Raw genomic sequence first — 133408 nt, 5'->3', positions numbered from 1 at the left:
AAGAGAAAAACATCAGGCAAACCCCCAATGGAGAAACATTCTGCAAAATACCTGACTGGTCGTCCTCAGAGCTGTCAAGGTCATCAAAAACAGGAAAAGTCTGAGAAATTGTCACAGTCGAGAGGAGCCTAAGGAGACATAAGGACTAAACGTAATGTGTCCTGCATGGGATCCGGGGACAGAAAAGGGCATCTGGAAAAACTAAGGCTAAGGAAATCCGAATAAAGTGTGGACTTTATTTAGCACTGGTTTATTAGTTGTGGCTAACACACCGTACTAACACAAGATGTTAACAGTTGAAAACATTGCGTGGGGTACGTGGGGACTCTGTACTATCTTCACCACATTTTCTGTAAATCGAAGACTACTCTAAAATTAAGTTTATTATATATATAAACTATTTTATACACACACATATAAACTTCATTTTATTATATATATATATATGTATTTGCAATGATTCAGCACTTACAATCACCAGTGCAACGTACTTCATTTTTCTTTTTTGCTGGATCACACAATATAGAATTCATCAGAATCCCTGTGTTTTTAGGACAGAAGCCTGTAGCAGTCTACAGGGCTGTAGCAGTAGCATTACTGCAAACTAATGACAGAGCAGAGAGTCCAAGCAGAGGAGGGAAGGGGTAAGGACAGGAACTAAAATCACTGGAATATAAGCATCTATTGTGGTGTTGAAGAGTTGACGAAGTCTGTCTACTAGAGAGAGTGAGATGGAAAAGTGGAGGTGGTTGGAAGCAGAGTGCTGGAAATGGAAACCACTGGTGGTAACAAGGGCTGACATCTCCGGGGGCCTGAGTAGAATGGGGGACAGGATCACTGGAGGAGGGCAGGCCAGGGAACTGGGAGGCCAGAGTGTTGGCAGGAGCTTCTCTAAAGATATTGACGTCATCCAGGGTCTTGTGTTGGAGAGTGACAATAACCAGGCTCTAATCTTTTCTACTGGGGAGTGACCCAGGGAAGCCTGCAGGTGGCGGCAGGAAGGAGGGACGACATGAGCTTCTAAACTCTGGTATTTTAGGAAGAAAGCACGGGCGGGTGGCCACTACCCCACCTCCAGGCCCAGTGGTGAGCAAGGGAAACCAGCTACCGCTTGTGAGGTTGGCAAGGGAAGTCACGTCCTGGGAAAGACCTAGGTTTTCATTAGAGCAAAAGGTAGAGGAAAGCAATTGAGGAAATAGGGGGTACTTTACTAACCAGGTGCCATGAATCCCAGGACAGTGGCAGGTTTGGGGAGCTGGGGAGGGAGTGCAAGGTGGGCTGTACAGAACTGCAGGGGCGTAGCAAGGTTTCCATTTTCCACAGTGATGAAAATAGAGATGACTTGGCAAACATGAACACATTGAAATGCTGTGACTCCTGACATAAACGACACTTCCATGCACTCGCCATGGCAGCATGAAGTTCACATTGTTTAGCTGTTCACACAGGAAGTTGCACCAAAGTGCGCCACCATCACATACTAAAAATACTCACATTGTGGCTTATGGGTCCAAATTCCTAATGGAATACAATGTCAGGAGCACATGATTATTGGCATAAAATTCCACAGTTCATTATTAGTCAGCGTCTCCCTGAGCAAACTGATTCAGAAAGTCAGATGACAGTCATCTGGGCTGTTTCTTTATATTGGCACCATTCCATTGTCTACTTTTCTGTTCTTGATGAAAGTTGATGAGTTTTAATTGATTTTAACTGTATATGGCCTAATGTGCCCCAGGAAGGAAAAGTACTTTCAGGAAAATACTATGCACTAATATAAAGGGAGAGAAGCAGATGTGACTTATTTTCTTCCTGCTGCAAATACATTTATACATGAACCTCACAACTGATTTTCTGTTTTTATGGGCTAGAGTAGGGTTCAGTGAACACACGGTTTATTTAATCTTCATATTAATTACATCCTTCATTTCTCTCTTTTCTTCTTGCTATTGTCCCTCTAAGTAAACTTATTAAGTGAAATAGAGAAAGAGAGGGACAAAATATCAGTGAAAAATGAAGCTTACAAAATTATTTTGTAAAATACATTTATCTAGCCATAGGAAAAAAAGACTAGAAATACCCCAAAATATTAAAATTGCTTATCAGTCACAGAATGATGGGTGTTTGACTTATTTGAGTGCATTTTACTAGCTATGTTGTGCCTAATATAAAGGGGGCGGGGGGCAATCAGTTAGTGTTGGTGTCAAGGAACCAATGAAATAGTTCCCAATCTGAAGGCTTAGAGAGAAAATATTTAGTCTTGTCTACAAAACACCTTCAATCTTAGTGTTAAGGTTTTTGTTTTGTTTTTGGCCATACTGCAGATTTTCTAAAATTAATCAAATCCCACGAAACTTTGTTGCTGTGTCTGAAAGGCAATTTATTTGTACCAAGAAGTATAGGTTGCTTCAGTTTAGCAAATATATAACGATGATTGATTTTCTAAATGATTTTGTTTACACCCATACCTGAGACGTACGTGGTCCTTGCGTCTTAAATGTGGCCTCCAGAACATAAGCATCTTGACTCAGCTTGTGTCTCTACCATGCAATGTGGAGCCTTTGGGAATCTATTCCTACATCAACCACAATCTGTGGCCAGTAATGAGGGTCCCTGGAAATGGAGGTCCTGTAGCTAAAGGAATTAGTTTATTACTCTGGAGTAAATATCAGAGTGTAGTGTTCTGCATTCATCACTCTACCTCCTTCTTTGGTTGTGCAACTCTGAACAAGTATGCAATACATATTAACAATTACAGCACTGCGTGATGAGTGTACAGTACTTATGAGAAGAGAGGACCTGTGACGGGAAGGTTCAGGAAGAGCCACCTAAAGAGAAGCATCTCACGTTGGATGCTCAGCATTCATCTAAGTGCCTGGCCCATAGCACAAGCCCACTGAACACTCCTGACCGTGATGATGAGGCTGCGTCATGATGCGGCAGCAGGAGTTAGCTGGAAGGGAGAGGTGGGGATGGCGCGGTGTAGACGGGGATTCTGGGTCGAAGGAGTAGCAGGTAGGAGGCAAGGGAGAGAGGCTGGAGGAAGTGTAACAACCCGCGCATAAGGTACCTTAGTCTGTTCAGACTGTCGTAACAGAGTACCAGAGACTGGGTGGCTTATAAACGACAGAAACCTACTCCTCACAATTCTGGAGGCTTGAAATTCAAGATCAGGGTGCCAGTGTGGTCAAATGCTGGTGAGCGTCCTCCTCCAGGCTGCAGACTGCCAACTTTTTGCTGTATCTTCACATGCTGGTAGGGGCAAGGGAGCTCTCGGGGGTCTTTTTTTAAATTTAATTTTTTAATTGAAGTATAGTTGATTCACAATGTGTTAGTTTCAGGTGTACAGCAAAGTGATGTGATATATATATATTTCGATAGATTCTTTTTCAGATTCTTCTGGAGTCTTTTATAAGGGCGCTCAGTCCCATTCATGAGGGCCTCCCCTCATGACCTAATCACCGCCCCCGCCCCCTGCAAAACCCTACCTCCAAATACCATCACCTTGGAGTTAGGACTTCAACATGAGTTTCAGGGGGACAGATTCAAGCCATGGCAGTGTGTGTGTATCAGGAGGGGTGTGAATCAGGAGAGAGAAGCATGATGAAGGGTAAGCAGGGGTTAGATCATGAGAAGTTTTTTTTATAAATTTATTTTATTTTTGGCTGCATTGGGTCTTTGTTGCTGTGCGCGGGCTTTCTCTAGCTGTGGTGAGCAGGGACTACTCTTCGTTGTGGTGTGCGGGCTTCTCATTGTGGTGGCTTCTCTTGCTGCAGAACATGGGCTCTAGGTGCACAGGCTTCAGTAGCTGTGGCTCGTGGGCTCAGTAGTTGTGGCTTATGGGCTCTAGAATGCAGGCTCAGTAGTTGTGGCGCACGGGTTTAGTTGCTCCGCAGCATGTGGGATCTTCCCAGACCAGGACTCGAACCTGCATCCCCTACATTGGCAGGAGCATTCTTAACCACTGTGCCACCAGGGAAGCCCCAGATCATGACAAGTTTTACCCGCCATACTTAAGAGTTTGAATTTATTTATCACAAAGGCTTTCGTTAACAGTTCCATTTTTGAAGCAGGAAAATAAAAACCCAATTTGTTGACTTTAGAAAGATGACTCGGGGCTGCATTTTAAAGAATGACATGCCTGGAGGATGCATGACCAGTTGAGAGGTTGTTGCCATGAGCAGTCAAGACTGGTGGAGATAGAGTCAGTTGTCCGGGAGACGGGACACACTGAGGCTGGAGACGTGATGGTGGGCAAGGCAGAAAGACTGAGGGGGATGCACAGGCTTCTGACCTGGGTAACAAGGGGAATAGTCACAACATCTAATGACATGAGTATTACAAGAGGAATCACGCGTTTTGGAGGGTGACGGAACAAGACCACAGGTTTGGATGTTCTGAGTTTGCTCATGATTTCCTGGTGGAGATGTTTAGCTGGAGTTGGGGGTGGGAGGAATTTAGGAGACAGAGGTCTGTGCTAAAGGTAGGACCAGCACAGAGAACAGATAAGTGTGTGAAATGGGGCCAGGACGAGGGGTCTTGGCTGACTTTGATTATCCAGAGGCAGGAGGAGAAGCAAGGAAGGACAGTTTCACAGATGCTGAAAAAAGAATCTCAAGGAGTGAGTGGTCAACAAAGCCAAATGCTGCAGAGATTGAACGATACAAAAGTGGAAAACTAACCATCACATTCAGCAACAGGCAAAAACCAACCCCTGCAGAAGCGGCTCAGCAGTGTGTAGGGGACAATTAAGGAAGCAGGGGTGCCGTGCTGACTACTGTTTTCAGAGGATTTATGGTAAAGGTTCAGGATTGTAGGATGGATTTCCAGTACTTCTTAATTTATCTTTTTTTTTTTTAGCCTCTTCTTGAGGCTGATGACTCATGCATTAAAAAAGCGTGGACAGAGTAACAGGAACTCAACTTTCCAGGGGACTGTCCGCCCCTTTGGCCAACTGGAGGGGTCTCATCTTCTCATGGGCCCTCAGTCTCCAGGTGCTGGGTAGCTGACTTCCCCACTGATGGCTGTAAACAGCTGGCGGCTAAGCTCAGATCCTAGGCCTGTTTTTAGAAGGCTGCTCTCGTGCTCACCCTTCAACAAGGGACGGCAACCAGTAAGCAGCGTCCCTCTTCCGGGCACAGGGCATCCAGCTCTGCCCTCTCTGGAGGATCTGGACCTGCCTTTCTGCTGGCATGCGAAGGGGGGCAGTGCAGGGGTAGGATGGTCCTCAGCCTGTACTGATGGACACCAGGGACCATGGGTATCCATGGGAAGATGTGACAAGGAAGGCGCGAGCACAAAACAAAGCGTACTTGAAAAATAAAAGATCCATCATATTAGAAAGGATTTTACCAGTAGAGAGAAATGCCATCTTTTAATGACATTAAAAATCTGAGCTGACATTTGGCTCCAGCAACAAGCAGATTGAACCAGCACACCCATCTTGCCATAAACACCTAGAAAACTACAGAAAATAGAGCACAAGATTCTTAAAATCACATAGCTAAGCTTACAAGATAGAAGGCGACCAAATGAAAAGCTTACCAAAGGAGGCTCACATTGACATAGTTGGGACTTCTGAAGAGGGTGGGGGAAGGGAAAGGTTGGGGCAGGTATGCTGGCCTCATGTGCAATGTCCTTTTTATGAAAAAACGACAAACTTTAAACCTAATGTGGCAAAACAAAAACACCGGTTTAATCTGAGCAGTAGGCACACGAGACTCTATTATTCTGTACTGAATTCCATGCTTGAAATAGTTTGTAAAGTCTTATTTTTTTTAAACATTGGCTAAACTCAGTGTTTTCCTATTATTCCTTTTTCTAATTGGGGGAATATGTTATTATTAAATAGGTAGTTGGCACACAGTAGATCAAAACTTGCATAACTCCTATTATTTTTTTAAATTAATTATTTTTATTGGCTGTGTTGGGTCTTTTTTTGCTGTGTGCGGGCTTTCTTTTAGTTGCTGTGAGTAGGGGCTACTCTTCGTTGTGGTGTGCGGGCTCTTCATTGCCATGGCTTCTCTTGTTGCGGAGCATGGGCTCTGGGTGCGTGGGCTTCAGTAGTTGCAGCATGTGGGCTCAATAGTTCTGGCACACAGGCTTAGTTGCTCCATGGCATGTGGGATCTTCCTGGGAGCAGGGATCGAACCCATGTCCCCTGCATTGGCAGGCAGATTCTTAACCACCGTGCCACCTAGGAAGCCCCCAACTCCTATTATTTTTATTCTACTTGTGTAAACTCTGTAAAATTCTTGACATATACTTTTCTTTCTTCCTCTAATTAACTCCTCTCACACCTCTTTCTCAGCCCAGTGAAACCCTTCCTCACCAACCCAAGCGCCAGCTCCCCTGTGCAGCTATCCCAGCCTCCTCCTGGGCTCCCCCTCCCCCCTAGTAGCCCAAAGGCCCTTTTACCTGCCTCTAATAAAGCACTTGCCATATTTTTTTAAAGATTTATTTTATTATTTATTTATTTTATTTTTGGCTGTATTGGGTCTTTGTTGCTGCACAGGGGCTTTCTCTAGTTTCAGTAAGCAGGGGCTACTCTTGCAGTGTGCGGGCTTCTCATTGCAGTGGCTTCTCTTGTTGCGGAGCACAGGCTCTAGGCACATGGGCTTCAGTAGTTGTGGCACACAGGCTCAGTAGTTGTGGTGCACAGCCTTAGTTGCTCCGTAGCATGTGGGATCTTCCCAGAGCTGGGATTGAACCCCTGCACTGGTAGGCGGGTTCTTAACCACTGCGCCCCCAGGGAAGCCCCTGCACTTGCCATGTTATATGGCGACTATTTGCTCCTCAAAGGCAAGGGCCGTGATTTATTCTTTAGTTACCCAGCACATTGGGTTGGAAGTCATTAAGTTACTGCGGACTGAAGAATCGAGAGAAAAAATATGAAACACCTTACAACGTTCATCTGTGTACAACAGGAGCCCCACTCTCACCCGGCCTCCCAGCCGTCCTTACTGTGGAGCAAACAAGCTACCTTCGCAGTCATGCCTGTCAGGACAAGCACATGTAAGTGCTATGCTGGCAGGCGGCTCTGCGTTCGTGCTGCTCCCGGTCGTAGCTCATTTCAGCACAGCCCTGAATCTCAAAACGGGGTCATTTAAATCTGCCATGAAGTCTAAGGCCTTCCAGTGAGAAAGCAACAGAATTGGACTTACTTGTATGTATTCAGCTAGCATCTTTGTACCACAGTACAAGTTAACATAAGATGTTTGCCCCACAGCTGTTCACAACAGCATCTCTAGAAGAGCCTGGAAGTGCACCCCAAAGGTCCCTTAAGTCTGTAATCATGATGCAGAAACCGAGTGGTTGTCCCACCGCTCTGCTTCTCAATATCAAAGACCAGATCCAGATACAAGCCCAGTGAAAGTGCCAACAGCAGGACTGGGAAAGCCAACTCTTGTTCTTTGTAATTGAGGACAGTCAGCATCTTCTTCACTTTATAACTCTGTTTTAACAGAGAATACAAGATACTATATACTAACCTAAGGTTCTTTTAATTGCCTCCCGAAATGTTCCTAATGTGACAGTAGTTTCTTTTAAACAATTTTTAACCGGTATTACCATTCAATTGAAGAATCCTTCAATGAAAAAGACCATTACTTCTCAAGACAGGCCTGATACTCAGTTCTAGAGATCGAATTTAAAGCCTCAAATCAGCAAACACACACATATATATTTTTAAACTACTGTTTAATCATTTTAAAGACACACAAATTAGAAAAAAAAAAAACATTTACATGTTCAGTTAAAAACATCTTTAAAACCCAGCAATAAGCCACCAGTGCAGCTCTGAGGACACAGACTAGAAACGAGTGGTTATGAAATCAGCACGTCACAGTGGTAGTTTTAATGTACCATACAACAGGAACTAGTTTATGGAACTGTTGAAAAATAACACTTCTTTAAAAAAAATATTTTGGAATCATAAAAACAAAAAGCACAGAACACCATGTTCCATTCTCCCCCAGGGAAGGCAAATGAGGGGCTGTGAAGACTGGCTGCTGGAGCTGGGACCCCCTCGCGTTGGGGTAACAGAGTTCAACTACTCCTACCCAGAGATCAAGACGCAACCTTTCAAGGAAGGCAGGAATGAAACCACACAGTTCCGGTCTGTATGGAGGAGAATTTCTCTCGTTTCGCCGGAATCACTTTCACTTTCATTCCTACTGCTTTGCATCGTGCCCCTTCTGGTTTGGGGAGGCAGCTGCGTATGAGTGACAGAAGACGGAGCACGTATGTGCTGGTACGATTCTTCTCTCTCCTGCGATAAAAAGTCAGGAGCAAATGCATCTCGTTGACAAATCCGTAGATACAGAACCAAAAGTACTTACCATCGGAAAAGAAGTGTATTTGAAAGGTCTGTCAAACTCTTTACACGTGTTTGCCCTTTAATAGGAAAAACAAAGAGGGATATTGACAAATCAACTTCTCAAAGTTACCCCAAAATAGAGACTGGGCAGGATACAGTCATTTACGACTCTAGTAAAAGGCAGTCAGTCACTTTTTCCATTTCAAACATGTTATTGAGAAAATGGTTAGTCGTTCTACTGATGTCGCTCTGTAACTTTTGGCTTTTCATTTTATTTCCATTTCTTTTTCTAGTAGCAAAATTTGATAAAATGTGACTGGAGAGACGGCTATCATCACTGAGTAAGCTTTAGATGGTGGTTTTGCGAGGATCTTTATACTCTTTATAGAATACCGTCCTGGGGTTTTTTTGTTTTGTTTTGTTTTTGCTTTATAAAAGTTGTACTGAAGGAAGACAGTTATAATCAGCTTTAAAGGCAAGACAAATTAGTCTTTAGGCTCCATTTCAGAAAGTCTTCCCAATCAATGACCTATAGAGCTTGTCAGTTCTTTACTGGGGTTTGCATAATGTTGAAAACCTATTAAAATAAATATTACTTGAAAACATATATAAAACATTATTAAGCAGCCCACCAAGTAAAATGTAATTGGCTGCATCCTCTGTACAAGAGCCTCAAAAAGCAGCTTAGTCGTTGACTTTAAGAGCAGTCCTACAAAATGCCAACGTGGAAAATTTCATTTAAAATTTTCTTCTGTAATGAGTTACTATAAATAGATCTGATTAGTGGTGTTGCAGAAAAACACTGTACAGACCCTCTGCAACCTAGTCTTTCAAAGCCACATTTCAGAGTGGAATTTCTTTTTTTAAGCAAATTTCTTCTTCAGCATAAGGAATGTGCACTGATACAAACTTTTTTTTTTTACAAGGAAAGGCTGTGGGAAGCAGGACTTCCAGCATCAAACTTAAGTGTCTGTTCCTTAAATGTACAGCGGGTTAAGTGCAGCTTTATAAAGTCCTTGAGGGCAGTAAGGATTACTTTTCACAGTGTTACTTAAAATTCTGCACCTCTGTTAAATCTGATGTATTCCATTTCAGCCAGGATGGACCATTAGTGACTGAATAAAACTCCATGAAATACTGGTTTATATCTAAAACTCTGGACAAGTGCTTCGTTGACACAGCAATCATGGGCACGATTCCGAAACAATTCTCTTCTCAAGTAATTTTTTTCTTTCAATTAAAACGCGGAACTCTTCAATCAATAAATAATAATTTTGGACAATTTAAAAATAAGGAAACAAAACAGCAGAAATGGTCAGAGTCGTCCGTGAATACACAAATGAAAATTTACAAGGTATACACTTTAAATAGGAAAGATTTTTGTCCTACGAGTGATCCAGTCCTTGAATAAAAGCATCCATTTTACAATTATTTTAATGGCAACATTTTAAAGTAGTTTTTTCTGCAGTTTAAAATAAGGTATAACTAAATTAAATATTCTTTAAGTATCTTTGAAATAATTTTTGAAAGGAAAATTGATAATTCATGTGCAATATTTTCAGCACGCATCTTCTTCAATCTCACATAGCACAGACAGAAACCAACAAAAGAGAAACAGAGAAAGCAAAGGAGAAAATATTTTCTTCAGCGGAGACGATTTCATCATGAAAGATTCATTTTAAGGGCTATATTCAGTAGAAATGGTACACTGCCACACCTTCTGATTTAATGGATTGAAAGGTTTTCCAAGGTTGCCTCAAAAAACTTTCAAAACGTCAGGGCTTTGAGTTCAAGTAGTAAAAGTAAATGACCATGAAGGGAATCCTGATGGTCAATCTGCCCTCGTCCGTGACTCTTACAGGTCTCGCTAATGGTTTCCATTCGTTACAAACACAACTGGTCATAAACTTCTGGAACTAACCCTTTGGGCTTATTAAGGAACTTTCGGCTGGAGGACAGGTCACTTGTCCAAGTCACAGGCTCACTAATGACTGAGCCAGATGGACATGCAGGTCTCCTCCCAGGACAACTAGTGCTGCATTGTGAGCTACCTCTACTTTTTAAAACCATTCTTTTTACTGCAAACTTTTCTCAAAATTGGTATCCGTGGAAATCCTGTATGTGAACGTCACAAAAGGTGGGAATCGATACTAAAAACCAAAAGTGTGGTGGCGGCATAAGTGGTGGCTGGACATATCTGGAGCCAAATAAACCTTCTCTATGAGGCTGGGCATTTCAGAAGCTAAATAAATTTCCTCAATTACCCTGAGTTCCAATTTAACAATGCTTCTTTTAAAAACCAAGAACAAGCCGGTTGTAAAATGGTGATAGCTGAGATACATCAAAATAACTGCTACTTTCGAAAAAAATACAATTACGGGAAAAAGAATAATTTTGTTCATTTTTTTTCCCTGAGTAGTATAATAATAACCAAAAATACAACCATGATGCTGACTGATCACCTCTGGAGTGGTTTCATGACAACCGAAGAACGGAGACGTAATATAAACATGCACTGAATCCTACTGCCGATTAAAAAAGCACGTGCTGTAACGAACCCCCCAACACAGTACAGATATACCAGCTCTCAATTCTTCTACTATAATTAGAAGTAAACTATTAATCCTTACAACACTCCAAGTAGATATATTCATTTTATAGGGCACAAAGGCTCTTCTTGAGGAGGCAGGTCAAGCTGAGAATTAGAATCATTTCTTTAGTTTTTCTCCTAGGTTGCATACTTGTGACTATAATTTCTCCAAAATTAAAGAAAAGCTATTCAAAACCCATTTCATACAAAACAAAACAAAAACACAAAAACCCCCAAAATCTAGATAATCCAGGGGCATGGAAATCAGTCAAACTGTATATCTAATGAATTATCTTCAAAGTAATCAGAAAATTCATCAATCATCTTGCTTTCTAGATGGCAGTGCTATGATTACATTCATTGAGCAAAAAATAGCTAACAGTGATATTAGGTTTATAAGCTGAGAAATAAAATATTGTCAGGTTATAGAACTAAATCATGATTCTCTGTTAACGTCTAGGTAGGCTGAACAAAAAGAACGTTTTTAATATACTGTCTTGTTTTTACTTTTGACATGCCTAGACTTGTCTTTTAACCTCTAAATTTGTTCACTTTTTTTTACTAGTGATCAGATTCTCTACAGCAGTAATTAAATGGAGGAGGCACTGTGGGGGCAGATACTTTCCATGATTACTCTTTTCTAGCCTCTCACATTCCACAGTTCACTTAAATTCAATGCATGGAAAAAAAGAGAAAATTTATTTAGCAATCCATCCTCTCCCAGGAGGTAACAGGGCATGGCTAACATTATCAAGTGGAAAAAAAAAAAAAAAAACCCTTCAGAAAAATAAGAACATTTCATATAAACAAAGACGAGGCTATTTCTAAAGTTCTGGGAAGGTACACGGATATTTTTGCTGATTAGATCTCAAAAGTTCCAAGTATGTTTGCTTTTCCTTTTGTCTTTACATGAACTACTACACAGCTTAAGCCAGGGAGTTGTTCTGTCCTTCACTTCATCTGCAAATTTATTAATGACAAAAAAAAAAGAGACTCATCATAGATAGACAATTTGCACTTCATTTAAAAATTTAAGGCAAAAAAGAAAATAAATTCCACAAAAGATGGGTCACAGAAAAATAAAGTCGGAAGGCCCTGCCCATCCTTCTCCCTTTCGGCCCCCGATTCACCACTTTTGGCCACGGCCCTGACGCCAGGCTGACATCACATCCCTCTCCTCTGCTTTCAGCAACTGGAGCATCACCAGACTGCGGGGTCAAAGGAGACACTCAGCAATGTGCAACAAAATTACCCATGGTGAAAACGGCCCATAAGGTAAAAGCACATTTTTCGACTTTAAGAATCTGAAACTCATTAACAAGAGCTCATGGCAAAACTTTCACGTGAGACGTTAAGAGTTTGGAAACTAATTCATATTATTCTCTACAAAGGTGGTTCAGACCCAATGACTTTGTTTTCATTTTCCTAAAACTTTCCCAAATATGAATTAAACGGTCAAGGATAAAAAAGTGATTAGCTAGAGAGCAATTTCACTCAGTGATTTCTCTTTTAAAACCTTCAAGCAATCTCCCACTATTATTTTCATAATCCTTTTATAATTCTATATAATTTACACTTGGTACATTTCTTTTAAAAGTCCAACGTATGAAAAAGTTATTAAACTTTTCTGTCGTACAGAATCACAAAGAACTCAGATAAACAGGGGGGAAAAGCACTTCTGCTGCGCACCGGGCACCTGCCCTGCGCACCTGTGTGCTGGTCACAGCTACCACTGGCTCGGGTTCCGACCCCCACAGTGCTTTCTTCATTCATGCCTTCCTCCTTTCCTCTGTCATCTTCTCTCTTTTATTTTCTCAAGAAAAATAAGCTTAAAATATCACATTACCAACCTTTAATTATGCTTAAGAAATCCTTCCTTGAAGGGCTCTCTGTCTGACACAGGGTAACTAAACTCTCCAGGAAAATAAACTACCCATCATTTGGCATCCCTCAGCTTACAGCTTCACTACATACTGTAGTCATTTGAGATACTTTAAGAAAACCCTTCAAATACTGAGATGTTTATTGCATTTTGAAGTATCCATAATCTTAAATATCCCATTCAAATTCCTCCGGAATTCCTGTGCAGCACACAACATCAAATAGTGTTGAAATAGTGTTCTCACAATATTACACTTGAAAATACCATTTAGGAAACAATATTTTAGGAAATAGATGGTTTAAGGCAAGACATTCATTTGGAAAAGTTAATTTTTCTCAATCATCCAGATTGACACAATTATTTTTCCATCTCTTCAGTGCCTTGGGAAACACAACATACATTCAGCAACAGGGCACACTTACGACCCTATGGACATATGCTGAGGTCCTGAGTGCCCATTGAAATAATGGAAATATTTTTCATAAGGCGTGGCCCACAGGGACATGGCATGGGAGGGGTATTTCACTCCATTTTCAAGCTGGTATACAGGGAATTCCCTACCTAAAACTGTCCGATTTCCCCCCACGTGATCTCTTTCCCAACAGACACAAACCCCTTGAAAGGTGCTAAGATTGGTTTCTGTTAACATACAAAAAATAGCCAACAGAGTGCTTTCTCCATCATTGCTTTAATGATGAATGTCTAGAGGCTATTTCTTGATTCTGACTGCAAACACTGTTTGTTGTGGAAAAACTATTCTGTCCCGAAGAATTTTCTCTTTCATCAAACTTTTTGTATCGTGACAGCTGAACATTTTCATGTGTGTTCTTTCCTCTTTGACTTTTTTTCACTGGCAACAACAATAATACTAAGATACCAGCAGAGTGAAGGCTGTAATACCAGGAGCTAAAAGAAAAAAGGAGAAGTTTACTTTATTAAATTCTCATAATTAACAAGACTTAATTTGACACTTGTCAAAATGTCACAAGCCCCACTTAGGATGTGTATATTTACCAAGTTATTCTTGTACCCATTCCCCTTAGATGAAACTCTAACCATGTATACCAGCGGCACTGTATCAACCCAGGACACCTATAAGCATGATACTAGATATCGTATTACGTTCCTTTGTAAGGGTCACAGGCCAGGACTAAATAGAACAAAAACAAAAACATACGCATCAATAGCTTCAGAGATCTGAAAAAAATCTCTCAAAATCCACAGAATCAAATACTGAGCAAACAAAAGAATGCAGGTCGTAAAGGGGCAGTAATAGCCTTACCTGCTACTGATTGCCCCTAATTAAGTTACAAATATTCCGATGATGTAACAGATAAGCAATATTGCTTCTTGACGGTTACTTTCACAAAATAAAGGTCACATAACTAAAAATATTATGAGATGTATCATGCCTCAAATTAAATATAAACCAAATATGACCTGTTGCTTCTATAGCTGTAAGTGCAGGTACCTGTGAACAAAGTACCTGAGACAGAAAATCCAATGAACAGTTCCATCGCATTTAAACATATGTAATAATTCTGCTAAAATGGACATTTTAGCAGGAGTTACTCATGTCTTCCTGTATGATTATTATCACACTCAATAATTTTTTGACCACATACACTGTGCTGGCATTCTAAGTGCTAGGGGAATGAAGAGTTTATGAAAGAACAAAGTTTCTGATCTCAAAGATATCGCTGTCTAATATGGGGGGAGTGGAATCTGGTGGGGGGGAGAGAAGATAAACAAAATATGGAATTCAAAACAATAATTTCTACCACGTAGAGATGACAAAGTACCAGTGAAAGATAAAAGAGTGAAAAGGGAACCAATAAATGAAATACAAGTAATTTATTATATCTTTTGATTGAAGAAATCAAGAGAATTAATAATTCGTTATAAAGAACAAGCTATACTTTTTTTAACTGCTTCATCATATTCTTTATTGCTCATCTTTTTTAAGTTTTCCTTTCCCTTCAGAGTTGGCTGTCTGATAGCTGAACTCTTGGTCCACGAACTTTACCAACAGTTACTGATGGCTATCAGAGGATATATTTTACTTTCGCCCCTAAAATACCCCTAGCGACTCTTAAGCCTCAGCTTTAACACACAAACTCCTAAACCCTGGCTCTTGAACAGGGGTGAGCAAACTATGGCCCGTGGGCCACAGCTAGTCTGCTGTCTCTTTTTCAAACTGAGATGTAACTGACATATAACATTATTAGTTTCAGGCATACAACATGATTCGATGTCTGTATACATCATGAAATGGCCACCACAATCATCTAGTTCACTTCCTAGTGTAGAAAGAAGAGCTCCACTTCCCACTGAAACCTCTGAGAGAGCTGAAGCAGCGGTTACCCAGCTGATATTCCTCCCTCTAACTCACACTCTCATCTGAGGTCTGGGTGGCGTCACTCATCCCATATATAAACTGGAGGCTGCTTGGTTTAAGATCTAAAAGTGACTGACAGTGCCTCTATCCTGCAGGAAATAAGCTAGGGCACTATTTTCTCTTCTGCTCCATAGCACGAAGCTTTCTTTTAAAAATAAATTTCAAAAAAAAGGGATACAAAGGAACTCATTTACAAAACAGAAACAGACTCACGGATACAGAAAGCAAACCTATGGTTCCCTAAGGAGAAAGGGTGGGGGGAGGGATAAATTAGGAGTTTGAGATTAAAATATACACACTACTATGTGTAAAATAGAGAAGCAACAAGGACCTAGTGTGCAGCACAGAGAGCTCTACTCAGTACCTTGTGATAACTTGCAATGGAAAAGAATCTAAAAAAGAAAATATATACATATACACAGATATACACACACACACATACGTGCATATATAAATAACTGAATCACTTCGCTGTACTCCTGAAAGTAACACAACATTGTAAATCAACTATATTTCAATAAAAATTTTTAAAAGATTTCCACTGGCATACTTTAAAGAGTAACACTTACCTGAAAAACATGAACGATGGTTTTACAGAAAGAAGAACGAACGGCACAACTGTGTAGCTTACTGCTATCTGAGTTACCACCCATGTGATGACATCATACAATAATTTAAGTTGGGGAGGCTCGATGAAATGATGTCTAAAGTTATTTCTCATCTGAAATAAAGAAACAGAAATATTGATCTTTAACGTTGCTTCTAAAATTACACTGACTTTATCAACTGTTTCAAGTGAAACTCTCATACGTCACTGGTGGGCATCTAAAATGGTACTCTTACTCCAGGAAAAGCTGGTTCTGGTTCAGAAAAAACTAATGCACGTATGTATAAAAAATACAGAGCGCGCACGGTGAAGCACATGGGCAAAATGTGTGAATCTAGGTGAAGGGCATGTAGGTGTTCTTTGCAACTTCTCTGTAAATTCAAAATTGTATTAAAATTAAAAGTTTCCCCCCGAAGTTAAAAACCACGCTGCATAGAGTTCCTTAAATCATATTTTGTAAACTATGGTACAGGCACATCTTGTTTTATCGTGCTTCACTTTACTGTGCTTCCAGACACTGCGTTTTTTTACAAATTGAGGGTTTGTGGTAACCCTGCATCAAGCAAGTCTACTGGCGCCATTTTCCCAACAGCATTGGCTCACTTTTTGTCTCTATGTCACATTTTGGTAATTCTTGTAACACTTTGAACTTTTTCGTTATTATTATGTTTGTAATGGTGTTGTGTGCTCAATGATCTCTGATGTCATTACTACGACTTGCTGGAGGCTCAGATGATGGTCAGCATTTTTTAGCAACAATGTACTTTTTAATTAGGGTACGTACATTTAGACATGACGTTACTGCACACTTGACAGACTAGAGAGTAGTGTAAACATAACTTCTACGTGAACTTGGAAACCAAAAAATTCATGTGACTCTCTTTACTGAAAATATTCACTTTATTGCCAAGGTCTAGAACCAAATCCGCGATATCTGCTTATATGTAAATGAGGTTCACTCCATGACCAATTGCTCTACTACTATGAAATGAGACATCCTTCTTCTTCTTTAACCTCTGCGTTTGTGAAAGACAGCTATTATACACGGAGCTTGGGTCAAAGAGCACTTATTAAAACGAACGGCAATTACACACATCATTCATTCATTAGGGGAAATTGGGAAGGGCTTCTCAGAAAAAAGTGCTTTCTAATAACCACTATTTTCATAATTTTTTATCTTCTAAAACAGTCAAAACATTTCAATTTTGAACTGTGCAAACTTCACCAAACACTATTTCTTTTCTCTTGTGTCCGGCTTTTCTCATGAAGTGTGGCCCTGCTCTGAGCCACCAAGCGAGCTCTTCAGAGGTGATGCACATGTGGTCAGTGGCTGCTCACTCGGAGGCCAGCACTCCTAGCGGCAGGACCCGATCCACACTTCCTGCCTTGCTCACAGCCGCAGAGCTACCTGCTCTCTCTCAGAGCCCTTCTGTCCACTGGGGCAGACCCGTTTCCCAGGCGTGGCTCTCAGCATTCCACCCCTACACCTGCCCACCTCCCCTGACTCCCTGATGTGCGGACAGATGAGGATGAGGCTCTCCCAGAGTTTGCTGTTCAAGTTCTTCTATTATCATGCCTCTTCCTGCAGACCTGCCCCACCCCTGCCCTTTGCCTTTCCAGAACCACCCACCCTTTAGACAGACATGAAAGGCTCTACTTCAGCCCAATCTGCTTGTCATTCCCAAACACACCACACGCTTCCTAACTTGGTTTTGCTAATGTCGTTTCCACACCTAGAAAGTCGTTTTCTACCCCCGTCACACTTCACTCACTACTGAAATAACTTCCATCATTCAAAGCCCAAATCCGAGCACACTTTCCTACTCTGACCACCTTAGGCAACCCAACCAAAAGGGATTTCTTTCCCTCTAAACACCTATGGTGGGGCTTCCCCGGTGGCATAGCGGTTAAGAATCCGCCTGTCAATGCAGGGCACACGGGTCTGATCCCTGCTCCGGGAAGATCCCGCATGCTGTGGAGCAACAAAGCCCGCGAGCCACAACTACCGAGCCCTCAAGCCGCAACTACTGAAGCCCGTGCACCTAGAACCTGTGCTCTGCAACAAGAGAAGCACTGCAATGAGAAGCCTGTGTGCCACAACGAAGAGTAGTCCCTGCTTGCCGCAACTAGAGAAAGCCCGCACATAGCAACGAAGACCCAACACAGCCAAAATAAACAAAATAAAATAAAAATAAATATTTTTTAAAAAAACAAACACCTATGGTTCTCACTATCCACAAAATCGATGGACTCTATCACATATGCCCTGTGGTATACGCACCTGCACACCCCCCACATAGAAACCTACACATGTACACACACCTTACGCCCCTAATGAGACTACCAACCACAGAAGAACAGCCTTTAGTTAACACTTCTTGACATTGACCTCATACATCTCCAAGGTACCTTAAAACTGAACGCAGTAAATAGCTGCTAGTTTGCGAAAGCCACCTGCGAGTTACGTAATAAGCTTGTTCAAAAATAAGGTTTTGTCACGTCACTTTCCTCCGACTGCCTTTCAAGGACTCACACCAAACTGCCCCTCTTCTTTGCCGTGTCGCCAACCTAATTCTTCAGATGTTTCCCAAAATATTACACAGGTCTCAGCCAAGCAAATCCTCTACAGACCCGCCCCCCACTTGGGGTCCGCCACAGGGAAGGGCCCGTTCAGGAAACAGCTCTAAAATAAGCCTGCCTGTCTGGCCATCTCTGCTTAACTCAGTTTCCAGCAAATCCTTCAGAAGATTCTGTGTCAATGAGGAACGTGCGGTGGGGGCCTCCGCGGGCACATCCCGCGCTCCCCGCCCGCCCGCGGCGCCGACCAGGCCCAGGGAGCTAGGCTGCCCGGTGGGAGGAGGCTTCCTGGGGCGCTGACAGCAGGTCACGTGACCAGCACCCGGCGCGAGGAGGGGTGCACCATACTCACTGCTCGGGCCGCCACCGTCATCACCACTCCCGTGAGAAACGTCAGGTAATAGCCTGGGTACACCCCGTGCCAGATGGCAGACAGCACGAACGTCTGGATGGTTGGACTCAAGGAGGTGCGTTCATAACATACCCTGGAAACCACGCAAAACATGAGTGATTAAAGCTTATCAAGCCCACAACGATCACATTTATTGCCCGTCAGCACCTAGGAGAACAACTTATCTCCGGCATCAGCTTCATCTCTGACCTCAGGGAGGTTATGGCTATTAGGGATCAGATTTATGGAAAGAAGTTTCATTTCCATCTCTTTACTGGCACATGTAATCATCAAAATGATCTTTTCTAGTGTCTGGGAGTCTATACTATGTACAGAAAAACTTGAACAAATATAAAAGTTATTTTCATTTTACATTATTTTATTATTTTCTTTAGTAACATTTAGAACTCCCAACTGATCTAACGATATTCTTCTGGGAAGTAGGCTGTGCTGAGTCTAAAGTTTTCCTGTCACAGGTAGAGAACTCAGATGAAAATAAGATTTTCCTAAGGTATCAAATTTAATATGTAACAACAACAAAAAGTAACACAACAGATTAGCTCAGAAAATCTGAGGGAGACTGCAAAGCACCATGAAGCGATGATAATGTATTTTGGCTATTTCAAGGGGTAAAGACATTGAACTTGTCATAAGTAAAGGACAGGACAAAAGAAGGCTGCTTTACAGAGAACGGTGCTTAGAGCCCTCCCGTCACAGGAGCAGTATTTTATGAAATAAACTCAAGACCGGGCAGTGTGTCCCTCCAGGAACAGGGAGATAGGACCACTGGGAGTTTCTGTGCAGTCCTCTGCCTCGCCCTTGTCCACATGACAACCTCCCCGTCATAATTCTCAGCACAAGCGCCTCTTTGCCCCTTGCTCCTGCACGCGTCCCGCTCGCCCTCTGTCAGCGTCCTCGCTACAGGGACCAGCACGTGGGGATCACTCTGCCATCTGCTAACAAGACAGCGAACTCCTGCTGCAGACGCTGGGTCTTCACATCCTGTGCCCAACATATAAATAAAGGTCTGTTGCACTGAAATATTTTAAAACTGGAAGAGTTGTGGAACATCTAGGGCATTCGTATGGTGGTTGTGTAGCCTTTTTTATTTGGACAAATCTCCCATGAATGAGAGACACACTGGTGATCTCAGCCCTTGATGGGCCACTTCAGGGTGGGCTGAGATGTCAGCGGTAGCTACATTCATGACCCAAGCCTAAACAGTTCTCAGACTTGGAAGCACCTGGCTTCGGAGAATGTTAACTGCGTTTCCTGGTTAACACAAGGTCACGGCGTTAGTTTAGTTTCGTCAAGAATGTGAACCCAGTGAAGCTCAGCCTCAAGAACTAGAGGCCAAAGCTCAGCTGACGATGCCTCTTGAAGGAGCTTTTACCTTTTGAGCCAAAGAGCTGTCTGAATATTCCAATTGTCGAGAAACATCTTGAAACTGGTTGACATCTGAAAAACAAAGGAACTGTTTTCTTTGGCCGACAAAATAACGAAGCTTTAAATATGTGACATTCTCCTGTGCTAAGAGTACGTTACTTGACAACGACAGTCGTGTACCATCTCCTCCCTTTAATACCATTTCTTCTAGTAGAGGAACATCATTCTATAAAAGGAGTTTATTGCAGGGAACACCCGCGAGGTAAGTGGACCCTCATCATTTTCTCCGGGGTGTTAACACCTACAGGGGTTGTCATGGAATTACCCCAAAGACAGGCCTGATAGAGCAGGCAAATAACCTCTCAGTGGCCGTTCACTGGGGACCAGACGGGATGCCCCATCAGGTGCGGCATCCCTGTTCCTTCACCTCCTTCAGCCGCCCCCCTCCCCAGTTACTGGGAGTCGTGGCTCCCCTGGACCGGCCCCCCTGGAGGAGTGGTCTGCACATCTTCCTACCTTTCCAGCCCCTCACTCAAGCTTCCCCCACTAACGCCCCGCTCTTGTCTCAGAGGGAAGCTCCGGTGCTCTGGCCACTGCTCCTTCCCTGCGTAACCACCCCCTCCTCCGGTCTGCACTTCTCACCACTTGAGATTCCCTGGTCCATTATTCACTACTCTCGTCAAAATCTGAGGATGAGAAACTGGTTCTTAGGAGGCAATAAAAATCTTACTGTTTTTACGAATAAGGCACATATATACATAAAGGACATAAAGGGATACGCAGTATGTTTGTGATATTAAAATTTCATAGGGCCTGATTAGGGAAAAAAGTCTCAAAACTCCTTAGTTGGCAATAATGAACAAAACATTAAAACACGACCATATATTCACCCCCCAATTTCCACCATCATCCATTTCCGCCGTCCTTCCCCTTTTTATTACTGACACTGTTAAGAATATTTCAAGGCAAATACAAGGCATCTTATTTCACCTGTAAGTACTTCAGAATTTATGCTCAAAAACTTTAAAAAAAAACTATGATCAGGGACTTCCCTGGTGGTCCAGTGAATAAGACGCCGTGTTCCCAATGCAGGCCACTGAGGTTCAATCCCTGGTCAGGGAACTAGATCCCGCATGGCGCAACTAAAGATGCCCCATGCAGCAACTAAAGATCCCGCACACTGCAACAAAGATCCCACATGCCATAACTAAGACCCAGCTCAGCCAAATAAATAAATATTTTTTTTTTACAAAAGATTAAGAATTCTAAAAAAAGAATGTCATAAAAAATAAAAAATAAATTAAAAGATCATAATCAGATCTAACCAAATTAATAATAATTCCTTAATATCTAATATCCATTTTGTATTCAAATATCCCTGACGGTTTAAAAACACGGCTTTCCTGTTGGCCAGGTCAATCAGGATCCAAACGCATGGTGCGTCCGGCTGAAGTCCCCTTTAAGCTGTAGTAGCTCCTCTGCCCCCACTTTTCCCATGCCGTGTATTTTTTGAAGGAAATTGGGTCACTGGCCCCAAAGGATTTCCCACTTCTGGACCTGGTGTTTAACTTACTTCTCTATATTCTGGAGTCTCTCAATGCAGAAAGATCTAGAGACCTGATCAGACCTGTGCTTCCTGGGGAACCACATTCGCAGGTGCCAAGGTCCAGCAGAGGGGCCAGCCTGGTCCATTCACTATACGCTGCCTGTCAACCCTTCACCCAGTGTTCTGGTAACTCCTCCCATCTGCAACAGCCCTCGCACAGGCTTGCAGAGCAGTGCCTGCTCTTGGTTTTCCTCTCTTCTCTCCGGCTACCCCTCCCGCACGCCTTCCTCTGCCCGGCCTGTGAGATAGGGGCTCCTTTGGAAGCTCTCTTTCCACTCCCTCCGTGCCCCTCGTGGCTACTCTCGTGGTTCCTCCCCAAACTTGAAGTGTTACGTGCCGAGAACTCCCAAATTACAATCGCAGCTTGTGCCTCAGCACTCGCGGGCCTGCTGGACAACCCAGGTAAGCCTGACACTGGAACACATCACCTTTGCCTTCAAACCTGTGCCTGCTCCTGCTCCTGACCCCAGGAAAGGTACCACCGTGAATGCAGCTGTTCAAACCAGACCTCTGGGCACGATTCGTAACGCGTCCTCTCTTGCCAATTTCAGGGCATCACCGAGTTCTGCTGAGTCCCTCAGGCAGTGTCCTGTGTGTTTACGTTTTTCCAGCCCCACTATCACTGCCCTGGTTGAGGTCACCGTCATGCTGGACGAACACAGCACCCTCCTAACAGGTCCCTGTCTCATGAGGGTGATGCCTTTGGCCTGGCGTAGCCCCATCCTCCTAACACACACACACACACACACTCTCTCTCTCTCTCGATCACCTCACTAGTCTAAGCTGGCCTCCTGTCGTATAAACACCCTCCGCCTCTCTGATCTTTCTATATCCCTGTAACTGCACCAGATTAAAGCCCCAGCAGGACCCAGACTGTACGGATCTTATTCACCGGCTCCCCAGGGCCTGGGGCACAGGGTTGATGACCAATAAATACTGGCTGAGTGAAGGAATGAGTATTATCATTACAAATCTTTCAGCACCACTCTTGGGACATCACATCATAACCTATGAAAGCAAATTATGCTACTTAAAGCATCATACGGTAGCTAACGTCTCAATGATTTACTAACCTCTATCTGCTGAATTCTCAGATTGGATATTAAGTCCCAACGAGCTGCTCCATTTTTGTCGTATCCTCTGAATCCAAAGCCTGCCGCATTATTGATGGCGTCCGCTGCAGTACACGGAGGAGAAGGAAGCATTATGAACCCACGTAACAAATGACCACGTTCTCCCAGAAGATGTACGTTATCATACACTATCATCTTTAACTGTTAAACAAAGTAGATTTATTCTCATTTTTATCTGATATTATAATAAAATGGGGCTTGATCCAGTTTTTAGGCTCTCCCAATAGTTTTTAGGGTCTGCGAGGTTTGTTTCTCCTGCATAGATGACCCTAGTTTTTCTCATTGGCCTTGAACTATATAGCCTCAAGAGGGCACTCTCCCAGCCATCTCCAGGGTAAGATTTACACTTCCACACGTTAACACAGAAGTCTATTCACGTGTTACTTACCTAATGTCCATGCGAAATAGTATTTGGGTCTGGCAGCCAAGAGAGAGACGTACAGGTAGATAATTTTGGTCGGCCATGAAGCTGTAGCTTGAAAATGCTCATCAATATTGTACTCCACAGGTAACATCTTAGAGATGGTCAAGTGAAACAACAAGGAAAGTCCACAGACTAAGAGCTTCTGAATAACTGCGATCTGAAAGCAAGACAAGAGTTCATAAACTTAATCCATGCTCCCTTTACCTCCTTTTCTGTATTACTGCCAGATGACTCTTCCTGAATGTACTATTAACCCTGCAACTTGGTCAAAATTCCTGAACGCAGGTGTGCTTATTAGCATTTAAAGCCTCCGCAGTCTCACAGTTTGAACACGTGAAGCCTTACGTCTAATGACTGCCGCTGGGTTATGGCTCAAATCACATGAGAAACTCCAGTTTGTATTTTCAGGACTTTCAGTAAATTAAAAAAAACTAAAAGCAAACACAGGTGTATAGGATAACTCCATAAAAATGTTAACATTAATAAGTTTTGGTAGTGGATTTTATACGACTATACACACACACACACAGCTTATTTTTTCCATTGCGCTTTTTCCCTATTTTCCAAATTCTAGGTATTTCATGGAAACTATTTTTACAATAAACAACTTTCACATTTCTTTAAACCTGAAAGTTCTTTAATGCAATTTTGTTCAAGATGATAAAACCAAAAGAGCCACACACCCAAGAAAATGAAAAGGTCTGCATAAGAGATTCTGATGGAAAGAAGAGGCCAATCTTTATTTTATCCTGTGAGGTTAAATTACCTTGAAAAACACCCGCTCGTGGTGTTTTTAGCTGGCTAGGTTATTTCAATCTGATTCAATATAAAGGAGATTATACAGGCTACAGGCGGAAAGAAAAAAGTGGGGGGGGGGGGGAAGAGAAGAGGCTGGACCCAGATGAAAGAATGTAACAGAGTACTTGGATTTAGTGTCCTGCACAGCAATCAAATAATCTTCACATTAACTACAGTAATTTGCAGATGAACAGCCGTATTTAACACTTTCTGTAATGAGGCCAAAAAGAAAGGCTCACAGGCAAGACAGAGCACATGCCAGATTCCTGCACTTTCTAAAAAGCTTCATTTATTCCTGGGCTGCTCTTGCCGGGAGGCGCTGGATGGTCAAGGGCTCTCTGCTGCAACTGTTCTTACTCTCATTTTCCTGGGCGTCTTTCAAAGCTTCCTCCAGTAAAGTAAGGCTAACGTTTCTTCACTCCCACTCCAAAATATCTAAGCTACACATCTGAATAGAAGGAGATTTGCAACAGGTAATTAGGGAAAAATTACAGTCACAAATGAAGTGAGATGAACCGAATGGCTCCATACGTGAACCTAAAAATTGGGCGAATCATTCCAGTAACATGATGAGAAAACACGGTGGCCATGAGGCTGCACACACCAGTTTCCAGGCCTCCGTTTAAAACAAGTTAAAGCAACATAAGCCTGATCTCAACTAGAGTCCCCAAAAAGGCTCAGTCAGTGCAGGATCAGGAACTTTGAAAGGCGGGGGTGAGGGGCCTGAAGGTGGGAAGCCAGGTGTAACCCCCGGTTCCCACGGCCTCCCCTCCCCTGCGCTGGCAGGAGGCCAGAAGCTAACTGTCAGGGAAGCCTCACGGGAGAAGAGGCAGGCCTCGGGACGCGGGTCCAGGGTGGGGCTGGAGTGAATGTGGAGACGGTGGAAGATGCGTCCTGAGACGTGATGTCCGCAGTCCCCTCCATCCCACCCCCAGCGACGAGCAGTCAAGTCAGAACACCCTGGACAGGAGATGAGAGAAGCCTGCACTCAAGAGACCACACAGCCCCCGAGAAAAGACCTACAGGCATCACGGCAGAGCCTGACAGGGGTTCCCCAGGAGACAGGCTCCCCTTCTCGCACAGCCATGGGTTTTCTATTTGGGCACGCGGACGTCTAGCTGAAGACCACATGCCACAGCCTCCCCTGCAGCTGAGTGTAGCTACATGGTCACAAGTAACACGGACAACTTCTGTGGCGAGCCATCTTAGGCCATGAGGACTAGGGAAACGCCCTAAGGAGGGCAAAACAGGAGCCTGTGGGTCCCCAGCCCGGGGAGCTGCCGCATCACCCAGGGACCGCTGACACTTGAGCTGTCGTGTGAGAGCAGCATAAACTTCCGCCTTGTTTAGCCTCCTGTTATTCTGATCCTTGGTTCAGCAGCCAAACCTGTGTCTCAACTACTGCAGATAAAGCCCACCGGGAGGCCCCCAACAAACAGGCCACCGGGTACCTGACTGACTCGCTTTGGATTCAAAGAGTCTCCACACCCCACTCGTAATGCAAAGAGCTTCTAAGAGCCTTTGAGTGATCTGTAAATAACTACCGCTATTTAACTGTGTGAACTATGTACATATGGAATTTACACTTAAAATACATGACAACAGTGAGATGATAAATATTAAGAGTATTTGCTATGGTCAACAACCTCCTGTTTATGACGCCCACAACCTGAAGGAGGAAAGTGACATTTTCTAAGAGTGAATCCCATAAACATTTTGAGTCAGGTGGTAGAAGTAATAATAAATTTGCACTGTTTTTTGTTGGGTTTGATTTACTACTACTTTACATGTTTGCTGCACTTGACGTTTTTCCAGTATTTTACAAAATTATGTCTACTATCTTAATTCCTAGGTTTTCATTCTCTTTCCAGCAGTCTAGAATAAACTTCTGGCTCTATAATTATCTTGACTTCCTCCTATGGCTGTGAGGCCTCTAGAGGGTTAAGTCGTCAGCCTGACACAAAATAGTCAGTGGAAGAGATCTGAATATACCCAATTTCACGTCCAGCATTTATCAGTTTGATCCAGCATTTATCAATGAGCACAACCAGGAATGGAAAGTATGAAGACAAGGGCACCTTTTTGGTGTAAAATACAATGGGTCGCACAGCAGGAAAGAGAAAATACAAGAGATTTTGCGCATGAGTGCTCGTCCTTATTCGTTCTTGGCTTCATGATAGCTTAGAAAGGAGCCGGTCCTCTGCTCCAAACCCCACATTCAGAGAAAGCACAGTAGGCGCGCCTCTCTGTCGCACAGACTTGTTGATTGGCCTATTTCTCACGGGACCTTTAGATTCCATCAGATCAAACCCGACAGAACTCGGCCTGCACAAAGCTGCGAGGGCTCCCTTGACAAAGGAGCGCCAGCAGTTCCAAGGAAACAAAGACCGTGTCCGGCTGCAAGGCACAGACCGCCTGGGTTTGAATTCCGGTTCCCCCACTGCCACCCTGGGAAACCTTGGTCAAACTGCTGAGCCTCACAGGCTTCCTCACCTGGGAAGTGGTGAGAATAAAGCAGCTGCCTCATAAGACTGTCACGAGGGCTGAAGGTGCTATGAAAGTGTTTGCTCCTATTATCTTTTTTATTGTGAAAATCGGATAAGGCTTCATGGAAAAGGTGGTATTTGAAGCAGGCCTCTAAAGAGGAGTAAGATTTCAACCAGCAACGATCCAGGGGGCGTAAGGCACGTCAATGAGCAGAGACGTAGGCACAGCCAAGGAAAAAGCCTGGAGAATGAGGCGCGGCAGACCCACGAGACAGGCTTCCTATAAACACCCCGGGACCATCAGGCACTGTCCTCACTACGGAACTCAGCACAGCTTCCTAAGTAACCTCGTTTCTGTTCTTTAATCGTGACTGTACTTCTCGGAGGCATCGCCACCAGGGACTGTGCGAAGAGTCACTTACCTGGAACGATGTCTTCAAAGAGAAAGATGCGTAAACTCAAAACCTGAAAACATCAGTATCGTGAAATAAACAAGGCTAATCGATACACGTTAGAGAGGCTGCAGACGCATCTCCTGCTCTTACGTTTGGGGAGGGCTCGGGCTTTTCGTACTGTAGCTCCTCTTTTCCGTTTTCACCTGATTGTGTCATATGGTACGATCTGCCTTCGATGAAAGTGATGTAGTCTTTGTAGGAGCAGAGCGGGCCTGCCAGGATACCCATGAAGTTACAGTTGTAGCTTAAATACTCCAGAAGGCTCGGCATGCGCCTGCAATGAGAAGACACGCAACCTGTGAGATGGGGCGTTGGCTTCCAGAAAGTGTGACAGGCGTGATCGTCTCCAACCTCACTTCTCTCACCATTTCCAAAATAAAGCAAGCTTTGATTTTCATTTCCTTCCAAACAATAAGAACTTAAAGGTTTGGGGTGAAGGGATGCTCAACAGTATTTCTGGATAAAAGAGTTTCCAGACAGGTCTTTATGAGCAACCACAAAGGGCTCCTACCTAACTCCTCATGATGAAACAAACCCAAGGTGGATAAGGCATGGCAGGAAGAATCCCCTCTTACTAGTCAACCATTCACTCAGTTAACAAATCCACAAGTGCACTAACTAATGCACATGTGCTCCAGGGTCTAGAGAAACCACGGTTATCAAAACAGAGGAATTCTGCATTCACAGAGCTTGTAGAGCAGTTGCAGAAAACAAATAATAAAAAAAATACATAAAACAATTTCAGAGATGCTAAGTACAAGGAGAAGGGAGCATTTTGTTACATTAATAACCAGAGGCCTCTCTGATCAGGAGATGTGTGAGCCATGTGACGGTCCAGGACGAGGACTCCAGGCAGAGGGAACGACGAGGGCAAAATCCCCTGGCCCGGGGGCAGGTCCAGCACCGGGAGGCTGGCGTGGCTGGAGGCATAAGCCGGGGACAGAGGCAGAAGGGAGTCGGCGAGCCCAGGTGAGGCAGCGCAGGGCTGCCTTACAAGCTGCGGGGGCACTTTGGATCTGACTCTGAATGTGCTGAAAAACTACAGCAGGGTTTTAAAATACCTACGTTTCAAAAGAATCCCTCTAGTGTGTGGACAGAGGAGGGTGGAGCTGGGAAGGCCAGGCAGGAGGTTGCTGATCTGCAGGGGCAGGTGACAGGCTGTGAGCTGCGGGGCAGCAGCGTCTGCGTACACTCTAGCAGGACAGCCCTGGGTCTGCTGATGGACCGGATGCGGGGCGGGAGGGAGAAAGGAATCAAGGATGTCTTGCAACATTTTTAATTCAACTGCTCTCAGGTCAGTCAAACGGCACGCGGTATCTAACGTGTACCAAGCATCCCAGTTCTCAATGCAGGTAACCTGGAGAAAAACAGTTAATAGCACAGGAGACTATGCAGACCACATACATGATCATGGAAAGGCCTGAGAAGTGTGTTTTTTATTTATTTATTTTTTAGAACCAACTCCATCTGTCAAGTCTGCTTGACAGCTATAAACTACCACAAATAAAAGAACAACTACACCTGGAGACGGGAAGCAGCCTCTTGAACATGTTACAGCCCCGTCTTCCTCTCTAATATGACAGGTGATCTCCTAAAAAAGCACAATCTCTGTGGCCAAGAGGAGTCGACAGAACCCCCTCACATGTGTTTTTATTAAAAACAACAACAACAAAGAGAAAACAGTGCTTCTGGCCCAACTGCACTCAGCTAGGTTACCACTTAGCCAAAACTCTAAGTTTTTTTCTGAATTATTTTTCTACTTTAAAAGTGTTTGGAACCTTAAGTACTTTTTCTTGAGGGCTCAAAAGCGATGAGAGCAAAAGGTTTCTGGCAGATTTTCTCTTGTAGTTCTTTCTGTGTAACACCGCAACAGAGCACCTGCTCTCCGCCTCACACACCACAGCAGGTGCCCCGTCGTCACAAAGCTGCCAAAGAGCCCCTTGTGCTCTTGCAACAGAGCCCCATTTCCAACACCCCTTATTTCAAGACCAAAACAATGCCAGGTTATCAAGGTGCAGCTCCATCCTACCACAGCTATGTACCACAATTTGCAAGGACGGGGGATAATTCTGGATCATGAAACTTGCTGGAAGTCATTTCTGGCTCCACTGTCACATCAAACGACAAGTCATGTTAAGAAAGAAGCAGATGACTATAATATGTGGTAGGAAATGAGAACTAAGTATAACGGTAATACCCTATTTATGACAATGAAATGGAAGATTTGTTCTTCACTCAATAAATATTTACTTGATATCAACTGTGCATTGTCCTAGACTGGAGCTGCTCAGTCTCAGCACTGTTGACATTTGGGGACAATATTTCTTTGTGGAAGGGGACCGTCCTGCGCACTGAAGGATGTTCGGCAACATCCCTGGCCTCAACCTGTCAGATGTCAGTAGCACCACCCCTCTCCTTCTGCGACAACCAAAAACATCGCCGGCAATAGCAAACGTCTCCCGGGAGCCACGATCAGCCCCAGGGCGAACTGCTGTTGAGGCGATGGGGACATAATGATAAACAAGAAGAAGGTCTGCCCTCCCGGAGCTGACACTTGGGGGGTAGGGAGAGGTACAATCCCCATAAATACATTATATAACAGCAGAGAGCAACACGTGATGCAGGAAAGTAAAGCAGGGCCAAGGGCTGCAGGGTGCTGGCAGGGAGGGCTGTGTGGTGACGGCTGGGCTGATGGGGGAGGGGAGGGGCTACGGGTCCCTGTGGGGCCTGTTGGGGTGGTCAGATGTTTGTTATTCTTGATCACATGGGGAGGGCTTTCATCAGGGGAGGGTGATAATATAATCCAACACGTGGTAAAGGAATCTCTGCTGCCAGGCGGAGAGTAGACCCCAGAGGGCAAGAGAGAAAACGGAGACCAGCTGGTAAAGCTCTGACTGCGGACCAGGTAGAGAGCGGGGTCAGGCTGCGGTGACGTCAGCAGGAACGGTGGTGAGAGGCCAGCCAGATTAGAGACGGTCGGATGTCACGGCCAGAGGACAAGGCCGGGTGGCAGACAGGTATCAGAGGAAGCGTTCACTTGACTTGAGGGTGAGGTGGATTTGCAGTAAGAGAAGGGAAGTCTTCCCAAGTCTCTGCAGCTGAGAGGGAAGCAACAGGTGGAAGAAGAGATGGGGGTGGGGAGCAGGAGGAGGCACGCTGCAACGGCAGGTGGACCAGCCAGGCCGGGGCCCAGGACAGAGGCTGGGAGGGGATATAAACGCAGGGAGGAGACTTCAAATGTGCGGGTGGTATCACAGCCAAAGGAAGGCACGTGATCGCCTGGGGAAGATGGGAAAGTCCAAGGATGTGTCCTGCAGCGCAGGGATGTTTCGTGGTGAGGTCGAGGAGGAGGATTCAGCAAAGAAGACGCAGAAGTAGCGGTGAGGCTGCAGGACAGTCAGGAGCATGTGGTGGCCCAGGTGGCAAACGAGGAAGGCGCTTCAGGGACTGAGTGAGCCACAGGGTCACGTGGTGCCGGAGGCTGAGCAGCCTGCAGACCATTAAATCCACCAAGATGAAAGGCAACCCTGAAAGAATGGTAGCAGACGGGCAGTGGGGGCAGAAACCTGACTGCAGTGGGTTGAGGAGAGAACTGGAGATGAGGAAATAAGGAGAGACAAATCCTTCGAGGAGTCTTGCTCTGAAGGAGTGCAGAGTCATGGCGTGGAAGCTAGACGTGGATATGGGGTCAAGGTGATTTTTTTCCTTTAAGTTGGTGGGAACGAGCCCACAGAGCAGGAGAAATGGTGAGCGGTGATGCACAAGACAGGATACCTGAAGAAGCAAACCCCTTGCGTTTTGTACTCAAGAAGCAATTGGGACTTCCTAGGTGGCGCAGTGGTAAAGAATCCGCCTGCCAATGCAGGGGACACGGGTTCGAGCTCTGCCCTGGGAAGATTCCACGTGCCACGGAGCAACTAAGCCCGTGCGCCACAACTATTGAGCCTGTGCTCTAGAGCCCGTGAGCCACAACTACTGAGCCCATGTGCCGCAACTACTGAAGCCCACGCGCCTAGGGCCCGTGCTCCACAACAAGAGAAGCCACTACAATGAGGAGCCTGCGCACCACAATGAAGAGTAGCCCCCGCTCTCAGCAACTAGAGAAAGCCCGCGTGCAGCAACGAAGACCCAGCACAGCCAATAAATAAATAAAATAAATAAATTTATTTAAAAAAAAAAAAGAAGCAGCAATTGGACTGAGTGTTGAAGTGAAAAGCTGGCCTTGCACTGGACTGTGGATGGTTAATACTCGGCCCGGGAAAGAGGAGACTATTCTGTCACAGACACAGGCAAGCTTGGAGGTTTGGTGGCTGCAGAATGAAGCAGAGTTGCCTTATTTTCTCCAAACAACAAACTCTGCTACCACCCTACGTGAGCGTGGGGGAGGGAGGGCTGGGAGAGGGAGGAGAGAGGAGGACACTGTTCACGAGCCTACAAGAGAACTGGCACGTGAGAGGACGGGCAAATGAAGGAGAACGGTGGGCAATACTGAGCGCCAGAATTTTACATCTGGGGCAACACATCCGAAAGGCGTCCACTCGGCCAGACGATGCTTTTCCACACTGCCTTCTTCCGCTGCTGAGGCAGGTGGAGAGCTGAATGTAACCAGGTCTGGGGTCTTGCCAGGTGGCCATGTGGGTGGGAAAGGGGGGACCGGGGTTGAGTGTCTCTTAACAAGCAGTTCCTGGGATGGACAAGGACTCATATAGATCACAGAGCACAGAGCACACGAACCGCTCGTCAACTAAACAAATTCAAGTGCGTATTTACTGATTATATTAAGACCTGCTATAGTGAATATCAAAACAATAATTTTTTAAGCTCTTTATTGGAATATAATTGCTTTACACTGTTGTGCCAGTTTTTGCCGTACAACAAAGTGAATCAGCTGTCAGAATAATTTTAAAGACGAGGAAAACATAAGAAGATTCTCAAGACATACGACCCGGGATCAAAGGTGAGCGCTTAGGGTAGGGCCTTCCTACGACGCAAACGATCTCCTGCTTCTGACAGCCATGCGTATATTAGGTCCAGATGTACAGGAAATAAGGTGCTTGTAGGAAGCTTTTCTTTAAGTAAAATGAGTATCTGATCTCTAATCATATTAGACGAAGACAGGACCTGCCAAGAAATTAAACTACTCCTCAGATGCGTCCACGGAGGACGCACAATAAACGTTTGAAGCAGCCTATCCCAAAACGAATTCCTCAAATAACAATGAGAATATCCTGCTGGTTCTTCATTACCTCCAAACATGGCATCTCTGTGCTGAGTTAACATATCTAAGCCTGGTACCTGCCATCAAGTCACTGGTCTATAAGTGGTAGCTGCGATTATACTTGTAATTACTACATGAAGACCAAACCATCTTCCTGTCTTCAGGGAATTCAGAGCCTCGCAGGAGAGACAGATAACCTCGTGGTACACAGGAGGAGCATACTATATGATGCCGTGGGAGTCTTAGAAGGGAGGCCTAGCCCAGCCCACCCAGATTTGGTGGCGGGAGGTGCGCAGAGGGAAGGTTTGGTTTTCATGAACTAAGAGCTTCTAGGAGGACAAGTTAGCCTTGGCCATGAGGAAGTGTGTGTCCCTGGCAGGGACACTGTGAACCCCGGCAGGAGACGATTTAAAGTCACGCACCTTACCGCTAAATCTCTCTGTGACGGAGTCAGTTCTTCCTCCTTGCGAAACATCCCTGCGAAATAAAGATAGGCAGTTTATCAAAACTAGGCAAATTTATGATTTCTCCCAAGAAAAGAATGGTATTTCTTCCTATTGACACTTTCATCGCTTTCCTCATTTGAAATTCATGCTAGAATCCCAACTTCAGTATAACTGTTTGGTATAACTACTCCCTTCCTTTCTCTTCACAACAAAGCTTCAATTGTGTGAAAGGATAATCGTGTAACCAGATGTCTCTGGCTCTGGGTAAGATAAACAACACGTGTTGGGGAACTAATTTGACTTTTTTTTCTGAAGGAAATTATTATTACATTTAAAAATTCCCCGATACTAGCACACTTAACAGTAAACGTGGTAACTTTTTTTTTTAATGAAAGCTTTGCTTTATTGTTTGTACCATCTGTTTTTTTTAATTAATTAATTAATTTATTGATTTTATTGGCTGTGTTGGGTCTTTTTTGCCATGCGTGGGCTTTCTTTTTAGTTGTGGCGAGTGGGGGCTACTCTTGGTTGTGGTGAGCGGGCTCCTCATTGCCGTGGCTTCTCTTGTTGTGGAGCACGGGCTCTAGGCACGTGGGCTTCAGTAGTTGCAGCACATGGGCTCAATCGTTGTGGCTCACGGGCTCTAAAGCACAGGCTCAGTAGTTGTGGCTGATGGGCTTAGTTGCTCCGCGGCATGTGGGATTTTCCTGGAGCAGGGATCGAAACCGTGTCCCCTGCATTGGCAGGCGGATTCTCAACCACTGAACCACCTAGGAAGCCCACGATGGCTTTTCAAAAAGGAGGCATTAAAATGTTTCTGTTATTGGACGATTCTAATGACTGACCTCAATGGTATGGACAGTACAAAGCAAGAGAAGATTTCCCCACTCCTACGTGACTCCAGTGAATGAAACTGAACTCAATATATCATCTTCATCCCCTTCTCTACCTTTCTGCCAAACAGGAGAGTGCTACCTATGATTACACATCAACTTACTAAATCTTACACCCAACTGAAACACCAGAGGAGGGCTATGAAGCAACAACAGGCTTCCCAAATTCTTGTGGTTCTTTTCGGGCAGATGGCACAGGGCGGGTGAGGGATACAGTGAGGCTGGAAACCCGTCCAGGCTCCAAACAAATGACTGTCCTACAGAGCATACACCTTCAGTCCCTCAAGAAACCACAGTCTAACTCTTAGGACCTGGGGTCCTGACTGCTAGCATCTGCTATGGCAGGATGTCCATTTGCTGAGGATACAGAATAAGAATATATAATTATCTATACTAAGAGGATATGTAAATGTGTGTGTGTGTGTGTGTGTGTGTGTGTGTGTGTATAAGCGTCAGGGGGCAAACATGCAAATTTTAAAAAATATGTAAACAGAGATGAAGCAGGGATTAATAAAGCGATTTAGACCAAATGTCTATTTTCTTTATATTTCAAATTGCCACTGATGTGAGTCACATGACTGACTCACACTATTTTACTTTTTGTCACTGAACTGAATGCAAAATTAACAATAAACAGTGAAAGAAAACAAGCACACGTCAGTGACCTTCAGCAGAGTTAAATATTTTCCCTATCTTACCTCCACCTCTTTCCTTCCTCTAACAGAGAGCAGAAAGGTAAGGTAATCTCTCAAGCAAAAGACGGTTGGAATGTCACTTTTTCAGTGACGAAAACTTAATTTCCAAATTCTTACCATCGTGAATTTCATAAGCCAAACTAGTGATCTTCTGGGTAATTATCATCATTGGCCTGTGAGGAAACAAAACAGGAGTATTTTAAAGGAAGAAATTTAAAATAATACTTAGGATATATGAGTTTACTCTGCTTATATGACTACAAATCCTGAAATGTTTTCACATTAAAAAAAGGCCCCAAGGGGTTTCAAAGAGAGAGCTCCAGGGCTGCTGTGTCTGGGGAAGGTACGGGAAACCGGGAATCTGGGCTTTGTCCCTGGCTTTAGGAAAAGGCTCAGCCCCTAAAGGAAATCCCGTGTGAGCAGTGATGCAGCCTCCTTCCTTCCCGCCTGTAGCCTGAGGCCAGGGCTGAGGACCACACAGGCACAGAGGGGACCCCATCTCCTGATCCTCACTCAGTTCTTTTCAACACTCTGTGCTGCCTTTCGCCTCAGGGCTGAATTTCAAGACAGAGAGTAAGTCGCCTGGGAAAAGGGGAATAGGTGGAAAATGAAAGGAGTTTGGGTAAGAGATGTGGAGCAAAACAGAAAGAGGGAAAGGGGGGAAAGAGAAAGAACCACACCCATGTCCCTGTTCCAGGAGGCCACACCCTGGCAGTGGGGAGAGCTGTGAAAACGCCCAGAGCAGCACCAAACACACACACACACACCAGGCCGCACACCACAGAGAGGACTTTAAATCTGTGTCACAAGTGAGAAAACGGCCATCGTTTTCCCATATTTCATAATCTCTAACTGAATGGATAACTTGGAAAGGAAAAAAAAAATCCACATGAGAAAAACCACTGGGCTACACTTTTATCCTTTACATTAGTTTACAGATATTAGTATTAAAAATAATTAACCCTAAGTTACTCGTTTATATTTTTGGAATCTCCATAAAAACAGAAGGAAATCGTGTTCTCCAGGAAGGTCCATCACAGCTGGGGAGCAGCAGGGGGGCTGAGACCCACCACAGAGACCCTGAGTTCCCCCACCCCATCCCCCTGCCCACTGCTCAGAGCACAGACGGCCACCTTCACCAGAACCACCAGCATCTTTAAACATGTAAAGAAAGGAGGTGATTTCTCACCATGTCAGCAACGCCATTAAGGGTTTGTTTGAAATGGTCCAACCACTGGCATAGATGCACAGCCCTGGGCCCTGAGAACTTCCAGCCTGTTGTCCTCACTGACAGGCAAGGTCTCCTAGGAAACCTCTCAGATGGTGATTGCTCCTAAACGCAAAGTGCTAGCAAGAGAGGATTCCTCTCGGGTTTCTTTAAAAGTCAGTTCCTGCACAGACACCACTTACTCTCATGAAATGATTCCTCAGCTAATCTACCCCCCAGGCTGCTTTCACCACCCAGCTGCCGTTTTAACTTCGCAAGATACTTTACATGCCTTTGAGGATTATAAAAATGCCTTATCACTTCCATTTTCCTGGGGGAGGAGGATCATTTTTCTCACCTGCCTAATTCTCTTCATAGTTTAGCTCAAAAATGAATGATAAAATACCCATCGGTTCTGAATTTTAATTCTCACGTCACCTTAAAAAGTCATAAAAACAACCGATAAAATACTTATTAAATTTATATTATCAACTCAGTGACATACTAAACTGTTAGGTCCATACACATCAGACGTTGCCAAAAGGCAAACATGTGGCCCTTCGTGTGTCCAGTGGTCCCCTGGCAGGACCATGCAACCTCTACTTCTAGCAGGTGTGCAGGACACAGGCTCTCACAGAAGTGAGGCAGGCTCGGGGACGGGGTGGTTCCAAGAATCATGTCCCCTAATAGAGGTGGAAAGAGGGCGGGAAGCAGATCCACACACCCAGACTCTCTCCAAACGTTGCTCCCTCCACGCAGACTGCCCTGCCTGGAACTGCCCTGCAAGGCTGGCCTGTCCCCTGCTTCAGGTCTCTGCTTAACAGCCACTCTGCACAAGAGGCCTGGGGGCAGCTCTACCCCAGGAAGCGCCTCTGCCCAAACGCCACACACACCCTTCACTTCATCTCAGACTCCTGCTCGTTTCCCTCAAAGAATTTCTCATATTCATGGGCGTTTCGTTTATCCAATTATGGTTGTGTTTTGAAATCTGTCATCCCTCTTTAGAAGGTCCCTGCGATAAGGAGCTCACAGTCTTTTCAGCGCGGACTCTCCAGGCCGAGCACAGTGCCCGGCGCGGGATGTGTGCTGAATTAATGTTTCTAAAATACCACATACACCGAATCTTCTGAGCATCCGGTCAAGGTCCATCACTCCTTGCGTGGGTCGATTATACTCCCTTCCTCCTGTCCTCTCTCCTCTGTGCTTGGAAACAGCTGCCAGACTGCTCTGAAATTACTGGCTTATCTTTCTGTCATCACAAAACCCATGGGCTACGTAACAGCAGGGCACTGCCCTATTCACCTCCGCAGCCTCAGAACCTGCCACGCACTCGGCGCCGAGTTCTGACTGCCTCGAGAGAACGTCTCACATCACTTTTCTGCCTCCTCCACTGACAGTCACTAACCCAGAGCATCTCCCCTGGTTGTAAAGGGGTGGCCGTTCCACAGCCTCGGTCCGGCCTGTCACAGGCTGGGGTCGGGGGGCTAGTGTGAGAGTCAAATGACAGAACACAAAGCTATTACAGAGCGACTACGAAGGAAAGTTAAAAAGTACTACGGGGCCATCCACAGACTGACGAAAGCTCAGAAGAGTCACCCAGAGGGGAGGGGGCCGGAGGAGTCCAACACAGGCCTGAGCCTGACCGGGAGACAGAGCAGAGTGACGGGGAGCAGGCAGCCTCACGCATCGCACAGCACCTAGTGCACGGAGAAGACACTCCCAAATGAAAACAGCCCCGTGCTTTACAGAGAAATGAACGGCCGTGGGTTTTCCTAACAGTGTGTTTTGTGCATAAATACCTGGGTGGCGACACTTAGAGTGACTCACACCATTTTCACTTACACCTTTATTGACATGTTAACTACCTGTTTGCTTTGCATCCAATATCTAATCGCCTTCCTGGTCCTAGAAAGTCTGAGACAACTTGACGTGAATCACACTCTCCCGTTTCCCGAGGGTGGAGGCTGCGAGGGGGGTGGGGGAGGACCGTTCGGCTTCCACGCCTCCATCTCTCAAGGTCGAGGTCGGGGCCGGGATCCAGCCACCTGGACCTTCTGTGCGATGAGCTCGCTAGATTTAGGTGGAGCTACAGAGACTTTCTCCCCCGGCACTCTGCTAGGAATAGGGAAGAATATGCAATCTAGCTATTCAAAATCAATACTTCAACTGATGAAAGAGCTTCAGGTAATGTAAAAAAAAAAAATACCCATCTGATGTAAAGAACTAAAAAACTCTAGACTTCTTATAATTTTTTTTTAAAAAGGATACAAATTAACTTTGTATTTTAACTAAAACATGCACTTTTTTTCTCTACGAAGAATGAGAATAATAGGATTTAGTTCTATCACACAGTGAAGCTCAAACTGTAGTTAAACATTATCAGAGAATGAATGCCGTAAAACAACGATCACTTTCTGGATTGTTCCCCCATCTCTAGGAGATGCTAAGCTCCACGATACCTGTGTATTAATGCTACAAAGCAACTACGCGCACCTACTAGGTAAAAGGTCAGTTTGCCACCAGGGTACAAGTGCCTGACGACAGAGCAAACTTACTTCTCCACTCTCAGGCACATCTAGCACACAGGTGCACTCTCCTCCACAACAGCAAAACCCGCTGAAACCAACAAACCCCATGGACCTGAGGCCAAAGGAATGCACAGAGAGAGAGGACGGAAAAGGCTTCTGAGCCATTCATCCATCCATTCATCCATCCATTCCCTCTACTCCCTCCTTCGGAAAGCAAGATCTAGTGAGCACCTCCAAGGCACCGGGTGCTGGAGACACAGCTGTGAACAAGACAGGGGAGGGAAGGAGAACAGACACACTTACAGGTAAATACACCGTATGCCAGCTGTTGTTACGTGCTGAGCAGAAGAACAAAACAGGGAGCGGGAGTGCCAGGATGCGGGTGAGGACTGGCTTCCCCCGGGGGTGACGTGTCACAGAGAATGTGAATCCGGGAGCGAGCCCCGGGGAGGCAACTTCGCCAGCCCCCAGGCAGCAGTGTGACTGGCCTGCTGGGAGGCTAGCCAGGATGCTGATGTGACTGCAGCAGGTGAGCAGGGACAGGGACAGGTGCTGGGGACAGACAGTGGCAGGGGCCAGACCTAGAGGCTCCTGCAGGGCGCTGTGAGGACGCGCGCTGTGACCCGCGAGAGACTAGGAACTGCGGGGGGACAGGCAGGGAACGGACTTGGTCCTAAACGGGCATATTCCGGCTCTGGCTGGAAAGGGCTGTGGGGCACCGGAGTGAGGCTAAGAGACAGGCGAGGACGCAGCCCAGACCAGCGGGACAGCGCAGGCCGGGTGGAGTGGGTTCCAGCATCTCCTGGCGGGGAAGACAGAGGGAAGTGGCGATGATCTGACAATGAGCAGACACGGGTTTGAGGCCTGAGGCCACCAAAGGTTTTGACCAGAGCAATGGACACAGAGAAGGCTGGAGCTGGCTGAGAACAGAGCAGGAGGCACAGGGAGGGAAGCCGGGAATTCCGCATCACGCCGGCTCACACGCGACGCCGACACGACCGGGCGGAGACATGGGGGAGACAGGTGCACACGTGACTCAGGAAACAGCTCACGTCCCGACTCCACTGCTTACTAACCGTGGAGACAAGAGAGCTGTTTAACTCCCCGCCCAGAATTATCATCTATAAAACGGGGACAATAAAGCCGCTGTGTGGATGCAATAAAGCAGCGACAGGACAGATGCCACTAACAGTAGGCACAGCAGGTGTCTGACGAAACCTTCGTTCAGTAAGTACTGGGCCTGCTGGTCCGCAGAAGGCACTGAGGGCTGCGGGAACTGACTGTAAAGTGCTGTTTCTGCAGGAACCTCCTCGCTGAAACAGGAGCTGCACAGGTACGCGAGTAGCTATGTGAAGAGTGTGTAGCGCCAAAGCAGACATTTGAGGAAACGTGCAGAGCGATGAGAGACAACTTCAAACGAAGCAAACACCTCGGACAGGAGTCGCTTCACCTGGGTCTCCGAGGGCAGGGGGGCCCGGATGCGCAGGTCGGGCTGGGAAGGGTGTTCCCGGCAGAGAGAACCCGATGGGCAGAAGTACGAGGACGTGAAAGCGGCTGCGGCGTCAGACGGGCTGAGCGGCGAGGCCGGGCCACACGGTGGGGGCTTTGAAGGCCAGTGACCCACTTCGTAGAGTCTTAAGGGAACACTGCAGATTTCTGAACACTACTGTTACACCACACTGCTTTGTGAACAGACATAAAACCCGGGGGAAAGGCTCAGGTAGGGTGGGGAACAGACACACCGAGCCAGGTAACAGACCCGTGCCTGTTCACTCCCGGTAACTTGAACTGTATCAGTGGCAGCCAGGAGGAAGGCCTCCCGCACCCAAATGTAGGTCAAGGTGTCGGGAGACGCTCCCAGAGGGTGGAACGGGAGGAATGGGAACGCTGCGGTTGCCGGGCTGCATCCTGTACATCACCCTGTTACAGCACTGCTGCTGCGCGCGGCAGGGCCGGGACGGTGAGGAGCAGAAGGGGCCCCCAGGACTCAGTTCAGTGCGTACAGAGACAGGATGAAGCTATCAGACCAACGGTCCCTCCCTTCTGCGCGACAAGACTGTCACCGGCAAACGTACTTAGCACTCAGCAAACGTACAGCACACGCTCCGTACATCTCAGCTCAATGAACGCACAGGGGCAGCCGGTCATAAAATACTTACTGAGCATCTGATACCATCTGGTTAGCTCTAAAATACATTCTTGATTTGAACGGAAACTGTGTCATATATGTCTCTTTTCGGTGGATACTTAACCAACCCTTCAGCGCCACAAAAATCAACATATTCCCGTCGGAACTCATTATCTTCCTGCCCCCTCAAAAACCGGTTTCTGCTTCCATCTACAAGGAGGCAAGCATTTACCTTTCTTGTTCGGTCTCAATACTGAATACGGAGAGGGGCTTTCCTCCCTGACCTATAATCCCAGCATTTTTATTCTGTACATTTGTTTCCCAGATCCGTGGCTCTGTTTCTCTACGCTGGCTTCTTGAATCTGGCTGTTCCTACATCAGTCCTACAATATTTAAATGACGGCTGCTTTGCAGGCAGTATGTGTTTTATACTGAATTTGCTACTCTCAAACACTTCTAGAGAAACTGTTCAATTTGTCTAAGTCCCCTCAAAACCTCCACTTGAAGAGCGTTACACTTACAGATTAACTAGAGAAAAAGGACCATCTTTACAGTACTGACTGTTACTGTCAGTCTTCTTTTATATCCTATAGTAAAGTTTCATAGTTTGCTACACAGAGGTCCATACATTTCTTTTTATATGTATTCTTAAATATTTCGTAGTTTTTATTGCTTTTGAAACTAGAATCCTTTTTCTATTATATTTTCTAACCGGTTATTGCTGATATAAAGGGAAGCTAATTATTTTATACTTCTCTTGTACCTATCTTGTGAAGCCAACATGAAAGCTAAGAACCTAACTTTTCAACCTTTCGGTAAAAAGAAGCTTCTATTAAGAGGTGAGTCCCTTTTATCTAATCGACATGTTAAATGTATCTTGAATCTATCTACACACACACACACACACATGCACACACACACAATACCAGTGTTCTACACTTCGAGCGAGTAACATTGCCCTGTACAAAAGAGTTCCCATGCGATTCCTCAGTAAAAAAGCCTGGCTTCACTTCCTGTGCTTCTAACTTCAGGGCAACGGGACAGCTTAGCACAAAGAATGGTGCTTTATTCAGTTCTACCTTCTTCAGAGAGCCAACATTCTGGATGGCTACCATCTCTATCCTAATTAGGACCAAGTCAGGATCTTTTCTGCTCATGTGTTATAACACACTCAAGGCTTCTAAATGCTTCTTTTCTCTTCTGCGCCCATTAAAAAAAAGAGTCCTTTAATTTAGTTTGGCCAGGATGGTCTCCTTGAGCTCATTTGTTTCTGTCTAATCTTTATCAGTTCACTGATTATGGTCAGATGTTTTCTCCTAATGGATAAAAATTACATGTTAAACTGGGAGTTTTACATCAGGTTGCCCATCTTTAAAACACTATGTTGTTTTTCTTCGACACACTTAAGTATTTTAAATTATATTTAAGTGAAAAATTTTTAATTTCAGTAAAATACTTAAGGCCATGTCACATGCATTTTGTTCTTAATGTGCACTGTCCTCTAAGTTGTGTGGTCACATAACTAGTCTTTTCCAACAGAATGGGAGAAACAGTGGTGGGCTGGCATGTTCTCTCTTTGCTCAATTTACTACCAGGCGCGTGCAAGCGTCAACTTAATGGACAGGATTCCAGAGACCCTGAAAGAGGTGGGGCCGCAAGGAGGAGGAGCCTGGTTCCCTAAATGACTGTGGGGATCAGAGGCCCCTCCTCAGCGGACTGTACTGTGAGTGAGAAATAAACTTTTATTGTGTGAAGCCACTGAAATCATGTTGCTGTTTCGACAGCAGTTAGCCCACGCCCAGCTAGAGCGTGACCAGAGTTTAGAATAGCAGGTAAGGGAAGTAAGAAAGGTGGTGACTAAGATCAAAACGAAGGAGGGGTTCTGAGGCTCCAGCAAACACGGGGTCTCACGGATTCGTACTTGTACAATCCGTGCTGACACATTCAATTCCACCCTGTTAGATTACTTATTAAATCTGGCAGTTTAAAAATATAAGCAGCCGGTTCTTACTTTTATCACACTAGGATGACAGCACGTGGCCTGGGTTACCTCTTCAAGGTCACCGAGATTTTCATGGTGGCCCAATATATTTACTGATTTTGCTCAACAGGGCTTTTTCTCCAAGAATTCCTATTATTTATAAGCTAGATCGCCAGCATCTATTCATCCCTTCTAAATGCCAGGTGTATTTCTCAATTCTATTCAATATATTGCTAATTTGACCAATTAGTTTTTTAGTGTATTTAGTCAATTTTGTTTTGCCTTGGTTTTATGTTCTTTTGCATGTGGTCTCCTTTCATCCAAGCCTATTTTAAAAATCTGTTTAATAAAAGTAAAATCCACTTCGATCTCATTATGGAGAAAAAGATATTTCAACTTCTGAAAGTCTCTTGTTTTATATCAGTGATTTTTCTCTAAGCTCATACAACTTTGGGCCTTTTTTATGGCTGAATAATTTTTTTCATAGATATCATTTGTTTTATTTTCTCTACTTACTTATCCTTTAGTTGGATTTACTGGTCATTATTTATCCTGTCCAGATGACTCAAGACTGACTTAAAAGCAGGTCTTCTGTATCTTACTCAATAAAGAAAGCTGTCAGGCTTGACATAAACACTACAGAGGTTTATCCTCAACTTCCCCATCTGGTACCCAGGTGTTAGCAGGTGTCCCCTTATACAGATGGTGAGCAAGTTCATTCATAAGGACTTGGACTGCATTTATCTCATAATAGATATTCAGTTTTGTTACAGGGAAAAAAGACCCATCCAGTACCAAGGAGGAACTAAATCTCCTTTGAAGGAATAAAAGCCAGGAATTATTTCTACCCCTCAGTAGAATACTGAATATAAGAATGTAAAACATTCCATAGAAGTAAAATGCACAGAAGTAAAATACATGTTCAAGTGCCTTCTCTTGGAAATTCAGACTGACAAAGCTAGTCCGAGGACCTTCAGTCCAAAGAAAGTCCCACAGGGTGCTAAGAAGAATGAACAAGCAATGAGATGTTATACAGAAGATACTGTATAAAACGGACTCCAGGGAAAGGAGGAAGAAAGGAAAGAAGGGAAGGAGGGAGAAGAAGGGGGGAAAGGAAGGAGAGAGGAAGGAGGGAGGGAAGAAACGGGAGGGTAGCAAGGATGCAGGCTCAAAGGGGCTGATTTTCAATCGTTATAAGTGATTACAGAAATTTCTAACAGAATTAGAAAATGCTTTCAATATCAGACTGCCATACAATAAATTTAACTGGCCTCTATTTAGAAATTTTATATAAATCAATTATAAAAACAGGTTATTTTTGCGAATTACATATAGCACTATAAAAGATCATTTACAAGAAGAAAAATGACAAATTCATAAAAGAGTTTTCAAGTAAGAGAGCTTTTCATTTGAACTACTAAATGTAACTATATTTTGTCCCTTAAGCACCATGTTAGAATAAACAGGCCATTGAATCAAAGTTTTCATCTTACCCTGAAAAATCAGCAGAATATTGCCCATAATCGAAGATATAGACTCTAGTAACCTGGCACACTGTGAGGTATCCCAGAGCAAACACAAAACAGTATCTGGAAAACAAAAATAAGCCACATTAGTGACATAAAAAGATCCACTTTGTTAAAGAATGCATTTTAAACTAATGTATTAACTATATGATATGGTTCAAAAATTAATCATCACCAGATCTACTCCACATATAGCTTTCTTCAATAAATTATAAAAACTCTTTACTAGTGCCTGCTTCAGTTTACTTGAATTTTGTACCATCTTCAACGGTAAATGCATTTAATTTCTATCTTTGTTCATTTTTTCCCTCTGAGAAACTTTCATACATGAAATTATATATCTGAAGGTGATGCTCACAGCATAAAACTGAATATGGTGAATACTGGTATCAGTACTATTCCTCCTTTCTAGAAAACAAAATCTAGTACAAAAATATTTGACTGAAATATACACTAGACAAGTTCTTAATAGGATTTTTAAAACTTGTACTCAATCGTCTAAAATCATAAACATTTAGTGTGGATCAGGTGGTATTTACTCACATTTTATAAACATGAACATTTAGTAATTTTCAGTCAAGATGCATGGGAGAGAGTTACAATAATTAAGAACATAGTATGGGGAAAAGAATTTACATATCAAGAGAACAGAAATCCACAGACTCCAGAATAGATAAAATGAAGGCTGCAATGCAAATTAGCAGGAATGAATGTATTCTCACCTAATTAGTTAACAACTTGGGTGGGAAGGGAGCTGTATGTTCATTTAAACATTCTAGATGGATTAAAGAATTATATATACAACATACAAACCAAAACACATAGGGGCTGCAGATAAATATTCAAACATTCTCAAACTGGCAAAGGACTTTCTAAACAAATATAATACAGAAGAAGTCAACAGGAAAAAAACGATGTATTTGGCTAAGTTAAAACCTTAAACTTCTCATGCAGGCAATTCAGGAGGTTTTATGAAAAGGTCCTTTCAAACTTTAGACCAATAGGTATTTCTGATCTTCTTGGATTATTCCTAGCAAAGAAAAAAGGGAGGAAAGCTTCCTAATTCGAATGACTTACAGAGGTAGGATATGTCTGATAGCTTCGTATCTGATAAAATGGCACATGTGCTCACTCCTACAGAAAACACTGAGAAATCAAACCTAACTTAATTGCTAAAAATCACGGGCAGATTGCATTTTCTAGAGATGACTGCAACAATGTCCCCCGCTTCATACGCTCTTCTACAACCTGCCCCTCTTTTCTCTCACTGAGAGGAAGAGTCTCCTTCTCTACCCACTTTGAATCTGGGCTGACCCTCTGACTGCACTGACCAGGAGACTATGGTGGAAGTAACACTTTGCGAGTTCAGGGGCAGCCCATAATTAGCCTGGCAGTTTCTCCTTCCTGCCTTTTGGAAGTTGTTTGTCATGAATGTCCCAAGACCACCCCATGTAGAGGCTCCAAAGGAAGGGAGAATCAGAGAGAGAGGTGCTAGGGAGCACCAAGTCTTCAGATACGTTACGTGAAGCTGACGTCTGTTGAAAAAGAGGAATTGATTCAGTTGAACCTTTCCTGAATTACTGACCCACAGAATCAGAAGCACTTTGTTTTAAGCCACTGCATTTTGATGTAGTGACATAATCAGAACAGAAACTGGTAAGTGAAACCAGGCTGCAGCCACAGGAAAAACCTAATGCACTCACTGGCTTTAGGATGGGTGGCAGGTGGCAGCAGGAAAGGTCTCGAGGAGATTGCTAGTGAAGACCTGAAGGACAGGAAGGAAATTATCACTGGAAGCAGAGAAAGGCAACCCAGGTTATATGGGGACAGAAACCGGGGAACACTGCTGCCTGCTGTAACAAGGGACACAACAAGAGTACCCAACACAAGTGTCAAAAGGGTTCTTTAGATGCATGCGACGAGGTACGGGTAGAGAGAAATGAACTGAAAAGGAAAATGTTCAGGATTTGAGCAAACTTTAGGAAAACAGAAAGGGCTCAGGATAGTCTTTCCTGTCAGCAAAATATTCTTAAAGTAATCTTGGTGACACCTCAGGAAGATTTAAGGACACAATTGTATAGAACCTCTCAGGTTTAAAAAAAAAAAGAGTTTCTAAGACTCTTAAGGGTATACCTCTTAGACTCTCCGCAAGGCAAAAACATTTTTAAGACCCTTAAGGATGTTGTCCCACAGCACTTTCAGACCAAAGCGAAAAGGAGTCTGTCTAAGAGAACTGCGGGTGCAGCCTTTGTCCACCGCAGGGATTATAATCAGACACACAGGAAGAGCCCACCTCATTTTTAAGGGAGTTACATGAGATTGGACTGAAGGGGAGACAGCTCAAAATGAAAACAGATCTTTGGGTGCCCAACTACCTACTGTTGGGTAGCAGGCTAAGAAAACTATTCAAACACAAAATCTGGCTATTTCTTATGAAAAAGGAAGGAGAGCTCAGGGCATGGAGTCAAGTGTCCAGAGGGTGAAGCCAAGAGCCACACAGAATCACGGGCAGGGACCAGGTCTGGGCCCTAATCAAGGAGGTGATAACAGGTGTCTGTCTGGAGTTCACAACTGCTCTGGGCCGGGGGCTGAGGAGTGACCTGCATCCCCCCCCCCCCCCCCCGTTTGAATAGAAAGGTCGACTACAGTTCTCCTTTCACTGCTCACCACTGCACACTGGGTCCACCGGGGCCCCAGACTCGCCTCTTTAGTTTACTGGTCCTCAGACGGAGAAGAACTGCACTTCAGGAACCACAGCCATGAAGCCCCATCTGTTCTAGACCTGACTCAGATGACAAGATAGAGGTCTTGAGCCTGATGCCCTAATGCGAGGAGACTGGGGTCCTGGGAGCCAAGTCAGAGTATTCTTCATGAGGGATGACTGTGAACAGCGGGGGCCAGAGGACAGAACGGCTCCTAAGATTGCTGCCCCCGGTACCCACCCTCCCTACTGCGCGCGTAAGCTCCGCCCCCAAGAGGTGGACTGTAATTCTCCTCCCCCTGAATCTGGGCTAAATAACGTGGTTTACCAACAGTAATGCAATGGAAATGACCCCCTGAAATGTCCAGGCTAGGTAAGAGGAAGTCTTGCTGCTTCCTCCTACATTGCGTGGAATGCTTGTCCTCAGCACGCCGTCTCCGGGCCCAGCCATCACCTGCGCGCGCCCAAGCCCACGGGCAGAGGTAACATGCCGGTGCTCCTGTCAATCACCCGGCTGATCTCCCAGCCAGCAGCCAGCACCAACTGTCAGCCTTAGAAGGAAAACTCCTTGGATGTCAAGCAGCCATGCTTTCACATAACTGCAGTTCCAGTCAATCTTTAATTACAACCACATGAGACTCTAAGCAAAAACTGTCCAGCTGAGTCTACTCAACACATAAAACCATGAGAAACAGTAAGAAATCATTGCTAAGCCACTAAATTTGGGGTGGTGTGTCATGCTGCACTAGGTAACTGAAACAATTCCTTAATAAGAGTATCGCAGACTAAGGCTAATTGTAATTTAAAATAATTCGATCAAACTGGGCTTATTGGATAAATGCAAGAATGACTCAATATAGGAAGACTCGTAAGATATATCATCCTAGTGATTAGTCAAAGGGGAAAAACAGTTATAACAGACACATACAAAGGCATTTAACAACATTCAATAATGTTTCCACAAAACAAACAGAACTTATTAAACTAAGGGGAAAGGATGCTTTCTTAACATTAAAAATATCAAAACATTCAGTACTTTGTTGGCCTTGAAACACTAGTCATTCTTGGGGGAAAGCGTAGGGAAGTTTTTGAAGTGGGAAAGAAGAGGTATATGTGTTAGTATAAATTAACTTGCCTTTAGACCTATTTTGAAAATTCAAGTAATGTTAGAGTCCTCAGATCCTAAAGTCCTCTCCTCAAATCTCTAAATTTAGCATCACAATGCCAATCAAAATCCCAACAATGCTTTCAGTGGAACCTGACTAATGGATTTGCAAGGTCTTCTGGAAAACTAAACAAACACATGAGGAGGAGGACTTGCCTTATTCTACCAGATAAAAGAATAAGTCATGATGATTTATAATGTAGTGCTGATGCAGAAACAGACCAGAAGATTAACTGCACAGAGAAGAAAGTTCAAAAAAAGACTCACTGCACAACTGAAAGTTTTGTCTATTATAAAGCTGGCAAATAAAATTAGTGGGGGAAAGGTGAATGAGGCAAATGAGGTTTAACAAGTTAGCTCTCCTTCCAGAAATAAGAATAGGTTTCCAGTTCACACCACACACACGGACAAAAACCCTGTCAGACTGTGCAAAGAGCTACATGTAAAGAAAAAGACAGTCAAAAGTCTAGAATAAAACAAAAAAGAACATCCTCAAATTTCTGGAACTGGGAAAACCTTCCTAAGCATGACAAAAATCATAAATGCCACAAAGATAAAGTGTGACTATTATTATACAGAAATTATCGGAAATTTCTGTATGACAGGTGACAGAAAATTAAATAAGTAACAGAAATTGTCTACTACACATAGGTTAATATCCCTAATAAAGAAATTCTACAAGTCGACAAGGAAAGAAATTAAGACTTCAAGTGAAAAAATGCACAAGGATATGAATGAGCAAATTATAGAATAAAAAAATCATAGCAGCCAGTCCACTTAGAAAAATAGATTCACAATAAAGAATGATCAGGAAGTAATAATAATAACCCAGAAATGCATATCAGAATGATAATATTTATCCACTATAACTGGAAAAAGTTTAAAAGTAGGGACTCCCCTGGTGGTCCAGTGGTTAAGACTCAGTGCTTCCACTGCAGGGGGCATGGGTTCAATCCCTGGCTAGGGAAGTAAGATTCCTTGGGCTGTGCACAGTACAGCCAAAATTAAAAAATAAAAAATAAAAAAAAGACTACTAAGACTGGCAAAAGTCTAAAAGTAGATAATATCCAGGTTGGGAGGCGAAAACAGGCATTCTCAAACACAGCTGGCAGGGATGACATTTCAAACATCTTTTTTCGGTAGGTGATTCTGCAGCACACATCAGAATTTGCACATACTCCCTGCCTTGCCAACTTCACTGTAAGAAGTCAATCCTAATACTTAAAAATACTTACATACACACATATGCACAAGGACACATACAAAGATATTCACGAAAGTACTGTATTTCACGATAAAAATGGAAAACCAACTAAATGTCTCCAATAACATTAGCTAAAATAGAAATAATAAAATAAATAGAAAGCCACACTACAGCATTCAGTAACAGTGCATAAAGGGATACCTATATGTAAACACAACGAAAGTCAGAGTTAAGTGGAAAAAGTAAGCTGAAGAAAAGTGTGCAATCCCATTTTAGGTTCTCCACATATGTACTCATATGTATGTGCACACACAAACATATACACATACATCATGGACAAAGTTCTAGACCAGAACTGCAGCAGACACTCTTGCTGACTCTCTCCACATGCACTTCCATCTCCACTTCCACCCTTGCTTTCCTTGCCTACAGAGGCCAAAGGCTAAACAGTCCATTTCCCAGCCTCTCCTGTGGGCAGAGGCGGCAGGAGGCACAGCTCTGCCTATGACGTGTCCACAGGAGTCTGCTGAGGCTCCTGGGAAGGTACAGATCTGTGCGGTCCATTGTGGTGGCCGTTCGCAGGAGTGCTGCAACCTGGTTCATACCGGCTCATGAGAGCTGTTCATTTTTCAAGAAGTTTTGTAAAGGGGTTGTTAAACTCAGCCATGACTAAAATCTAAATGACATAAACACAGAGTTAAATAAATTATATTTCAAAGGTATTAAATGTTCAAACTCATCACGTCTCAATTACTTCTTGCCTTTACTATTTTGTGTGCTCTCAAGGTGAGGTACAGCTCCTGTATCTGTGCAGTAGAAACAGTATATAATCGTGAGCTACTGAGCATTTCTTCCCAATTCAGGGGCATCAAGTTAGTAGCTTTAAATCCACCACAGAGGAAGTATTTACACCTTGAAAATTGGCAACCACTACAGATTGCTGAAACTAGGGAATCATCAAACTGGAGCCTGTAGGAGGCATCTTGCCCCCTGCTTGTTATTATATAAATGAAATTTTATTTGACCACACCCATGCCCCTGGACATGCATATTGTCTATGGCTGCTTTTGACTTAGAACAGCTGAGCTGAACAGTTGCAGCAACATTTGCCTGGCCCTGAAAGCCTACACTATTTACTACCTGGCCCTTCATGGAAGAAGTCTGCTGACCTGAATTAGAAGTAATGAAGAGGATGCCAAAAATGCACGCTAAACGTTTACAAGTGTATTGTTCCTGCAGCCATTACATTGCGAATAGCCAAAACAAAACAGACAAACAAAAAGGAAACCTTATTCTTCTGGTATTCAAAAACTAGTATTCGATTCGGCGAGAGGTTGCTCTTGCTCACACGATGGACAAAAAGAGTGACGTGCCAACATATATCTTCACCGTTTCACTTTCAACTTACTCATGGATGTAAACAAAAGTATCAACTGACACTCATAATGGAACCACATGTGTTTGGCCGTGATGTGAGTAACTTCTTTTCTGAACTGGAAAAATGTGTAGTCTAATTCTGCCAAATCATGGTCGAATGGCAGCCACAGATTAGTTACGAGTTTGTCAAAAATCAATGAGAGCGTTCTGTGAGAATCAAAGAAGAAGAGGGGATACATGCAGCTGGTGACGTGTGACTTCCTTCGTCCCAGAATGTGGATCCAATGGCTGTTGCAGCAACCATCCTGCATCCACGAAGTCGCAAGCTAACAAGAGGAGGACAGCACCGCAGAACAAGAACGAAACCCACTTCCTTAATAAACACCGCTGGGCAGCTACACTGGCTCTGAATAACCTAAGTCCAGAGAAAATCTCAGGTGGTGTTTTTTTTCTGCAACAAAACGTATTCCCAACTGATACCAAATCACACCAAACTTTTCATTGTTTTCTTTTCTTTCTGAGTTAGGCTGCAGGCAAGGGTGATGGAGAAAGCCTTGATTTTTCAAGTTCACACATCAGCAGAGGAAAGCAGACGTTTAAGCCAATGTATATGTGCGTGATATTCTTGTAAGTGCTCTGGTCCCTGCATGGGTTTCACTGAACATCTTCAGACAGAAAAATATACATGCAAATAAAATCCAGACAGACATGACCTAGATTTGAATAACGGCCTCATCACTTTTTACTCTTCCTATCTGTGTGACCTTAAGAAAGCTGCTTTACTTCTGAACCCTAGTTCTCTCCCTTATAAAAGGCAGACACACAGGGAGGAGCCTGACTCTTCTACCTCAGTCACTGTGGCCTTGTCCTCCTTGCAAGTGACCGGCTTACAGGCAGGCATAAGACTTAAGTCTGGTCAATGAAACATGACACAGAGCTTTTGGAAAGGCTTTCTCCTTCTTAAAGTACAACACTTGCTACTGTCATATGATAAGCCCAGTTTATAAAAGGAGCCAGCCTACAGACGATATGCTGACGTGGCAAAGCGGAAGCTAAACAGAACAAAAAATAGAACTTTTTGATGCCCTCATTAAAACTGAGCTGCTGAGTTAACCAACTGAAACTGCCTTGCCTCAGGACTTCTTGCTTTGAGAGGTAAATCCTTCTCGACTGCTACACCGCTACACCACTATGAGTTGGAACTTCTGCTCTTTGCAGTTTTTAAAAGCATCCTGATACTATCACCACTCAGAACAAAATTAAATCAAGATTTGAAGAGTTTGAGAAAGAAGCTTTTATTATTCATTAAAATATAAATGTTGAATTACTGCTTCATTTTAAAAAGAGAACCCCCATCTAAAATACCCATTCTCTTGATATTAGATACAAAGTGGAAACTGTTTAGGGAAAAGCAAAGTGCTCAGGGACTCCAGGAATTAATGGGCTAGAAATGCAGAGAACGGAGAAAGAATTCTTCCCAAATGAGGAAAACAGGCAACATCACCAAAAGGTTCAAATTCCTGATGGGAATAAAGACAAAAACTAATAAATGAGCAGTTGTTTTAATGTGCTGAATCAAACTCTTCACTTTCCAAGGTGCTCGAGCTCAGATGGCTTTGGGTGTGGCCAAAATTCAGCAAAGGCCTGCACATCTGTGTACTAACTGTATTTTCTCCTTATTTTACCTTCCCCACTGTCTGCACTTTCCAAGGCCCTCTTTGCTTACACTTAGTCTTGAAATCAGGTAGCTGAAGTCCTCAAGCTTTGCTCTTCTCTTTCAAAACATTCTGTAGTCTTTGCATTTCTATGCAATTTTTGAAGCAACTTTAAAAATACATGGAGGGGACTTCCCTAGTGGTGCAGTGGTTACAAATCTGCCTGCCAATGCAGGGGACGTGGGTTCAAGCCCTGGTCCACGAAGATCCCACATGCTGTGCAGCAACGAAGCCCATGCACCACAACTACCGAAGCCTGTGCGCCTTACAGCCCACGTGCCACAATTACTGAGCCTGTGTCTTGCAACTACTGAAGCCCATGTGTCTAGAGCCTGTGCTCCACAATAAGAGAAGCCACCACAATGATAAGCCCGCGCATTGCAACGAAGAATAGCCCCCACTCGCCACAACTAGAGAAAACTTGTGCTCAGCAACTAAGACCCAAGGCAGACAAAAATAAGTAAATAAAAATTTAAAAAATTAAAATACATGAAGGGACTTCCCTGGTGGCACAGTGGTTAAGACTCCATGCTCCCAATGCAGGGGGCCCAGTTTGATCCCTGGTCAAGGAACTAGATCCCATATGCAAGCCGCAACTAAGAGTTCACATGCCACAACTAGGGACCCTGCCTACCGCAACTAAGACCCAGTGCTACCAAATAAATAAATAAATAAATATTTAAAAAAAATACACAGAATACTATAAAACAAAAAGTATGTAAGCAAACAGAGGAAAAAATTAAGGAGAAAGTAAAATTAGTATTCAGATGCTGCAAGCGCTGTGCACGGTTAGACACGTAGATCAATGAACAGAATAAAAAGTCTAGAAATAAAGTCACACATATATGGTGAGCTGCAATTCAAAACAGAATAGATGGTATTTAGGCTTCCTTGGTGGCGCAGTGGTTAAGAATCCACCTGCCAGTGCAGGGGACATGGGTTGAACCCCTGATCCAGGAAGATCCCACATCCCATGGAGCAACTAAGCCTGTGTGCCACAACTACTGAGCCTGTGCTCTAGAGCCCATGAGCCACAAATATTGAGCCCATGTGCCACAACTACTGAAGCCCACGTGCCTACAGCCCATGCTCGGCAACAAGAGAAGCCACGGCAATGAGCAGCCTGCGCGCCACAACAAAAGAGTAGCCTCCACTCACTGCAACTAGAGAAAGCCCGCGTGCAGCAATGAAGACCCAATACAGCAATATAAATAAATAAATTTATTAAAAAAAAAAAAGATGGTATGCAGAAAAATAGTGCTGGGACAAATGGATACATACACAGAAAAAAACTAATTTCAACCCTTACCTCATAGCACACACAAAAATTAACCCAGAATGGATCACTGACCTAAGCATAAAAACTAAAACCATAAAATTTCTAGAAGAAAATATTTATAACCCTAGGGCAGGCAAAGACATCTTAGACAAGACACAAAAAGCTCTAAAGTATCAAATAAAAATTGTTAAACTGACTTCATCAAAACTCAAAAGTTCTGTTTGTCAAAAGTTCTGTTTGTCAAAGGTCACCACCAAGAAGATGAAAAGGCAAGTCACAGATTGGGAGAATATATCTACCATTCACACATCTGCAAACGACTTATAACCAGAAACCAGAAAAAATGAATTAAGATAGTAATAACATTAAACATGTCCCAAAAGAAGATGCACAATTGGTCAAAAGTGCAAGTAAAGACGCCTGACATAACAGTCCTGAGAAATCTAAGTTAAAATCATAGTGAGATACACTGTACACTCATTAGAATGACTAAAATTGAAAAAGATGAAACCAGGTGTTGATGGGAACGTAAACACCTGGAACTCTCACACGTTGCTTGCAGGAGTGTAAGATGGTATAACAACTTTGGAAAAGTTTGGCAGTTTCTTATATGATTAAACATACTTTTACCCTATGTCCCAGCCACTCCTGTCTCGGTCTTTACATAAGAGAAATGAAGACATGTATCCATATGAAGCCTCCTACAAGAATGTCTTAGAAGTTTTACTCCTAGCAAAACCCAAACAATCCAAACGGCCATTCATAAACAGGTGAGAGACTTCCCTGGTGCCGCAGGGGTTAACACTCCCCCAGTGCGGGGGGGCCCAGGTTCAAGCCCTGGTCAGGGAATGAGATCCCACATGCATGCCGCAACTAAGAGTTCGCATGCCACAACTAAGGAGCCCACATGCATGCCACAACTAAGAGTTCACATGCCACAACTAAGGAGCCCACATGCATGCCACAACTAAGAGTTCGCATGCCACAACTAAGGAGCCCACATGCATGCCACAACTAAGAGTTCACATGCCACAACTAAGGAGCCCACATGCATGCCACAACTAAGAGTTCACATGCCACAACTAAGGAGCCCACATGCATGCCACAACTAAGAGTTCGCATGCCACAACTAAGGTGCCCATGAGCCACAACTAAGACCCAGTGCAACCAAATAAATAAATAAATATTTTAAAAAACAAATAAACTAAACTAAAATAAACAGGTGAAAGGATACGTAAAGGGTGGTATATTCACACAATGGAAGGGCACTCAGCAATAAAAGGAACAAACTGTTGATAAACACGATGGCATGGATGAATTTTAAAACATTAAGCTGAGTTTTAAAAGCCAGACACAAAAGATTACTTACTATATAGTTCGATTTACATGAAATTCTAAAATAGGCAAACTAATTGATGGTGACAGAGAGCAGACAGCTGGCTGCAGGGGACTGGGCTGGAACGATTAGAAGGGGAATGAAGGGACTTCAGGGGAGGAGTCAAGTGTCCTGTACCTGGATTTGGGTGGTGGTCTATACATTTGCCCAGACTCACTGAACTGGTGGTTCTATTTTGTTTTGGGTAAATTTTACCTAAATAAAGTTGATTTAAAAATTATTTGGAAACAAATTTTACATTCTCCTTTGCAGATTCCTTCTCATCCTGGAGTCCCAGGGTTCAGTCTTCTTTTCCATTTATGCCTAATTCCAAAAGGATTTCATCCCGTTCCATGATTTTAAACACCTACTGTATACTGACAGCCCCCCGATTTTACATTTCTAGATTAGACACGTCTCCTAACCACCAAACTCAAACCACCAACAAGCCACGTAACATCTCTATTCAGTTGCCTAAGAGCATCTCGAATTTACCATGTTCAAAACAGAAATTCTGACCCCACCAAAACAATCCCTCCTCCCCCTAGTCTTCTCTGTCTTTAGAAATGGTATCATCTTTCCCCCAGTTGCTCCGCGCAAAACACTGAAGTCATTTTTGACGTATCTCTATGACTCACATCCCATATCCAGATCTTCAAATCCATCTTCATATTTCACATGACCCACATCCACATCTGACTCTATCATCAAAACACACCCTGGAGTGAGTAACTCCCCCGGAAGTAGGTCCAGGCCTGGACCACTGTAAGAGCATCCTGACCAGCCCCCTGCTCCCACTCCCTCCCAAGTGGGTTACACACAGCATCCAGAGACTTCCGGACTTGCCAGCAGCCACCCACCACACTTAGAACAAAATCCAAATTTCTTCAAGAACTTTTATTGCCCCAGAATCTAATTAAAAAACAACAACAACAACTACACACTAGGTCCTTTCTTTGGTTCTACTGGATGAAGGATACACATTTACATAGGCTTCTATTTTGATAACTTAAGAAATAAAGAATTATTTAAGAGAGATAAAACTAGAATATTACTGAAGCTTAGAGAGGCCTGGCAACATTGAGATCACCCATCACACGTGTACACAGGTGATCACTGGAATTCCAGCAATTTGGGGAAGGATAAGTTAGTCACCATCAGTGTTGTCTCAAGTCGGTCAAAATTTGCTGAAATAGGGCTCCACTTCACTTTCAAAATAACTGTGTTCCTTTATACCTGTTTCTCGCTAAACCATCCTGAGTCTTATTTGGTTTCCCACCCTCTGTCTTAATGGCGCTGCTAAGTGGAAACTGAGAAGCTGACAGATAGAAGGTGAGCTCAGGTTAAAACCACTGGGGGTGACAATAGCCTTTAAGTCAGGGGTCAAGTTTTCTTCCAGCTGGTATCCCAAACCTTACCTCTACTTCCTGGCCTAAAACCCTGCACATCATAGGTTATTATGTAATTTTGAAGACAGACTCCACTCAGTTTAAAAAACAAACACCTCTTAACTAAATACTTCTATTCCTTTTAAAACCTATTCCAAAATTACTATCCACAATTTTACATTTCCATTTCTAGAATACATCATTTCAAATTAAATAATCAAAACTACAATTGACTTAATCTAGCTATTTCTACATTTTAATCTACTTAGCAATAAATGTAAGCCAAGAACTACCAAAAAGCAGTAAATATTGGCAGGGGGTGGACACCAGATTTAACTCCAAAGATGGCACTAGTGAGAAACAGAGTCTGAAAAGCTCTTAATAAATGCTTTACAGGATCTTAAAAATAGACTTTGGTAACAGGTAACCAGAAAACTGTACAATACTCACATTAACTAACCAGAGAGACACTTGGCTAAAATGCTAAATATGTACCTAGGTAAAAAGTTTTGCACTAAAAATACAACAGTCATGTGAATAAAAACACAATCATTAGGCATAATCAGAGTTTGCTGACCTATGGGTAAATGAAGTAAAACTTCTATTTCTGGGTATATTTCAAAACAGGATCTTAAGTCTCATAAAGTCAGCAGAGACTGGAAAGATGACTGCTTAAAAACTATTCAAGTTTCCTATTTAAAAATTTATGATTAATCAAGTCTGTCCATTTTCCTCTAGTGGCTAGTATGTGCGAGGCAACCTGAAGCATTATTCTTCTAGGGGGTGGCATCCGGAGATGCCCTAAGAATGAGGCTGTTATTCTAAAACCAACATCCCGGAGTGAGCTCAGCTCTTCCTTCACCTCTACTTTTATGAAAGTAACACACGCACCGTTTCAAAGTAAAAGGTCCAACACGGGTGGCCAGCACAGGGCCGTCTGCAGGGCCACACCCCGCACGCAGGCTCTGCTCTCCAGAGGCCAGTTTCCTCGCAGGCACTTAGGGTTCGGCTGCTTCTGCCATCTCCAGCCCCTGTTCTGGAGTTTACACCTCTGACATTTCACTCCCATTTGAGTGGCGTTTCAGATAAACACATGTGTTTAATCTGCTACAATTAACTAGATGTCTCAACACTTAGTCTTATAACCAGCATCAAAACATCAGCTTTCTAAAATCTTTTTGATGGTATCTGCATTTTATTCTAATAGTCCAGTTATACGTTTAATAGAATTTTAATAAATGTGATTCTTAACATGTCTTGTTCTTTTTACTTTGTACACAATAACACATTCTAAGATACACTGTTAGAACCAAACGTTAAGTTTATCCTCAGGTAACCAATAGGTGACTATCAACTACCTAACCATGGATGTCTTTCGGAACCAAGTTCAAAGACTCCTTCCACGACTACAACATTTATAAACACACCCTCTTAAAGGTACACAGTAGCCATTCTTCACATTTTTAGATCACGTCTCATCTCTTCCCAGAGCTGGTTTGTTAAAGATGTCACTTTGACTCAACACACTTGCCTTTTATAGAAGTAATAGAAAGAACAGTAAGCTACGATTTCTCCATTTCAAGAACGTGACATCAAGCCAGGGATGACCGTCGCAACGTCTGGCAGCCAATCGTGAGTGACAGTGCCGGGTTTCACAGGATTAGCTATCGAAATGCCAGTCACCCCCGTCTCACTATGTCTATTTAGAGCACCTTTATCACATGCTGTGGAAGCTGTTCTCTTAGATGTCCGTATCCTTCACTAGACTGCGCTCCTTCAAGATTGCAGACATCTGAGTATCTGAGCCTGGCACTGAGCTTGCCAAAGAGAAGGCATTCTTTGAAAAGTGGCAGAACAGAAGCAGTGCAAAAAGATGTTCACTGTAGGCCAGGGGAGTAACTGAAGGTTCCTCCTAGGACAACAACAACATCGATGCAGCTACAAACATGGAACAAGAGTGACATGGAGAAGATGACACCTCCCAATCAGGCTGAATGCCCAGAGCCAAGGGTGGCCAGCCTGACACCTACTAGTGAAAACTGGGAGAAACAACAAGGAAATAAGCTTAGCGGGTGAAATGGGTTCAGAGTGCTCTGAAGGGCCGTGAGTTTCTTGATTATTTTAGCTACTCTCCCACAGGTGCTCAAAGATGTTTGAGCAAAGAGTAATACGATGAAATAGTTTTTACGCAAACAGTGAAGACTAACCCACATATACGATGGATGGTAAGAGAGAAGGCTGGCAGTCAGAAGAGCAGTTACACAGCAGGAGGAAATAAGTTCCGAGCTAAGACAGGGGATGTGAAAGCAAGTGCTAAGGATTTCCAAGGGAAAACTAAAAAATATCTCAGAACATACTGGCTATAGAAACTAAGAGGAAAAAGTCAGGTTTGTAAATCAGGGTGTATCAAGAAAACACAGAAGTCGATTCTGGAGTAAAGACTGGCACGGGCTGGAAATCTGGTGTGATCTCTTCCTAGCTGGTGACTCCAGACAAGTTGTTAAACGAAGCCTCGGTCCTCTTCTTTTCCATATATATTTTTTCTTAGATGATTTCACTGAATTCTAAGGTTTAAAAGCCTAACACCAGACTTGTCTGACTGCCGTTCTGACACAAATATCTAACAAGGCCTCTCAAACTTAACTGAGCAAAGAAAGCCCTCCTGCCCAATAAGCTGCTTCTTCCCAGCCTCCCAACTTCCCACATAACACAGTCCACCCAGCCGCTCAGGCCAGAAAAAGTCAACTCCTCCCTCTTTGTCATGCCCCACCAGCAGTCCTACGAGTCCTACCTCTGAAACGGATCCCATCTCTACCCACCCCTCTCCATCTCTGCTGCTACCCTCCGTCTCCCGTCTGACTTGCCCGCTCTCTCTCACTAGGGGTCCTGCTACCACGGCCACCCTCTAACAACCCTGTCCACGTAGGGCAGCGGGAACAATGGTGTGACAAGACACGGCCCCTGCTCAGAATCCCCTGGTGGGTTCCCAGGGCACTTAAAACTAGTCTGATATGAAACTGAAGTAGAGTCACAGATGCAGAAAACAAACCTACGGTCACCAAGGGGGAAGGGTGGGGGCAGGGATAAACTGGGAGACTGGGATTGACATGCACACACTACTATGTATAAAACAGATAACTAATAAGGACCTGCTGCACAGCACAGAGAACTCTACTCAATACTCTGTAACGACCTATATGGGAAAAGAATCTAAAAAGAGAGTGGATCTATGTATATGTGTAACTGATTCACTTTGCTGTACAGCAGAAACTCATACACCAGGGACTTCCTAGGTGGTGCAGTGGTTAAGAATCCGCCTGCCAACGCAGGGGACACAGGTTCAATCCCTGCTCCACAAAGATCCCACATGCCACGGAGCAACTAAGCCCGTGCACCACAACTATTGAGCCCATGTGCCACAACTATTGAGCCTGTGTGCCACAACTACTGACGACCACGCGCCTAGAGCCCATGCTCCGCAATAAGACAAGCCATGACAATGAGGAGCCCATGCACCACAATGAAGAGCAGCCCCTGCTCACTGCAACCAGAGAAAGACCGTGTGCAGCAATGAAGACCCAACATAGCCAATAAATAAATATATAAATAAATTTATAAAAAAGAGAGAGAGAAAGAAACTAACAAACCATTGTAAATCAACTATACTCCAAGAAAAATTAATTAAAAAAAACAAAACAAAGACAATGTGGCCCAGCCTACCTCCTTGACCTCACCTTCCACCACTGGAGACCTTGCCTGCCAGGGAGCAGCAAGACTGGAGCTCTTTCTGGGCTCTGAAAACACTCAACACCGGACTCCTGAGAGCCTGGCCCAGGCTCCTCCATCCGCCTGAAAGGGTCTCCCCCTGGTTCTGTGAATAACTGTCTCCCCTGCATCACTCCGTGCCTCTAAAGCAGCACCCATGTCCTTTCACTCCTCTCACTCTCGGAAGTAACCCCCCTTGAATGTTGTGTGTACTCGCCTATTGTCTGTCCCCTGCATTTGAAGGCGAACTCCAGGGAGGCAGCCCTTCAGCAGTCCTGATCACGGCTCCTCCCAACAGGCACCTAGAACCGACCACGCCACACAGAAAGTACTCGGATACTTAACGAGGACTTGCTGACGACAGCCCCACGTTCTCCATTTTCAAATTGGGTTGTCTGGCTTCTTATTATTAAGTTGTAAAAGTTCTTTATATATTCCAGATCCAAGTTCTGTCTGTGTAAAATATATGTTTTGCAAATATTTTCTCCCAGAGGCTTGCCTTTTGGTTCTCTTGTGTCTTTTTTTTTTTTTTGGCAGCGCAACTTATGGGATTTTAGTTCCCTGACCAGGGATCAAACCCGGGCCCTCGACAGTGAGAGCTCGGTGCGGAGCCCTAAGCTCTGGACCACCAGGGAATTCCCTTTAATGGTGTCTTTTGAAGAACAAAAGTTTTAAATTCTGATGAAGTGCAACTAATCAGTTTTTTCTTTATGGACCATTCTGTGGGCATCACATCTAAGAAGTCTTTGCCTAACCCGAACATGTCAGGAGTTCCTTATCTGTTTTCTTCTGAAGGTTTATAGTTTCGCTGTCACATTCAGTAGGGCTATGACACATTTCGACTCAGTTGTCATGTATGGTGTGAGGTAAGGTCCAGGCTCATTTCTTCACATATCCAACTGTCCCAGCACCATCTGCTGAAAAGACCATCCTTCCAACTGAATGGCTTTGGCACTGTTGTCAAAAATCAAGTGACCGCCAGTATAAGGGTTTATTTCTAGACTCTCAACTTTGTTTAAATGATTTTATATATCTATCTTTACCTCACTGTCACCACATCTCTATTACTGTAGCATAAGAGTAAGTTTTGAAACTGGAGAGTATAAATCCAACTCTGTTGTTCTTTTTCAAAACTGTTTTGGTTCTTCAAGTTTCTTTGTATTTCCATATAAATTTTATAATTGGCTTGTCAATTTCTACCAAAAGAGCCTCTGGAATTTATGTTAGGGATATCACTGAATCTTTACATCAGTTTGGGGAGAACTTCCATCTTATCAATATAAAGTCTTCCAATCCACGAGTATGAAGTACTTCTCCATTTAATCTTCTTTAATTTCTCTCAGGGATGTTTTACAGTTTTCAAGTGTACTTGCATTTATTAAATTTATTCCTAAGTATCTTATTCTTTTTGATGCTACTGTGAGTGGAACTGCTTTTTCACTTTCACTTTTGGAACATTTATAATATATAGAAATATAGTTGATTTTGTACACCCATCTTGTATCCTACAACTCTGCCAAACTCACTTATCAAATCTGGTGGTGTCTTTTGTAGCCACTCCAGCACTCTCTTGACTACTGTTTGTGAGATATATCTTTTCCACTCTCACTTTTAAGCTGTCTTTTCACCTAGAGTGCCTCTTATAGAAAGCACACAGTTAGATCTTTTATTATCCAGTCTGCCTTCTGATTCACATTTAATTATTGATATGGTTATAGGTACACCTGACATTTTGCTATTTGTCTTAGGTATGTCTCAGGGCTTTTTTGTTCCTCCTTTACTGCCTACTTTTGTATTAAAGAATATTTAGTAGTGTGTTATTTTCATTCCTCTGTTGATTTTCTGGACTATACATTTTTTAGTTATTTTCTTACTGATGGCTCTAGGGATTACAATATGCATATTTCAGATTGATGCTGACTTAATTCTGATAAAATATAGCAAGTTTGCTCTAATACAGCTCCATTTCTCCCTTGTCCTTTGTGCTATCATTACCATATGTATAGCATCTATGTATGTTATAATCCTAACAATACAGCATTGTGATTACTACTTTATACAGCTGTGTGTCCTTTAAATAAAGAAAAGAGAAAATATATATGTATACCATTTTTTATATTTATCCCCATATTTACCATTTCTAGAGCTCTTCACTTCTTCCTGTGGATTCAAGTTACCATCTGGTATACTACCTTCAAGCTAAAGGACTTCCTTTAGAATTTCTCATGAGGCTGGTCTTTGTTTACCTGGGAATGTCTTTACTTCACCTTCATTTCTGAAGGATAGTTTTGCTAGGTATAGAACTTGTGGCTGAAAATGTTTTCCTTCAGCATTTTGGATTTCTTCCAGCCTCCACTATTTCTGGTAAGAACTGCACTGTCCTCTGTCTGCAATGAGTTGTCCTTCCCTTTCTGCCTTTAAGGTGTTCTCATTGTCTTTTCTTTCAACAGTGTGAATATAATGTATCTTAGTAACCATCTGTTTGTTTACCCTTCTTTGGGTTTGTTGAGCTTCTTGGACCTGGAAATTAATGTTTTTCATCAAATGTGGGATACTGTTGGGCATCATTTTTTCAAGTAAGTTTCCTGTCCTCTTCTGCTTTGCCTCACCTTTTGGGGCTCTCATTCCTGCATGTTGGCATACTTGATGTCAGCCCACAGGTCTCTGAGATGCGTTTGTTTTTCTTCAATATTTCTTACATCCATTCTATAGACTGCCTAATAGCTACTGATCCCTCTTCAAGTTCAATGATTCTTTGGTCATCACAAAAAGCTACGGAGCACATCTCGTGAATTTTCACTCTGGTTATTTACTTTTCATTTGTTCTTTTTCACAGTTTCTATTTATCAATATTCCCTCTCTGCTGAGTCATGGTCATCACACCTTCCTTTCATTCTTTGAGAATATTAATAATAGCTGCATGGAAGTCTTTGGTAAATTCAACATCATGGTCCATTTAGAGACAGGTTTCAATTGACTGGGTTTTTTCCCTGTTTCTCATAACTTTTTGTTTAAAAAGGGACATGTTAAAATAATATAGTAGCTCAATTTTGTCTTTCCTCCTTGACCCTGCTGTGCTGTTGTTTGTCAGCTCTCTCTCACCCACACCCATGGTACACAGGGGCTGACATCTCAGCTCTGTTTTTTTTAAATTCTTGGTTTTACTTTTCAGCCTTGCTCTAGGAGTCACCCCTGTGTCTGTAATCTTGGTGGTCAGCCAATGGTTAGTCAGCGCCTCCAGCCAGTAAGGCTTCTGCCCTGCGTTGAGGGATCTGAGTGTAGGCTGGAGAGCTCATTCAACGGTCCAGCAGTTTCCAAGCCCACCCTGGCTTTCCTTCTCCCTCAGGCCCTTGCAGGTCTCCCCTGATGTGGATGCAGTCAGCCAGGGGTGCATGGAGATCTTCTCTAGTCCCTCTGTGGCTCTCTCGCTGCCAGGATCTCTCTGCTAAATGTATGGACCACGTCCTCAGGGCAGGAGAGCTGGAGGTGTTCTCTGTGAGCCACTGCACAGGTCTGTTGCCTTCCACTCCAAGTCAAGTCAATCAAAGCTGCTGTTTTTGTGGCCAGCCCTGCCCCAGGAGAACAACTCTGCGAGGGAGTGAGGGAGGGAGGGGACCCCAGGCAAGGACACCACGATCCCCACTGTTCTTACTCAAAGGTCACCCGTTTTCTTTTAAGTAAATGCTTCTCAAATTGTTAAACAACAATTTGAAACAACAAAATCAAGCAATTTGGGTCAATTTTCAGAGCCCAAAAATGGTTTTGACCCGTTCGTCCAGTTTTATCCCTGTTTTGGAGGGAGAAAATTTGTGGACCTTTTCACTCTTCAGTAGCTGGAAGTTCTGTCAACTAAAATAGGATTTGGTAGGCTAGTATGGAAATATTATTTCTGTGGGGGGTAAATTCAAGTTTGAAAACAGATTCAGAAAATCAGAAACATAACCATACCTAGAAAAGTCCTGGGGGCGAGAAGAGCTTGCCAGCCCTCACTCAGGAGAGTCAGCTGAGCTCTGTCACTGGAAAATCGGCTCTGCATTTGCAATTCTAACAGAACTTTAAAACACTTTTATAAAACCAGCTGCTTTACCAGCAAAAGCCAGCCATCTTCCTACAAGATTCAGAGGCCCCCGTATTGTTCCCAGTCACAATGTGCTGCCGTCCTCTGCGGGGTCAAGAAACCACCTACCCAGGGGCCCCACTTTAGGCTTTTCCCTGAATATAGAGACACCAGATGTCGGTGTCTGGTGACCAGCACACATGCTTAACTTCTTCCCAGAGACCTGCAGGTAATCTCTGTTCCGCAATAAAACTGCTGTTGCTCAAAAGGCAGGGCCTGCCGGGTTCCCCACCCTGGCACTCCCCCCAGGTGCCCTCTCACCTGGAACCATACGGTCTCCACGAGTTACAAATACAATACAAGACGTGAGGGGCTGTGTTCGTTCTTTTACAAAGCCTTATTCATGAAAAAAAGGAAAGGAGCTTAGCTGCATTCACTAGACCAGACACAGTGACATGGATACATGAAGCCACTCGAGTCTTTCCTGTCCTCACTTTGTTTACAGGTGACAGAAATGACCCAAACCACCAGCTACTCTCCGGCTCTTTTATGAACTCTTAACTCTGCTCCCACAACTGGCTCTGTGACATAATGAAGTCACTTAATTGTGTCTTATAAAGAATATTTCCAAAGTTGACTCAAACATAAAAATAAAATGGGGTACTGGCTGTTGGGATTAAGCAAGATTATTTTATCGTTCAAAATGCAAAGACTTAAAAAAAAAAATGCAAAGACTTCTAGGGGAATTCCCTGGCAATCCAGTGGTGAGGACGTGGTGGCCTGGGATCAGTCCCTTGTCTGGGAACGAAGATCCCACAAGCTTCACAACACGGCCAAAAAAAACCGAAACCAAAAACAAAAAAACCCCAAAACTTCTATAGTTTACATCAAGATTTAAGACCTTCAGATTGTAGTTCAAAATATCATCTGATTACATAGTTTTTAAGTCAATAAATACATAGAAATGAAATTTTAAAGGTTTTAAACACATCAAAAACTGTATCTGGCAGACGACATAATGCCAGAATCTTGAACCAAGAAAGACAATTACCCACAAAAATGCATACAGATTTCAGCCTATTCTAGTTGGTACTAAAACCAGGATCATGAAAAAAAAGTTTGGAAAAGGCTTCATGTCACCCCTACCAACCCCAAGTCAGAGACCCCGGGCCCCTCCCAACTGGAAGGCCAGGAACCTGTCACTCTGTTCTTCAGGGTCTGCGCTGTAACAAAGGATCCTGAGCCCCTGCCCCACTTGCACGAAAGATCACTCATCTTTCCTCTATTATACTTAGGGGTGAAAAATACTTAGGTGGAAAAGTAGAAAAGGAAAAAGGTGATTCAATTAATTCTGTAAAGATCTTAAAAGCAAGGGCAGCAAGGAAGATGACAGTCCAGGTGTGCGACGTGATCTAACCAAGTACCTGGAGCTGCAGAGCAAGAGCAGACGGGAGCGGTTAGGAGGGAAATAACAGCTGACGATCCCCATCACTGACGGTGAGCTGACCACGCCAGGTGCGGTTTTAAATGCCCTTCAGATGTCCAAGCCTCGAAACAACCCAGGAGGAAAGTGAAGCAAGGTCGTTCTCAGTGATGGCTAATACACGGGAGAAGAAGGGAGAAGTGACGATTTATCCCAACGGCCTGGCTTCACTGCTCAGCTGCCCAAAGAGGGTATAAGTGAGGAAGAAGAGAGCTGAGGCCCGAGATGCTCTTGGTCTTAGTCATCTGGGCTGCGGTGGAGATTGGCAGAACCAGAGAGCAGGCAGCACGGCCTCTGCAGGGAAGCAACACCTACGGCCACTGACTCACATCTCCTCCTCCCAGGGGCATTTCTCCTCCTCCTTGTCTCCCTTTCTGTTACTTCTAAACTCCTCACCTGCACCTTTAAGGATTATCTCCCAAGAAGTATCTTTATCTTCAACTTATATTTATGAATTTATGTTACCTGCTAAGTGTGAGTGGATAAGGTGAGTAGATTTAAAGATGGCTAAGATTTACACCAATCTTTGAAAAGAATGGGAAAGGGAACTGAAAAATATCATTTAAACTAATTTTCAAGAGAACTGAAGGCTTAAGTGAAGGAAGAAATCGTGAATCTTCTAGCAGCCTGGTTTCTAGGCTCTCAAGTGTCTCTTGTTTCTGCGCCGCCAGGCGGACATCCAATCATGGATTGAGGGAGTTAAGGAAGCTTGGGTACAGAATCTGTGGTCTCAGCGGGCAGATTCTAGAAGGCAGAGCAGCAGCAGACAAGGAAGTGGCTGGCAAAGGTGCAAAGACAAGGACCTGTAAGAGCCCAGACGGCTCTGATGACAGGGCCAGGTGGGTGGTCCACAAAGCTGGCTACAAAAGGCACAAGAGAATTCTGGAGCAGCTGTTTGCAAGTTCTGTGGTCCCAGGATCCTCTACACTCTTCAAAATCATTGACCAAACCAAAGAAGCATAACCCACTTAAATAACAGCCACTGATATTTACCATGAGAATAAAACTGAGAATTTTAAAAATATTTGTTAACTCAAGAATGACAATAAATCTACGGTGCTAGGTTTTCATGAAACAATGTTTTTTTTATGAAAAATAAGTATGTTTTCCAAAACCAAGAAAAAAAAAATTACTGAGAAGAGTGGCACTATTTTTACGCTTTTGCAAATCTTTTTAATGTCTGACTTAATAAGAAGACAGCTGAATTCTCAAATGTTTCTACTGCAGAATCACACATCATGTAGCCTCTGGAAAGCCCCACTGTACACCCAGGAGAAAAAGAAAGTTGAAAATGCAAATCATATCTAAGTGTTATTATGAAAACAGTTTTGACTTGACAACCTCCTAAAAACGTCATAGGGACTCCAGGGGTCTCTGGACCATACTTTGCAAACTGCTGGCCTAGAGGACAGCACTTTAGAGGGACAAGGAACAGAGCAGCCAGATAAGCCCCAAGATTGGGAAAGAATTCGTAGCGGGGTGGGGGTAGGCAGGAGAACTTCCAACTGATATGTCAGCAGGCACAAACCTTAAATCAGATATCAAATCTGGCTAGCACCTTTTCTGTTTTGTTTTTGTTTGTCTGCAGGAGGGGCAGGTGGAGGGGTTCACATATCAGAATCACTATCCCATTCCCCCTAATTCTGATCGAACCCTTTATCCCAAAGAGGTGAGAATTACTGCTATAGAAAATACTATTCCTGATAAAAGTATGTTCTATTGGGTGTATCGAGGGTAAGAAAACGGTTAAGAATCACTGATTAACTTATGGCTCTTACATTTAACAGGTAGCATCAAATGAAGCTGAGATAAATTGACAAACTAGCCCAAGAATTAGAATTAGGAACTTGAGCTTCCCAAGTCAGCGTTCACACTAAGATTAATTTGTATGACTCACATACACACCAATCAACAATGAGGGAAAACAACCCCAAAATAAAATGGATGGGACGCTGAACATCTCTCACGGAAAATCCACAGGCTGATAAGGTTAAAGAGGCGCTGAGGTGAGTGGCTGGCTGCCTGGGGCTCTGACACTGAACAGATCTGGTTTCAAACTCTGAGTGTGCTGAGGACCAGTTGTATAAACCTGGGGAAGGCACCCAGGTCTCTGAGTGGATGTTTTTTTCAACTATAAAGCTAAGATACAGTATCACAGCACTGGTGGCTGTAAGGATCACATGGGAATGCACATCAGCATGTAACATGTATCTGATTCAGAATTTGTGTTTAATAAACTTTAGCTGTTACTGGCAGTTTAGCTATTAAGAGTAAGTTATTTATAATTAAAGTTGTCTGTTGTCCTTTAGGGGTTTCATCCTATTCATTTCTTAACTTTTACAATTTTCTTTGCTGGATTTTATTTCCAAGTCTTTAAGTCTATTCTCCAAACATTTTAAAGCTCTCATGTCTAAGGAAAAATACTTTGCATACTATTCTAAATAATGGCTCTCAAATCACCTGCTTTTTTTAAATTAATTTATTGGCTGCACTGGGTCTTTGTTGCTGCCCACGGGCTTTCTCTAGTTGTGGTGAGCTGGGGCTACTCTTGGTTGTGGTGTGCGGGCTTCTCATTGCGGTGGCTTCTCTTGTTGCAGAGCACGGGCTCTAGGTGTGCAGCCTTCAGTAATTGTGACATGCAGGCTCAACAGTTGCGGCTCTCAGGCTCTAGAGTTCAGGCTCAGTAGTTGTGGCGCACGGGCTTAGCTGCTCCACAGTATGTGGGATCTTCCCAGAGCAGGGATTGAACCCATGTCCCCTGCATTGGCAGGCAGGTTCTTAACCGCTGCGCCACCAAAGCACTGTGCCACTTGTTTTGAAATGAAACTATACTCCAATGAAATGAGTGCTATACAAGCTTTTTGAAACTTTGAAAGGCAAATCATGTCAACCCCATCCTGAAACTGCTATCTTCTTCCCAAGGCAAGTCTTGCTAAGGCACATACTCTGTAATACCCCAAGGTTAATTTCCAGGCCCGGAAAAAAGGAGCAATCCCAGCTCTTTTCTGGGCTTCACTAAGTTTAAGCAAAACCTCAACTTTCACTGTGAGAAACAGGTGCCCGGGCTCACTTGCTGCAATATCCTTTCACCAAATGCCCAGCCGTTTTTCAGGTCCCCAGATATTTCCCCCAGCACCCTTTGTCTCTCTCCATAACTACTCTAAATAAGGACTATTTACTAAGCCAGCAGAAGCGAGCAGGACGAGGTCAGTATTTTTCCCACATACAAATCAATTTATCAAAAAGTATTTTAAAATTCTCTTTTTAGTTACCTGACATTAAAGTAGTATTTTAAAGTCTATATTTATTATGTATTTGAATAAATATCAGCCTCAAGCATAGAATTTGTAACAGTCTGAACAATTTTAAATAAACGAAGATTATTTAGAAGGCTAAGAAAGCAAGCCAGTCACAATACAGCATCTCCATCGTGCCTGCTATTCTTTCACAAAAATAAGACAGGCCATTTGTTATTTGGTAAGCAGGCAAGAATCTCTTTTTGTTTCTCCAATTAAAAAAAAAAAAAAAAAAGCCCTTTAAAAGAATCTTGGTAAACCAACAATCTAACAATAGAAAATAATTTCGTAGACTTTCAGGACTGATGGTTACTGGTTTTGTAACCTTGTTCAAGTGACCTCACCTTCTGGAACTACAGTTTCCTTCTCTGTACAGTGGATAATGACACCTACACAGTCCTGTGTCGGGACAGTTAAGATAAAGAACGCTTAACAAAGCGACTGAACGTGGAAGTCACTCCACCATTCAAGTTCCAAAGGTCAAGTCCAAACACTCTATTAAACTGTTTCTAACATATGGAAGACAAAACCTGCCCATGTCAACTCTATACATTTCCTACAACAATACACCACAGACAGATTCAGCATTCGGCAAGCCCTAATTTTCCAAAACAATTTCCTCATTTCTTACCTAAAAGTAAAACAAAAACAAAAACAAAAAAAAAACTGTTCATGGAAGCGTTTTCTCAAAGCTTCAACGCGGACCACATAGTTTAGGTAAGTAGCATGGTGTTAAGACACATAACTGCGCGACTGCATTCATCATTCTGACAGACGGTTATGTGGGTTCTTAATTTTTCCTTCAACATCCTATCAAAGATTAGGATCTTGTTGTAAAAGATCAGTTTCCAGAGGTACCCAAAACAAAACGGTGAGTCCTTGTACTTTGCCGATGAGAAGCACTGATATGTATTCTTACTTTTAATTCTTACCACTATCTGGCTATCTTTATTAATATATGAATTGTTATTTTCAAAACAAGGAAGATACAGCATCTAATTGGACAATATCTTCAAAACTCCTTTTTGTTTTTTTAAGTGACTAATTTGGAGAATTAGCTATCAAACTGGCATTTCAGACAAACCTGATCTGGCAGAACCCCACCACGTGAGTCACCTGTGCAAATCCCTTCTCACGCTCACATGTTCAGAGGCAACAGCAACGCCCGAAGTAACGGCGTTATTTACCAAGGGCCGGGTGTTCGTGCTGCCAGCATCCTCACATTAACGTAATCTTCCTTCTCTGTATAGAAACTTTTAGTCCAGGGAAAAAAAGCTTCCCTTCCTTGCTCAAGGATGACTGGATCCTTCACAGAGATCTGGTTTACAACCGGAAACACAACTTAGAACTCAAATACCTCCAAAAGAGATACTATAGTGACTTAACAGTGTCAAGGAATCTGAATCGACCCTTTCCCGAGTGCAGGATGTGAGGGTATGATGCTATGTCCTAAAGAGTCTTCAGAATCCAGCAGAATCCTGGACATCCTACTACCTCTCACCAAGTAACAGGTTTTCCTTCCTATGGGAACTAAGAATATTTAAAAACCTCAGATCATAAGCACAGTATGCCAAAAGGCCATTGCCTCCTTTTGGATAAAAATATCGGCATCTTTGCTCTAAGGAAGAGCAACCAGCACATCCAAATCCCTGGCTTTGCTCAGGACCCTGTTGGCTCCCATCGCCTCCCCTCAATCAATTCACGGTATTTCTGTTTAATGACACACTCTCATAACCATAAAGCTTAACGCTTAGAAGTAATAAAGTGCAGAAACAAAAAGCTTGGGTGCCGGGCGCAATCAGACACACTCAGTTCTAATCCCAGATTTACCTCCTGCTAACCTGCTTCTGGGGAAACAGATCTACCGCGCCCACCTCCAGGGCTGCTGACAGGATTAGGTGGAAATCCATGCGCCCTGCACAGTGGTGGATACACAATAATTACTGAAACATTAACTGTTATAAGGATAAGATAATGTAAAAAAATCAATTTCAGAATTACTTATGGATCTCCGGTTGAAATCCAACTTTTAGCTCAGGATAGCAAAGCAATAACCAAAGGGCCTGTATACCCATTCCAAGCCACTGAAAGGCTTTCAAGTACAGTCCACAGAGAGTGGAAAAGAAAAAATTTAAGAGTCCAGTTTCCTTCCTGCCACATTTTATTCCCTCTCATGGGACCGTGGGGTTGTCCTCAGTGCAGTTAATATTTTCCCCACAGAGTTCCCGCTGAGTCACTAACCACTGCTCGTTAACTTCATGAGCACAAATCTTCAAGTGACTTGAGGCTCCTGCCCGCCAGATAGCATTTCCGAGATCATTGTTCCTTCCTAGCACACTTCAAGCAGTTTCTCACGACATTTCCATCCAGGAATCCACATTGCAGGAGTCTTGTTGGTACCAGCAGATGACGGGCGAAAATGGATCACTGTGCTTCAGGGTCACGGAGGATGGAGACAGAAGCACATCAGCTAAAACTGCCTGGTCCTTCCCTAGCCCCACCCTACCCCTAGGGCCACTGTCCTGCAGCCTGACTCAGGGAGAAAGGCAGGTAGAGAACAGGAAACACCACTGACTGCAGGTCAGCCCACCAAGCATGCTATTCGAGGCCCGTGGCAAGAATGAACATAATCTGCTTGGAAATATGCAACCAAAAGGAGATGCAAAAACAGCCCACAAATATTCACTCAACAGAACAGAACAGAACAGAGAACCTCTCTTCCTGAGCTTCTACCATCCATACGCTCAACGATGAGGAAAAGCACTCCCACCGAGGAGTTCACAGTCTAGGGAGAAGAAAAAATGAATTACGGCGACTGCGTGACTACTGACTGCAAGCTCTGACGTGACATCAGCAGAAGCGGCAAAACCCAGAAAAATACCTGGTGACCAGGAATGGCCTCTGAAAGCATTTCTCCCAGAACGTGAACCCTCTTCTTGGCAGCCGAGTCCTGTATGCAGACGAAAGCTTACCTGGGCGCCCACACGCTCCTCAGCTGAGTCACTGGTTTAACGCAGTTTAGACTCAGGAAGGTAAAGTGACTTGGTGAAGGTCCCAGAGCTAATGACGTGGAGCAGAACCTGAATTCAAATCCATACAGATCCGCCCTCGCCCAGTGCTCGTCCAATGCATCACTAAGGCCACCTTGGGGGGGTCGGAGTTTGGAGCTGATCTTCTCTCATGTCCTGGGTCTGCTGTTCAATTTTATTATCAATACAAGAGGATTCTGAGGAACATGGTTTTTAATATTTCCCAATATTTAAAAAATACATTTTAGCACAATTCTACCTGGCACCAAACATCTGCACTGTTTCCAATTGTTTCATTCTGCTGAGCGCATAGTCAATGGCTGATGTGGATACACTTTCTTTTTTTACTGCTTCCTAAGCTGGTCGCTCCTTTACGCTTCCTCAGCCCTGAGTGCATCGTCTTTATCCATCCTGGGTCCCAACATCATGTAACACATACTTGTTGCGTGACCGACTGTCTTAACATCTCCAACTCAACGGTGCCTTTCAGAGGGTAAGGACTACCTCTCTAGGGTCCCTGAGTTTCTGGAAACACTGTGGCACACAAAAAACATTTGTTCAAACTGGTGGGTAGCTAAGCCATGTGACAGTGGGTTTAAAATCACCTTCCTACAGCTTGTATAGTGTAACCGCGTACAAAGCTTGGCAACTCGTTAAACAGATGCAGTTTTACTGTATGTATCTACATCTTTTTCATGTTTTCTTTAGGTCATTTGTTTTGTTGAAAACTACTTGCCGGGTTATAAAGAAAACACTTCAGCTTAACTCCTCAAGGTTATCAGGCTCTTTCATGCTTCCCATGTAAACCATGCCACATTTCTGCTGTTTATATTTAAACAAGGGCAGTTCCCTTTGCTGTGTTCCAAAATCCGAGACAGTTTTATGGAACTCAAAACAAGTTTTCCCATAGAAAAGTTAAAAAACAAAAAACACAAAAGCACAAAACTAACATGAAGGGCGCTCAGGTTCCCAGGCCCGTCCACAAAAGCTTATTGAGCCCATCAGAACACCACGGGACCCAGCCACACTGTGTTACCTTCTCCAGGGAAAATGCCTCCCAGTCCCAGCTGGATGGTGCCTGAAACACACTTCTACCCTCCTTCTTCTTCCAACCAAGTGAGAGAGGCTCTCCCTACACCCATCCCCCATTCCCATCCCCACTGTTTCTCCCCCACATTCCACTCTCCCTGGGAGCAGAGATCCAAGCAAAGCCCAGTAGGTGCTCAGTTCCGAGAATTAGGGCTACTACAGTGGCTGGTCACAAAATTCCCATGGGGCTGCCCTGAGATGGTTGTCCGGGGGTTGTAAAGGAGGCAGAGACCGTGGCCCAGAAGCAAGAGATCTAGGAGACAACTTGGAAAGGGCTTGCTGTCATGCAGAAGTCATGTTTTCATTCATTCAGTCAGTCAGTAGAGACTTACTGGGAACATACAACCCTCAAGGTAGCATAATACATTCAGAAAACAAAACAAGCAAGACATGACTGCTGTCACAGAATCTGTGGTCTATGAGGGCAAAAGACATCACTCCCCTAAGCATCTCACTATAACTGAGGTCATCCTTCCCTGGGTCAAAAATGTGCATCTTCATACTTTACCTAGCAGGTAGCAATTTTGTCTCATGACTCCAAAGAGCAGCATGTATACTACCTTTCAGTATTCAGAAACAGCTTCATGTCTCCCTTCAACACCTAGATTTCCTTCCTCCGAGGGCACTGCAGGTTTTCAATGTTCCTTTCAACTCTTCGTTCTTCTAACTAAACTCAGAAAAATGTGGATGCATCTGTACATCTATAAATTTCCCTAAATGAGAAAATACACAAAACCCTTGCACCAACTTTCAAAAAGCATGCTACCTTAAGACTGATCTTCCTTCTTGCTCCTCCCTTTACAATGCTTTTCATCTTTTTAATAGTTTTATTGAAGCAAATTTTACATGCCATCAACACCTAACTTAAGTGTACAATTCAATGAATTGTAGTGAATTTATAGTCAGTTTTGCAACCAAAAGCCTGCTGGAATCCTGAAAGGCACTGCGTTGACTGTGGATCCACTGTACGAGAACTGTCAGCTTAACAATACTGACTCTCTCCACCCACGAATGCAGGGTCTCCCTCCATTCTTTGTGTCTTCTTCCACTTCTGCCAGCAAAGATTTTTATTTCCAGCTTCGTGGGCTCGCACTTCTCTCAGTAAATGTATTCTTAAGCATACTATCCTTTTCGATGCTACTGTGAACAGATTTTTTTTTTAAGTTCATTTCTGGACTGTCTATTTCAATATGCAGAAATAAAACTAACTTTTCTATATTGCTCTTATATCCTGTGATTTTACTATTCCCTTTATTATTTTTTGAATAAGATATTTTAAGTGTTAAACATCAGGTCCTACATTATTTCACTTCCCTTCCATACCGAAGCTTTGCCAAGAAGGCAAACATTTCAACCAGCCTTTTAGAAACCATCTGCTTCAGAACAGTAATCCAAAGTAAATCATTAATAAACAAAGTTCATTATTCCATTATTTGTGCTAATGCAGGTTTAAAATTACCACTTGGCAAAACTTACTTCATATTTTTGAAACTAGTAGGAAGAGTGTGTGTGTCTGCCTCCCTCTCTCTTTTCAAATCCCTGTGGCAGGAGTGTGCTTAGCATATGTTCATCAGCTTTTTTGGTAAAGGAGGTCTGATGGAAGCACAGTTCGTTGTTCACACACTGCCTATGTGCACAACAACAGAACTGAGAAAAGCCGTGACAGAGGCTGTGTGTCCTGCAGGGTCTAAGCTATTTGCTCTCTGGTCCTTTATAGGCGGTTTGCCAACCCCTGCTCTAAGAGACGCTGGGCAAATCTGGGAAAGTTAAATTCTCCCCACTCTAATTAAGGAGAATCAATATCATAATATATAGGACCATCTACCCCTAAATACTCTTTTTTTTTTTACCTCTATCACTTAAGGTTTTTGATTTCTTTTTCCTCAGAAATTTCAAAGCTTATATGAAAATGCAGACTAGAAAAAGCACTGAATTCTAGAATAAATTAAATTCTAAAGGTAAATTATCTAATTATGGATCAGAATAAAACAGCATACACAGAAGTGTTAAATAAAGGGAGCTACAAAAATAAAGCTTATATTAAAATATTTTAATTTACGAATGGATTTGTTACAGAGAGTGCAAAAACTACACTATAAACAGCCTACGAAGTACGTAAAACAAAGAGACCCAAGAATTTTCAAACTGTTAAGTACTCAGGGAGTCCAAATTCTCACTTAAAAAGATTTAAACCCTTGTTGTTCAAAGCAACGTATTACACATACCACGTGAAACTGGACTGAAAGAAATAAACAGGACTGTATTATACATAAACAATAACTGCAGACAACAGAGGCATGCTACAGGCCCCGTCGAGTATGTCTGAATGATGTTCTGAAGTTCAGACCCATTAAACATTTTAAATTAATGCAAAAGCCTAAGTGAAAAGGGGGGGAGAAAGCATGTATGGATAACAAGAAAAAAAGAAGGAACAAGTAAAGTCAAACAGAAAAGCATATAGGTATAAACTAAAAAAGAAGGAGCTAAAAGAGACTAAAATACACACTTTCTAACTTAATTACCTCCTCTTCAGTGCCAGCACTAGCAACTAATATGGCAAACCCAGAACCTGCTCCACTGATGGTGTCAAATCCTAAATACCAGCAGCATGTGTGCAAGCAGCACTTTCCCCTGATCACTTACTGTAATAGAGTAAGAAAACCAACTGGATCCAACTGTGCGGCTCTAAAGCCCACCATCCAACAGAACGTTCTATGACCACAGAAATGTTCTGTTTACACTGCCTGGGACAGGAGCCACCAGTCCCCTGTGGCTGCTGAGCACGTACCACGTGGCCGGTGTGGCTGAAAAACTAGCTTTAGATGTTAATTAATTGAAATCTACAGGCCACGTGTGGTGAAGGGCCCCATACTGGACACGGCCTGAAGCAGTAAAGGTTAATGTCACAGGCTGCCACTGCCTTTCAGAAAAAGAAATGATCTCCTTTGACTAAACATGAATTTACTAGCCTTCCTATTTAAAAGCAAATGATTTTTGTTTATGCAAGGATATACAAGTCCCCTGTTTTCAGTAATCAAATCAGGTCTTCCTTCTTTCTCCAGCTCCTTTTTTCAGATAGTAAATATAGCATCACTCTGAACCTGCCACCTATATGAGATTTTATAAGTAGGGTCATGATGGTATAAGAATTGCTTCAAACGATATACCATCAAAGTATTTTACTCTTCTTATAAAGCTTTAAATTGAAACACCAAGAACCCAGAGCGCTGGTGTACAGAAGGGAGGGGGAGCCAGCGCAGGTGGCAGCAATGGAAGCTCAGGGGAGACAGTGCGTCAGCACAGGGAGGTGACCCGCGAGTCAAACTCAGAAGATACAAAACAGAGCGATGTTTGGAGAAAAGCTGCAATTAGTTACAAGTCCATCATTCCTTGCACAGAACTCTTGGAACCACACTTATGTCAGAATTCAGAGAATTCACAGAACACCCCCAGCAGGATCTGCGGGAACCTCGGCCCCTGGGTGTTCAACAAAGTAAGCGTCACATGCCTTCACTTTCCAGCGTTCACCTCTGGCCCAGACCTCCGCACCAGCTCCCCCGCACTGATGAACTGCCTCTCAAACACCCCAAAGTCAACAAGCCGTTATTCAGCACATGCTTAGAGTGTGTCCTACCTATAAAGCACTGTGTTAGGTGACCAGATACCTGTTTGAGATGCTTATCCCCTAGAGATGCTCCCCACCTCCAGGGTTTCCCACGCTCAGGAAACGGTGCTTCCATCTACCTGACTGTTCACACCAAGAACCTGGAGTCATCCTGACACCTTTCTTCCCCATCAATCACTAAGTCTTTCCGAATGTACCTTCTAAATCTCTCTCCAGTCTATCTGACTCACTCCATCTCTCGACTGCTCTCACCCCTAAACTAAGCCAGTGGTCCTCACCTGGAGGTGGTTTTGCTTCCCCCCTGCCCCCCAGGGACATGTGAAAATATCTAGAAACATCTATGGTTGTCACAACTTGGGGGAGGAGGCACTACTAGCATCTAGTGGGCTGGGGCCAGGGATGCTGCTACACATCCTACAATGCACAGGTCAGTCCTGCACATCAAAGACTGGTCCAGCCTGAACGGTCAACAGCACTGAGGCTGAGAGACCCTGCTCTAAGTACATAGAAAAGTGATGCATACCAGGGGGTTTATTTTTGTATTTATGATAGTTCTGGAAAAAATGGTCACAATTTAGAACAATTTTTAATGTAATAAAATTCTATTTGACCCAATTCTATTATGTTGGAATATGTTATTATATGTGAATAAAGTGAACACTTACTTGTGCATGTTCTCCACTCCTATTATGATCATGATACAGTAAGAAATTCCACTTTGTACAAGAAAATGTAAGGCATACCTGTAAAAAGTAAGAGCACTGTTAGAAGAGCCACTCACAAACATCAGGTTGAAACAATTTAGCCTACAAAGTGCTTTTGTGTAACACAGGACATTCCCACATAAAAATGAGGAACCAAATCTCCAAAGTCTAAAGTTCGTGGATACCTTGGAGAGGGAGTCCCATCCCACAAGCCCCACAAGCGCTGGGAAAAAAAGACAAAACCCCATAAAGCCACACTCAAGGACCTAGTGTTCCATGTTCCCAGCAACATGAAAGCCCTGTGGGGTCCTGAGGCTCAAGGTTCACAGCTTTTTACATAACTCTGGCACAAAGATGAAAAGGAGTAAGAAACGTGGATTCCAGAACAGTCCTGAAAGAACATCAGCTTTTTGTTTACCCAAACTAACTTTGCCAATACAGCTTTGCATCTGTGGTTATCTTTTCAAGTATTACCAAAAAAGCAAAAAAAAACTAAATATTAGAATTCACTTAAAAGCGGGTACACCTAAATTTATTTATTCTAAAAACATGATGGCTCAAGTCAAATAAGCTTCCTTATATAAATCCAGTCAATCCTTTCTTTGCAGTAATCTATCTACCAAACGTTCTCACCAAGATGGCACAGTATTTTCTAATGTTCTAAAGTAGAAATCCACCATTAAATAACAGAACTAATTGATCCATTCATTTCACAAAATTCAGGCAAAACATGACTCAGATCTCTGGTTTTAAATCCATCCCAACCATCCCTAAGATTATGCATATATGTGCACACACACACACAATTTCCATTTTCTTTCCCCTCTGATGTCATGAAAAATGTATGAAAAAATTTTCAAATCATTGTATACAATTTAAGTATTAATAAGGATCTGAAGCTAAGATTAAAATTACTTTCTAACCTAATCATCACAGAATAACAGGCACTTCCAATATGGAAAAGCTACTTAATTTTTTTAATTTTCCATAGAAATATTATGAATAAGAAGTAGGCTTGGGACTTCCCTGGTGGCGCAGTGGGTAAGAATCCACCTGCCAATGCAGGAGGCATGAGTTCAAGCTCTGGTCCGGGAAGATCTCACGTGCCGCGGAGCAACTAAGCCTGTGCGCCACAACTACCAAGCCCACAAGCCACAATTACTGAAGCCCGCGAGCCTAGAGCCTGTGCTCTGCAACAAGAGAAGCCACCACACTGAGAAGCCCTTGCACTGCAATGAAGAGTAGCCCCTGTTCACCACAACTAGAGAAAGCCCGTGCGCAGCAATGAAGACCCAACACCGCCCACCTCCACCTCCTGCAAAAAAAAGGAAGTAGGCCCCAAGGCAGGCCCAGAGAAGAAAAAAAATTTTTGTGTGTGTGCTGCGTTGGGTCTTTGTTGCAATGCGCAAGCTTCTTACTGCAGTGGCTTCTCCTGTTGCAGAGCACGGGCTCTAGGCTCACAGGCTTCAGTAGCTGCAGCACATGGCCTCAGTAGTTGTGGCACTCAGGCCCTAGAGCACACGGGCTTCAGTAGTTGCAAAGCGTGGGCTCAGTTGTTGTGGTGCACGGGCTTAGCTGCTCCATGGCATGTGGGATCTTCCCGGACCAGGGGTCGAACCCGTGTCCCCTGTATTGGCAGGTGGATTCTTAGCCACTGTGCCACCAGGAAAGTCCGAAGAAAGTTATTTTACCCACTGAACAAAGAATGTCTGTCAGTCTGTCTACTTGACTCTTCCTCTGCCTAACACACACACACATACACACACACACACACATACACACACACGGAAACTGTTGGCCTGGAATGCTCCTATGTAACCACGAGAGCCACAAAGAAGCAGAAAAGCATATATGTGTATACAATGAAACAGAAAGAAGCGAAGAAAACATGATTAAAACACACACTTTTCAAATTAATTACCCACCTCCTATTGATGGCCAGCACTAGCCGACTTCATACGAAAATGCTGAAGCGGCCTGCTGGACACTTGTAAGGGCTTCATTAATTAGAATAGAACTCATAAGATAAATGTCTTAAATGAAAAAAGATTTTGAAGACGCTTGGGGAAATATCTTTCCATTCCGACGGAATAAATTTCCCTGGAACATGAGGGACACATGACCATTCAGAAGCTAAAAGTTTCATGTTTTGAACAGTGATGTGGTTCCTTCTGTCACTTTGAGACGCCCACTCCCTGGGCATTGCCGTTCAGAGGACAAACTTGGCCATCTTCTGGAGCGCAATGTGACACTCTGCCGGCCTCCTGTTGCACAAGCCTCTGTTCTTGGGACAGTGTAAGTCTACCCTACAGAGTGGACCTGCATTCCCCTCTATTTCACTGGCCTCCACGACCAGCATCGAGTTGCGTGTACACTCAATCGTAGCACTGGTGACTTCCCTCGTAGTTTCCCATCTGCAGCTACTCTATTTGCCCTTATTAGTAAAATGAGAATAAGCACCTAGTAGCCACCTAGTACTTTTCAGGATTAAAAGATAACACGTGAAAAGTGCTGACGGGGTTATCTGGCACACAGTATGCTTTCAAATATTAAGTATCATTAGTGAGTGGAAAATGCAAGCAAGAAGGTACCTTAAAAGTTTATTATAATCCAACCCTCATCATTTTAGAGTTGAGGAAACTAAGTCCTAACACATACCCAGCAGTACCCTAAGTGACACGGAAACTCGAGTTGCTTCCCCCTGGGCAGCTTATCCACAGGCCGACTCCTCACAGTGGGCACGGGAGTGGAACCCCGCGGGCTGTGTATCACAATCTTTCAAACAAAACAATCCTCTCTCCCCAGACTTCAGTTTGTTTTTAAATATCACATTCTACATATGTTGAATTTTAAATCACACTAAAGGCGGGTATAAAATCTATTTTTAGCAAAAAAAAAAAAAGAATTTTAAAAAGGTTGAGAAATTCCCCTTTGATTGTTTCACCGATCTTTACTGGATGTCCACTTTCCAAAAGGCACCGTAATGGGCACTTGGAATAAAGCGTCAGTGGACACGGTCTCTGTTTTCAGAGAGCTTCCAGTCTAGAGAGAAAGACATGCTTCAATACTGTATGATAAACTGAGAAAGAGCTTGGATAAATATAAACATTTCTAACCTGGACCACCAACTGGATGAGGTACCGACAGACCATGGTCACGATAACGGTCTTGACCCTGAGTAGTTTCCCGTGCTCGCGAGGAGCCGGCCCTGTGCTGAGCCCTCTTCTGCAGTGTTACGTCTCTCAGTCATCACAAGCACCACTGGTTCCATTTTACAGATGGGAAAAGTGATGCTAAAGAGGCTGAATAGCATGTCCAGTCACACAGCCGCCGGGCCGAGGCCGCCAGAGTGGAGTCCAGGTCTGACTGACTGCAGAGTCTCAGCTCCAGTCCGTCACCCCACCCTGCCGTCAAACAGCTAAGCAAGTACATAAAAGTACAAACTCATTCTCAGTTAAAAGAAACTTCTAGATGACGGTTCAAAAAAAAAAAAAAACAGCTGAGGCCAAATACAAGTAGGCAAAATAATTATATTCAGACAACTCACTAACATACGTCTTCCAAAAGAGAAGTTGTCAGACTCAATAGGAGACAGGATTGCCCTTGAAACTAAGAAACAAAGGGCTAAAATGCAAATCAGAAGGCTACTCTACTTCCCCAGTCATTCCGATTAGCAAAGAGTTATCTTTCACCCGGTACAGAGGTACAAACAATCTCTCTTCCCAAAAAAAGGAATATAAAAAGTTTCTCCTTCAAGAAAAGAATAGCGAACACTATTTTTTTTTTTTTTTCAATCCTGGTCATTGCATATAATTTGAAATACTTAGGAGCACCAGACTTTAAGGTGGGCTCCTCAGGACACTGTGAGAAATAAAGCATCGAGAAGGCTTCACAGCAAGAAAGCACCTTGGTGGCAAGGAGCTCCCCTCTGGCAGTGCTCTGGGTCACACGGTCCCAGGAGACACGGCTCCCGTCTCAGTCATCTACTCTGTCCGCAGACCGCCACATGAGGGTGTCCCGGAGTTAGCCACACTGACGACAAGCCTTCCCCGACCCCTCCTCAAAACAAGCCGCTGAAATACACACTGAGCACTGAAGTATGTATGTGTGAAATGTGTGGACTGGGATACGCTTGGAAATACTCCAGGGAAATAAGTTGGGGAAAGAATAAAATAAGAATAGTGGAATTTTAATAATCGTTGAAGCTGGATAAGGGATATAGGAGGGTTCACCACACACACACACACACACACACACACACTATCCCCCGGCACAATTTACAAGAAGGTTAAACAGAATCACCTGAGAAACCTAAGAAAACTTTGATGATATAAACTTGATGTTATCAAGGAAGTGGAGAAACCGTGCCCAGATCCCAGTGAAGAGACCACACTGAAACCCCAGGGCTCCACGCACACCTGCCTTTGGCAGGGCCTGGCAGAGGACCGGTCACAGGGCAATGGGGCAGAGACGGAATAATTATCTCCAATTGATTTTTCATGAGTTTCTAGGACATACGTGCAATTGCGAGAGGCAAAAACTAGATTAAGAAATATCAGTATATTTCAACCCTCCCAAGAATCAAAAACAACCTCCTAGAACAAACAGAGGCACTGTCAAAGTCCAACAGTCTATACCCCACGACAGAAACTACTAAACCACAGATCAAGGGACTGCATTTCCATCCTCTCAGGGAATTTTCATCTCAAACGACAGTCTGCCGAGGAGCAAACCTAAAACGCCTTCCCTGTGAGTGTGTAAACACAGCAAATGAGCGAGCAGTGTAAGCTCTCACTTAAGAAGGAGAATTCATGGGAAATCACAGAGAATCCTGCCACAGAGTGTCTCTGCTGTTTCATTGAGACACTGTGCTCTTCTCCTGATTCCCTCTATCACACACGACCTCCGTCACCTGGGGCGAACAGGAAGTGTGCTGTTTCTGTATTGATTCACAGCCCTGACAACTAGGAAGGGGGATCAGGGAAGGAAACCCACACACACAGCATCTGAAGGGCCATAAACAACAGCATCCCATCGTAAACCATTCTTGCCCACCAGAACTAGCCACACAAAAAGCCTCTTCTGGCTAAGGGTAGAGTCTAAAAAGCGGTAATAGCATTCTATCAACGGGCTCTACCAGACTCTGAAAAGCCACTTGCACAGAAAGAAAAAAGCTATTTTAAATGGTTCATTGTCTTGGCATAAAAGATTTGCAAAATAGGTGAAAGAGCTACTCAAGACAGAATAAAATGTCTTTATATCTTTTTTCTTCGTCTGTCCTTTTTCTTAAGTTATAAATAGTAAATTGTCCTCTGAGCTCAAACTGAAGAGACAGAGCCCACTCACCACTCTTTATTTTTTCTATTAAAAATAAAAAACCTAATACCTTACAGGTAAATACAAGAGCAAAACCCGAATGTTATCTTTCTACACACTCAATTCACAAAGACGTCGTCTTCATTAAATATGATCAAAATAATTACTTACCATCCAAAGCAAAATAGTGCAAGATAAAGGCCCAAAAGGGTAGCAACGACATGTCTTATAAAAGAGCTAGTTTTGCTTGAATGTAGGTAAGTTCGAAACCAAATGGCTGCTAGCAAGGCAAAGAGTTGGCACACTACAAAGTTGACCTGTAAAGAAAAATTAAAATTTCATATTAGCAACACAGACTTGAATTCCTCATTTGATGTTACATTTAAATTCTCAGGACAAAAACACAAAGGTTACATAAAATTAAGATTTTCCAGCTTATTAAAAACAAAAACAAAAACAAAAACCAGGGCAACTTCCCAGGGATGACAGCCTCAAGTTCAAAGTTAAGGGCTGATGCACACGTGGGTGCTACACTTGGCAGGGACACTGGCGCCCAGTGTGGGGAAAGGCCTGGAGGGGCCCCTGGAAGAATCTGGAAGACATGGGGATGCAGACACAGAAATGGAAACATGGGGTTCCCTACGGTCTGAGGACAAGGGAAATTTATTTTAATGACTTGGGCAACCATGTAACTGGTGGAAAAGAAGAGCTCTGAGCGTCTCCAAAACTCCTCTCGGTCAAGATCTGGTCAAGACTCCCGAGAGTGTGGAATGCACCCTCTTCCGTTTGGAGTTCTGTAGCATCCCTGGCAGGGGAGTCACAGGGATGCTGCCGGTCTAAAACCACCACTGAAAGGAACCAAATGTCTCAGCTCTGGGGGCCTCAAGGACTGGTCCAGGAGGCCAGCGGGTGAATAAGAGAAAGGAGCCTCCAGAAAGCTGCGAGGGAATGTATCCCCCCCAAGCCCACCGAGGCCAGTTTCTAAACGTTCTCGTAACTGGCCAGGAACGACAGTGTTCTCAATCTGCGGGAACGGATACAAGCTGGTGATGGTGCTGCAGCTCCTTCCTCTCCCTTAACACTTCTTCTGCCCTTGCAAAACGGTAAAATAAAAGACTACAAATGAGACTCTCCTACGGTATTTAAAGACTTGAGAAAAATCTACTTCACAAAAGATAGAAATGGAGGTTCTCATAGAACGCTAAATAACATATGCCTCAAAATCTACAAACAAAAGAAAAATCCATATGACATTAGGAACTTGTAAGAAACACATAACAATGACAAAATCACCGTTTCAGACACCTGAGCTAGGAACGAATCACACCATCTACATGTCGATGCCGCCCAGACCCACAGAGACATCTCTGCCTAACAACACGGACAGCCGTGTGCCTTCTCTTGCATTACAGGCAGAGAAGCAGTTGAACATTGTTGCACATTGTCTAAGAGACCATTGTTCTTTGAAACACTTAGACTCAATACAAGCTCGATGTCATACCAGCAGGTTCTAAGCACTTTTTCTCTCCTAAAGGGGTCCAACAATATTTTTTTAATTAAGCAAAAAGTAGATATACCAAAACAATGAATACTGACATTAATAACTACTCACATTTACAAGGTTTCTTACAGTTTAAAAACTTTCTCTCAAATATCTCATAACTGAACAAAAATGTATGGAACATCTACTCTGGGCAAAGCACGAGAAATCAAAAAATGCCTAAGTCCCAGTGCTCGCCCTGGATGGCTTGAGAATCTAATGAAAAAAGCAAACACGTACACAAGGAACTTCAACTTGATTATGCAGGGCTATATAGAAAGTGCTCTGAGGACACCCCAAAGGGAAGAGCATGAAGGGCTGAGTGTCACAAAGTAGGTGACATAAGGCCTCCTATTGACAGCTGATCTCCACAAACATCTGAGGAGTCACTCCCTCCCTCTCGCTCCTCCTCTCTCTCTTTTCATATGTGTCTAATATAAGACAAACTGTGAACTACTACAGAAGCATTCTAGAACCACTGACATTCAGAATTTTGTATCTTTGTAAACACTCATGTCAACATTGTCATCTTACGGATAAAGAAAATGAGATCAGATCTTGCTCAAGACACTGAATCAAAATCTCTGGGCGCAGGTGCAAAAGTCGATAACTCAAAGAGAAAAACACATGACCTGATAACCCTCCAGGCGTGAGAACCACGGTGTTGAAAAATTAGAGAAAGGGCATTTTCAGCAGAAACAAAACAAAAACAAAAACAAAAACCCATGTGAAGAAAGCACTGATGCCTGAAAATGCAAAGCAGCTGAGCATTGTGGGGACAGTGGGAGACGAGGTCAGGAGGGAGGTGGCTTCAGAGAGTGAGGGGCTTTGCATGTCACGTGGAGGCGTTTAGAATTGAGCCCATAAGTGATGAAAAAACACCGATGACTTAACGTGAGAACGTGATGTGACCCAAGCTCTGCTTCTGCAACAGAAGGACCAGAATAAAGAATGCGTAGCAACAGGCTGGAGGCCGCTGCTGTTCCAGCCTCCTTGGGAAAGGAGGGCCTGAAGTTGTGGGGAGACAGGGAGGAAAGAGCCAGTTCAAAGGACACCCGGGCCACAGAGCCATCGGGACTGGCCACTAGACCAGGGCCTGGAAGAACAGCCAAAGCCAAGAGTCATTAGTGGATGATGACGGGAATCAATGGGGGAAGCACGGGTTCTGGGGAGAAAGAAGCCCCTGCAAGCACACTCAGTTTGAGAGTGCGGCAGTCGGGGGCAGGTAAGCACGCATGTTCAGAAGATGTCTGGGAGGCAGGTCTGGAGCCAGTAGAGCAGATGCCAGTGTGAGAGTGATGGACACAGCAGAAGGAGAGCTGTGGACCGACAAGGGGACCCAGGGCAGAATCCCACAGTCTGCAAGTCACTGCCAGGCCAGGTCACAGCAGCAACAATGAGCACACTGTATGTGGGCGCGGCAAGAGGAGGCTCAAAGGGCCAAGGTCACTGTCATGTCACAGGGCACAAGGTCCAAAACAAGCCACCTAACTTGGAAACTGTACCAGTGAGCTTGGTGAGAACATGTCCAGAGCAGAAAGCCACATCTCACAGATGAGCAAGTCTCAGTGTTTAGATAACCCCTCCAAATTAATACGGCCTAAGAATAATTCACATATTATCCACTGGTGGCCAGGTCAGCTGCACAGGAGACACACGATGCATGAAGCAGGGCCCTGCTGCGAAAGCACGCAGAGCTAGCGCACAACTGGAGCGCCAGGGCGAGAACCCCAGGAGCACGTGCAATTCACTACCCTGACTTGGGGGAGTGGCCAGAGGCACCCCTGGTATCCGGGCCTTGTACCTGGCCTGCAAAGGAGAAGAAGGATGCGACTCGTCAGACACTGGCGGGAACCCTAGGAGGAAGGAGCAGAAAGAAACCTGGCGAATTCCCTGGTGCTCCAGTGGTTAGGACTCTGCGCTTCCACCGCAGGGGGCATGGGTTCAATCCCTGGTCGGCAAACTAAGATCCCTTCATGCCACGCAGCATGGCCAAAAAAAAATTACAAGAAAAAGAAAAGAAAAAGAAAAACACCTCTGTGACATCCAGGTGGGGAAATCCTGACTGTCTGTTACTTTACAGGCGAAACCCCAGAATGGGCGCACACCCAGATGTTCAAACAGCTGTTGTGAAAGGTCTTGAAGGTAAAGCTTTCCCAAACTGAAATCATACCTTAGTCATTCTTTCATGGGCGGGGTAGGCCAGGGGAGGCACATGAATACTGCAGAGGGAAGCAGAGCAAGCAAGAACTAACAGACCTACAAGGCAAGGACGTCCATCATGTCACGTGCTGGGCACTTTCCACTGCTTCTCGCCTTTAATCCTTGAAACAAGGTGCTACCTCCCCTGGTTTACTCAGCCAACTCAAGGTCATTTACAACAACCGTGAGTACCCCAGATTCAAATCCACGTCTGCGTCTAGGCTGTTCAATGGCTGTCTCTCTGCTTCTAGAGACTGCCTGAAGGTCCAACTTGACTGCTACAGGCAAGACAATACAGAGAATTCGCGGTATGCAGAACACGTCCAACCTAGCTAACGAAACGCCAACAAACAGCTACTTCTCACACCTAATACACACAATAAAAAAGACACCACGTTGAGCTTGTGCATATTGGTTTTGGCTGTTACAGGTCAACCTTTCATACAAGCTTTCTTCCAAATGGAAAAAAATAGAGACCCCAAAGACTTTATGTTCTTTTTGCCAACACCATTTTGTTGAATATATGCCTGTAGAAATGACCTGATGAGCCTTCAAAGAAACTGCCCCCAGAAATCTGGGAGTGGGGGGTGGGAGGGAAGACGGGGCACAGGAAGGAGAAGGAAACAAAGGTGAAAAATCCCAGCCAACTTAAGACACCTGTAACACATCTCATTGGATACAAAAGAAGCCTTTTGTGAAAGTTGCACACAGAAGTACCTATGAGAGCAATTGTAGACACACCAGAAGATGCTAAGGAGCAAGTTTCACGTCAGGTGAGGAGAGAAGAATTTTCTTCGACACCAAATGACATAGTTCAATCTCACAATTAAGTCAGTGTCCAGGTGCACAGGCTGAAAGCCTACCGCTCAGTAATTTAGGCCACTCCAAAGAAAGAGCAACAAGGTCACTTATGTTTAAGGGTAGTCAAAGAACTTATTCATAATACCCCAAATAAATTTGTAAAAGCATTTAGGGAGAGAAGGGTCCAAGACGGTGACATCAGAGGTTCCTCAGCACGCCTCCTCCCACAGACACACCAAACCAACAGCTACACCTCTTCAGAAAAATGTATGAACTGCCACCCATGCCACGGAACAGTTAATTACCTCCACATCAGAACTAAGCATTCTACAGTAAGCCAACAACTGACTTATAATAAGTTTACAGTGAAAAAACTTAAATTTTAAGGCAGTTCAAGACGAAGTGCAATACTAGAAAGACAAATATATGCTATCACTTACATGTGGAATCTAGAATATGACACAAATGAACTTATCTACGAAACAGAAACAGACTCACAGCAGAGAACGGACTTGTGGTTGCCGGTGGGGGGGGGGGGGTGATGGGGGAGGGATGGAGAGGGAGTTTGGGGTTAGCAGATGCAAACTATTATACACAGGATAGATAAATAACAAGGTCCAACTGTACAGCACAGGGAACCATAATTCAGTATCTTATGATAAACCATAATGGAAAAGAATGTGTATATATGTATAACTGAGTCACTTTGCTGTATAGCAGAAATTAACACAATATTGTAAACCAACTATACTTCAATAAAATTTTTTTTTAAAAAGATGAAGTGTAATACCCAACAAATTAACAGGAGTACCCCCCAGATCAACTGCTATCTCCATATCTCTATCAATGGAATACCAATTATATCTAATACTACTTTTCTATCAGTATAAATGGCTTTTGGATAGCACACTTACATTCCTAGCCAGTGGCTCCCAAGGTGAACAGGCGGTCTTTGGGAGACCCTGCCCGGGTTGGGCTGGGGGAATGAGGCACACAGCCGTGGCCAAGGATAAAAGGGGTTCTCAAGGCCCCATAGGTACAACCTTTAGCAGCCTCAGCACTGGGCCTGCATCTACCTGTGTAAGTCCAGCTGTGTAAATAACCACCTGCATAGCTGGTTAGAAATAGATTCTGGAATACTAGCCCCAGATTTTTCACTGCCCTGCGCTGAAACAGAACCTTGAATTCTGTTTTTCAATTCCCCAGGCAAAACTCGTGTGCTCTGTGTTTGGGAAATGTGTCCTCATCAACCAACCTCAAAGTCAAGTAGATATGATGGGGCCCAAAGGCAAGGCAAAGAACCCTCCTTTACTCTTTAGGAAATAATATAAATTAAGTCCATATACAATACCATTATATATCAGCCAGATTGCCAAACTTTTGAAGTCTGACAATACCAAAGTGGACTATGGTGTGGAGCAACGGGCTCTCACACACACTACCACAACCACTTGGGGAAACAGCTTAGTATCTTTATAGGACTAAACATACTCACACCCTACGACTCGGCCCCTCCACTACTTAGAGGTATAACGTGGGGACCAGAAGACATGTTCGAGAATGTTCAAATCTGTGCTGTTCACAATAGCCATATGCTCGAGAAAACCCCTACCCATTAAAAGCAAAACGGCTAAATACACTGTGGTACAGTCATACAACAGGCAATGACACAGAACAATGAAAACGAAAAATCACAGCTTCTTATAGCATACGGGCTAAACTCAACACACAACGCTGTGTGAAAGAAGCCATACATCTCTTGAATTTAACTCAGAGAAATGCGTACAACATATAAACATGTATTTATAAAAAGTTCCCCCAAACAAGCAATAAACCATATTGTTTGGGGATGCTCGCGTGAGTGGTAAAACTACAAAGAGCATGAGATGAATATCACTGGAGTCAGCAAAGTGATGCTCTATGGAGGAGGGGACAGGTCACAGTGAGAGGCACACGGGGGCTTCTGTGCACTCGTGATCCTGTTTCTTGCCCAGGATGGCTGCAGAGATACTGGCTTTCTAAATTTTTGTTAAACTTTATGTAATAGCTATAGCTGCTGTAATAAATAGACACACAAAAGATATGCAATGGCGCGAACAAAACTGAGGTTCAGGTAACAGTCCAGAGCAGATATTCCTGGTTGGTGGGCAGCTTTCCAGGACAGGGGATTTTGGGATCCCCGCTCCATCCGTTCTGAGGTGCCATCATCCAGAGCCTCACGATCGCTGCATCCAGCCTTCGGACGGGAAACGTGAGAGCATGGAAAAGGCACACTGGTTTCTAAAGAGCCCTCGCCTGAAAATGGGACACGGGTCATTGTCACTCATACTCACGCACGGAGCTAGGAACAGAGCCTGCCCCGCTGCAAGGCTGACTGGGAAACGTGACACTACAGGACAAAACTGACTCCTGGGGAAGAGCTGGCAGTCTCCACCACACCCTGCTCTGGACGGACACCCCAGTAACTGGTAACAGAGGCTGCCCTTCAGGGTATAGGACAGAGGTAAAGGGAGGCTTATTTGTCATTGTATAGCCCTGTCCAACTTTTTTATTTTGCACCCTGGACATGTATTATCTACCCCGAACTAAATGTTTTAAAAGTAATTCATGCTTCTTTTCAAATTTCCAAACCAAAAATTGAGCACCAGATGAGTTTTTTGATACAACACCAAAGGCACAATCCATGAAAGAAATAATTCACGATCTAGACTTCGCTGAAATTAAAAATTGTGCTATGCAAAGGACACTGTCAAGAGAATGAGAAGACTAGCAACAGACTGGGAGAAAATATTTACAAAGGACATACATGATTGATAAAGGGTGGTTATCCAAAATGTAGAAAGAACTCTTAAAATTCAACAATAAAAGAAGTGAACAATCAAATCAAAAGAAAAATAAAAACTGAGCACCAGGACTGAAGACTGTAATCATCCCTTCTTCCTATACGGAGCCTGCACTGCTAGCTTCATCCCACTAAATGTCATACGATGGCAGCCAGCTCTTAAAGCATATAAGCCTTTACAAACGTGATTAGGCCATTGCCACAGAAAAACCACTCTTTTAAGCATAAAGCAAATTAAGCTCCACTCCTACCAGACGCAACTTTGGTAAGGCAGCAACTTGGGTAAATTAAACTCATTTAATTCAACAACCATGACCTCCCCATAAATACTGAAAAAACAAATTCCAACCAAAACTTTGGGAAACTGGTCTTAAATAAACTGCCATAAAAATCTACAGATTACCCAAAAGAATAACATTCTGCACAAAACGCAAGCTGGACACGAGAACGAAATTCTTCACTGCACCCTCATCTATCTCATCTTCCACCCAATCGGCTTCTCTCCTCCGAGGCCCCCATCCTAGTTAACGGGGTCACCCACTCCTCGAGCAGAAACAGCGGAACCGGTACTCACACTTCGGGGCTTTCCAAACACTTCTTAAATCAGTTCTTTACAGCACTTGTCACTTGTCTACTCGTCTGACTTTCCCCCTAGACTGTGAACTTCTCAGGACTTGGGAACAAGTTTTATTCATCTATGAAACCCTACCCATCCAGGACTGCGGTGCCTGGCTCCATCTGTGCTTTTAATTCACTGAAAGAAAAAGTGGAGGGAAAAAAATATGCTTCGAGAGTTTGCTTAGGGACTTCCCTGGTGGCCCAGTGGTTAAGGACCACCTTCCAATGCAGGGGACAAGGGTTGGATCCCTCGTCAGGGAACTAAAATCCCACACGCTGCGAAGCCACAACTAGAGAGCCCGTGTATCGCAATTACTGAGCCCACGCGCTCTTGAGCCCTCGTGCCACAACTAGAGAGAAGCCCGAGCACTGCAATGAAGAGCCTGTGTGCCACAACAAAACAACCCGCGTGACATAACAAAGGTCCCACATGCTGAAACTGAGACCCGATGCAGCCAAATAATAAATTAAAAAATAAATATTTTTTTAAAGTTTCCCTAAATAGTGTAGACTATGACAAATGTAACAGCTCCTATTTTATCTTCTTCCTTAGAGACTTAAAGCCTTCGTATTAATTGCTACAGTTAGAAACTCCATGACAAGAAATAAAAAATCAATATATAAGCATAAAGATGCACCCTGCTGAACACTGTAAACACTGTTTAGGCAGAAGAAAACACAGACGTGGCAGATCCTGCCCTCCTGAAACTCAGAGCTGGGCAAAGAGACACAGACATGAACCATCAGCAGGACAGGAGGCAGAGCACATGCGTCTCGGGGCTCCATCCTGTCTCCCAAGTCACATGGTAACTGCCTCTCCTAACCCCACAGACACAAAACACACTGGGTCTAGCCAGCAAAGCCCGGACCCACCAGGACAGGCCCGTCCCTCAGATACAACACTCTCCTCTTCCCTCCCAGACAACAGCACGGAGAGATGCAAGGCGAGAGCCCAGACATCCCCTAACCTCCTACTCCACGCTAAATTCGATGTCGTTAAAAACAGCCAGACTCCTGGGGGTTCATTAACTGACAGATCCTGAAGTGTATTCTCAGATCATCCACAGAAACCAAAAAGCAGCAAGCCTCAAAGGCACGGAAACAGAAACAGAAAGCAAGTGATTTCCTCAAGACAGCAGCAATTAAAAGTACATATCTCCTACTTACCAGGTTCATGAGAGCTTATTTAATTCCAGTCTTGCCATCTATATAAGATTCCTATGAACTAAGAAGGAATTTATTTCTATTTACCGTGAAATTAAAAGGTGCTAGATTAAATCCATCCACAACTGCTAAATTATGAAACTCAAGTAAAGGCACTCCACGGAAATAAGCTGAATCCAGATACAGTATGCTCACCACACACCCGTCCCAAAATATCAAATATCACCCAGAGCACAGACACAGAGAAAGGGCTGATCTGCCTCCCATCATCACTGCTTGTCAAACGTACTGTGACAAACGACCAACGAGGAGCTTCATCCCTAAACAGGATAAAGAACAAGGAACCGCCTCCCCTTTTATTAGGAGCGGGGGGTGGGGGGAGGCTTCACATTTATCTCTTAGGTGGTTACAAATAATGTTAGCAAATCAGACTTGCTAAAGGGAAAAAGGAAGAGGAGTCTAAATTCACCATGATGGAATAAACAAATCCCATCCACACAAGAGGATATTACTTAGCAAGAAAAAGAGTGAACTATTGTGACACACACAACATAGATGAATCTCAAAATAATTCAACTGAGTAAAAGAATTCAGAAAAAAGAGTGCAATCCTATTTATACACAGTTCTAGAAAATGCGAACTAATCCATAATGACAAAAAGCAGATCAGTGGTTGCCTGGGGACACAGGGTGGGGAGAGGCAAGAAGGAGGTATTGCTGGGGGACACAGGGAAGCTCTGGGGTGATGGAGACGTGCATTATCTTTATTGCGGTGGTGGTTTTACAGATGGATGCGTATGTCAAAACATTAAATTTTATACTCTAAAAAGGCATACTTTATTGTGTGTCAATTATACCTCAATAAAGCTGTTTAAATTTTTTTTAATAAAAGTAAATTCATATTGACCCTCATTTGGGTTTACCTGAAAGCCTTACAACGTGATTGAGATTACCTTTACTTTTGGAAGGATATTTCATTTCAGCTGCACAGCCTGCTTTGTGGACAAGCAGCTGACAAGCAATTCTGGAAGGAATACAGATGTGGAACACTTCACTGCTGTATTTCCTCCCCATTCATCACTCCCATGGTTTAAAAAGCTAAGAGAATTTTAACGAAAATTCCCATCACTTCAATTTCTCACAGACAGTTTCTATGATTCAATAAATGGCTGATTTTCAGAAAGAAGGAAAGGACCACACAGTCCAACTTCCTCAGCTTGAAGGAGGAAGCCGAAGATCCCATCCTCTCGCAGGAGTTCATGTCTATGCTGCTGACACCTAATTCTGTAATTTTAGTCTTGACCTTTCCACGGAGCTTCAGACGAGGTTTCTTCAACGGCCCACTCAGCCTCCTCCATGAACGATAATAAGTATCCTAAACTCGCTGCAGCCAAAAGGGTACTTAGTCGTCCAGGCAACTTCTCCCCCAAATCTACCCATCTCAGCAAATGCACCATCACAAACTCAGTGGCTCAACCGAACACCCGGCAAGCACCCACTCCTTACCTTCCGCGTGGAATCCATCCCTAAGTCCTTTCAGCCCTGTCTCCAAATTGCGCGTGCCACATGTGCCGTGACCCCACCTCCACTGCTGCCACCTCTTCCTGCCTGGACGGCCAAGCTCGCAAGGGCTCCTATGTCCCCTCCTGGCTCTCCAAGTTGGGCACCACACTACAGTCAGTCCTGTGACCACGTCAACCCTCCACTTTAAAATACTCTAGCAGACTGTCTGTCATGATCAAAACAACATCTTAGCCCCTTATGCCACCCCCAAAGAACCAGGCCCCCCTTTCTAGCCTCATCTACCACCACTTCTCTTGCTGGCTACCTTTCAACCAGTGATCTTCCCTAACACACCAGACGCATCTCCACCTCAGGGCCAAAGCCTCCTCAACCCCCATACCTGAAATGCACAAAATGCAGATGCTTCACCCTTCACGACAGAACTCAAAACATCACGTCTTCAAAAGCTCTGTGTATCCTGCAAGCTAAAGCAGCATCTCCAATTATTTTTTAACATATCCTATATCCCCATTCTACTGACTTTACTGTACCCGTCACTATCTAAAAGCATCTTGTAAATCTGTTTACTTATTTATTATATTTCTAATACCCATTCATTCATTCTTTTCTGCTATGACTATTAGAAGCTTTAGTCCAAATACAAATAGTGATTTAACTTGAAAGCATTCCTATCCAGAGGCCTATTGCGTAAAAAAGCACCCACCATTAAAAAAAAAGAAAAGAAAAAGAAAAAAAAGTCAATTTCAGCTATCCTGTTAATTATACAAGGCTTCAAATGATGCAAAAAACTCACTTTTCTCTTGGGCTGCCTCATTATCATCAGATTTCAGTTCAACACAATATCAACTTACAAATATGTTGATTTGATTTTGAAACTATATTGCCTCCCATCAAAAATAGTACACTTTTCAATAACAATCATGTCAACACAAAAAGTATTAACTTTTAATGATTAGCTTGGGATCTAAACACCTTGCCTTTGGAATATTTGGCCATTAAGCACTTAAACAACACATTATCTGAATGAGCCAATGTAAGCATTTTTAATTTTTTTTTAAATAGTGCTACCCAGAAAATCACAACCGATCATTATACCTCTTGATGTCCTGTCGGGTGAATGATCCTATAGTAAATCATTAAGATAATCACCAGAATGTGCATTTCATGAGAAAAGGGATTTTCGTCTATTTTGTTTCCTGTATTCCTCAGCACCTACTTCTGACATATGACCAGCACTTTACACATGTGGTAAATACTCGCAAACTCGTATTTTGTTTTATCTCATTCTGATCGCCATATTACTGCACATCTATGTGTCATCTCTTTCTGCTATTGCTTGATGTTATTTTAATATTAAGCATGAGCTAAAAAGTAATTCTTGGGTCTAAATCACAGTAAGTATTTGACCTCCAAACTCTGCAATGACACGTGGTGAATCAATCACAAGAGGTCCCCCTGGGTCCCGTCACATAGGGTGTCGTGGAAGGCCAGCCTCCACCAGTCCTGATACACTGCCTCCCCCGGCAAAGTGCTAACGAGTTTCTGCTCTCGGGCTAGGAAGGAAGCCACAGCTGGCACACCATCTGTACATCGCAGATTATCAAATATTTACACCAACTCCGAGGTGAATATTAAGCAGCACCACAGAGCTGATGATAAAGAAAGTCACGTAATTAAGTCGTCAAAGGCTGCGATTACGACTCACAGGAGCTGAGTCTCTTGAGGTGTGCCGCAAGTACGTATTACTGATGCAAGTTAAAATAGTCAAGTTTGTGAACAACTGACTTTCATGAAGGTTCTCATCAAAGGAAAAGGCAATCGAGATGCAACTAGCTTGCTGGGAACTGCACATGACAAAGAGCACAGAAAGGGGACCAGGGCGGACGCACCAAGCACGAAGCAGCAGGCTGACCGCCTCGGGCCCAAATCAAGCAGCGCGTCACTGCCTAATAAACCGTGAACTCAAACCCCTGCTCCAGCCCTGGCCAAGTAATCTCTGGTCTGGCATTCAGAACCTCTTTGTGCCATAGTTTCTTAATATGAAAATAAGAATAACCTCTATCTACACGTCTAGGTTATGAAATACACCAAAAAAACACAAACAAACAGGATACACACTTCTGGTCCTTCACCTGACCTGGTCTGCTACCTGGCCAGCTGCTTCAGACCCCGAAACAGGAGCTCCATGAGCTTCCATGAAGCATCTAGAATAGTCAAACTCATAGAAACAGAGTAAAATAGTGGTTACCAGGGGCTGGAGGAAAAGGGAAAAAGAGTTATTTAACGGGTATACAGTTCCCGTTTTACAAGATGAAAAAGTTCTGGAGATCTGTCATAGAACAATGTGAAGATACTTAACATTACTGAACCACACAGTTAAAAATGGTTAAGATGGTCAATTTTATATATTTATATATGTTATCACAGTGTTTTAATTTTTAAAATTACTTTTTAAAATAAATAATCAAGAACGCCTTCATCAAAAGACACCATTAATAAGGAAAGTGGAAAATCAAGCTACAAACTGGGAGAAGATATTTTACAAACATATATAATGAAGAAAGAATTCAAATCCAAAACAGAGAGAACATCTAAAAATCAAGATGATAAAGACAAACTACCCAGTTTAAAAACAGGTGAAAGACAGGACTGAGCATTTCACAGAAGAGGAAATCCAAATGGCTAGGAACTATACGAAAACACCCTAACCTCACTCATTCAGGAAAAATGAAAATTAAAAATCACAAAAGATCTTTTCATACCCATGAGACTGGCCAAAACTTATCAACCTGGTAACAGTCAGAGCCAGGTGTGGCCGGTGGGAGGGTTTCTGGTATAACCACTTTGGAAAACAGTTTGCCATTATTTAGTAAAGATACATTCTCCATGACCATAATTCCACCCGTAGGGAGATAACTTAGAGAAACTCCTGCACATGCGACAAGGACACATGAACAAGAACGTTCACTGCCTATACAGTAAGAAACCGGAAACCACACAAATGTCCTTGGACAGGATAACACAAAGAAGGAAGAGTGTATTCACAGTAGACCAGAGTGAAAATGTAAGAACCACAGCTACAGTCACCAACACAAATTAATATGACCTGCTGGAAAAAGCAAGACTCAGAAGAAAACATACAGTAAGAATCATTTACATAAAGGTCAAAGGTCAAAAGTGAGCAGAAACTAAACATGATGACACACAGGTTCATGGTGATCGCTAGGAAGAAAAGCAAGGAAAAGATAAACCCCAAATTCCGAAATCACTCCTCCCCTTGATAAGCTCTAAGAGAGGCACCCAGGGAGCTTGGAAAGGTTTTCCTGAAGCTGGGAGCAGGGGGGAGGGCTTCACCATTCTCCAAGAGCACATGCTGGTGGTATACAATCTCCCGCAAATCTGATTTGTATAAAAACGCCACAGAAAAGGGAAGGTGTACTGGTACAAAAAGGAAATAAAAACAAGTAAAGAACTTGGGGGAGAAAAGGAAAAAAGAAAGAACTATAAATTTCCCCAAAGTATTCACTTACTCCGTTTTCTAAGTGATAATGGACCAACGTCTGTGCATACAGCAACTTACACGTAAGTCATCAGTACCACTGCTCAAATGTTACGTGATTTGATGTGTAGCTGTCAAAGATCTTCAGAAAGTCCTATTATGGCGCCAAATAAGATAAAACCCTCAGCCGCCCCCTCTTAAATATCACCAGGAGAGGAACCAAGACAGGAAAGTCGGTCACCCCCGCTGGTCACAGGAGAGGGAGCGCGAGCAGGAGGAAGTCGGAAGGGGCGCCAGGGCCAGCGTTCTGCCCGAGAGAAGACAAAAGCCGCAGCCGCGGCCACATCAAATTCAGCTTGCGGGAGGCCTCCCACTCCAGCCCGGCTCCCCTCTAAGCAGGAGGAAATGTGATGCACCGGCTCACTGGCTGTCTCTGAGGCCCCCAAATATAATATATGTACACGGTTCCTCAGGGAAAAGGCTAAAGTTTCCCATGTCTTTTCCCGAAAGCTCTGAGACATCCAAATCAAGTTCTGAACTTTCCGCGGCTCCACTGGCCGTGAAGGCAGGGACACTGGGCCACGGACGCTGATCAAAATCAGCATTTCTTCCTTTAGTCACAGCGCTCTCAGAGAGGACATCTGTCTGATTTCAATTTTTCTCGTCATCCTGATCCCACCACCACCGCCTCTTGATTCTGTCACACCCAGTCTTAGTCCGAAAGCACAGTGGAATTCTTGAATGGCATCCTGAGCCCCGCCCTCCATCCGGAACGCCAGACGCACAGTCAGTGGTCTACTCAGCAGTCCTCCTGCCAGTCTAACAGGCTGCCCGAGCTTAACACGGCCAAAGGAGACCCTCGGTCCTTCCCTTCCCATGCTCCAAAAGCCTCATCTGCCCTGGAGCCCCCATCGTTTGCCCAGATGCTCAGGCCAACCCCGCAGGACAGGCGTCACCCCCGACTCCCCTCCCTCATGCACATTCAGACTGCCAGGGGGTCAGGGCAGCTCCTCCTTCCCAGAGCCCACGGGCGAAGCCGCTGCGCACACACCACACTCTGCTCCTCCTGGTCCTCCTCTCGCGCTCCACACACCAACAAGGTCTTGTGAAAAGGAGACCGGGCGCACTAATGCCTCTGTTCAGCTCGTCAGATGGCCTGTCCCCACATGCAGGCAGCCCAGCTGCCTTCTTCCAGAGGACAAAGTGGAAAGTCTGGGTAGAAAGGAGAAGCGTCCGTGGAGAGCCCCAACGAACATCACCTCGGCCAGGTGGCAAGGCTGACATCCACAGTGATAAGTTGTGCCCTGCATACGACGTGATGAAGTGACACTGCACCTCCGTGCTCTGCCTCCCAGACACCCACCAGCCAGGCTACTCGTGAGGAAAACTTCAAACAAGCCCCACCTGAGGGGCTTTCCACAAAATCCCCGATGACTCTCAAAGCTGTCAGGTCATCCAAAAAAAAGGCAAGTCTGAGAAACTGTCACCGTCTGGAGGAACCCAAGAAACATGACAGCTAAATGTAAGTGGTAATATCCTGCACAGGATCCTGGGTCACAGGAAGGACTTTGTTATGGACTGAATATCTGAATCCCCCAGTTCAAACAATGAAGCCCTAACCCTCAATGTGATGGAATTTGGAGATGGAGCCTTTGGGATGCAACTAGGTCATGAGGGTGGGGCCCTCATGATGGGATCAGTGCCCTTACAAGAATAGACACCAGAGAAGGAGCTCCTGCCCCCTCTCTCGTCCCCCTCCTCCCTCCCCAGACACACATACACACACACACAAAAGTCCATATTACACACAGCAAAAAGACAGCCATCCGCAAGCCAGGGAGAGAGGCCTCACCAGAACCTGATCACACTGGCACCCTGGTAAAGACTACTGTGATAGAGGACCATTCTAACGTAACACATGAACAAAAGGAGAAAGTAAATGTGGGTTATATGGGAACTTTCTGTCTATCTTCACAACTCTCTGCAATTTAAAAATGTTCTAAAATTAAAAGTTCATTTTTTAAAACAGCCAATGGCTTCCTATCCTGTTTATATTATAACCAAATTCCTGCCAATCTCTTTCAACTCAATACCTAACAGCCTGGTCTGCCAAGATCACCTTCACAAGGGTTAGTCTCATAGGAAAATATATATGCCTCTGTTAAAACTGATCAAACTGTACCCTTCAGATCTGGGTATATATGTTACACTTCAATAAATGTTTAAAAAAAAAAAACCAGGATTACCAAAACGAGAAATTTGATGACAAAAATTACCCTTGAACTTGGTGGCTTAAAACAATAACGTGCCTTTTGCTCTTGAATCTGCAATTTGAGCTCGACTAGGCAGGGAGAGCTCATCCCTGCTCTGCCTGCCATCAGCCAGAGACCGTAATTATCCAAAGGCTCGGTCACTCACAAAGCAGCTTCACACGGCCTGCGTGCTGGGGCTTTCTCACAACACGGCAGCTGGGTTCAAGGACCAGCATTCTGAGAGAGACCGACAGAAAGAGCCACACGCACCCACAGCAATGGAAGTACCCCCCGATGTCACACAGCATCCACTATACTCTGTCAGCTGGGGCAGTCACAAACCTGGCCAGGTTCAAGGGGAAAGGAAATAAATCTCATCTCTTGATAGGAAGGGACATGTTCCATAAGTACTGCTGTGACCACTTGTGGAAAATAAAATCTACCAGAGGTTGGAACAGAAAGCTGAGGGAAGTCTCCAAAAGACACAGGTAGCAAGAGAGACAGAATTCATCAAAGACGTCAATATCTAATAAATAAGAGTTCCAGAAAGAAAATGACGGCAACTACAAGGAAAACACAAGGAAGAAGCTACCTGGGAAAGAGTTCCAGAGGATTTCCCAGAGGCAAAGAACAGGAGTCTTTCATCTGAACAAACTTACCAAGGATCCACGTAGACATAATGTGAAATTTAAGAACATCAAGGAAAATGGAAGATCGTACCACTCTTCAAGAAAGAAAATCAGTCAACTGCATGTGAAGATAGGCTAGCATCAGACTCAACAATACTATATACACTGAAAGATAATGGCACGGTATTTTGAAAGTTATAAGGGAAAGTTATTTTCAACCTAAAGTTGTATGAAGATAATTTCAAATACAAAAAGACTCAGAAAACTTAATTTCCATGTACTCTTTCTTGGGAAGTTACTTGGAGATGCACTTCAGCAAAAATAAAAGTCTAAACCAAGAAACGCAAGGATTCAAGAAATAGTGAGTTTGGCTCATAGATGCAGTAAAAGGAAGCTGCAGGATGTCAGCTGAGCCGTAGGCCAGTGCAGCAGTAACCCCACTGGAGATGGAAAGTGGAAGGCTCCAGAAGACCAGTATCCAAGGAGAGAAAGACACACTCTCAAGTGCAGACGCCACCCCTGAGGATGTGGAATCCAAATTTTAAGTTAGCAATATACTTTCCAAATTTCTACAACAGGCAAGTGTTGTTAATCTTAATAAAAAAATTATATAAAGAAAAATTTTAAATAGCAAATTTAAAGGACTGAAAACCATCTTTAAAGAGTCTTAAAATTTGACTGCTTCTCTGCCTAAAACTAAGTCCTTGGAAGTTTTTTTCCTCCCAAAAGAGAAACAATGACCAGTAAAATCTTATGCTCCCCAGCCCATAAAACAAAGGAAACAGTTTTCTTTCCTATTTAACTGCCAGCAAAAATGATCAGCTTTTAAGGGTTCCATTCTGTGTCCTTCTAGAAATGATTTACCAAACAAACCCATAATCCTAAAAAGCGTGCCTTCTAAATAGTAAACCCACACATGCACACAAACCCCAAATCTTCCCATGATATATATTTTTTAACTTTATTGAAATATAGCTGATTTACAATGTCGTGTTAGTTTCAGGTGTACAGCACAGTGATTCGGTTATTTTCTGGGGTGTGTGTGTGTGTGTGTGTGTGTCATATATATTCTTTGTCAGATTCTTTTCCCTTATAGGTTACTACAGGATACTGAGTATAGTTCCCTGTGCTATACAGTAGGTCCTTGTTGGTTTCCTGTTTTATCATAGGGGTGTGTGTATGTTAATCCCAACCTCCAAATTTATCCTTGCCCCCCATTTCAGAAGTAACTGCCTACCAAAACCACTTATTGGCATGTGTGCACACGGCAGTGGGAGCCACACAGCACAAGTGTCACCAGCTCTGGGTTCAAGTCCGAGTCCTGCCGCTCACAAGGAGGCACCGGGCAGCTGCGCCCTCGCTGTCTGTCTGTCTGTCTGCAGGGAGAGTGTCCATCGGGCACAGTCGGGAGGAGCAGTGGAGGGACTGGAGTGACGAGAAGGAACAGCACGTGCCCAGCACAGGTGGGCGCTCACCACGTGGAGGTGATGTCACACAATCTGCCCGTCTCCCGAAATCCCATTTGTTGAGCAGTTAGAATATGCTAGGCGTCTTACATCCTCCATTAACCCAATAACACGCTCAGTAACTTGGAAAATAGTCACTATTCTCCCCATTTTAAAAACAGGAACGAGGAGCTCAGAAAATTACTATTTTCCAATAGGCAAGTGCTAATTCTAGACCACGGGACTGAAAGCGCCTCACACGTCCTGGACGCGAGTGGATGGTACACTCTGCGAACCCCACCAGGCCACGTGTTCCAGGGACCCCCTCCCGGGGAAGCAGAGGACTTCAAGGCGGGCACCCACCCCCACTGCATCCACGGGAGCCACACTTGCCCAGATGCTGAGACCAAACCTGATCTTGAGAATTTGCCAGACGTCATCTTAACCTGCGAGTGAAATCATGACCAGAAAAGCCCAGGGAAGCCTCAGGGTGAAGAAAGAGAAAGGCTCTCTCTGCCAGAGCTGAAACAACTAACATTCGCCACAGTGAAAAAGGAGTACCGACATCACTACACCTTCGCCGTGTCACCACGCGCCACCAGGAGGGCATGTGACAAGGCTGTCAGGGCACAGAAACTGCTAAAACTAAAGCATCGCTGAGGACGACAAGGAGCTGGGATTCAAGGGCACTTAACTGGGGAGGCAGACAGCAGACGGTTAACGACTGTCTACTAGTAACGTCTGCCACTCTCCTTAAACCTTGTGAACATATATACACCTTCCCATAAAACATTCACCTACGGTTCATATTGGGATATATCCAAAAAAGACCTCACTTTATATTTCAATAATAATTTCTCCTACTTTGTCCTTACTTTTTAATTAGAAACACATTCTAACACGTGTAAATTATCCATCACTCTGCAGGAGCCTAACTTCTCTACTACCACCTATGAATGTGAAGAAAAGAAACCCAATGAAACGAAGATAAACTGAAACATCTTGGGTGTGTGTTATTGTATTTAGCTAGTTTCTTTGATGAAGCAGAAATTGTTTCAACTACTATTGTTAAAAATCTTAAATATATATACATATATGAGTCCACTTTCCTTCCTTGGCATTTACTCTATCGCATCTCCTCCTTGGTCTAAGAAGTTAAAGCAGATTCCTTTTTTTGACTCCAAAACCCATGTTCTTTCCACTAAGCCATTCTTCTCAAACAAATACCCATCACTGACTGCTACAAGCCAACACCACCCAGTCTAGCACTGGAGATTCAAGACATAATAAAGAGTTTCTTCCCCCAAGAGCTTACAATCAATCCTACTGATTGTAAATATTAAAAAAAAAACTATTATAGTCCAGTAGGGTAACGGCTATAAATAATGACGCGTGCAGGTGTTATAATAATAATGGCTAATAGTTATTCAGCACTTACTATGTTTCAAACACGTCACAGAGAAAATATCTCACAAAAGTTCTCCCCACAATAGGCACTATCTGCCGGGGGAAGACCCTCCACTCCCCAGGCCTCCTGTTTTTCTGCTGCAATGCTCCCCCCTCCCCATCCTCCCCATCAGAGGAGGAACGACGTCACTAAACCTCTGGGGCTTTCTTCAGACCTGCCTGCCTCAGCCTGCTTCACTGTGTGGGGGAGTTAAGTTAACTCAAGAGTACAGTGCTGGGAACTCCACGTGGCAGGACACCTCAGTCACACCCTCCAACCCAGCTTGTACCAGTAAGGCTGACCATCTGATCCGTGTCTGACTCTCGCATCTCTCCTGCAGCCACGGCTGGATCTGGCGGGAGAGGCTTATTAATGACTAGACCCCGAAAACACCCACGTGATCCTTATCTCTTCCTTACATATGAGGGAACGGAGGCTTCTACAGCCCAGAGAGGTTAAGTTTCCTTCCTAAAACGCAGCAATATCACCATTTGAAACCACGACCTCCCAACAAGAGAAAAATAAGTTCCCAAACAGATACTGCATTAAGCTTAAGGTGAAAGTCCAAAAAGGAATTAGAAGTTAATGCCAAAACAGGTCATTTGTTCTATCACTTGCTGCTGCAAATTATATTCAGTTATCTTTAAGAAATAAAATCTAAAAAATACATATAATCCTCAGATTGATAGTTCTCTAAGACAACAGACAAATCCATCCTGAGCACCTGCTACATGCCAGGCACTGTTCCCGGCACGAGTCATTGGGAAAAACAAAGCCCCTGTTCTCATGGAGATTACACTTTAGTGGGAGAAACCAGACGATAAACAAATAAATATATAATGTCAAAATGCACAAAAGAATGTAAGGTCGATGCTTTAAAAAATAAGACAGACAAAAAGCAAAATGATAGGAGGTTCTATTTGGGGGGTGGGGGGACCAGAGGAGGCCTCCTTTAGAAAGCCTTGAGCAGAGAGCTACAGTAAGTGAGTGAGCCAGACACACATATCTGGGGAGCAGGAACATCAGGGCAAAGGCCCCAGGTGGGAACGTGCTCATAGCATTCAAGCAGCTGTGAGGAGGCCAGTGTAGACAAAGCAGAGGAGAAAAAAATGGTAGGAAATGAGGTTAGAGAGGTCGGCAGGGCCAAATCACGGCGGGACCTGGGGGTCCATTCTAAGTGAGAATAGGATTCCCCGGAGGGCTCTGAGCAGGGTTATGACATATGATTTACACTAACTGCTACTGTCACTTCCTTTACAAGATATTTCCTAAAGTGATATGACAATTTTTTGTTTCTTCTTCACCTACAAGTAGAGAAATCAAGAAAGAGTGGAGTTTTCCCTATTATTCTCAGGAACATGAAGTAGGGCTTCTAAAAGGAGGAAGGAAAAATGGGAGTGTCTGCTCAATTAACCATGACCTTCGCTGGCAGGGGCTCAGGAGAGGCAGGCAGACGGCTCCAGCAGGGTGTGCAGGAGGCAGACCCCAGCCTCAGCATCCCTCGCAGTACCAGCCGACCCACCAGGGCGTGCTTCCCCTTCATGGTGAGTCTAACTCTCTCAACACTAGACCAACTGGAACGAGAACCAAGCCTACGAGGAGAACTCGGGAGCAAATGCTCCGAACAGGTTGAGCATAACAGTGAAACTCTGCTGGCACACTTCCAGATGGTTCGGAGGCTTAAAATGAACTCAATATCGTTCTTCTAAAAATTAGAAATATAATCATCATAAACTTGTACGCAATGCAAACATCTAACAAATGCCTGCAGAGGGAGGCGCCAGCAATGGCGAGAAAGGAAGATCCGCCTAGTGGGGGAAACAACCTAGGAAATCAACACTTAGAGAAACAGAGAGCAGAAGACCCCTCACTGGCCAGGGCCAGAGGCAAGGGAACAAAAGGAGGCCACGCCTCTAAGGCACAGTCTCAATCCTTCCAGCACTTGGCCAAGGCGGTGGGGGAAGCACAGCCACTGACCCTGGGCCGCCACCCACCCAAGCTGGGGAGTTCTGGCAACGCTCTGACATATAAGACATTCAAGCACTGAAGAACAAGACAATGTAACTTCTAAAGGGTGCAAGTATGAAGAAGTAAAAGGTGAAAACAATTTAAAATGTTAAAGGAGAAAATAAACTGTAGTAAATTAGGAGCAAAAGCAAACGTTCTAATAATTGTTTCAAAACCAGTGATTCTGCACATTTTTTCAGACTCAGGAAACTTCTTTTCCTAAGGAAATAAACAGGTATATGTACCAAACATATGTATAAAGTTTATTGCAAAATCATGATAGCAAAAAATTGTATACAACAGAGGAATAACTATGATATATCCAAAGGAGGGAACATTATATTGGTTTTGAAAATCCATTTAATAAAATTGGAAGTAACTAAAAGTGTGAAGTAAAAACAAAAGGTTACAAAAATTTTACATTCAGTATGCAGCCAATTTTGTTTAAATATACTTACACTAAAAAAGAAGGTAGCAGAAGTTGAAGAACAACGAGTGATTTTTAAATTCTCATCTTATATCGTTCTGTATTTTATAAATTTTATATTGGGTTGGCCAAAAAGTTCGTTCAGGTTTTTCCAAACATCTTACAGAACACCCCAAATGAGCTTTTTGGCCAACCCAATATAATAACTATACACTACTTTTAAAATCAGATAGAAAACACTATATTCAGTTCCCTACTAGGGTACATAATACGTTAGCGAAAACACATGAAATTGGAAATGCACAAATGTCACACACACCTACATGCTATAAAAGAATCAGCTCCCAAAGAGCAAAAAACAAAACAAAACACACAGCTTCACTCACTTTTCAAGTTACAGATGAACTACAGTTTGCGCTCAAACTGTTATTCAGCCCAAATCTACTATTTTGCTTTGCTCTGGATCTTGGCCTGTAAAAGGACAAAAAGGCCTAACGCCTTTCTCCTGGATATTTCTAGCATCCTCGAATTTGTCACTTGTATCAATTTTATCACTTGAGACAGACTAATCTATCATTTCTTTTTTTTTTTTTTTAATGATGTACAGTTGACTTACAATATTACATTACTTTCAGGTGTACAACACATTGATTCAGTATTTTTATAGATTATACTCCATTTAAAGTTATTATAAAATATTGGCTACATTCCCTATGCTGTACAATATATCCTCGTAGATTATTCACTTTAAACATAGTAGTTTGTACCTCTTAATCCCCTACTCCTATCTTGCCCCTCCCCACTTCCCTCTCCAGACTGGTAACCACTAGTTTGTTCTCTAGATCAAACTAGTAAGTTTGTTTATATTCATTCCTTTCATTTTTCAGATTCCACATATAAGTGATAACATATAGCATTTGTCTTTCTCTGTTTGACTTATTCCACCATGCATAATACCCTCCAGGCCTATCCATGTTGTTATAAATGGCAAAATTTCATTCTTGTATACACACACACACCCTCTTCTTTATCCACTTATCTGTTGATGGACACTTAGGTTGCTTTTGTACCTTCATTATTGTAAATAATGCTGCTATGAACACTGGGGTGCATATATCTTTCTGAATTAATGTTTTTGTTTTCTTCAGATATATACCCAGGTGTGGACCTGACGAGTTATATGGTAGTTCTATTTTTCTGTTTTTTGAGGAACCCCCATACTGTCTTCCACAGTGGCTGCACCAATTTACATTCCCACCAACAGTGTAGGAAGGTTCCCTTTTCTCCATATCCTCGCCAATATTTGTTATTTGCGATCTTTTTGATGATGGCCATTCTGACAGGTGTGAGGTGATGACACAGTGGTTTTGACTTGCATTTCTCTGATGATTAGCGATCTTGAGCACCTTTTCATGTGCCTGTTGGCCATGTGTATGTTGTCTTTGGAAAAATGTCTATTTGGGTCTTCTCATTAATTGGGTTGTTTGGTTTTTTAATATTGAGTTGTAGGAACTGTTTTTATATTTTGGATATGAATCCCTTATTTGTCATCATTTGCAAATATTTTCTCCCATTCAGTAGATTATCTTTTCGCTTTGTCAAGTTTCTTTTGCTGTGCAAAAAAGCTTTTAAGTTTAATTAGGTCCCATTTGTTTATTTTTGCATTCGTTTACTGTGCCTTCAGAGACAGATCCAAAAAAAGATTATGACAATTTATGTCAAAGAGGGTTCTACCTATGTTTTCTTCTAGGATTTTAAAGGTTTCCAGTCTTACGTTTAAGCCTTTAATCCTATTGTCATTTCTGATCAGCAAAATAACACCAATAATATAAACAATGCATGCCATTCATGTTTATTGTTCATAAATGAATGTTAACTTTCAAATATACATATAGATAAGCATTCTGCATTTAACTTGGTGCAAAATCACCTTATGTGACTTATATATTAATATTCCATCAGTTAAAATATAAATACATGCTTATTATGAGAGTAAAATGCTATTATAATGGGCGAGTATGAAAACTATTAACAGGAAAGCAAATGAGTTAATGTGAGTGTTGAGAAAGGGTTCATTTATATGACAACTTTAGGAAGTACATTATATCCACTGAGGAAAAGTTTTATGAAATTTTTTAGAAGTCAATAAGAGATTATATTATTTTATAATTCTATTACCTGTAAAATTGTTTAGCGTACTAACATAAAACAAAATAACCTTTAAGAACTGTATTCAATTCTTAGTTATTTAGTTCCTTTTAAGTCATGACAAAAATGACCTTTTTTAACGAAAAAGCTCTATTTGGGAATCCTATACATCTTGTGCAAATGAACTAAAAGCAGAATAATTAGCTCTGCCATCTCAATGTCACAAGGAGAAAGAACCCTAAACTCACACAATAATATTCATAATGAATCATACATATGTAATAAAAATATACAAGGAACGTGGAAAACAAGGAAAGTGTTAAAGAGAACTGGGGTTCCCAAAACATGCTTTATTCTCACTGATTAAACCTGAGATCAGTAGTCTGCATAAGAATGTTTTAGGAAGAGAATTCCTATTGTTTTGAATCTACAGAGAGAAACAAATGTTCGCAGAAATGATTACAGGACACCATCAACCATTTTCAGGAGACCATCAACCATTTTCAGGAGCTGAAGACAAAGAAATTGCTGAGATTTGCCTGGATGATACTCAGCTTTAACTCACCATTGCTTTTAACACTCAGCCATCAGACATTTGACCAAAACTGTGATTTGATGGACCCCTGTTTAAAGGCAACCTTACATAATACATTTCCAGCACTTCACCCATGTTCTTCAGTGATGCCCTTTTTCTCACGCTGAACACAATCAGCCATGAGTACAATGAGTCCCCTGAGCCTGAAGAAGTGGCATCTGGGCCTGCCTCGTGGTTTCCATCAGGTCTCAGATATGACCGTCTCAAAGAACATGCTTATTACCAAATCAGCAATTTTACTTTTATATTTAGTACATACTAGCAAATAACAGAGGCAAAAAGCAATAAATCTTCAAACAGGTATGCCAACACTGCAATGCTCTAAAGAGGTCACCCTCAGAAACCAGACTTTCAGGTGCAGGGCTACCTATCCCAGGACAGCTAGAAACGTTCACTCATGGGCCCGTGGATTCCAAAGCAGAAGATTTAGGGGTATTGATAACTAATTTACGGAAGTGCACTTGTTCATAAGCCAACCACGTGAAGACAGAACAGAATGTCTCTGATGATCCAAGAGGTGACCGTGAAGAAGTGGGCTTATTCAGACCACTTCTGGATTGTCCCAGAAAATCTGCAAGCACCAAGATGACAAACTCTCCAACCACGACAGCTATGCAGAAATGGACCCGGCTGCCCTAGCAGAGGCAGCAAGCTCTCCAGCACAAGAAGTGTTCACCCAGAGGCCAGACGGCCATTCATCAGAGACTCTGGAGAGGATTTTGTTTCACACAAGCCGTTCACACCAAAGGTGCGATGGCCACGATTACTGACATTTACAGAGTGCTTCCTACCCACGAGGCTCTGCAACGCAGATAAAGCAGGCTCAAACCACTCACACAGAACCACAGCTTGAACTTGAGCGGACTCCTGAATCCACCATCTTAACTGCTAGACTCTTCACACGTGAAACCCGTTTGCTTTTTAATCAGCTGCATCAGCCCTGCCCACCTCCCCTCTAATGTCTGCAGCTCCAGGCCTCACACAAAGCCCGGCCATCAATCAATACCTACTCACGGGGCCAGCCTGCCCTGCTCTCCTCGGCAAACACTGCTTCCTTCACGACACGCTGCACGTCTGCTCTGGGATGCCAGGAAAATTCATCCTTCAAGATTTTGGCTCAAACCTTACCTCACCCTGACCAATCCGACCACAAGCTACGGTTGTTTTTCCCTAGATGATTCCAGCGCGGTGGAGCCTGCCCTGCTCTCCACAGATGAGCGACATTTACAGCCTCCACCCCACCCGTCTCCTCGCTGCGACCTGTGGCCACGTGACAGACCCCTGGCAAAAGGAAGGACAGTCAGTAACACGTACGTGCCACTTCTGGCCCCCAGCTGCAGCCATAGGGGTGCTTCCCCCTTCTTGTCTGCTGGATCACTAGAACCCTCCAAGCTCTCTAGGTCTGGCTGCAAGACCAGGAGCGGTAACATCCCCTGTGAATCTGTCACACCCGCGAACTCGGACTTAACTGAATCAGAAATTCTGGTCGTAGGGCCCAGCAATCTGTGTTTTAACCCGTGCTGCAGGGATTCTCATGACACCTCACGCTTAAGGACCACTGCTCTCAGCAAACCAGCCTCAACCGTAATTAGGCCGATAAGGCCCCAGGTAGCAGAACAATGCACTGGAAGGAACACTGGTCTCTTAAGACCAGGTGGAGTGGAACTATCCACCAATCTGGACCATTTACATCAAAACGTATGCGAGAAAACAAGTCTTCTGTTATCTTTAAGGTCGCTGACATTGGTGGGACTCCCTGCCGCAGCCTTACACACGACGTCCACACCTCTCTCCCGACACACCTCTACACGCTGCTCAGGTGTGTCAGTCTTCCTCGTCCCTCTAGACTAGAAGCTCAGGGGCCACACCAGCTCTCACTCATCTCTGCATCTCCCCACGGCCTAAGAAAACCCCTGGCCTATACCATGTGCTCGATGAACAATGACACCTACATAACCTTTCCCATCTTTACTGCCAAAATGGTCATTCCTAACGTCTAAAATGATACCAATAACCCAGCAACTTCCTTTTATACAAATGTTCTAAAAGTAACAACGTTCACTATAGACTAAAACGTCCCAACTCCACGATTCTCAGAATGACGCCAACCTGTCAAGTCTGTCTCTGCACGGCCAATACCTACTTTACGCGGGTCCCGGTGTGAGAGAAGGCTCTTACTTTTGATCCAGTCCACCTTCCCCGACATATAACTTACACTAATACACATCACATTAGGTGTCCCCTTGCTGCCGCGCCCTGCTGCTCACTGCTCACTGCCCAACGTAAAGACGGCTCATCTCCTTGCTACCCACGTTACCAGCCCAGCCAGCACGTGGCCTGTACTGACATTCTCCTTCACTTCACTTACAAGAGCTAAAACTCCAATACTGGACACTTACCAAATCTGGAGTCAGGGACAAAGTGGACAAAAGCAATTTAATATTTTCATTATTTTCCAGAGGTTCCTGCTTTCAATAAAATTAATACAAAAAGGAAAACAATCCGAGACCAGCTTTCTGGCACCATTCCAATCTATTTTGTCTTTGCTGAAATGGTCCCAACATCCTTTTGTCTTTAATATTCCAAGCAGGATTTTTTCCTAAATCGACTCCCATGTTTCCTACCAGATGCCACATTCCTAACAAAATTACTTTGTAAATTATTTCAGAGTCCTATGTGCTAAAACTGAGCCTGTGCCCAAAACCTTGGAACAGCATATTTATTTCTGTATTAATTTATGTTTCGTATACCTTAAAAAGGAATCCGAACCTTTAGAAATGAATCCTTCCAATCTGTATGGAAAAGTTAACAAATACCCAACAATACCGACAATACCCCAAAATTCTATTCTTTGATTTTGACAAGTTATCAGAATTTCCATTCAAATCTAATGGAAGGCTGAAGCTCAGTGTTGTGATGCCAAATACATCAAGATTTTCCTTTACTCAGTGGCTTTTAAAACATTTTCCAAGAACAAAAGAAGACGACATAACTCGTCTCCTACTATTCAAAAGGAAAAGGGACCACATCGCAGGATAATAACCTTAGACTGAGGACCCTCAGCCATCCCCAGAGATGCTAAATCCCAGCCAGGGGTACCTCTATGCTGCCCTGTACCTCTCTCCTCTCGGCTCTACACAGACACCAAAAATCTTTGTCACTTCTATTCTTGATAAGCAGTTCACATGAACAGCTGTGCCAGTCCCAGTATTAGAAAAGGCACGCTAACACACGCAGTGAAACTCACTGTAGATTAAACAAACTCCAAAGCCCGAACAGTTATCACAAGATAAAATATGCCGGCCAAAATTCAATGCACACCCTAAACACCTGAAAAATTGGTACAGGCTTATCGGACGATCAAGACCCTTGCAAATATGACCTTTATTCTCTACTAGCTAGGCATATTTTTTTTAATGTCACACCCCATAAAATAGCCTTGACCACTGAGGCTGGTTAATAATTGAAATACTGGATCTGCAAAAAGGATAAAATCATAGTAGCAGGAAATTCCAACCTTCCCACTTTTATGGGATATTAACTTTCAAGATTATTTCTAAGATATGACCCTCTCCAAGTGACAAGAACTAGGAAGACAAAATTTAATCTGAAATCCTGTTGGCCAATTTAAGGATGAAATTATTAAGTGATGAAACACAAGAATTACATCTTCAACTATCCCATGACATGGTTCCCAGGCCTTCTGCAGCCCTGACTGCCCTGCTACGGTTATAATCAGGTCTGTTAGGGTTCCTTCAATGTCTCAGAAGAGGACAGCGTCCTTCAGATTGAAATGACCACCATTATCAACTATAACAGAAACTGGTACCTACTTTCTGATGGCCTAGCTGCGTTGTTTGGGTTCAAAAAAAGAAAACTTAAGAAAATTTTAGCCAAAACTTTAAAAATCACAAAAAAAGAATCCAGAAGTCCAGCTTCCCCTGGAAAATCAGCCCTGGTAAGCACCAGCAAGCGTGAGCTGGGACTTTCCCTTTAGGCTGGGCGTGGGCGCTGCAGACGGTCGGGCTGTGTACACCTCAGAAAATGGCTGCACCCACATGTACATTCGCTTATATTCCTTGCCCGGCGACCTGTACTCACGCAAATTTGGAATTTATGTTGGCATTAACTACTTCACCTAACCCACGACCTTATAGTAAACAGAAACCCCCAGGGTTTATTCATAACATTTAATGCTGGTCTCAGGCAAGTCTCCCACACAGTTAATTTCTAGAACTTCACTTCAAGTCTTTACATTTATCTTTGAAATTTAATATTGTTAAATTAGATACATTCAACTCAATCACTATTTATTGCACACGCAGAGGACCAGTGGTTTTGAAACCAGTGGTTTTGCAAAAGGCAGAGCCTCTCTCTCCAGTTTTAATAAGTATCACTTAAATGTCTTTCATATGTTGTAGTTTTACCCATAATCTACCTTCGAAAAGAAAATGAAAGGACTCAGAATTTTTTGCTTGTTTGTATAATCAGGGAGCTATTTATTTTAATGTAACATCTAACTTAAATAGATCTAGAAGTATCTATTACGTACAACTCTGACCTTCTACAGATATCTAGTTTGGCCCAGAAAACCTCTAAAAAAGTTTCTATAGGATTTTGGCTTAAAATAGAAAGTATGTGACATCTCTGTCCGATGCCGAGAAGGCAAGCTGGTCAGAGGCCCGGACTTTCACTGAAGAGTGAGGTCCATCTGGTTGGCAGCTGGGCCAGCCCCTGGCTTCCTCGCTACACAAGGACACGGGCCACCCAGGGAGGATCCCCTGATGACACCTGCTGTGGGCCAAAACCCAGGCTCCCCCGGACTGGCTGGCTGGGGCACATGGGAGTGGAGTGGTAATATCGAGTCCTCTTGCAGGGCCCCATCGGCAGGGGAGAGGGCGGGGCACTGAAAGCAGAGAACTTTGTTCTTTCTGGATAAAGACAATTCTGCACTCTGAAGGCTTATTTTTTCCGAATATCTTGATAACAATGCTGATAGAACTCTTCTTTCCAATCACCCCTTATCACCCGACAGTGTAATGACAATGTAATCGTCTAGCTGGGGATACTGGTACCTCGCAGAGCTATCTTCATTTTCCTCTAAATCATTCGTCGCATTCCTTCACAATTCTTCAATGCTTTGCACACCTCCTTTTAACTACGCCTCCTGGAGAAAATAAAAGTCAGCCAAAAAGGTTTCTGTAGCTGCCTTCTAACCCACAGAGATGCACCGTGCAGCCCCTTACGTGAACGTCACAGCAGAGGCACCCTGTAACTCTCATGGCTGCACAGCTAGGAAGACACACAGTGGTGACCAGATGGAGGAGACCGAGTCCCAGTGCCCTGAACCTGATCTGGGGAGCTTGGCTAGCTGGGGGACGGATGGAGCTGAAAAGACAAGGGAGCACCCCACCCAGTGAAGGGTCATCACTGCTGTCCCGGCCTCACAATCAGCCTTCTAGCCAGGGAGGGCGTGGGTGCCAATGAAAGATGCTGAAAAAGTCAAGTGTCCCCAGGAAGAGGATTCCCGAGAGCCCCTGGCACAGGGCCGCTCAGAAACCAGGCACACGTACCTCCCCGGCCGGGAGCCTCTGCCTGGCCACATGGCCAACTCCTCTGGTAGCTGCTGTCTTGAAAAGTGTGAGAACCACTGCATCAAACGGGAGCCACTTTCTCCTCTGTGTCCCGCGCACCCAGCCTGCCGTCCAGCACACACCAGACACGCCAATGCCTGCAAAACGCATCGCTGCCAACGCGCAAAGAGATCCTGAAGCACCCGAGGGACACACGCACTGGGTCCTCTGCAAGCCCTGGAAAAGCGGCTCAATACCCAGCACGGACTGAGCTCCCACTGCCGTGTGCTCGGCCCTCTGCTCGCAGGACCCCTGATGCCAACCTCATCCACGATACAGACCAGGAACCTGACGCTCAGGAGAGCTCAGTCCGTGCCTGGACCGCCCCGCTCGTCAGCGATGATCAGAACCTGGGCTGGTCTGTGCTCCTTGCCACGCGGCCCGCTCACTCCAAACGCCCTCTGTGCCAACAGCGGTCCTGAGCACGAGGGAGGCAAACCTGAGTGAGAGGCGGCCCTGTGTTTAAGGGATTTACAGCCTGGCAGGGAGGCATGCGAAGTAACCAAAAAAAAAAAAAAAAAAAAAAAAGACCAAGTGCTGCAGGTGCTATCAGAGCAGGGAAAGAGGGAGGCAACTCCCCCAAGGCCCCGACGGACAAGGGCAAGGGCGGCCCGATCACTGCCAGCCAGGCGGGGTCCTCGGACCACTACTTCCGAGAGCGAGGAGGATACACACACTTGACAGGCAGCCGTGGAAAGGGGCAAAGACCCCCAACATGTGCCCCTTACCCCCTTCCTGACAGAGCCAGATGGAGGTGATGCTGCGCTTCTGCTCTGAAGATGCGGGAGAGGCTGGGGGAGCCCAGAGGGAAGGACAGAGGCTGAGCAGGACGACTGCCTGTCTTCTCTCCGAGTTTCCTCCACAGCGCCAGCCTCACTGCAGAACCGCCTGGGAGGCTGGAGAAACAGCTCCTCGAAGGGGCTCCGCCCAGGATGCCCACAGCCTCAAGCAGCAGTATGTACTTTCCTACCACGTGTGCCCATGTTAGACACACACAAGAGGCCCAACAGGGAGCGGTGAGTGACTGGAAAGGATGGGACAGATCTTTAATAGCTTCATCCAGGAGGCACAGGCTTTAGCGGAATATTGCAAAGCATGGGTTTGCCAGACCAAAGGAGAGTGGAGGGGATTTCAGGCAGAGGAAACAGTCTGATCAAAGGCATGAAGTTAAAAGACAGGAAAATGTATTGAGGGAACTTTAAGTAACTGGTTATGCAGGTACTTTGGGCAGCAGACCAGGATTTAACTTCCAGCCTGCCACCTCCACACGTATGGTGGCTTCTGGCAATTTCCTCTCCTGTGGGGAGACCGTGTGGGTGTGTGAGGGGTGGCCAAAGTGGGGAAGGGGCCTGAATAACAGAAAAGGAGCTGGCAACCATACTCGGCAGCTTCCAGGCCTCTCCTTTAGGCCAGGGGTTCCCAGAGGTAAGCAGGCCTAAGAATCGGTGGGGCAGGGCCTCTCCCAGGGCAGGCCTCTCCCAGGGCAGCCCTCCCGGTCCAGAAGGACCCCAAAGTTAGATTTCTGACACTTTCTCACACGAGGTTATACATACGGTCACTAGAGATACAATGACAGGACTGGAAAGAGACAAGCACATCATTCAGCTAAAAACTCAGGGCCACGCTGCCTGGTGTGCACTATCAATTTTATTTTTCCCAAATATTATGACTATATTGTCAACGGCACAATTACCCTGCATTATAGTCTAGAGATTACAAGTTAACTGGTTAAATGCAAACATTTAAAAAATGCATCACACTTTTATAACCTTTGAATAATATGGAGAACCTTTAAAAAAGTAGCCAGGTAGCTCTCTACCTCTGATGGTAGGAGAAGGAGGGGTAAGAAGGAGCCTGGTTAAAAATGTAGGTTCCCTGGCCCTCATTTGGTAGGTCTGGGAAGAGCCTGGGAATATATATATTTTTAACAAGAATCCTACCTGATTTCTGATACAAGTGGTCTCAGAGCCACACTTTAAAAAGCATTGCAAAGGGCGGCGTGGAAGCTGGGAAGAGGTTTAAGCAAGAAGTAACCAATCAGTATTACGTGTGGCAAAGTTTTGTCACTGGACGTGGCTATTAGTGTTGGAGGCAGAAGCCTGATTATAATGGCTGTATAATTTCTGTGAACAGAAATTAGGAAAATGGAAAAGCAAGATTCAACTATTCTTTCAAAATGTGTGACTGAGAAGAAAGAGACAGAATGAGGATGTGCATTAAGGGCCAGATGAAAGGGCTTTTATCCGTACTCATCACGTAGAGAGAAGAATAACAAGACATAATGGTCGTATCCGTAATCACAATGTCCTGCCTGGGATTTGAACGGCCCCCAGACCCACTCTCCACTTTACTCTGTGCCCCCAGAGCACCGACGTGCCCTCTGAAGGAGGCACCAGCAGGAAAGAGGATGGGAGGGGGTGGGGTATTCATCTCCCCTCACCCCCTCCCTCAGGCCCGCTGCAGGCTGGCTGGGTCCCTTGCTGGGGGCCACAGCTCCTCCTGGCGGGAGCGCCTACAGCTCTCTCGTGGGGTTCTGATCCCCCTTAGGGCTCTGCCCTTCCTTCCTCTTGCCCCTCCAGGCCTAGAGGAGCTGGTCCTGGGAGACCATCCTATTCCTTGCTGATTTCCCTAAATCTGCCCACATCTTGGTAAATGGTTCTTAAAGTCTCCTTGGTTACCCAGTTCAATCCGTCTCCTACCAGAACCCTGATGGATACACACAACATTAAGCAAAATACAAATGCCAGAACACTGCCAAATCCCAAATGCTTCTGTGGTTCAACTACGACAACAGTCACATCAGATGGGATTCAGGAAAAGATTCATATGCAAGGTGCACTGGATGTGGCCTTGAAAGAACAGTGAGGATCTTGATAAGCAAATCCAAATTCTATCTTTTCACACATCAGCTACCCCTCCCCTTTTCCACACCCTACACATTTTCCAAAGCAGGACCCCTGCCATTCATAAAATCATTAAGTGATCCCTCTTCTGGGGGTCCTGTTTACAGCTTGTTTTATTTTAAAGAAATCTTGCCAAGTTGTATGAGCCTAGAATCCCACCTGTTAAATCGACTGCAGGCCAAAGCTGTGTGTGAGCTGTTTTGATTATTTCCCTGGAAAGTCAGCCCTGATGGGCCCAAAAAACAGAGGCTAGGGTTATTTGTACCTGTCGAGGCAGTAATAACATAGGAAGCATTTTTAAAGCAGGGGACAAAGAACTCTTGAACAGTGAGGAAGCAGAAAAACCACTTTTGACTCCAAATTCAAAACAAGATTTTAATCCTAGTTTAATCACTCCATGGGGGAGAGGGCTGAACTTGAGCCCGATATTTCCCTTCCTAAAAAGGAAGTCCTACAGATTTAAAATGGAATATATATGAAGAGATGTTAACTTCCCAAAAGAAATATAGAAGACAAATTCCAAATATTTCATCATCTGTAAAGAAGAAAGGAACATGCAGCAAACACACAGCGGGAACCAGGTACTTTCCATAGATTCTGTGTTCTAATCTTTACAATAATCTACAAACAGCTACTGTGCGTTATCTTTATTTTATAGATGAGGAAACTGGGCCTTAAAGAAATATACAGTAATTTGCCAACAAGCACGAGGGTGGTCGACTCTGGTTCCAAACCAATCACCACCATGGCATGACTCCTTCCTATGGATGAAGGGAAACAGACACAGGGAAACCGGCCTGGACTACGACTTAGGGCACGTGGTCCTTAACCAGAGAGGCGGTTTCAACTCACTGCTCAAAACTTCAAAATTTATTAGTCCATTTTCCTCCCCTGAGTTCATATTTATATTCCCTCCAACTCAGTCCAAAAAGAATTTGGGGCAGCTTGATGAAACAAACACAGAATCATGGGAATTTTAAAACTAAGTGCAACACACATTTTGCACAGGGGGAGAGTCATTTATGTAAAGTGACGTCTCTAAAATTAGTGAACTGACAGGGCCCAAAATACAGCTTCAAGATTCTCAGGCCCATATGCCTTCCTGAGTAAAGGAATCTTTCCCAGCAGACTGCCTCAGTACGGCAGCGTTCTCGGGATGAAGGCTGAGGCTCATTACAGGTGTAAAAGTAGACAGGAGCGACAAATGAGTTAAATATTTAAGTCCAAAACCTAAAGCATTCAAATGGCAACATGGAAATAAAATAGGCCTTTGATTTGCTAGTTCTGTTGCCATTCACCTCCTTCTCCTAAAAGTCAAGATCTTAAAACGGCTCAAAACTGAAAACATCATTTATTTCTTCATCTATAAAATGGGGTACATCACAGGACAGACTTGTAAGAGGATTAAAGCCGTTAATGTTTCAAACTACTCTTTTCCCTAATATATCATTTCACTTCGTTGGTTGTTCACATGGTATGGGGCAGGGGAGAATACACAGAAACGTCAATCAACAAAATGATCCAAAAGAAGGAAACAAGGATTCTCTCTTGTGTACGCACGTGGTTTTCCCCACCCCAACCATCGTCACCAGCACTTCAGCGTTGGGGAAGCTCCTCCTCTCCACCCCATCCTCCAAAAATGCACTGGCAACCTGTACCCAAAACAATGATCTACCAACATGATTTGCCACATGTTAAGACTATAAATTAAAAGGGATCTTTTACTCAAAAGCTTAATACCGTAGGTACATATACACCTGAAGCTAAAATACTTCAGGCCTTGCATTTTATCTGACTTCATAAGGTGCTGTGAGGAGGCAGGAAAATAACACATGTGAAAGAGGTTTGTAAACTACAAGGTGTTACCTGTGATAATTATTCCCTGATGTTACAGGATTGGTTACAACAGCTGGTCCTCTTCCTCCCTCCTCCAAACCTTTCAAAATACCTTGAGTCTCCCTCATGCCCCTCTCCTCGCCCCCAAAGTTGAGCACACCATCTCTAAAACAACAGGACTGCTCGAGGCGGCCAGCTTCATCCCTCACTGGCTGTCGGCCAAGTATGCCATCCCGGACATCACGTCACCAGGGAATCTTACTCCAATTTCATCGTAATTACAGCATCAAGGGAAATAAGGAAAGAAAAATGGTTTAAAAGGAAAAGAAAGGAAGGGTAAAGAGAGGGAGGAAGAAGAGGGCAGGAGAGCCCCTCGGCCTGATAACTCAGAGGTGAGGTAAGTCAAACGCAATAGAATATGTATGTTGAGGTTAAAAAACAAAAACCTCTTTTAAAAAAATAGGTTGATCTGGACACATAATTATTCTCTCTTGTTTGGTACGCATGTTGGGGTTTTTAAAAAAAACACCACGTAGCTAACAAATAAATAATACGATTCTGTTCAAGGACATCTGTTGTCTTAATAGCCCGTTGGGCCCTTGCCTCTCCCTTAGTCCAAATGCCCCCATATATCCCTTTAATGGTAACTGACCGCCTTAGAAATAAAGTTGCCTGGAATGCAAGGCCTAGAAAGGGGAAACATCAGGTGCTAAATATTTCCCATCTAAAAGCATCATTGGGGACTTTCCTGGTGGCGCAATGGTTAAGAATCCACCTGCCAATGCAGGGGACACAGGTTCAATCCCTGATTAGGGAAGATCCCACATGCCAAAAAGCAACTACGCCTGTGTGCCACAACTACTGAGCCCACGTGCTGCAACTACTGAAGCCTGTGTGCCCTAGAGCCTGTGCTCCACAATCAGAGAAGCCACCACAATAAGTCCACGCACCACAAGTCCACGCACCACAACAAAGAGTAGGCCCTGCTCTCGCGCACCACAACAAAGAGTAGGCCCTGCTCTCCACAACTAGAGAAAGCCCACGTGCAGAAATAAACAAATAAATAAGTTTACTTTTTAAAATACCAGATTTTATATTTTTATTTAAATATAAGACCTACTGAACATATACTAGGGTTACCAGGACTTCCCTGTTGGTCCAGTGGTTAACAATCCGCCTTCCAATGAGGGGATGCAGGTTCGAACCCCGGTCGGGGAACTAAGATCCCACATGCCATGGGGCAACTAAGCCCATGGGCCGCAACTACTGAGCCCACGGGCCACAACTAGAGAGAAGCACATGCGCTGGAGGATCCCACATGCCACAATGAAGATCCCAGTGAAGATCTTGCATGCCGAAACTAAGACCCCATGCAGTCAAATATGAAATAAATAACTATTTTATCCAAAGACGATATACGGATGGCCAAGAGGCACATGAAAAGCTGTGCAACGTCACATTATTAGAGGAATGCAAATCAAAACCACAATGAGGTATCCCCTCACACCGGTCAGAATGGGCATCATCAGAAAATCTGCAAACAGTAAATGCTGGAGAGGGTGTGGAGAAAAGGGAACGAACGCTCTTGCAGTGTTGGTGGGAATGTAAATTGATACAGTCACTATGGAGAACAGTAGGGAGGTTCCTTGCAAAACTAAAAATAGAACTACCATATGACCCATCAATCCCACTGCTGGGCATATATCCAGAGAACACCATCATTCAAAAAGACACATGCACCCCAATGTTCATGGCAGCACTATTTACAATAGCCAGGTCATGGAAGCAACCTACATGTCCATCAATAGATGAATGGATAAAAAAGATGTGGTACACACAGACAATGGAATAATATTCAGCTGTAAAAAAGAACAAAATTGGGATATTTGTAGAGACATGGATGGACCTAGAGACCCATACAGAGTAAAGTGAGTCAGAAAGAGAAAAACAAATGTCACATATTAACACATATATGCAGAATATAGAAAAATGGTACACATCAACCGGTTTGCAAGGCAGAAATAGAGACACAGATGTAGAGAACAAACATATGGACATCGAGTGGAGAAAGCTAGGGGCAGGGGGGTGAATTGGGAGATTGGGATTGCCACACATACATTACTAATAAGAAAAAAAAATCAAATTGCACACTAAATATATGCAGTTTATTGTATGTCAATTGTATCTCAATAAAAGTTCCTAAAGAAAAAAATTAAATTAAATTAAAAACTATTTAAAAAAAAAATACTATGGTTACCTCGAGGTCACTCTGGAATTCTCAGGAAAGGTGAAAGAATCTAAGAGCCTGAGGCAGGCAAGATCTTTTGCTGCTTCTCCTGGTCTTAGTGCAACACATTTCCTCTTTTCTCTCCTACCTGACCCTGCAACCTGCATTCTTATATTCCATACATACCAATAATTTCTATCATTTCATACATTCCACACTCACTCTAGTAAAAAAGTTAAACTATTTTCTGGCTCTAAGGTCCTTCTCTTCCTCTGACATCAAACAACTGCTTTTATAATTTCATAAATTTTCAAAACACTGTTAATTAGCACGTACCAAATTAACATACTAACAAGTTATATTTTTACACATTTCATTTCCTGATTTGTCTTTTTCCTGTTGAATCACACTATCTGATTACAACTAATTCTTAGGCTTTCTCTCAACTGGGGCCCAATTATTTACATGTTACCAAAATTAATTTCTATTTTGCTCAACTTCAAAATAACGACTCAATGACTACTTACTCATCCAATTTTACTAAATGAGTTTTCAGTTATTCCGAGTGCTTTATCAGCAGAAAAGTCACTTCTTTGGTGCTTCAGAGAAACAGTTTATTATCACCATAAAAAGTTAAGGCTTGTATGGTATTAACCCAATATTCTTAAAACTTGCTAAGACAAAACGACCCCAAATATAAGTGGCTATGCCAATTCAGAATACTCTCAAGAGAAGGAAGGTGTCTAAGGTACCAAATCAAAACCTGCAGATAATAAAGGAGGAAAGTCAAAATTCTAAGTCCTGTCACCTTCCCTTGCTTCTGCTACTATGTCAGCACTGAAAAGAATTTGCTCTGGATTGCTAAGATTTTTAAATGAGTTCATTATAGTAAATCACTTTTAAAGTCGCAGGCATTATATAAATTAAAAGGCATTATTAGCACAATAGAGAAAATATTTCACCATGATGGGGAGAGAGAGAAAGAAATGGGGGTGGGGGGGGAGAAGAGAGCATAATCCGTTCCCTAAAATGAGTGGAAAGCTACAGGCCCATCTCTCTCGCTCTCACTGGTGAAACAATTGTTAAACGGATACCTACCCTGCATTTGCCGATACCCTGGCAGCAACCTACTTAAGTCAAGGAAGGTTGTAACACACTAAAAGGCCATACGCTGTGCTTCGCTTCAGAAAAGTGAGAATTCTCCACAGGGCTGAGAAGATGAAAAATGCTAAGTTCTGATCAGTTTATTAATAAACAGAGAAGACTACCTTCTTATATATGCGATTCATGTCACTACTGGCACTTGAATTCCCATTATAACTGTCATCCAAGAAGAGGTACGGGGGATAGGTATTTACTAAGAACCAACAGTTATGACTGAAATATAAGCAAGGAATTCAGATCTGAACAGAGGTAGAATTTTTTTTATTCTCATTGGATATACTTCTGTCTATTCCACTTTTTAGAATACAAGCACAAAGCACTTCGTGTCATACCGTTAGACACCGGGGTTGTTTCCCATCTTGCTGCTATGAAACGCAGTCTGGACACAGAGGAATCCTGTATTATAAACGAAACCCCTGATGACATCCATGACAGCAACACTTTCGGGAGAAGGACAGTGAACCAGGATCCCTTGTAAAGTGCAAACAGTTCTAGATCAAGTCCACTGGGAATAATTTTAAGCAAAATTTTCAGTGAACTACCTCTCGCCTGGGGCTAAAGCAATGATCTCTGCCCGCCCCCCCCCCCCCCCAACGACCCTGAATGTCACTCTGACAAATACTCCCAAACTTTCTTTTCTGAATAAAAATGGCGCTGCTTTCCCCATCACAATAGAGTGTATCTCTCAATACCCCTTAGGCCTTTCATGCAAACTCAAAGTGAGGACTTAGATGTCACTCTTTTCTACACTGTGTCAAATGCTTTTTTGAGGCGGGGGTGGGCGGGTGGGCGGTCCTTCCATCTATCTACAAGGTTGCCACTTTCTCCGCTAGAAACCCTGGGATCATAAACTCACTTTGACTTTTCTTCACAACCTCTGCCTTCCTCCAAACTGTTGCCTCTCTCTCTTGAATAAGCCGCACTTTAACGCAAACTGTCCCAAAGAGCCGGTCGCCGACCCCCGAGCGGGCCTCCTCCACGCCACACACGTCGTGTCCGGCGCACCCTCCACCTAGGCACATCCATCCTTCCCCCGCGGAGCATCGGGCGCCACGCGCGCGGGGCACAGACGCCCCGGCTGCCCCACAGCCCAGCCTTTCCACGCACTGTCTGCACCCGTGCCCACACGCACTGGAAGCGGCTCCCGGTCCTCCGATCGCCGGCCGCCCGGTGCACGCACGCCCCGGGTCGGGCGCTGCCGCGGCGGGGCACAGGGCCGGGCATGCACGCGCGCACGTCGGTGCCCGGGCGGGGTGGGGGCTGGGTGGGCAGCCGGGGAAGGGCCGCCGGCGCCCGGAGCCGAGCGGACAACAACCGGCGGGTCGCCCCCTCCCCTCGCCCGCGCCCCGGGTCCCGGCTTCCCCGCGGATGGCGCACGGCCGCGGAGGGGGCGGCGAGGGCGCGACGCCGGCGGGGCCGCCTCGGGTACCTGGTCGATGGGCAGCTGCACGGCGTTGCTCAGGGGCTGCAGCAGGGTGGAGCCCGTGGTGCTGGCGGTAGCCATAGCCGGCCTGGCGCTCCGGCCGCCCGCGCTGCCGCCGGGCGACGCCGAGGATGGGGATGCAGCCGGCGCGCCCGCCCCCTGGCCGCCCGCGGTCGGAGCGCGCGGGGCGGGGCCGGGGAGGGGCCGGGGGCGGTGACCCGCTCGGCCCTCCTTCCGCGCCCCCGCGTCCCCGCGTCCCCGCGCCCCCGCGCCCGCCCCGCCCCCTGACTTCCAGCAGCTTCCAGCCGCCCCCTCCCCACCTCGCGCGCCCTCGCGCCAGACAGCCCCGCGGCCCAATCGCGGCCGGCGCCCCGACGCCCGTAGCCAATCAGAGGGCGCCGGCCGCGCCGAGCCCCGCCCCCACCCCAGGCCCCGGCCCGGGGCGCAAGGGGCCGTGCGGCCGCGGCGAAGGGCGGCCAGCGGCGGGCGCAGGCCGCGGCGGGTGCGGGGGCTCTCCGTCTCCTCCCGCGCGTGCTCCTCCTCCCTGCCCGAGGTCGGCGGCCGGCCCGTCCTTTGCTAGGAGGAGCGGCGGACAACAAAGGGGAATGGGTTGGCTGCCAGACGCAGGGGCGACGTGCGGGGCGCCGTCGAGCCCTGAGACCACGGCCGGGGGCCGGGGGCCGGGAGGCGGAGGGCCACAGACCAGCACAGTGACCTCGAGCAGGAGCCCCTTTGTGTCCAGGGTTGCTGTGGAGGAGCCCAAACGTGAGGCCAGTGGGGGTTGCGTGCGCCTTTCGGTCGCCCTCAGGCCCACCTGGGCCTGGCGGGGCCCGTCGGACGCCTCGATGGCGCTCCGCCCCAGGGAGGCAGGCAGGCGGTTCTCACCTGTACCTGCGGCCAGGGTGTCCTTAACCGCCTTCCTCGGAACGAACGCTGTCTCTCAGCATCTCTTCGCCCCTGAATCGCCTTCTCCCCCAGACTCTGCCGTTGTGCTGTTTCCGCGCACCTTTGGTGTGTGGTGACGTGTGTTATGTGTGTCTAATCTCTTGGTCCAGACCTCATGAAAATAAGCCATTTGAGTTCCTCGAAAATACAAGTATCGACTCTGTTTAGAAGATTTCAGACGAGGAGGAATGCTGGAGGAGAGCATCGGGAGAGCTCAAAATTCAAAGATTTGAGAGTCTGAAGTTTTTGGTAGAAACAAGTGATGGTTACTGAGAGTTCAACCGCATACTTTAATGCTTTAATCGCTGTGTTAAAGGTATAACAACTGAGTCCCCACACCAACCACGTGAGGGTGGTACTGGTACCACCGTCAACCAGAGGAACTGAGTCACAGAGAAGTAACTTGCCCAAAACAGCAGGGCTGGGATTGGGATCCAAGAAATGTGCTTTCGGAGTTTTTTCTTAATTACTAGGCCCTCTTCTTCCTCACACTTAAAGCCAGTCCAGAAATTTTCATCAGCTGTCAGGCGTGCCATTTACTTGATAACTACTGTAGAGTCTTGGATGATGAGACAGCACAGATCTGTATACATGAGCTTCAGTAAATCACTCTCCTGGAAATTAGTGGTCTCTCTGAAAAGGAGGGTTGAACTCACTGGTTCAGTCCCTTCGTGCCTAACTTTCTTTGTCTGGTTAACTTAATCCTAATAACCAAACTGAATAAGGGAAAGAAAGACGAGTCTGACAGCCAGGAGAACCTTTATTCTCCGTGGTGTCCTGATTCAGAGGGAGTTGTTATCAGAGACCAATCTTGCCCAATGGGCTGGTCGTTCAGACATATTATCCCAATAATCTGGAGCCCTCCAGTAATCTCAGAAAAAAATGTTTTCCTTCCCTCCTCTTTGGGGAGGTGTAGAGAAAGCATACAGGTGGCTGGGCATACAAACTGATGGAAAACTTGAAATACCATTTTAAAAACTTAAAAAGTGGATGTTGGAAACATACTGCAACCTAAAGTAACAAAAAGATACAATCTCAGATCTCGAACAATGTCTACAAAAAGGAGTTTCCTTAGACTGAATTTTTATTTTAGTAGGACTTGACAGAACAGAGTTCTCTATTTGGGATGACTATGTGAAATTAGTATCTACAATGGGGAGGGTATTAGTCACCTGGAAAATTTAGCTGTGTGAGAGGTATAAAGCTATAGGTAAAATATAGTGTAATATTAATAACTTACATTTTGGAGTCACACAGACCTAGATTTTTGGCTGTCTCTGCCTTTTATTTGCTGCAAGATCTTGGGCAAATTACCTAAGCTTTCTAAGCTGCAGTTTCCTCATGTGTAAAAATGAGTGTAATAGCACCAACTCCAAGTTATGAGGTTATGAAAGTTTACCTAAGTGAAGAACTCAACACTGTGCTTGGTGTATGGTAAGACTTAAAAAATATTAATTACCATCCAAGAAATGTAATGTGATTCTGCAGAGACTGTTTTTCTCATATTAAAAGTACTACCTCTTCATGTTTTTTTATATAAATTTATTTATTTATTTATTTATTTATTTATTTAATTGGCTGCGTTGGGTCTTTTTTGCTGTGCGCGAGCTTTCTTTAGTTTCAGTGAGTGGGCGCTACTCTTCGTTGGGGTGCGCAGGGCTCTTCATTGCCGTGGCTTCTCTTGTTTCAGGGCATGGGCTCTAGGCGTGTGGGCTTCCGTAGTTGCAGCACATGGGCTCAATAGTTGTAGCTCATGGGCTCTAAAGCATAGGCTCAATAGTTGTGGTGCACGGGCTTAGTTGCTCCGTGGAAGTGGGATCTTCCTTGAGCAGGGATCGAACCCGTGTCTCCTGCATTGGCAGGCAGATTCTTAACCACTGCGCCACCTAAGAAGTCCCCATCTCCATGTTTTTAATGAAGAAACTGAAGCCCATATTATAAGCTAATAGTTCCGTGATGATATAGCATAAATTTGGTGCAGGCCTTCTGACCAGTATCTGCCAGTTAGACCTGAAGCTCTTAAACTGTGATGAAGGGGGAAAGAACTGAATTAATTATGTACAATGCTTCACTGTCCTACCTCAGGTAACATGCATCCTATAAAAGTGATTCTCAAGTACTTGATTCTTAAAAACAAGCATTTACTGAGTACTTGCTATATTCACAAACTGTGAGGCAAAGTGTGCTGTAAAGGTAAATGACACTTATAACCAAAAGAAGAAGCAGTTGTATGCGTACACAAAACAGAGAGTGAAGTGTTATAAGAAAAGTACCAAATAAGATACTTTTTTTAATGTTAAAATGAAAAGAAAGCATCCAGGAGAAAGAAACTTGGCTGGAAGTCAAAAGACCTGAACTTTAGTCCTGACTTTTTTTTTTTTGGAATACAGTTGATTTACAATGTTGTGTAAGTTTCAGGTGTACAACAGTGACTCGATTATATGTGTTTACATATAAATATATATATTCCTTTTTTTACATTCTCTTCCATTATAGGTTGTTACAAGATACTGAGTATAGTTCCCTGGGCTATACAGTAGGTCCTTGCTGATTATCTATTGTATGTATAGTAGTGTGTATATTTTAATCCCAAACTTTAATCCTGATTTTTCCACCAAATAGCTGTGAACTTGAGAAATCTGCTTAACTTTTCTGTGCCTTAAATTTTTCATTTTTAAAAAAATTTATTTATTTGTCTGTGCCGGGTCTTAGTTGCGGCATGCAGGATCTTCGTTGCCACATGCTGGATCTTTAGTTGCAGCATGTGGGATCTAGTTCCCTGACCCAGGATCGAACCCAGGCCCCTGCATTGGGAGCGTGGAGTCTTAACCACTGAACCACCAGGGAAGTCCCCTCGTTAAATATGGATAATGATAGCTGTTCATCCTGCCTCACAGAAGTATTGTGACTATGAGTGTGAAATTAATAATAGGCTAAATTATTTTTAAAGACGTTAGCAATATTAGTATTAGAAATAAATAATATCTAGAAGAAAAGAGCTTCCAATATAGCAACCACATTTTAACAAGTTACTAACTTAGACCAAATTGTAGAAGCACAAAGCAATGTTCACGTATAATAAAATAACTCTCTACCGTGTTGTCATCCTGCCTACATAGGTCTCCCCAACTAAACTGGCTATGGTAATTAAAGATTGCTAAAATGAAGATTTCCCTTCCCAACTTATTTTTAACTTTGAATAAACCACTCAGAAGAAACGAATAATCTGCCAAGCTGCTTTTGTTTCATAAAAATGGTATGTGTCATGAAATTAGAGTTATCAAGGCAATTATTTTGTCTATTCTGTGCCCTCATGTAATATCTTGGGATAACTTTGATGAAGGGCATTGGACCATACACATAATAAAAGCCCAGGTAACTGGCTGGTATCTTTAAGCACTTATAAGCTAACCCTAGCCTGAGACCAAAAAATGAAATTCAGAAAGTCACCCTTTAAGACATGCTTCAGTTAGGACATCAGAGTTAACAAACACAGGAAACAGTAGAGATAAGAGACCTGGTGGGAGCCATTGAAGTCCTGGCTCTCCTGTTTTCTGGCTCTAAGTCTGACCTGTAACAACAAACAAATCGCTTATCTTCAGTTTCATTGTCTGTACGTTAGAAGATTAAAAAAGTAAATAATTTCAACAATTCCTTCTTCCTCTAAAATTATGATTCCCAAGAATTTCTAGAATTTTTTTCTGCCTTTCTGGGCCATTCAGTCTAGGTTTATTTGACTAAGAGATACAAACAAAACTAATTATTACTAATCAATTTGAGAATTGCATTGCTTTCTAGTTGCTCCACTGGTTTCAGAACTACCTGTTAATTTATTACATCTCTAATCAACTTTCTTCTCAAAAATGGCTATTATTCTCAGTGATCTGTGATGATTTCCGTGTTGTATCTGTTTATCATGGGGACATATTTCATTTTCCTCAGATTTATTTGGCTTTTCCACTTTTATATAAATGAGTCAAGCCTCAAAAAAAAAAAAAACCCTCGGTGCTTATTTATTGTAGGTACACCATCTGAAACTCTGTGATTCTTAGGCATAGAAAAACAAAGTACAAACTCTCAGGCTTCCCCATGTTTGCATAATGGCATTTGTGTCCAAATTATGAAACATCTTAAATGTAAGTCAAAATACCCACCGCAGATTTCATCATAATCAACGGCCCTGCTAGTCACGCTATTGCATCTACTTAGGTTACCAAACTGGGTAAGAAGGTCTCATTTTCTCAGTTCTATCTAATAGTTCAGAATATTTCAATTTATCTATAATTATAAGAAGTTTATAATTATTAAATATGTTGACGTCTCATGGCTCTTTCGAACAGTCTAGCTTGGCTGCTAGGGGAGGAGGTAGACTCTCCCCTCTTCTGCTGCTGGCTCTGGAACAAAGAGAGAGCCTTGGGTGAGTCTCCAGCCCACCAAAGAATTCTGTGTTGTCCCTCAGAAGCCTGTCACTTTCAGCAAAATTCCCTCTTCACGAGTAAATGTGTCCAAAAAAAATTTTGTTGTAGATATTTTCGGCTTAGACCTTTCCCATATTACTGTCATTTTTCAGATGCTGGGTTTTGTTCCACGAATTACAATACCAATGCTGGAGCCCTAAGCAGTGAAACATTAGGAATGAGAATCGTCTCTACATGGAAAGTCTGTGGTTGCCACATCTAACCCAGTTCCCTTGCCGAAGGACTTGCTGTCCTGGACAGGTGCCTCTTCTGTTTAAACATGAGGTACCTGCTAAGGAATATCTTTATAAACAGATTATGGCCTGATTTCAATTTCATCAAATATCTTTTAGTTTCCATCTGAAAGCCAATAGTTTTTCTCTCTTATTTGGGTTTTTATATGTAAATTCTGACCTAGGCTTAAAATACTGTGTATCACAATACAGTTCTTATGAAAATCACAACACATTAAAATTAAGAGGAGGGACTTCCCTGATGGTGCATTGGTTAAGAATCCGCCTGCCATTGCAGGGGACACAGGTTTGATCCGTGGTTCGTGAAGATCCCACATGCCACAGAGCAATTAAGCCCGTGTGCCACAACTACTGAAGCCTGTGCTCTAAAACCCACGAGCCACAACTACTGAGCCCACGCTCTCTAGGACCTGCAAGCCACAACTACTGAGTGCACATGCCACAACTACTGAAGCGCCTAGAGCCTGTGCTCCATGAAAAGAGAAGCCACCGCAATGAAAAGCTGCGCACCACAACAGAGTAGTCCCTGCTCGCCACAACTAGAGAAACCCCACGCAGCAGCAAAGACCCAACACAGCCAAATAAATAAATAAATAAAATTAAGGGAAAAACTGTAATGAAAGAGGCACCAAGTGTTCCCAAGTTAGTTTAAACCAATTGTATTACTAAATTTATAAATAATGTGTTGCCACTTCCAAAATGAGAATGCAGATCAGATGGAAATAACCACCACTACAAACCGCTTTCTTAGATTCTTCATTTGAAATATTATGCCTAACTTTGTTGAGGTGTTGTGAAGTTAGGATTATGGAAAGTACCAGGAAAGAAGTTGGGCCCAGGAACCAGCTTGCCTAAGTTTGAAACCTACTTATGACTTAATTGATTTGGGGCAAGTTTTTTAAGCTCTTTGGGCCTCAATCTTCTCATCCATAAAATGGTAATAATAATTATTTGTGCCATTCAAATAACTTAATACACGTAAAGCACTTAATGCTTGTAACATTAAGCTTGTAAGCTCTCAGTAAATATTAGCCATCATCACCTCCGTCATCAACATCAGTGTCCTCACCATCACTACTATACGAATTGCTGGTCTTACAGTATATGGTCACATCTACCATGGGTACCATATACAAAGTAGAAGTGTAGATCAGCAACAAAGGCCAGTTTAGCTTCTCCATCCAGACTGGGGGGGTGGGCTAAGATTTGGAGTATGAAGAGTACATTAACTTAAATGATATATGACAGCCCTGGCCTATCTCACCTGAAAGCATTAACAGAGCTTTATATTTACAAAAATAAATGACAGCTACGTTTAAATTTTTTCTTTTTAGATGCTGGAATATATTATGGTAAGTTATATTATTTTGTTTTTTAATTGTTAGTAGCTATTCCGAGCCTTTACAACCTACACAGTAGGAAAACGATGAAGAAAAGACAAATGGTAATTTATATAAGAATTTCACAGGTAAGAACTAAGCAAAAGAATGTATAACTTATAATCTGGCATATTACTTTGTGACACAGTTAAAAATGATTACTCTGATTAATGATTTTGAAAGTTCCAGGTAGCATTAGACTTCATCCTTTCATACAGTATTTCTTCGAGTACCACCTCTGAATCCACAAATATTTATCTTTTCTTGGTTAGTGTCCAGCTGGTAACCAATGAAATGATTCTACATTATCCTAGGACAGGAGCCAGGAACTTGATCTTATTGCATAAAGCTACTCCATTCTTCTTTGTATAAAATAGATTCGGCTGCTGATCTCTAGATATTTAGCTGAGAGAGCACTTAAAATTGTTCCCTTGGGAGTTGCTTGAGTGTCACTGAGAAATAAATTAAACAAATAATAAAATCAACTCCAGTATGTCTGACACAATCCAACAAGTCAGGGTGTCTCCATGGCTACCACAGAAGCACGTTAATCAGAATCACCCAGGATACTTATTTAAAATCCAGTTTCCTGGACCATACCAAACACATAAAGAATCAGAATTATTTTCATACTCTTTTTTTTTTTTTGGCTGCATTGGGTCTTTGTTGCTGCACGCAGGCTTTCTCTAGTTGTGGCAAGCGGGGGCTACTCTTCATTGCAGTGCATGGGCTTCTCATTGTGGCAGCTTCTCTTGTTGTGGAGTATGGGCCCTACAGTATGTGGGCTTCAGTAGTTGTGGCACATGGGCTCAGTAGTTGTGGTTTGTGGGCTCTAGAGCACAGGCTCAGTAGTTGTGGCACATGGGCTTAGTTGCTCTGTGGCATGTGGGATCTTCCTGGAACAGGGATCAAACCTGTGTGCCCTGCACTAGCAGGCAGATTCTTAAGCACTGTACCACCAGGGAAGTCCAAGAATCAGAATTTTTTTTAAAAAGAACTATAATTTCTAAGTCAGGGTGGTGGAATCTGTGTTTTACCAATGTGTGATTCTTACTGCATATACTGAAGTTTAAGAAGCGTTTCCCTATTAACATACCTCTGGGCTTGTTCACTATATCTGATCAGTTTCCCCCAGCATGGATTAACTGGGCAAATATAAAAGAGGCCTAGCACCGAGGGGCATGATCTACACCCAGGGCAAGCAGCTGAATCACCCCAGCATCAAGGGACAGATATTTTGATCACCGGTGTTTTCTATTGAAAGACTTTCAATGAACAGAGGAAATGATGGAAAAATCTGCACATAACAAGGTATAGGGAAGTCATTCCAGGTTACACATGGTTTAACTTACACTTTACTGATTAAAGTGGCCTATTTTGTGGCCCTTCAGACATGCACTGTACATTTGCTTTGGCCATTGAAGAGGGGAATGTATTTGAAAGTCAAAATGGAGTAACTGTGATTGAAACATCCAAGGTAAAACTAGGTGGCCATTGTGGACATGACTTCAGACACATTCCTATATTGTTGAGAACTTGAACTTTCTGAACTATGTCACTCAGGATTCCACTAGCCATTCTCAAAGCAGTGTCTGCTGGTAGCTGGTAGCTGCAAACTTATGTTTGCAAGGTCATCTCTTGTAACTAATAATTTTTAGACAATGAAATTGCTTTAAATCAGATATTAACAGAAAAAGGAGATGTGTAGTGGCCAACAGCTCCTGTTATATATATGTTAATACCACATCAGAAGTTAAAACCTACTTAGATAAAACCAGACAACTGGCTAGCTGGCTGCAACAAGTCTCACCTGAAGTGCCAGGTTCAGACTGGGTTTCAGGCTTATTATCTTGAACTCCTGAGGGAAAGGGATTTATTTTCTCTATTAAAGATCCAGTTGTCACTCCTCCAACTACTTCTAACTGGGTCTGTTGCACCAAAATGGTGGACCAAGAGATTGAGATCTTAATCATAACAGGACTTGGATCCAGGACTAGGAACTCGGGAATATTTCTAATTTGGTGTCCATTCCCCCAAATTGAGGCAGGACTATGCCCCATTTCATCAGGAAGTAGCCAGAGCAGTCGTCACCCCACTCCCTGAAATATATGGGGGGCGGTTGAAAGAAAAGGGGGGATTGAAACCAAGTCCCCTTAAAACTGAGTTCCTCTGCCAAATTTATAATTAACTTCTCCATCCAAAACATTATTCCTTTCCTTTCCCAATACCTGTTCTCCTCAAGATTGAGGAATATCAAAGAAAAGGGGGATTGAAACCAAGCAGGACCCTGTGGGGCTCCCAGATACAAATTGTTTCTATGTCCCCCACTTCTTGTTTTTAGGAAATAGGCTTCATTCAGCCTCCTTGACCTTCCCTGGGTTCCAAAGGGCAGGTTCAAACAGTTGCTAATCAGGGAAGGGAGGCAATACAGAAACAAGGGAGGAGCAGCCAAGAACAATAGTGTAGGCTTGGGGCAGAGTCCTGGTTCCTCCTCAAGGAATATAGTATCTTTGTATTCTGCAGAATTAAGTCCCCACCCAGGTGGAGAACGGCAACTTCAGGCTGAGCGTAAGATTCCTGGAGAACCTTCCCTTACCTTACCACCAACCAATCAGGAGAAAGCCACATGCCCTGCAACCCTCACCCCAAATTTTGCCTATAAAAACTTTTCCTCCAAAACCATCGGGGAGTTTGGGGTTTTTGAGCATGAGCCACCCATTCTCCTGCAATAAACCTTTCTCTGCTCCAAAAATAAAAATAAAAAAAGAGAAAGAACTATAATTTCTAGGTCAAGGCCCTGGAATCTGCATTTTACCAATGTGTAATTCTTAAGCGTATACTGAAGTTTAAGAATCATTGCTCTAGCCCTTTATTAAAAAATACTTATTTATTTGTTTGGCTGTGCTGGGTCTGAGTTGCAGCATGCAGAATCTTTAGTTGAAGCATGTGGGGGTCTTTAGCTGGAGTTCACATGCTGTGGCATGTGGGATCTAGTTCCCTGATCAGGTATCAAACCCGGGTGCCCTGCATTGGGAGCATGGAATCTTAGCCACTGGACTGCCAGGGAAGTCCTCTAGGCTTTTATTTTGTTAAGAACTTCATTTTAATCAAGCAAATGCAGAAATAATTCACAGATGCTGACTCATACCAGAACAAGTTATTTAACTAGGTGGTATTAAGTGTCTTTACACAATTTACAAATAATAAATCCATAACCCTTTTCCAATGTCAAAATGTTAACTAAATCCACTAATACTGAAATAGTACTAATAACTATGACAACTAACATTACTAGACTTATTTTGTCATTTAAATGAAATCAAAATGAAATGTTGGTACTTGCCTGGTTATGCAATGGTTAAGACTCCACACTCCCAATGCAGGGGCCCAGGTTCAATATCTGGTCAGGGAACTAGATCCCACATTCATGCCATGACTAAGAGTTTGCATGCCACAACTAAGACCCGATGCAGCCAAATAAATAAATAAAAAGGAAATACTGTGTAAATTTTAGTTAATTGTATATGTGCAGTAAAGATGAAGATATAAATATTCCTCTATATTTCTGATAACTGTGTTTTCTTACAAATATCAAAAATCTGCCAACTATGAGATCCTGTGTTTGAGAGCCAGCATTGGCCAATGCACCATTCACACGATAGAGCACTAGGACCAGGAAGAGAATTTGGAAATCAAACGGAATTCATTTACCACAGTGTTCAGTTTTTAAGAGCCTCATCTATGTCAAGACCTGTAAACAACATGCATACATAAAGTATTTGCCAAGGAATGGTATATCCAAGGTCTT

General features: G+C 43.8%; 1 protein-coding gene across 2 annotated transcripts; it reads right to left on the bottom strand.

The window, feature by feature from the left end:
• Window positions 1–13461: 13461 nt before the first annotated feature.
• On the bottom strand, window positions 13462–122669 carry MBOAT2 (membrane bound O-acyltransferase domain containing 2). 2 transcript variants are annotated; one of them, XM_057743227.1, is made up of 13 exons: window positions 122572–122669; window positions 82412–82557; window positions 76886–76963; window positions 43640–43735; window positions 34420–34475; window positions 32691–32745; window positions 27141–27324; window positions 23276–23468; window positions 22828–22931; window positions 20156–20220; window positions 18724–18856; window positions 15757–15908; window positions 13462–13695 (listed from the first exon to the last, which is right to left on the bottom strand). In XM_057743227.1, exons 1-13 carry the CDS (start codon window positions 122644–122646, stop codon window positions 13470–13472), a joined length of 1563 nt encoding a protein of 520 aa, XP_057599210.1. In that variant the 5' UTR covers window positions 122647–122669; the 3' UTR covers window positions 13462–13469. The 2 variants fall into 2 exon arrangements, with proteins under 2 accessions (XP_057599210.1, XP_057599211.1); XM_057743228.1 differs by lacking the exons at window positions 43640–43735; window positions 76886–76963; window positions 82412–82557; window positions 122572–122669 and adding an exon at window positions 34816–34945.
• Between the last annotated feature and the right edge of the window lie 10739 nt (window positions 122670–133408).

The sequence above is a fragment of the Hippopotamus amphibius genome, chromosome 7, assembly GCF_030028045.1.
Source record: "Hippopotamus amphibius kiboko isolate mHipAmp2 chromosome 7, mHipAmp2.hap2, whole genome shotgun sequence".
Taxonomy (NCBI): domain Eukaryota; kingdom Metazoa; phylum Chordata; class Mammalia; order Artiodactyla; family Hippopotamidae; genus Hippopotamus; species Hippopotamus amphibius.
The sequence above is the reverse complement of the archived record's forward strand: the minus strand, read 5'-3'. Positions and strand labels throughout refer to the sequence as shown.

What these genes read in the sequence shown, in the direction of transcription:
- MBOAT2 (XM_057743227.1), bottom strand. Translation starts at nt 122,646, where the DNA reads ATGGCTACCGCCAGCACCACGGGCTCCACCCTGCTGCAGCCCCTGAGC. An exon ending in TATTCTGCTGATTTTTCAGG is followed by an intron (nt 34,476 to 43,639) that starts GTAAGATGAAAA and finishes GTTTCCTCACAG; the next exon opens with GCCAATGATGATAATTACCC. An exon ending in TGACGGTGGCGGCCCGAGCA is followed by an intron (nt 15,909 to 18,723) that starts GTGAGTATGGTG and finishes TCTTTATTTCAG; the next exon opens with ATGAGAAATAACTTTAGACA.